This window comes from Rhinolophus hipposideros, assembly GCF_964194185.1.
Source record: "Rhinolophus hipposideros genome assembly, chromosome: 7".
In the NCBI taxonomy this organism is placed as follows: domain Eukaryota; kingdom Metazoa; phylum Chordata; class Mammalia; order Chiroptera; family Rhinolophidae; genus Rhinolophus; species Rhinolophus hipposideros.
This window is the reverse complement of record NC_138053.1, coordinates 10,422,062-10,566,240: the sequence shown is the minus strand read 5'-3', so window position 1 is coordinate 10,566,240 and position 144,179 is coordinate 10,422,062. Positions and strand designations below refer to the sequence as shown.

Below are 144,179 nucleotides of genomic sequence, written 5' to 3'. Positions count from 1 at the left end.
TCACTTTAGGCTCAAAATTGGTCTTCTTTTCTCTTTTGGCAAGTAAAAATTCACCATGAGTGGAACAGCTTCATTTTATTGATTTTAAGACTTATAAAACTATGGTAATCAAAGCAACGTAGTATTGCTGAAAGGATAGAAGCAAATCAGTGGAACAGAACAGATAGTCCAGAAATAGACCTACATATACATGGTTAATTAATTTCTGGAAAAGACGCAAGAACAATTCAGTGTTAAAAGGAGAATCTTTTCAATAAATGGTGCTGGAACAATCGGACATGCATAAAATGAACTTCAACCCATACCTCCCATCATATATAGTAATTAAAATGGATCACAGAGCTAAGTAGAAAATCTACAACTATAAAACTTTTAGAAGAAATATTAAGGATAGGCTTTGTGACCTTTTGTAAGGCAAAATTTTGTTAGATATGGTACCAAAAGCTTAATCAAGTAAAGCCTTCTGGGTTTCAAGTTTATTTTATTGGAAAGTTTTTAACTTTAAATCTGGATCCTGTATTAGAGAGAAGACAATTCAGGTTATATATTTCTTCTTGACTGAGCTCTGGTAATGCTTTCCCATCTTGCATTCGTGATATTGAGAATCTGTATCTTCTCTGTTTTCATTTTGTTGGTCTTCCTAGGAGTTTAACAATTCTGTTGATCTTTTCAGGGAACCAACTTTTGATTTCATTGATTCTATGTATTGTTTTCTATTTTCAGTTTTATTTATTGATATTCTTATCTTTATTATTTTTCCCCTTTGCTAACTTTGTGTCTACTTTGCTCTCCTTTTATTAGTTTCTTAAGGTAGAAGCTTGATCATTGGTATAAGATCTTGCTTCTCTTCTAATATGAATGTTTAATGCTATAAATTTCCTTCTAAGTACTGCTTTAGCTGCATTCCACAACTTTGGTGGTGTTTTTGTTTCCATTTAGTTCAAAATAATTTCAATTTTCACTCTTGACTTTCTTTTTGACTCATGACTTATTTACAAATTTACAAATTTTAAGTGATTTTTCAATAAAGTTCTTTTTGAAGTTTTGTAGTTTGGTTCTTGATGATTTCAGTTCTTTTAAATTTTTGACATTTGTTTTATTACCTATAACATAGTCTCAATGAATGCTCCATGTGCACTTGAAAATAAGTTTAATTAGGTCACATTGGTTGACAGTGTTGTTCTGGTCTTCTATATCCTTACTGATTTACTGTCTACTGGCTTCTGTTGATTACCAGCAGAGAAGTATTGAATTCTCTAACTGTAACTGTGGGTTTGTCAATTTCTCCTTTTAGTTCTATTAGTGTTTGCTTAATGTAATTCTGAAACTTTTTTTTTGAAACTTTTTTTTTAAAGACACATTTATTCAGCATTATGATCAGACTATTACATTTACCAATCAACAGCATTGTTGCAAAAAAAAAAATCTACATTAAAACCTTTTGTTGGAATGCTTTACACTTTCCACAAAACAGAAACTAAAATGACCTGTTATACAATTAGTCGCAAATACAGTCCTTGAGTTTTTTGCACATACACATGAGTATTGTCTAAAACATGTCTTTGTAGCAGCTAGGTTCTGCTACCACTGTGCTTGGCTGAGTTCATAAATCTTTTGTAACCTGGAGCTTCCCTGTCACTTCTCTGGTTCTCCTCTCCTGCTAAGCTTTGTTTCCTGGCAGTAGTTAAAACCTTCTGCCACTGCCATAGCTTCTGCTGCTGCTGGAACCACCATAAGCCACTTTGGTTTTGTGGTTTGGCAAAGTATTGGCCTCCATCACCACAGGGGCCAGAGCTTTGCCTCCAAAGTTTCCTCCTTTCATGGGTCCAAAATTTGAAGGTTGATTGTTGTAATTGCCAAAATCGTTGCAGCTTCTGCCACCTCCACAATTGCTTCCATCATTACTAAATCCATTATAGCCATTCCCACTACCACCATATACTCACCACCAGGACTGCCACCAAAGACATGTCGACCACTGAAGTTTCCTCCACAACCAAAGTTGTCATTCCCACCAAAGTCACCTCCTTGACTGCCACCGAAGTTTCCAGAACCACTTCGACCTCTGGCTGGATGAAACACTAGCCATCTCTTGTTTAGATAGGGCTTTCCTTACTTCACAGTCGTGGCCATTCACAGTGTGGTATTTCTGAATGACAATTTTGTCTACAGAATCATGGTCATCAAAGGTTACAAAAGCAAAGCCTCTCTTCTTCCCACTGCCTCAGTCAGTCAGATTTCAATCACTTCAGTTTTCCCACAATGTTCAAAATCATCTCTTAGGTGACGTTCTTCAATGTCTTCTTTAATACCACCCACAAAAATGTTTTCCACAGTGAAGTGGGCACCAGGTGTTTGAGAATCTTCTCCTGAGACAGCGCTCTTTGGTTCTACAACTCTTCCATCCACCTGTGTGGCCTCGCCCTCATGGCTGCACCCACTCCCTCCAAGGATGGTTACTCGGTGGCATCCACTGAGAGAAATGCATGAAACTCTTTTGTTAGGTGCATACATGTTAAGAATTGTTATATCTTCTTGCTAAATTGACCCCTTTATCATTACATAATGTCCCTCTTTAATCTTGGTAAAGATTATTTGTCCCTCTTTAATCTCGGTAAAGATAATCTTGGTAAAGATCTATTCCTTGTTTGGAAGTTTATTTTGTCTGATATTAATTAGCACAGCCACTGTTGCTTTTTTTAAATTAGTGTTTGCATAGTATATGTTTCTATTCTTTTAGTTTAACCTATTTAAAGTGAGTTTCTTGTGGATAGCATATAATTGAGTCTGGTTTTACATTCTGACAATGTCTGATTTTCAATTGATTTTCAATTGGTGTGTTTAGATAATTTACATTAAAAGTCATTGGTATGACTGGATTTAAATCTTCCATACATCTAGTTGTTTTCTATTTGCTCTATCTTTTCCTTCTGTCTGTTTTTTTTTTAAATAGTGTTTTAGGATTTTTTTTTAATTGGGAAAGGGGTACAGGACTTTATTGGGGAACAGTGTGTACTTCCAGGACTTTTTTTCCAAGTCAAATTGTTGTCCTTTCAATCTTAGCTGTGGAGGGTGCCGTTCAGCTTCAAGTTGTTGTCCTTTCAGTCTTAATTGTGGAGGGCACAGCTCAGCTCCAGGTCCAGTTGCCGTTGCTAGTTGCAGGGGGCGCAGCCCAGCATTCGTTGTGGGAGTCGAACCAGCAACCATGTGGTTGAGAGGACGGGCTCCAACCAACTGAGCCATCTGGGAGCTCAGCAGCAGCTCAGCTCAAGGTGCTATGTTCAATCTTAGTTGCAGGGGGCGCTGCTCATCATCCCTTGCGGGACTCGAGGAATCGAACTGGCAACCTTGTGGTTGAGAGCCCACTGGCCCATGTGGGAATCGAACCAGCAGCCTTCGGAGTTAGGAGCATGGAGCTCTAACCGCCTGAGCCACCGGGCCGGCCCTGTCTGTTTTTTGATTGGGTATTTTTTAATATTCCAATTTATCTTTACTGTTAGCTTATCATTAAACCTATTTTTAAAGTTTTTAAAAAATTGTTATCCTAGAGTTCGCAATATGCTTTAGTTAATCACAGTATACCTTTAAATAATATGCCACTTTATGTATAGTATAGGAACCTTCTATAAACTTCTAATTCTTCTCTCCTGTCTTTTGTGTAATTGTTGTCATGCATTTTACCTTTATATATGCTATAAAATCACAATATATTGCTACTGTTTTTGAGTAGGACAGTCATTATCTTTTAGAGCAAATAAAAATAAGAAAAAATGAATTTTATACTCATAAATATTTATATTTATTTTCCTTTATGCCATTTTTAAAATGTAGTTGGCAAATTTCCTCTAATGAGGACAAGATGATAAATAATTTCTGCTCTGTATGCCATATGGTTATTTTTGCAACTACTTAACTTTGCTATTGTAGCATGAAAGCAGCCATAAACAAAATATAAACAAATGCGAATGGCCAGATTTGGCCTGTGGTTGGTCAGATTTACCCCACGGCCCATAATATTCTGACTCCTGGTGTAAATCTAAGTTTTTGACTGATACCAGATACCTCTGCCTATATTTCTTACAGTACAGGTCTACTGGCAATGAATTTGCTAAGCGTTGGCTTGTCTGAAAAAAGTCTGTATTTCGTCTTCATTTTTGAAAGATATTTTTTACAAATATGGAATTATGGTGACAGGTTTTTTCCTTCTTTCAGCACTTTATGTCACTTCACTGTCTTCTGGTTTATATAGATTGTGACAAAAACTTTGCTGTAATTTTTACTTTTGTTCTTCTGTATGTAATGCATCTTCTTTCCATGGCTACCTTTAAGATTTTCTCTTTATGTTAGTTTTCAACAGTTTGAACATGATGTGTTTGTGTGTGTGTATGTGTGTGTGTCTGTGTGTGTCCATGTGTCCGTGTGTGTGTATCCGTGTGTGTGTGTGAGTGTGAGTGTGTGTGTGTGTGTGTGTGTGTGTGTGTCATCCTACTCGGGGTTCTCTGAGCTTCTTTGGTTCTTTGGTTTGATGTCTCTCAGTGCTTGTATTTTTTGAGTATTATCAGCCATTCACTCATCAAATACTGTTTCTGCCAATTCTGTCTTTTTCTTGTCAGGATTCTAATTACATGTATGTTAGAACATTTGATATTGTCCCACAGTTCATAAACACTCTTTTCTGGTCTGTTAGTTTCTTTGTTTTTCACTCTTTTTTCTCTTAGTGGTTTAGTTTGGGTAAATTATATTAACCTATTTTCAAGTTTACTGATTCTTTTCTTACCTTTGTTGACTTTACTGCTGCACCCATCTAAGACATTCTTCATCTTGGTTACTATACTTTTTCACTTCTAGAGTTTCCATTTGACTTTCTCTGATAGTTTCCATCTCTTTGCTAAAATTCCCCAACTGTTAATGCATGTTGTCCATCTTTTCCACTAGAGCCTTTTGCATATTAAACATAGTTATTTTAAAATTGCTTATAGTTCTAATGTCTGGGTAATCATTAAGTCTTGTTCTGTTGATTACTCTGATTGTCATTTTATATAATCAGATATGAGTGGAGCTGGAGCTGGGTGCATGGAGAGAGGACACAAGCAGATCTGTTATGAGGCTGTTCTATTAATTTAGATGAGAGATGATGGTGGCTGAATTGGGGTGGTAATAGTGGGGAGGGAGAGTACAAAAAAGAATATGAGAGAGATTTGGGAGGTATAATCCCTAAAGGTATAATCCCACCAGTCCCTGGTGATTTATTTGTTGTGGTTGGTAGGGTGGAGGGGAGTTCAATGATTCTCAAACTTCTGACTTTCAACTAGAAAAACTTTTGAGGGTTTTGTGAGGATTAGATGTATTCATATATGTAACCTTTTAGAATAGTAGTTTACACATAATTAACACTATATAAATGTTTGTCTAATATAGTTCACAGTATATTTTAAACTTTATGTACCATGATATTCTCAACTTCTGAAAATTAGGGCAGCATTGCAAATATATTTTACTCAAATATCAGTTATGTTTCTATAATGGGACAAAACAATTTTAAGAATGTTTATATTCCCTTCCAGATTTGCCTCAGTGCTTATATTTTTTGTGTTCAATTCAGTACATACAACATATGTTTAGTTTTTATATGATATGGTTAACTAAGATACATTTAATTAGAAATTATGGTGGTGCTATTTTCTTGGATAGTGAAACCTGGAGAACACACAGGTTGAGGGAGAGGATGAGTTAACATGTGTCTGTATTGAATTCAAGATTTCATAATGGATATATATATATATAGTAAATAGTTGGATATATAAGTGTGGGAAAGATACAACTAAGCTGAAAATATGGATTTGAGATCATTGCTATGTACAAGATAGTTGCAACTAGTAGACAAATAAGTTCTGAGATCAGATGCACAGTAGAGTGAATATAGACAACAATGTTATATTTAATCATTAAACTTTCTAGGAGACTAAATCATAATTATTCCAACCATAAAAAAGAAATAATTATGTGATGTGAGAGAGGTGCTACAATGGCAATCATATTTCATTATGTAAATATATCCAAACAACATGTTGTATACCTTAAATTTGCACATTATATGTCAAATATATTTCAATTTTGAAAAAGGCAATTAATATCATGGACTGGATGAGTTCTTTAAAGGAGACAGTGAAATTGAGGGGTGGCAGGCACAAACGAAGGGAGCCTAAGACTGAACACTAAGAAGAATCAACATTTAAGAAGAAGGAACAGCAGAAAAGGTTCAAAAGAAAGATCCAGAGAAAAACCTGGAGAGCTTAGAATTATTGAAGTGGAGAGAGAATATAAGTCAATTATAAATGAACAAAGTTGGGGAAACGAAGGAGAATGTTATTAGGAGGAAAGCATGGTCAACACTGTGCTGTTAAGAAGCCAAGCAAATCAAGGAATGAAAGGATTTACTGGATTTAGGTGACCTAAATTTTTAGTGACTTCAGTGAGAGCAGAGAGAAGCCAGACTACAGTGAGTTCAGGAGCAACTATGTGATGAGGCAAAACCTTTTGAGAAATTTGGCTATGACCAAAAAAAAAAAAAAAAAAAAATGAGAGGAAGGAAGGAAAGACGGGGAAAATGGTTAGTGGAGACAAAAAATAATAATGAAAGCATATAGTAAATAAAAAAATCTGTGCCTTTAAAAAGGACTGGAGAGAACTATTTAAAAAAATTAAAAATGGTTGTCTCCAGGCGGTATTATTATAATTGATTTTTGTCTAATACTTTTCAAAACTGTCCAGTCTCAACCTGTGTTTGCATCTTGCTTCCCTTCCCTTCGTTATTATATGTTAACATCTATTCTCATCCTATTTGCTTATCCTTCTCCCTGGTTAGTCTGTTCAGTTTTTCATCCTCTTTGGTAGAGCATCCTCATAGTCTATCTTTTTATTGTGCCTCATGTTAGTCATTGTCCCATTTCTGTTATTCCCTGAAACTTCTTCATCTGCCATCGCTTTGAAGCACTTTCTGAAAACATTCAAATACACATTTTAATAGGCATCATTTAAAATTTTTTATTCCTCTTGCCAATTTAACAGTTTTCATATTCTCAACACAGAGAACATAAACATTTGTGCTTTTTATTTATTTCAGATTCTGAATCTGTAAGTGAAACTAAAAACTCCCTTTCAAAGCAGCAAGTTTATGAAGAAATATCATCTGAAAGGGAGCTGATAGTAGAAAGACTTAAAAAGGATGATTCCTGGGACTCCGGATTGATAGAAACCTGGGAATTTAAAGGCACACGAGAAAGGCAGCAAAGAAATCAGAGGAAAGATTTAAGGCAAGTCATAATTAAACACAAGAAAAACCCCATGGAAGAGTGTAATGAACTTGGTGAAAATTCAAAATCAATTAAACATCAGAAAGTTTACTCATTGAAAAAACCTTGGAAGTGCAATGAGTGTGGGAATTCCTTCAGTTACTATTCAGCCTTTATTCTACACCAGAGAATTCATACTGGAGAAAAGCCCTATATATGTAATGAATGTGGAAAGGCCTTCAGTCGGAGCTCATCACTTATTCAGCATCAGAGAATTCACACTGGAGAGAAACCTTATGAGTGTAACAAATGTGGGAAAGCTTTCAGTCATCGTTCAGCCCTTATTCAACATCATATCATTCATACTGGAGAAAAACCCTATGAATGCAATGAGTGTGGGAAGGCCTTCAACCAAAACACATACCTTATTCAACATCACAGAATACACACCGGAGAGAAACCCTATAAATGCAAGGAATGTGGGAAAGCTTTTAATGACACCTCATCCCTTATTAAACATCTAAGGGTTCATACTGGAGAAAAACCCTATGGATGTAAAGAGTGTGGGAAAGCCTTTAGTGACAGGTCAGGCCTCACTCAACATCAGAGAACTCATACAGGGGAAAAGCCGTATGAATGTAGCGAATGTGGGAAAGCCTTCAGTTACTGTTCAGCTCTTATTCAGCATCAAGGAACCCACACTGGGGAGAAACCTTACAAATGTAATGAATGTGGGAAAGCCTTCAGTGACCGCTCAGCTCTTGTAAGACATCAGAGAATTCATACAGGAGAGAAACCTTACAAATGTAAAGAATGTGAGAAAGCCTTCAATCAGAGCTCATCTCTTACAAAACATGTGAGAACTCATACTGGAGAGAAACCATATAAATGCAATTATTGTGACAAAGCCTTCAGCCAGAGTTCATCTCTTATTCAACACCAGAAAATTCATACAGGAGAAAAATCCTACAAATGTAAGAAATGTGAAAAAACTTTCACTGTGCGTTCAGCCTTTCATCAACATGAAGAAATTCATAATGAATAGAATGCAGCAAATTCCTAAAATAATTATGTTTTCTCATCTGATTGTAATGATGAGCAAAGTTGGAGGACTCACACTATCTGATAATAAGAGTTACTATAAAGTTACAATAATTAAGATAGTGTGTATTAGTGTAGGCTAGATAAATAGATTAATGAAACAAAAACAAGTCCTGAAATAGACCCACACACTTATATGTCAATTCATTTTCACAACAGGTATTAAAGCAGTTTAACAAATGGTGCTTGAACAACTGTATATCCATATGGAGGAAAAAGAACCTTGACCTCTATTTCACTTTATATGCAAAAATTAATTAGAGATGGATCAGAAACCTAAATGGAAAAACTAAACTTAAAATACTTAGAAGAAAGCATAGGAGATTACCATCATGACATCATAATAGATAACGGTTTCTTAGGACACAGAAGCAATAACTATGAAATAAAAATGATAAATTAGATCTAATGAAAAGTTAAAACTTTTTCTTTTTTTTTAATTTAATTTTTTTGAAATTGGGGAATATTGGGGAACAGTGTGTTTTTCCAGGACCCATCAGCTCTGTCAAGTCGTTTTCAATCTAGTTGTGGAGGGCGCAGCTCAGCTCCAAGTCCAGTCATTGTTTTCAATCTAATTGTGGAGGGCGCAGCTCACTGGCCCATGTGGGAATCAAACCGGTAACCTTGGTGTTATGAGCACTGCGCTCTAACCACTGAGCAAACCGGCCACCCACTGGTGGCTCAGCTCCAAGCTCAAGCCATTGATTCTCACTGGATCATGTGGGAATCAAACTGGCGACTTTGGTGGTTATGAGCACTATGCTCTAACCACTGAGCCAACCAGCCGCCCCAAAACTTTTCTTTTTTCTTTTGATGAACCATTAAGAAATGAATAGGCAGCCCACAGACCTGGAGAAAATATTTGCAAATCATGTGTCTGACAACGACTTGTGTCCAGAATATAAAAAGAACCCCTACCACTCCAGAATAAAAAGACAAGTAACCCAACACATAAAATGGGCAAGAGAGTTAAACTTCACAAAAGAAAATATACAAACATTTAAGAAACACATGAAAAAGTACTCAACAGCATTAGCCATCAAGGAGATGCAAATTAAGACCACAGTGAGATACTACTACTACACACCTGAACAGTTAAATAAAAAGTAAAAACTAAAATAAAAAATACGTATGTTGGTAAGGTTGAGGGAAAACTGGTAGTCTCATATATTGCTGGTGAGAATATAAAATGGCACATTTTGAAAATGTTTGACCATTAAAAAAAATAAAGTTAAACTCATGGTCTTTGACCCAGCATTACACTCTTAAGTATTTACAATAGAAATGACGACATATACCTCAAGAAATAATAGCAAAAACATGGAAACAACACAAATGTTCATCAAGAACAGAAGGGAAAATGAAATCATTGTATTAGGTTGGTGCAAAAGTAATTGCGTTTTAAAAGGTTAAAAGTAATTGCAAAAACCGCTGTTACTTTTGCACCTACCTAATATATTCATGCAACACATACTATTTAGCATTTAATAGGAATATACACAACAATATGACTGTATCGCATAGCCATTCAAAGCAAAAGAAACCAGATTTCAAAAAAGAAAAAAAATGTGTGCTGTATGATTTCATTTATATGAAGTTTTTGGGGAGGCAAAACTAATTGTGGTTGGAAGAATAGTTATCCTTTTCCACACAGCCCAGTCACTCTAAGCACAGCAGGCCAGGACACTGGGGCCTAATGCTCTCAAATTCCCTTGCTCCAGCTCATTCGTAGGGTGGAGGTGCCACTCCAACAGGAACAAGCCGAGAGGACTAGGGATCAATGCCGCAGACAGCAGGAAAACTAATCCAAGAGAAGTGGGCTGCTGTCTCTGCCCCCAACTCTTGTACAGTGGAACAAAGGTCAGACCCAGTCAAAGATTCAAGGAACAAGATGAGCAAAGCACTTTCTCTGGAATGGCTTCTCCAACTCCATTTTGAAATGGCATTTTTCACAAATGTCAGGCTTAAAATCACACGTGTTCCTGGTAGTCTGAAAGACCATGTACATGCCCAAGGCTGTGCCCTCTCAGGAAGATCTGTGAGTAGAGCAAAACAGTTTTTCAATGGCAGTCTCTTAATCTGTTGCCCTTACTTTACCTACATAATAATAAAATGTATTAAAACACATGATAGCTTTGATGAGAAAGGAATGTTTAAGCTACAAACATTATTATCAATGGGAGATGCTAAATTAAGAACAGGTAAGAATATTTTTAGCAAAGAGAACAATGTGAGAAGGTCCTGAGGCAAGAAGGCACATGTTACTTTAAGAATGAGCAGTATGATTTGTGACAACCTGGATGGACCTAGAGGGTATTATGCTAAGTGAAATAAATCAGAGAAAGAGAAATACCATATGATTTAACTTGTATGTGGAATCTAAAAAACAAAAGAAATGAGCAAACAAAACAAATTCATAGATACAGAGAACATTTTGATGGTTGCTAGATGGGAGGGGGGTTGGAGGAGTGAGTGAAAAAGGGAAAGAGATTACGATGTGTAAATTGCTAGTTACAAAAACAGTCCTGGCGGTGTAAAGTACAGCATAGGGAATATAGCCAATACTGTAATAACTGTGTGGTGTTAGATGGGTACTAGACTTATTGGGGTGATGACTATGTTGTATGCTTGAAACTACTGTTTCAATATATATGTAAAATATACATAAAATAAAAGTTCCATTTATATCATTTTTAATTGTACAGTTCAGTGGCATTAAGTATATTCACATTGTTGTGCAACCATCACCATTGTCCATCTCCAGAACTCCCTTCATCTTCCCAGACTGAAACTCTGTACCCATTAAACACTCACTCTCCATTTTCCCCTCCCCTCATCTCCTAGTAACCACCCTTCTACTTTCTGTGTCTATAAATTTGACTACTCCAGGTACCTCATAAAAGTGGGGTTATGCAATATTTGTCCTTTTATGTCTGGCCTATTTCACTTAGCACAATGACCTCAAGTTTCATCCAGGTTGTTGCATGTGTCAGAATTTCCTTTTTTATTGAGGCTGAAGTGTATGGGATATACAGCCTTTTGTTTATTCATTAATCTGTCCATGGACACTTGCGTTGCTTCCACTTTTTGGTTATTGTGGGTAATATTTTCATAAACATGGATGTACACTATTTTCAGTTATTTGGGGGTATTTATCTACATGTGAAATTTCTGGATCATATGGTTTCAATACTTTTTAAAGAAAGACAACTGTAACGTTTGATGTAAAATTTATAGTATCTAGCATTAAATCAAAAATTAATAGATATGTAAAGAAGCGGGGGAAAAAATCCAAAACCAGGAAAATAAGCAGTTATTAAATAGATCCAGAAATGACAGAAATTATTCAATTAGGAGACAAAGACTTTAAAACAATATGAATATGCTCAAGGATTTAAAAGAAACAAACATAATGAACAGAAAATAATACAAGATAATAAAAAAGAATAAGTGAGCTTTTGGAGATTTAAAAAAAACCCAACAATATTGATTTGAAACATTGATTTCAAATCATGAGCTTAAAAAGCAGCAATAGGAACTATTGCATAAAGGACTCGCAATTATTGGTCTCCTCTTCATCGTGGTCTTTATTTCCTAAGTAGTGGGAGACTGGAAAATCCCTCTCTTCCCATCCCAGTGTTTTAGCTCTTCAGCCTACTGCTCCGTATCAGTAATCATCTTGATAGAGAAACTATTCCTGAGTTTGTGGCCCCCAAGTCTCCATTGTTGTCACTTTTACACAGTGTGATTGTCAAAGGCTCCAGTGTTTTTTCTATCTGTGATCAGCCCTTTGCTGGACCAAGCCCTAAATATTTTGAGTAACATTTAAATGTGTAATATTTTAAATTTAACACTTCCTGGTACGTTGTAGGCACTCAATAAATATTAACTGAATTAATGAGTTTCATTTTATTTCCTGGTTTTCTTAATTGTCTTTTGTAAGTGCAAACTGCTACAACATTGAGCCAATGAATATCTGTATTCACTAAAGATGTTCGGAAAACTGAAGGTTTTCTTCCTATTACTTCAAGAGCATATTCTGTGTGACAGGCATTGTTCTAAGTAATTTGCATACTCATTTAATACTCTTAATAACCTTGTGAAATTCATAGTACTAGTCTCCTCATTTAACATATATGGAAACTAAGGCACAGAGGAGTTTAAGTAATTTGTTTCAGGTCAAATAACTAGTATACTACTGCTAAAACACACACACACACACACACACACACACTGTTTTGGGCTCATGGGAATCAAGACTTTAAGAGAGATTTCACATAGTACCTCAATAAGTATTTTTTAAATCTGTATTCTCTCTTACTTTTTTCTTTACTAAACACATGGAATCCTATCAAAATTTAATAAGCCCCACAATAAATTACAACTGATTGCCACTGTTAACTAATCCTGTGGTGACAGAGCCCCAGAGAGCAGTTTCCAGGCTCTCGGCCTCATGTGGAGGGGTGCTGGCTCGGGTAGTAGATGGCCGTCAGCTGTGGCTGGTTGGCCATCAGCTGTAACCATTAAGCCATTGGCCACTAATATAACTGCTGTGGCTACGCTAGCAGAAAAATGGGGGCTAGCAAGAAGATGGTGGTTGAGCTAGCAAGCGGTGGAGTGTGGATTGCAGATTGCAGAGAGGTGGATTGCAGCTAGCAAATGGGGAGTTGGTCGGTTGACAGAAAAGCGGACAGCAGGTTGCCAGTCGTGTGAATCCAGCCTCCAGTGAGACTATAGTGGTATGACTCCCGTACCTATGGCTCCATGGGTGTTCCTTTTTGGCCTCACCACATCCTACATTCTTATGTGGGGAGCGGGAGCAGAGACCCCGCAGACCGCCCGCACGACAAATGGTGCAGCGAGCAGGGTAAGGTGTTGGCCAAAGCTCTCTGAAGGGTGGTGGAGCAGTTTGTGCTTATGAACACTCAGTCTCAGGAAGACCAGCAGGAGCAGCTGCTGGAGAGCTGGATACCCGTGGAGGGGTGGAAAGATGTGGATGGTTCCCCAACCAGCACAGGCTGGAGAAAGCGAAGGTAGTTGCAGCCCCGTGGGCTGGGAAGTTCTTGCTGAGGCCCTCACCCCCAGGTTGGAGAGGACTTGGAGACCCCGCATGTCACCCTGCATGACGAATCCTATGTTGTGTCAACCTTTAAAACAAAAAGGCAAAGGGTTTAGCCAGGAAAATCAAGTTTATTCAGGACTGTCAGATGAATGGCAATTTGGAGCACCCAAACTAGGGGAACCAGGCAAGCTGGAAGAACGAAAGAGAGGAGTGTGATTTTATAGATGAAGGTAGGGAGTTGGGAGAGGTAGTTTTGAACAAAAGCTCATTGGAGGAGAGCAAGAAGTTGGAGTTGTGGCAGCTTCTCATTGGTTGAATTATTGCTGGGAAAGGAGAAAATCTTTCTTTTCCTATCCAGGTTATGTAAAGTAAGCTTCTTCTTGCTGTGGTATGTCCGTGACAGCCCTCCCTTCATGAGTTCTGGACTCCATTTTGAATGTTTACTTTATTCATTTTCAGTTTGTTTAAGTAATTGCATTCACGTAACAGAAAAGTAAATAACTCCAAATAACATCATTTTAGATAAACATCTATTTTTTAAAATATTTTTTGTTAAAGTAATAATGAATATGTGTATAATAATTTAACTTATGCTTTTAGTCAGGTATGGCTGTGTCCAGGGTTGGCTCTCTTAAAAAGTTCGTCACTCTACATTAGACTCAGAAGAGGAGCTTTTAAAAATATCCAATTGCACCAGAGCCCAGCTCCTAGACATTCTGACAAGTGGTGTGAAAAGAGTGGGTCTTAGTATTAGAATTTTTAAAGCCTCCAGGTGATTCTCACTAGTTTCAGGAACGCTGGAGGCTGGGCCTGGAAGTCACTTTGATGGGCGCAGCCAGGGGTGCCCTGTGCATGTGATTTGAGGACTATGTACTCTTAGCCCGACCATAGAGTTGCGTAGCCTCCGCGGTTCCTAGAAGATACGTAGGCGGGGACTTTCGGCTCCGGGCGCGCGAGTGAGCTGGAGAGAGGCGCGGGAACCTTCCGCGTTAGCGCCCTCAATTGGGGGATTAACGGAGGAGCCGGTCACGTGCCGGGGCAGGCCGGAAACCTAGAGAGGTGCTGCCAGCGCACACAGTCTTGCAAGTGGGCACTTAGGACTTCCTGGAGCAGGCGCCGAGCAGGTTTGGTGAGAAAGAAGCTACTGTGATGGGAGGGATGGGTGCCGCGAGGAAGCCACAGTGGCTCCGCCACGGAAGGTGTCAGGGCTCAGGGGTTCCCCCCCTCCACCCCCGCCTTCAGGGGACGTCACGTGACGTTTATGGAGCATCTTCCTGAAGATGCCAGCTTTTGAGTATGTTCCTCGTGGTCGCGTCTTCAGCGTTAAGGAGGAACAGAGTCCGATGATTGATTGCCTGGTTGATACTTTTGTTTAGTTTGATTTTGTTATAGGGGAAAGCAGGATATGATTAAAAGTTTAAGGGGTTCACATTGTGAAGTGTCATTTTATTTATTTTATTTATTTATTTATTTATTTATTTATTTATTTATTTATTTATTTTTATTTTTATTTTTTGAACAACCCATGGCCCAGTCAAATTAACAGATAAATTGCCATCACAATGGGAAAGAAAGCCTTCCTGGAACGTGATTGAGGTTTTACTTGCATTCCCTTAGAATGGGAACCTCTAAGAGTACGCTATAGTCCATGCTCAGCTGATGGGTTACTAGGAACAGCTTATATGAAAGAGAGAGCAAACTATGCGTTATGTCTTTTTAGTGTTAAAGGAACCAAAAAATGTTAAGATTTATATTCAGATGAATGATTGCAGCTCTGTTTTCTAATGGCAGACATTGTTTCCTTCTGTGGACTGTGAGGGAAGAATCTGTTCCAAGCCTGTCTCACTGGCTTGTAGATCTCTTTCTTCTCCCTATGTGTGGACTTCCCATCATCTTCCCTCCAGATGTGTCCGTGAAGTGTCATTTTAGATTCTGAGTTCCAAATGTACAATATTCACAGATGACAGTTTAGATAATGAAAAGGTTGCAGTCCCTTGCCCAATGTCGGGGCCATTATCAGGACTTTTTTGAAAACCTTCCTGCTTAAGAGGCACAGGGTCTTCTTTCATAATATTTTTAGGGAATGTAAACAATGTGTGAGGGATTTCCTTAAAAATGCACTTACATAAAAAGCAAGCTTCACCGGTAGCCAGAAAAGCATAAAAAAGAAATGCAAATTACATTTATCCCATCATTTGTGTACTCCCTGAGAGTGACAATATTGAATTTATAGTGTTAAATAAAAGCTGAGGTGGAAGTCACAGTTTGAGTATAACCCTAGGCCAGTCACCCCATTGCTGGGGAATCAAAACTTAAACTGTGCTAATTTCCCACCACTGCTGACTTTGTCCTTAAATGAAAGTTGAGCTTTCTTCAAGTGGGGTGACCTTGCATCTTCCTAGCCAATCAACTACAAAGAAGTTAAATTGTACAGTACTACTACACTAAAAGGAATGTAAGTCTAATAACCATTCATGATAGAAAACAAGGTACATTGTCATTCATGTGTAGGGGGGAGAAAAATAATTTTCTCTCCCCCCTTCTGCGTTCTTAGCTAACACCCCCCTGCAATAAAAGATTAAGAGAATAACAAACAAAAGTTTATTAACATAGTATATACTCGTATACTCATGTATATATGGGAGATACCCAGGGAGAAGTAACTCCTGCTTAGAATTCAGGCCCTAAATACCTTCTTAATAGGGAAAGGGGAGGGCGTATGTAGGCCTCTTAGAGTAGAGTAGAAAACTTTTAGGAATGGTAATAGGCCCTTAGAAGAATAGATAAGAGGTCTGTTAGTTTGCCTGGGTGTGCTGTTGACTTCTAGTCTCATCCTGTGACAAGAGTCAATCTTCCCTGGTTAATGAAACTCCCTGGGAGGGATTTATGACAGTTGAGTCCCTTTTGGAGGATCTGTGTTTAAACAGATAAGGGGAGGTCATAGAATACCTCTCTCTACGTTTGCTGTTTCAAGTGCCTGCAGCTCAAAAATAATCAATATTCCAAAGGGGCATATTTTGGGGTGGCGTGTTCTGCTACTCCTGATAAGCTTTAAACTGAGTGGTAACTGTCTAGAGCCCAGCTTCTTAACACTGAAATTTGAAGTCTCCTTGTTCAAGGTTTATTTCTTGCTCAATAAAATATTCATATCAAGTAAAGCTGAATTTCTTTTTTGACAGCAATTACGTCTTTGTATATAATATGTAGCCTGAAGTCTCTGATAACTGTCCTAAAATAGTTTTTACACTTTGAGCTGATTCTGTATGATGTAGAAATAAATGAAGACCACCCAGATAAGAACAAACAAAGGCTGTTCACTCAGAACCCACTATAGTAAGGGAGTTAGCCACCATCACTCATGTATGGCAGAGTCTCAAAGGCAGGGAGGGGAAAGCTTTATAGTGGGAAAAAAAGGAAAGCTGAAATATGCCCAGTTTGGAGGTTGGTGTGGGAAAGCTGGAGCTTTTAAATTAATAGAAGTGAGACATCCTGGCTGATTGGGTAGGAGGGAGCTTGTTTGGCTTTCTATGTTGGTCCTAAATTGGAAGAGCGGGTAAATATTAGGAATAAGTTGGCAGTTATTGACCAAGTCCTGACTTGGGACCTCCTGTGTTTCCCCCAAAATAAGACCTAGCCAGATAATCAGCTCTAATGCGTCTTTTGGAGCAAAAATTAATATAACACCCGGTCTTATTTTACTATATATTTACTATATATTTTACTTTTTTTTAAAAATAGGACTTTATTGGGGAACAGTGTGTACTTCCAGGACTTTTTTCCAAGTCAAGTTGTTGTCCTTTCAATCTTAGTTGTGGAGGGTGCCCTTCAGCTTCAAGTTGTCCTTTCAGCCTTAGTTGTGGAGGGCGCAGCTCAGCTCCAGATTCAGTTGCTGTTGCTAGTTGTAGGGGGCGCAGCCCACCATCCCTTGCAGGAGTCGAAACCGGCAACCATGTGGTTGAGAGGAAGTGCTCCAACCAACTGAGCCTTCCGGGAGCTCAATGGCAGCTCAGCTCAAGGTGCCGTGTTCAATCTTAGTTGCAGGGTTGCAGGACTCGAATTGAACTGGCAACCTTGTGGTTGAGAGCCCACTGGCCCATGTGGGAATCGAACCAGCAGCCTTCAGAGTTAGGAGCATGGAACTCCAACCGCCTGAGCCATGGGGCCGGCCCTACATTACTTTTATAATATAAGACCGGGTCTTATACAATACATGACCCTGTTTTATATTAATTTTTGCATTAGACGCATTACAGCTGATTGTCGGGCTAGGTCTTATTTTCGGGGAAACAGCATTGCTGCATTGGTTGTGGTTTGAGTTCTGGGCTAGTTGCTGCAGGTTGCAGGTCAAAGTGCTATTTTTATCTTTTTTATCCCTTTATGTATTCAGTCTCTCAGTGACATGCTACAGAACATATTCTAGGGAAAAGGGGATGGCAAGGCCACAGATTCTTTTGGATTAGCTTTAGAAATTGATCTAGTTTCAGAATTTATATACTAAAAAGACTTTTTTAGTGGCTCCCTTCATTTTATCACACATTCCAACAGCAAACACAGTGACTTTGTATTAGCTGAGATTTGCTAGTCCTGTTGGAATTCCCTGTCCCAGAGTTTCCTGGTGAGAGAGGTTCAAATTCAGACTGCCTTACTTGTTATCTTTTTCTCTCCTTCAGCCTAGCCTGGTGGCCAGGATCGTGCCCCAGCTCAGAGACCAGGCCATGGAGGCTGTGTTCCTGACAGCCCTGTGGAAGGTGAGCTGGGTTCCTCCTGCTTCCTCAGTATAGCCCTGTGGCTGGACAATCAATGGCTTTAACGTGGTGTTAACTCCTTTTAAGTTGAGCCTAAAATTGGGGGATTTTTTTTCCTTCTTGAAAGGTGAGGTAAAGACCTTACACTCTGGAATTCAGACAGGTTCAAATCCATGCTTTGTTTTATATGTGTTACTTTCAGCAAGTTATATAAGTTCTCTGGGTCAGTTTCCTGATCTGTAAAATGAGCTAATGGTCGTACCAATAGCAAACAGTTGTGAGGATTAAGTGAAATAAGGTACATGGAGTACTTTGCATAGTATCTAGTTACATTTTAAACACTCTGTGAGTTTTAGCTGTTGTACCATAGTTGTTCATTGTTTCTATCAGTAAGCATTATTGTGTGCCTACTGTATGCCAGATGCCATATGTTGTGCTAGGAGATAAACTGCCCTGAGGGAGTTTACAAGATGTTTGGAGCGGTAGATATGTAAAGTCTTATAATACGGAGATAAATTCTGATCTGTTAGTAGTAAAGGCTATAATGGAAGCTTAGTTATTGCATTTGTAACGTTATGGCAGGTGATTATAAGAAGTTGATTTTGAAAGTAAGGAGACAAGTTGGGAAGCTGTTGCAACAATACGGAAAGAACAATCTTGATCAGGAGGGAAGGAGCTGGAGTCAGAACAGATGGACCACATTGCTCCAGCGTGTCTGCAGGTTCTGAGGGGTTGCCAGCTCTGCCTGCCTTCCCGCTGCGTCTGCAGCCCTCCGCCGCTGCCAGAGAACCTGCGCTCAGCGTGCGCAGCGCTCTTCCGCTCCTCCATTCCTGTGTCTCCCGCTCTCTCCGTCCACAGGCAAGCTCACCTATTCATGCTTTAAGACTCAACTCAAAAGTCATCTTTGTGAAATCCTCTCTAACCTCCTACATTAACTACATTATCCTCCTGTGCTCCCACGCGGGCGCTCATGGCGGGTGGAGGGCGGTTTAGAACAATTTCAGAAGAGCTGTGGAGGTCTAATCCAGATGGTGGCTTGTGGAGTGATTGGAGGTGAGTGTGGAGTTTTCTTTACAGAAGCTGGTCCAGTAAGAGAATGAGAGAGAGTGGAAACCAGAGGGGAAGAAAGGCTCAAGGAACATCTTTTTTTGTTTGTTTGTTTTTTTTATTGCATTTTTTATTGTTTTTGTGAAAGCTACTTAAGCAAGTATAGAAAAATGAAAACAATAAATCTCTTTTCCTGTTGCTTTGCTAATGCTAATCCATTCTTCAAGGTCAAACACTATTAATAGTTTGACATAAATACAAATAAAAATGTGTATATGTAAAAAATATAAATGTATATACACAGATATAAATGTATACATACGTATAATTGTATATGTAAACATAAATATATATTCATTTATATCAAAGTGGTTTATTTTGTATATAGATAGTTTTGTCTGCCTTCTCTCATTTCTTCCTTTTTAAAAAATTATTTCAGGTACAAAGAACAAAGTAATACTTAGACATTAATCATTTATATCCCTGACACTGTGAACCCCCTTACCCCCATCCGCTATCCCTCTGACATCGCACAGAGCCATTACATTTCCACTGTCTCTATTTCTAATTCTGTACTCCGCTTTTTGTAAGTATATACATACATACATATATATACATATATATATAAAATTATAGTTGGCATTCATTATTCTTCAGCTTCAGGTGTCCAGTGCAGTGATCAGGCACCTACATCATCCCTGAGGTGGTCTCTCACATGGGACAAGAGTCCATCGGGTACCCTACGAAATCTTTACATTATTGATTACATTCCCCAAATTAATTTTCAAAACCCCATGGCCATCTTGTGGTTACTGACTGTTTTCTAATCCCCTCACCTTCTCCCTTATCTCCACCCCCCCGCCCATCTAGCAACCCTCAGTTTTTCCTCTATGTCTCCAAAACTGTTTCTGATTAGTTCATTCACTTATTCTTTTCTTTAGATTCCACATATAAGTGAGATCGTATGGTATTTGTCTTTCTCTGTCTGACTTATTTCACTTAACATAATGTTCTCTAGGTCCATCCATGTTGTTGCAAATGGTAAGATTTCTTTCTTCTTTATGGCTGCGTAATGCTCCATTATATAAATGTACCACAGTTTCCTAGTCCAGTCGTCTACCGATGGGCATTTCGGTTGTTTCCATGTCTTGGCTATTGTGTATAGTGCTGCAATAAACATAGGAGTGCATAAAGATTTTTGAATTAGAGTTTTGGATTTCTCCAGATAGATACCTAGGAGTGGAATTGCTGGATCATGAGGTAGTTCCATTTTCAGATTTTTGAGATACTCCATACTATTTTCCATAGAGGCTGCACCAGTCTGCAATCCCACCAACAGTGCACAAGCATTCCCTTTTCTCCACATCTGTGCCAGCACTTGTTTGTTGATTTACTGATGGTAGCCATTTTGACTGGGATGAGGTGGTATCTCATTGTGGTTTTTATTTGCATTTCTCTGATGGTTAGTGAGGTTGAGCATTTCTTCATCTGTCTGTTTGCCATCTGTATGTCCTTTTTAGAAAAATGTCTCTTCAAGTCCTCTGCCCATTTTTTAATTGGGTTGTTTGTTTTTTTGGAGTTGAGTTGAGTTTTTTATAAATTTGTGATATTAACCCTTTATCAGATATATCATTGGAAAATATCTTTTCCCAATCAGTAGGATCCCTTTTTGTTTTATTGATGGTTTCCTTTGCTGTTAAAAAACTTTTTAGTTTGATGTAATGCCACATGTTTATTTTTCCTCTTACTTCCCTTGCGCGAGGGGATATATCAGTAAAAATCTTACTCTGGGTAATGTCTGTGAAGTTTCTTCCTATATTTTCTTCTAGGAATTTTATGGTTTTGGATCTTATATTTAAGTCCTTAAGCCATTTTGAATTTATTTTTGTATATGGTGTAAGGAGGTGGTCCAGCTTCATTTTTTTGCATGTATCTGTCCAGGTTTCCCAGCACCATTTATTGAATAGACTTTCTTTACCCCACTGTACATTCTTGCTTCCATTGTCGTAGATTAAATGGCCATATGCACATGGATTTATTTCTGGACGCTCTATTCTGTTCCATTGATCTATGTGTCTGTTTTTAATTCCAGTACCATGCTGTTTTGATTACTGTAGCCTTGTAGTATAATTTGATGTCAGGTATTGTTATACTTCCCACTTTATTCTTATTTCTCAAGATTGCTGAGGCTATCCGGGGTCTTTTATGGTCCCATATAAATTTTAGGATTATATGTTCTATTTCTGTGAAAAATGTCCTTGGTAGTTTGATAAGAATTGCATTGAATATGTACATTGCCTTAGACAGTATGGACATTTTAACTATATTAATTCTTCCTATCCATGAACATGGGATGTGTTTCCATCTATCTGTATCTTCTTTCATTTCTTTCTTCAGTGTCTTATAATTTTCTGAGTACAGATCTTTTACTTCTTTGGTTAAATTTATTCCCAGGTATTTTATAGTCTTTGGAGCAATTGTAAATAGGATTGTTTTTTTTTAAATTTCTCCTTCTGATGTTTTATTATTGTTGTATACAAATGCAACTGATTTCTGAATATTAATTTTGTATCCTGCTACTTTACTAAATTCATCTGTCAGCTCTAATAGTTTCTTGGTGGAGTCTTTAGGGTTCTCTATATATAGTATCATGTCATCTGCATATAATGACAGTTTTATTTCCTCCTTACCGATTTGGATGCCTTTTATTTCTTTTTCTTGTCTGATTTCTGTGGCTAGAACTTCCAGCACTATGTTGAATAGAAGTGGAGAAAGTGGGCAACCTTGCCTTGTTCCTGATTTTAAGGGGAATGGTTTCAGCTTTTCCCCATTGAGTATGATGTTAGCTGTGGGTTTATCATATATGGCCTTTATTATGTTGAGGTATGATCCCTCTATTCCCACTTTCTTAAGGGTTTCTATCATAAATGGCTGCTGGATTTTATCAAATGCTTTTTCTGCATCTATTGATACGATCATGCGATTTTTATTTTTCATTTTGTTAATGTGGTGTATCACATTAATTGATTTGCGGATGTTGAACCACCCTTGCATACCAGGAATGAATCCCACTTGATCATGGTGTATGGTCTTTTTAATGTATTGCTGAATTCTGTTTGCTAATATTTTGTTGAGGATTTCTGCATCTGTGTTCATTAGAGATATCGGCCTGTAGTTTTCTTTTTTTGTGGTGTCTTTGTCTGATTTAGGGATCAGGGTGATAGTGGCTTCATAAAAAGTGTTTGGGAATCTTCCCTCCTTCTGGATTTTTTGGAAGAGCTTGAGGAGAATAGGTGATAATTCTTTTTTGAATGTTTTATTAAATTCAACTGTAAAGCCATCTGATCCAGGGCTTTTGTTTGTTGGGAGATTGTTGATTACTGATTCAATTTTCCTGGTGGTAATCAGTCTATTCAGGTTTTCTGTTTCTTCTTGAGTTAGCCTTGGAATGTTGTACGCCTCTAGAAAATTGTCCATTTCCTCCAGATTGTCAAATTTGTTGGCATATAGTTGCTCATAGTAATTTATTAAAACTTTTTGTATTTCTGTGGTGTCTGTTGTCACTTCTCTTTTATTTCTGATTTTATTAATTCGGGTCCTCTCTTTTTTCTAATGAGTCTGGCTAAAGGTTTGTCAATTTTGTTTATCTTCTCTAAGAACCAACTCTTGGATTCATTGATCTTTTGTATTGTTTTTCTGGTTTCTAGTTCATTTATTTCTGCTCTGATCTTTATTATCTCCTTCCTTGTACTCCCTTTGGGCTTATTTTGCTGTTCTTTTTCCATTTCCCTTAAGTGTGAAGATAAACTGTTGATTAGTAATGTTTCTTGTTTCTTTAGGTAGGCCTGCAGTGCTATGAATTTTCCTCTTAGGACTGCTTTCGCGGCATCCCATAGATTTTGGATCGTCGTGTTCTCATTTTCGTTTGTCTCGAGATGTCTTTTGACTTCTTCCTTGATCTTCTGCTTGACCCATTCATTATTTAGTAACATGTTATTCAGCCTCCATGAATTGGTGTGTCTACCAACTTTTTCCTGTGGTTCATTTCTAATTTCATAGCACTGTGGTCAGAGAAGACAATTGGTATGATTTCAATTTTCTTAAATTTATCAAGACTAGTTTTGTGGCCTAACATATGGTCTGTCTTGGAAAATCTTCCATGTGTGCTTGAGAAGAACGTGTATTCTGCAGCTTTGGGGTGAAATGCTCTGAAAATATCGATTAAATCCAAGTGGTCCAATGTATCATTTAAGGCTGTTGTTTCCAGATTGATTTTCTGTCTGGAAGACCTGTCCCTTGTTGTCAGTGGTGTGTTGAAGTCCCTTACTATGATAGTGTTACTGTTGATCTCTGTCTTTATGTCAGTCAATTTCTGTTTTATATATCTAGGTGCTCCTGTGTTGGTTGAATAGATATTTACTAGGGTTATGTCCCCTTGTTGGATCGATCCCTTTATTATTATATAGTGCCCATCTTTGTCTTTTAATATGTTCTTCGTTTTAAAGTATTTTGTCAGATATAAGTATTGCAACTCCAACTTTTTTCTCATTTCCTTTTGCATGAAATATCTTACTCCAACCCTTCACTTTCAGCCTGTGTGTGTCTTTTGATCTGAGGTGAGTCTCTTGTATACAGCATATACAAGGGTCTTGCTTTCTTATCCACTCAGCCACCTTATGTTTTTTGATTGGAGCATTTAAACCGTTTTCATTTAAAGTGATTATTGATAGGTACATAGTTATTGGCATTTTTAAATTTGTAGTTAGATTATTTTCATCTTTTATTTACAGAAGTCCTTTTAGTATTTCTTGCAATGCTGGCTTGGTGGTAATAAATTCTTTTAGGTTATTCTTTTCTGGGAAGCTTTATCTATCCATCAACTTTAAATGATAGCCTTGCTGGATAAAGCAATCTAGGTTGCAGGCCTTTGTTTTCTATCACTTTGAGTATCTCCTGCCACTTCCTCCTGGCTTCAATGTTTCTGTAGAAAAGTCATTTGATAGTCTTATGGGAGTTCCCTTGTATGTAACCCTCTGCCTTTCTCTTGCTGCTTTTAGGATTCTCTCTTTGTCTTTAAGCTTTGCCATTTTAACTATAATGTGTCTTGGTGTGGGCCTGTTTGGGTTTATCCTGGTTGGAACTCTGCACTTCCTGGGCTTGTATGTTGGTTTCCTTCATCAGGTTAGGGAAGTTTTCGGACATTATTACTTCAAATATGTTCTCAATACCTTGCTTCCTCTCTTCACCTTCTGGTATTCCTATGATGTGCATGTTGTTGCGCTTGATGTTATCCCAGAGGTCTCTTACACCATCTTCATTGTTTTTTATTCTTTTTTCTTTCTGTTGTTCTGTTTGGGTGATCTGTGCTCACTTGTCTTCTAAGTCACTGATTCGATCCTCTGCTTCATCTAACCTGCTGGTCATTCCTTCAAGTGAGTTCTTAATTTTGTTAATTGTGTTCTTTAGTTCTAACTGGTTGTTCGTTATGATTTCTACATCCTTCTTTATGTTGTCTCTAAGCTTCTTACACATTCTTATCACCAGTGTTCTGAACTCTGTCTCTGATAGGTTGGTTACCTCTGTTTCATTTGGTTCCACTTCTGGAGGTTTCTTCTGTTCTTTTATTTGGGACATGTTTCTTTGTTTCCCCATTCTGGCTGGCTCTCTGTGTTTGCTTTGATGTATTAGGTAGATCCCCTAGAGTTCTTAGTTCTTGCTGGTTTATTTTATGTAGTATGTGTCCTTTATATTTGACTTGCACTACTTCGTTCTTCTCCTCTGCGTGTGCTCCAAAAGTGACTCTTGTGTATATTGTCCTGTTAAAGAAGATCTTTAATTGCTTTTTGCTTGTAAGTAGGTGGGGTTAACTCCTAAGCTGACTAGTTGTGAGAATTGGCTATGCCCACAGCAGGGTGTTGTGCTGCATGAGGGTTGACCACTTAAATGTGATTTGGCCTCTATGGGCTCTTGTGCCTATAGAGAATTCCCTCTGGGTGTGTGACTTGTAGGTCAAACCCGGTAGTACTCTGATTTGGTCTGGAGTTGGCCTCTGGGTATGTTGAATCTTGTGCCTCTTAAGCTGGGCCCTGGTAGGGCAGTTTCAGAACAAAACAAATTACCAAGCACAACAACATCAACACCAAAGAAAAAATCAAATGCCTTCATATGTAAAAACAACCGACAACCTCCACTCAACACAGGCAAAGATATCAAAGGTATAAAGACAAAACAAAACAAAACAAAACAAAATAAAACAAAAAACAGCACCAGTCTTGGCATAAGCCCACCAAGTAATCTCCAGGTTATCCTCTGCTGTACCAAAGAGTCCCCTGCCTATTTTGCAGGCCGAACCGGTCACCTGGTGCCCAGAGTGACGTTGGGACTGCAGATTTAGATGCGTGGGGCTGAGGGGTCTGGATGGTAGTTTTTACAAAGTCAGTGCGGTTTCTGCTCTTGCCTGCACATATGCACACTGAGAGTAGCACCACTAGCCCTGTGTCCAGTTCTCCTGAGTCTTAGGGCACTTCTTCCCTGTGTGTGTGTTTGGGGGGGGGGGTGGGGGCAGGCGGGAGATTTTTGAGCTGCTGAAAGCCCAGAGCTGCGTCTGCCGCTTACTGCTGATGCCTGGGAGTGCCTCTGCAGTTGTAATTGCCCTGCCCTAGGCAGGCCAGAAAGGTTGGGGGCTGGGGATGGAGGGGTCTTCTCTCTCCCAGCCCAGCCATGTCACACTCTTCCCGCGGACCAGAAAAGGTGGTGGCTGGGGGTAGACGAGTCTCTTCTCTCCTAGCCCAGCCAAAATCACACTCTTCTTTTCACAGCCTTTTCCCTGGGTCAGAGCTGCATGCCGGTCTTCCCAGAGCCTGAGCACTAAGGCTCCTCTGTAATCTGACACTACTCCTCAGTTCAGGGGCCAGTTTAAGTCTCTGGAAGGACGGGGGTAGGATTGGAGGAGCGGGGGGAGGGGCCCAGGTATGGAGTTCGTGTCCTTTGTCAGGCCTAGGGCCCAACTGGAGATCTCACTGAGGCTATTACCTCAAATGCTGGATATGCTGCGCCCTTGGAGGGAGAGATCGGCTGTGGGACACAGGGAAAGAGCTTTTGTGTTCTCTGTTCTGTCCTTGGATCCCCTGCGTCTCTGCAGCTGCGGATGCGTTTCCACTGCCCCGGATGCGGGCATGTTTCCACAGCTGCAGATCCCGGCCTCATTTCTACAGCCACAGATGTGGGCCCCCTCCCCACAGCCGAAGGTGTGGGCCGCATCCCCACAGCCGCAGATGCAGACTGCGTTTCCACAGCACAGGTGTGGACCGCTTTTCCACAGCCGCAGATGCGGACCGCTTTTCCACCGCTGCCGATGCGGGCCGCGTCTCCACTCCGCTCCCTTGCCTCTTCCCCTGCTCGCCCAATTTGCCCACCTTCAAGTAATCCTTGCAGGAGTCTCTTAGCTGTTCTGCATGATGAACAGAGAGTCCTTTGATGGGTTATAGATGTCCCGTTTGTGATAAGATCCGGAGGAGAACTCAAAAAGTACACCCTGCTGCCGTCATTCCTATGCCGTCCCCCAAGGAAAATCTTTTTAACAATAGGAGAGAGTTTAGCATTTTGCCAGCTAAGAGGAAGGAGTTAGTGGAGGAGTGAGTGTTTAGGAAAAAACACTTCTGTGTTTCTCTTCTTTCACTTCTGACACCAGATGTGGGGATTTTCCACCTATCAAGGTGGGGTTTTTCCACCTGTCAAGCAGTTTGTGACACCAGCGAGGTGCCCTGTATCGTAACTCAATTCTGACACTCTACCTGGACTTAGCACAGGACCCTATGGGTGAAGGCCTCTGTCCCACAGGACTGCCGTCTACTCCAGCCTCAGGTCACAGGTCCAGGTTGTCACCTGTGTTTCTGAATGATTGGCTCTAACTTGGAGTTTTCCACGATCCCCTCCTTGGGTTCTGTAAATTTGCTGCAGTGGCTCAAAGAAGTCAGGAAAACAGTTTGCATACTAGATTATGCGTTTCTTCTAATGATATAACTCAGGAATAGTCAGATGGGGGCGATGCGTAGGGCAGGGCATGTGGGAAGGCAGGCAGAGCTTCCGTGCTCTCTCCAGGCATGCTACCCTCCCAGCGTCTCCACGAGTTCAGCAACCCATTTTGGGGGTTTTATAAAGGTTTGTTAGATTTGATTGATTAAATCATTTGGCCTTTGGTGGTAGGTTCAATCTTCAGCTCCTCTGTCCTCTTACTTGCGGGGCAGGAAGGGGCTGAAATTTCTTACTCTAATCTTGTGGTTCTTCTCCTGGGTACCGGTTCCCAGTTTTAGGGACTTTCCAAAGGTCACCTCATTAACATAAACTTGGGTGTGTTGGAAGAATTTTATTATTAGAACTAGACATTCCTTTCACCTTTATGGCTGGGAGCAATCTCAGAAACCGAGGACAAAAGACCAAGTATTACTAGATGCTCATTTGCTCTTATCCCTTTAGGAAATTACAGGGGTTTTAGGAGCTCTGTGTCAGAAACAGGGACAAAGATCAAATGCACATTTCTTACTGTAAATCACACTATCACAAGGGGAAAGAGAGGAAAGATACAGAAAAGAAAGATACAGAAAGATACAGAAAAGGAAGACTCACCGTCATCTGTCCTCCATGGCTTTCTTTTGTGCTACAGCAGCAGGGCTAAATAATTGCTGCAGAGACCAAGTGGCCTGGAGGAGGTGAGAGAATGGAATCAAAGGCAGAGGAGGAGGGATTACTAGAAGGGCAGCCTGAGGGAGGAGGAGAAGAAGGAGAAGTAATAATGGTCTGGGCAGCGTGAGGTGGCGGGGAGTGTGAGGAGTTGAAGAGCATGTGCTCCTGGGCTGTTTTCTGGGACATAACTAGCATCGCCTCCTGAAAGGCAAGGTGAGCTACCTGTCCTCACAGCCCCCTTTGATTACCCCCATGGTGTACTGACCGCTGGATCATTGCCATGTCGATTTCTCCATCTTCCCCCACTGGACCGTTCACCCCCTGAAGCAGGGACTAGGGCTGCTGTGGGTTTGTACAGTTGTGCGCTTAGCAACTCTAGGGAGCCCTGTCCACACAGCTGTGATGTCAGTGGTGTCTTTAGAGTTCAGCAGCGCACCGCCTGAATCGCTGTGTCGTGTGGCCTCCGCAGGAACTGTAACCTTTATTTTTATTACTGGCCTATAGCATGAAAGCTAAAACTCACTGGTGCTCAGTAAATGTTTCTTGAAGGAACAGGAATGATAAAAATGTAGAGGACCACTGGTAAGGAACATGAGAGCAAGAGTTGTTGAGAATCATTAAGAGCCCAGCTGTAAAACTCAATGTACGGAGATAACTCAGGGGGAGATTAAACCATTTCACACACCCTGCCCCCAGTGCTTGTCAACCTTCATGTAGATGCAGACAGTGCAGATGGCTGAGTCAGTCAGGTTGTGGAGACTGTATAGGAGGGACATTCAGGACAGAGGTGAGGGGCTTGAGGAAGTCAGGTTTGGTAGGGAGGAAAGAAAGGCCATGTGATTTGGGAAGTTCTGGTGTCTGTTTCCAGAGGAGAGCTCCTCAGGATGGGGGTGGAAATTCCCTACTAAGGAGCACCCTTGTTCTGTACAAATACCCACTGAATCCACACAGTGTCTTGTAAGAGAAAGTGGTGGGAAGACAACCAGGCCGCTGCTCCAAGGGCTTCAGTAACGTGTAAATGAGATGCCTGTTCTCAGCCCACATGGGGTGAGCACACAATTGCAAATGGAAACTTCTGCAGACATTGTGCTGAACACTTTATCTCTCTGAATGTACTCTCCACCCTTCCCCACTTTGGTCTGTGCCCTGGGAGGCTGATCTTTATATTCACGATCAGTAGGTTCTCTTGCCCTCTGGCTTTTGGTAGGCTTTTGACAATGGATGGAGGGGGTCAGGGGACCAGAGACTTGGAGGAAATTAATGTCGGGTGCTTATTCCCACAGCTCCCACCCTGCTGGCTGCCAGATGACAGTGGCTGCATTTCTCTAAGGCCCTGGCTCCAGCCTTGTTCCCTCTTCGACAACTTTCTGGATTCCAATAACCCTTTCCCTCCCCTCCTCTTTAGACCTAGTAGGTAATGGTTCCGCAACATAGTCAGCCCTTGCATGCTTCAGCAGGCTTTGTTGGTTTTCAGGAAACCTGTCCATTCCATCATGACTAGTCTGCGTGCTAAGCTCTTCGCAGTGAGCTCATTTGTGTGTGCCATCTCTTCCTTATGGGAACCCGGGCAGAAATATATTATTTGTAAAAGGTAGTATTGTATAGAGCAGGAATTGGCTGCTACCTGGACCTGGTAGTAAAGTTTTATTGGAACACAGCCATGCCCATTCGCTTATCTGTCCTCCATGGCTTTCTTTTGTGCTACAGCAGCAGGGCTAAATAATTGCTGCAGAGACCAAGTGGCCTGAGAAGCCTAAAATATTTACCATCTGGTCCTCTAGAGAAAAAGTTTGTGGACTCTAGAAGAGAGAACGTGCCTGGCCTGAGGGTAGGAAGATGAGTTGATCTCTGCCTGAATCTGCCTATTGATTGAATGAGCTTGGCCAAGTCACTTTACCTCATCAAACCTGACCTATAGAATAATAACAATTGCTCCCAAAGTTATTGTCAGAACTGAGGCTATAATTAGTTACTATGTTTTCAGGAGGAGTTGTCCTTTGCGGATGTGGCTGTGAACTTCACCAGAGAAGAGTGGAACAAACTTGACTGGGCTCAGAAAGACCTCTACAGAGATGTGATGCTGGAGAATTACAGAAACATGATCTTGCTGGGTAATGACGGTTTAAAGATTTGGCTTTGAGTGCTTTGAGTGTCTACACAAGTTCTCAGTCCATTTTCTGCAATTCCAAAATCAGAAAAAGCTCTGAAAACCAGAAGTATTTTCGTAACTCATTTGGCTACAAGACCCAACATGAAGTCATCGGGTGGCAAAACCTGATTTCATCCTACACAAAGCTATTTATCATCCTTATTTTTCCCACTTGGTCTTCGATTTTTTTTTTTTTTTTTTTTTTTTTTTAGCATTAGAAATGTCAGTGTGTTTGATTAAAGCTATAGCTCTAAACCCTGTTGAGTTGGAGGTGGTATATAATAGAAAATGACATACCACGTCGTCTTTCTAACATCTGGAAAAATTCTCAATCCTGAAACACAACTGGCCTCCAGGGTTTCAGATAGGGGATTGTGGACGAGGAATATTTTCCTTTTGTTTTAGAGTCCATTCCCCACTCCCACTGGCCTCCTCCACAACTACCCTATAAGACCTCTTGGCATTGAAAAGATTGTGGCCTATTTAGATTCTAAACGCTAGTTTCTTATTCTCTTGAAAAGTCTTTTCTCTGGAAATGGGTTACTTCTTTGTTTGCCCCATTACTAGCTGACCAGGAAATGATTCTTAACAGTTCATTTCTGAACCTTCACTGCTTCGGTCTTCCCAGGAGCCAGCCTTTGTCTTATTCCAATGCAGAGTCCTGTTGAAGTTTCCCGGATAGTTTTCTTTCTGGGACCACATGTTTGCCCCACACTGACACTCTTGGCACAGAGTATGTTGTGGGATTGTCCACCTACCTCCGGGTTTGTTAATGTTTATTTTCCTTTTACAAATTACAAGAGCACATGGATTTTTTTTTGAATACATGGAAGGTATAGGAAAGCATGAAGGGAAGAAAACATTCAGGGGTAACACTTAATATTTTGGAATATTTCCTTCCAGTTTTTTTCTTTCCCTGTGCTTTTAAAAAATGTAGCTGAGTATATTCTTTGTATAATTCTGTAATCCCTTTAAAATCAGTGTTACAGCATCAGCATTTTTCCCGTTATTAAAAGCTCCCATAAATACAGGAAAAATTTTAATGTAATTCTATTGTATGATGCATAATATTTAATCATTTTCTCATTTAAGAATGTTTAGCTTGGCTTTGTTTTTGTTTGTTGGTTTGCTTGTGTGTTTATCATCTATATTATGTTCCAATGGATATTTTTGACTATAAATCCCTTTATGAATATCTGATTATTCCCCAATATATAGTCCCAGGATTGGAATTTTGGAGTTTGAGGATATGGGCACTTTTCAGTCTCTTAATATATACATATTATTGAATGATTTTTCAGTAATAGAATAGAAAATAAAAACCATTACAGGCCCAATGCCCAGAAGTAACTTCTGTCAACATTTTGGTTTACTTTTTCCTTGTCTTTTCATATATATATATATATATATATATATATATATACTTACATATGTATACATACACATATAGATAGTTTTAAAAACAAAATGAGGATTGTCATATTGTACATGAGTTTGGTATTCTGCTTTTAAATATCTAGGAGGCATTTTCCTATTTTAATAAATGTTTTTTGAACACATGGATTTTTAATATGTGTCTAATACTTTTGCCTTCATTGTATTAATGTACTATACTTTAATTATCCCCTATTAACATTTAGTTTATATTCATTTTTACATTGTTACAACTCTACTGAACATCTCTGGAACATTAATTTTTGTCCTTGTTCCGTAGGCTGTATTTCTAAGAGTGAAATGACCACATCCAATGAATGTCATTCAGGTTATCAATAAAAATGACCAAATTTTCACAAAGATTGTGCTAATTTCTATTCTCAGGAGCCCTTTTGATTATTGTCCTTATTTCTTCTTGCCACTGTAGACCCAAAGGTTAAACTGGGCTCTAGGACCTCTCTCTGTAACTCACTAACCACCACATCCCATTTACTTCCCCATGAGTAGGATTTCAGTTTCCCAAACCTGAGGTGATCGGTCAGCTGGAACAGTGGGAAGATCCATGGATCCTGGATCTGCCAAGATCTGGTACTAGGAAGGCTTCCAGTGATGCTTGCCCAGGTGGGTGAGAAGGCCCAGTCAAATGGAAATCATAAAGAGAAAGGGAAGTCACAATAATGAAGCCCCTTTGTGTCCCAGATCCTGAGCCGGGTGATTAGCATATATCTTCCCACTTGTTTATCCCTACTGCCCTCAAGGTTGTAGGTGTGACCACCATCCCCATTTTCCAGATGAAGAAACTGATAGATTAAGATACCTGTCACACAGTAGATTGCTATTTGGGATTTGATTTCAAGTCCTCAAAGCTCATCCTGTCTGCGGCAGTGAAGTACTTCTTTGAAGCATCTGGTCTGGTATTTTCTGACAGCTCTTGCTGTCATCCTCGATACTCTACCCACGTTACTTATCCTTCCTTTCTACTTTCTCTTGTTCCCCTGCTTTCATTTTGTTTTTCTCTTCCTCAGTGTTTCTTGAGGTGCCTACTTTTTCCTACTTCCTATATCCTGTTCTGCTTCTACCTTTTTCCACATCCTTCTAAGGTTTCTCAGTAGAGGCACTTTGATGTTTTGGGCTGGGTAATTCTTTATTGTGAGGGAGCTGCCCTGTGCGTTGTAGGATGTTTAGCAGCATGGCTGGCCTCTACCCATAAGGGTCCAGTAGCACCACTCCAATGTGACAACCCAAAATGTCCATTGTTACATGTCTCCCAGGAGCTAAAATCACCCCTGGTTAAGAGACAATATTCTGTTGCCATTTGTACCTACTTCCCTCTGGTTCCTTTTCTATTCTATCTTATACTTTTCCCATTTTTAAGGAGCCGTTTCTCCCAGAATTATGAAAAGCAGGCTTATTTAGAAAATGTAAGATGCTACCATGATGATGGGTTCCTTTGGTTCTGACATTCTCTGATGCACACACTCTCGTTCATTTTTTAGTTGGTTGATGTTAAGAGCGCTTTCTGTTATAACAGCTGGGAGTGCTATGAAAATCAGAATTTTGGCCTCTACTATAATGATGTGACAAAGTGAGCACCTCTTAGCTTCAGTTGGGTATCTTATGTCACAAACAGTTGACTTCTTTTCCCTTTTTCCTTCTGTGGTGGACAGGTCATTTATATATTTTCTTGTTACTTCACTAGGTTCTGAAGCCAGATACCAGATGATAAAGTTAACTCCAAAGCATAACATTTCTGAAGATTCAGAGTCCTGTAACGTATCAGGGGTAGGGCAGAAGGTGGTCAAGAGACCTTCAGAAAAATTACTTAAATGTAACAAATTTGTGGACATTTATAGAGTTAGACTCCCTACTGTTGGTGATGAATGCAACCAGGACTTCCTTCAAAACCTTAACCCTTTTCAGGATGAGCATGCTCAAATAAGGAGGAAGCAGGGCAAATGTGATGGCTATGGAAAACCCTTCCATCAGAGATCATTGCTTTTGAGGCAGAAGCAAATTCCTACAAACGCAAAATCTAATGAATGCAATGAATGTGGAAGAGTCTTCAAGCGTCGGGCAAATTTTGTTCGACATCAAAGAATTCACACTTCAGAGGACCCCTTTGAGTGTGACATATGTGGGCAAGCCTTCAGACGGAAGTCAGCTCTTAGTGTCCATAAGCAGTGTCACCCTCAAGAAAAGCCATATAAATGTCAGGAGTGTGGAAAATGTTTTCGGCAGATGGCATATCTTGTTGAGCATAAGAGGATCCATACCAAAGAAAAACCCTATAAATGCAGTGAATGTGAAAGAAAGTTTAGTCAGAATTCAACCCTTATTCGACATCAGGTAATCCATAGCGGAGAAAAACCCCATAAATGCCTTGAATGTGGAAAAGCCTTTGTTCGGAATTCAACCCTTAAGAGCCATCAACAACTTCACAGTAAACAGAACACTCACAAATGCAGTGAATGTGGAGAATCCTTTGGTCGGAATATAGATCTCATTCAGCATCGAAGAACACATACCAAGGGAAAATTATTTGAATGTAGACAGTGTGGAAAAACTTTTAGTTTTAAGTCAAATCTTCGTCGACATGAAGTCATTCACAATGGAGAGAGACCCTACAGATGTGACAAGTGTGGGAAATCTTTCAGTTGGCGCACAAGCTTTATTAAGCATCAGGGTACTCACAGAGAGCGGAGAGCGACGTGATGCTAACCAGAAAAGCTGCCATTTAAAGACCAGAACCTACCACTATTGCAAGTATGTATAATTTGATTGTTTTATGAAAATTAGTAAACAGGAACCAAACTCGTTTTTCTATGGGGACCCCTTTTTGTAGGTAACCTTCTTGCTGTAGTCCAGAACTACCTGGTAGACGATGTGATAGGCTCTTGTGTGCAGTTTCCCTTGAGCCCCCTATGCCTTCATTCCAAGTCAGGTTAAGGCGGAAAGAAGCCATAGTAGCTTTGTTCTGTGGTCCCCCAGGCTGGAGACCATTGGATCGTGAACAATTTATGAAAGCCTTTCTTGGTGTCATACAGAGCAATGACCTAGATTGATAGGCTGTTTAAAAATAAGTGCTACTCACTAGTAGTTAGTGAGGTATGGAGAATTACTTAAATTTGTTTATAAAATTAAGTGAGTGTGCTACTACATTTTACTGCGAGTTCTAAATCCGTGTTTACAGCAGCTGCTGTTGGTACCCTGCCGTGTCCCTCTGGCCTTACCCCTTCCATGGGTTTCGTGCACCTTGCACTATCTTCATCTCATGGCCTGTGGGCTTTTTCTAAAACCATGAAAGGCCACTGTTCTTTGGGGGTGACTAGCACATCCTGAGAGCAGGCCATAACCAGTACTTGATGGGAATTGATATATCCCAGGTCTCCCTCTCCCATTGGGTGGAATATCTCTGAAGCATGTGCATTGGTTTCAGATTTTCCCATGGGATTACATACATTTACGTACAGGATAGCTGCTGTATTCGCTGTCTTCTCTTATCTGTGTCTCTTCTACACTCCACTCCCAGTGTTTCAGCACCTCTACCCACAAAGAAATGGCTTGTACTCAAAAAGTGTCAACTGTTGTCCTTGAAGAGCCATATCCTTTTTGTTCCCATAGTTCTTCCAGGCACATTCTCATATTCAGGTTAAATATAGGTTGAGCTGACTGTATTACTTACTTTTCCCTTCAGCTTACCAACACAAGAAACCCATTTGAAATTCTAATATTATAAAACATCATCCTAGGTCTGCATTAAAAATAGCTATTTAGGGGGTGGCTGGTGAGCTCAGTTGGTTAAAGCATGGTGCTAATGACACCAAGTTGCTGGTTCAATCCCCACATGGGCCACTGTGAGCTGCGCCCTCCTTAAAAAAAAAAAAAAGCTATTTAGACCCTGTCATATTATTCAAATCCCCTCTTATTTCTTCTTTACTCTTTTCTTACTACCACCAATTCCATGATTTGTTACCCAGCAATAAATTGCTATTAAGAATGAGAAGAAAGCAAGTGGCACCCCATAAAATTGAGGACTCTTAAGCCTTGCAGGAGGAAAATATTGATTAGTGTTAGGTTGTGTATTGGGTTTGAAAATACCTAATCAGTATTTTGACTGGTCATTATTGGCTAGAAGAAAGGGCTGCCACATTTTGTTTCCCTAAGCAAAATTAAGAAGTTGAAATTTCTGACTGATGAGGAGATAAGCCAATGAGAGATAAGTCCCCCTTAACCTTGGGAGATGGCGAGCTGTGAAAAGCAGATCCAGCCTTGAGTACCTAGAAGTCTGGGCCAGGCTATTAAATCTATTCTGTTCAGATAAAGCACAAGCTTCCAGCTTTCCAGAATGAAAGGGCACAACTAAAGGATCCAAGGTTAGCATGAAACACGCTTACAATCAGCCACATCTGTCCCCAGGGGAAGAAAAGATCTGCGCTACTCAGTATGGTAACCAGTAGCCCTACGAGGCTATTAAAAATGAACAAATAAAACTAAATTCCTCAGTCAAAACTCACATTTCAGGTTCAGCACAGATATACAACGTTTCCATCATAACCAAAAGGTTTATTGGATAGAACTGTAAAGAGCCTGTAAAGACTTCTTACAGAGACACAAGGAAACTTGTATTTGGTGCCACTTCCTTCTCTACAACTAAATTGATTGAACTTCTTTCCCCTGTATAAGTGACCCCTATAAAATATTTTCATTTATGTTTGAAAATATTTTTTTCAGTCGAATTTCTGGGACACAAAGGAGGGAGGGATGACACTGGTCTGGTAGGCTTGTTGAACTAACTTGTTTTGGGAGAAAGGAGCCCCCACCTCACGAGTGCGAGTGCGGGGAAGGCTTCCTGCCTTTCCCAGAGGCGAGACAGGTGCCAGGCCAAGAGCACAGATTAGCAGTGTCATGTTTGTTAATAGTGTAAGGCAAGAGCTCCAAACTAGTCCTCCAGAGAAGGTAATGGGAAAAAAATGTGCAAGTTTGGGCTTTTCTATTTGCTTAATGGACTGGACCCATTGTCCTCCATGCCTGGGTAGACTGAGCAACCATCAGCTCAATCAGTGAAGGTCGGAGGAGTCTGGCATCAACAATCTACACTATTCCACTGGACTAGAAAAGGCACATCTTTCCTTGAGAAGACCAGAGAAGCTGTTTCACCATATTTAAGTCAAGGGGAAAAATAAATAATACAAATGTTAATTTGCCGACTTTAGGTAAAATGCTAAATTAGAAATTAAAAAACAGGGTGTGTTAAAACTTAAATAAGATAAAAAGTTGGTAAATGTTTTATTTTCTCATATTTTTATACACTTGAGTCACAGTTGAGTAAAATATCATGTAATAATGGTTTATGTGCATGACCAAAATGCAGCTGACATTCAAGTTTTGACAACACCTGTATGAATCTAGAGCAGTGTCCAAACTGCGGCCAGCGGGCCACAGTTCCATTTTTAATTGGCCCGCAGCAAATTCCAAAAATATATTTAGTTTGCTTAAATAAACCAGGTGAGGCAATACGTACTTCACCTCGAGTGAGTGGTCCGGCTGTTTGTGTATTTTACCGCATATGGCCCTTGGTGAAAAACGTTGAAAAAAGTTTGGACACCGCTGGTCTAGACCTTGACCTTGTTCAAGTTCATTCTCAACTGTAACTTCATCAAGGTGGCTTCTCCATTTGTCAACATTTCTTAGCTGGTGGAAATTAGGTGCAAGCAAGTATTAGGTTGGTGCGAAGTAATTGTAGTTTTTGCAATTTTTAATCGTTTACACCGCAATTACTTTTGCACCAACCTAATATAAAGCAAAAACACATAATATTCAAAAATAAATTTTAGAATAAAGTAGAAATAAATGACTTCCTGGCAAAATTAATTTTCAGTTAAGTTTTCAGATTTTTGATAGTAAATTCGTGGCTGCTTACTTGTGTCTCTATTGTAAACGGATATTTTCCCCACTTCCATTCTGAAGTGCATATGGCTAATATAAGTGAATCAGTAATGATGTTGTTATTCTGAAATATTAATAATTTCAAATTTAGAAAAAATTAGATAATACAGAAAACTTCCTTGTACCATTTACCTAGATTCACCAACTTTAGCATTTTGCCACTTCTCTATGGGATACGTTTTAGCAGTTTGAGTAATGTAGATACAGATATATAGATATGGATATATAGATATATACAAAAATCAATCTAGTTCCAAAATGACATTTAAAGTACAATATGCTCTTAAAATTCTGAAAGCTGCAATACTACATGTATTATTTATGGATGTAAGATCTTATAAGTAAAATATAAAATGGGGAAAATACATAACTTCAGGATAGTTATTTTTTCTAATGAGAAAGAGAAAAGAATGGGATTAGAGAGGGTACAGAGGGTCCTTAACAGTACACACTGTTTTATTTCTTTAAAAAATGATCTGAAACAAATCTGGCACTTTAAGAATTGATAAATCTGTGTGGTGCATATGTGAATGTTCTTTAAAATCAATATTATGTGTACTTGTCTGTATGTTAGCAATATTTCACGATGAACTTGTCTATGTTTATTGTGAAATAATGTAATTCAGAAGTACATGAAGATATGTGACAGTAAATAATTATAAAAAGAACCCCGCATGCATCTTAATCCTAGTTGAGAAATAGATCATTTTCAGAATCATGAAAGCTCCTTGTATTCTCTCCAAACTTAGCTCCCCTCCTCTTTACCAAAGATTCACAAATACTGTGAGTGTTATGTTAACCACTCCCTTGTATAATGTATACATACCACCTATCTATATCTGGACACTATATTACTTAGCTTTGCTTTTTCTGGAATTTTACATGCATTGAATTATACTCTTGTTCCTTCACTGCACATATGTTTTGAGAGTCATCCAAATTTCTGTGTGGTTTAATCCTATTCACTGATACTGGGCCGTGAGCAGCCGGAGGTCGGCGTGAGCTGCTGTGGGCTGCCACCGGCCACCGTGTGCTGCCATGAGCAGCCGATGGCCAGCTTGAGTGGCCGGCAGCCGGCGAGAGCTGCTGTGAGCCGCCGGAATTGTGGTAAGCTGCGGTGAGCGGCTGAACTGTCGCCTGGCCTGGCGACTGGGTGCCTCAGCCAGGGGGAGCGCAAGGCTCATAATACCAGCATGGGTCAGGGAGCTGTGTCCTACATAACTAGACTGAGAAACAATGGCTTGAATCGGACTGGGGTGGGGGGAGGCAGAAGAAAGGGAAGGAAAAAAAAAGTAATGCCAAACTTTTCTATAATACATGTAACAATTTACACCCCCAACAGCAATAGATGAGCGTTCCTGCCACTCTGTATGTTTATCAATACTTGCTTCTGACAGATTTTTAAAGATTGATATTCTGTAAGGTATAAAATAGTATCTAATTATGGATTAATTTGCATTTCTCTTATTACTAATGTAATTGAACATCTTTTTGTTACCATGGGTTGTGCTTCCTATTTTGTTTGTCTTTTCCTAATCTTAATGTAGTTGAATTGATCAATCTTTTAGGATGGTGCTTTTTATTGCTACCAATTTATGAGAAATTTGTTTTTGTTCTTTCTGGGCACACAACTAGACCACATTTCACAGCTTGTGTTGTTCACTGTAGTGAGGTGACTGAATTCTAACCGTTGGAGTGTGAGTACAGATGATGTGTGCCACTTTTTGTCTTGGCCAGTAAAAGCCCTCACACCTCCATGTTCTTTTCCTCTTTCCAGTTGACTAGATTAGAAAACCCAGGGCATCTTGGAAGCTGTGTATTGAAGATGGAAGAGCTGTCATCAGATTGACTGCTTGGAGAAGAGCCACCCTGGCAGTCATGTTTGTGTGCCTTAAACTGTTACCATGTTTCCCAGAAAATAAGACCTAGCTGGACAATCAGCTCTAATGCGCCTTTTGGAACAAAAATTAACATAAGACCTGGTCTTATTTTACTATAAGTAACATAAGTAACATAAGATTCGGTCTTATGTTACTATAAATTAACATAAGACCCGGTCTTATTTTACTGTAAAATATTAAAATATTTTATAGTAAAATAAGACCGGGTCCTATATAAGACCGAGTTTTATGTGAATTTTTGCTCCAAAAGACGCATTAGAGTTGATTGTCCTGCTAGGTCTTATTTTCGGGGAAACACAGTTATAGGATTGAGAAATGAACAACTATAGCTTTTTGGGTCTATTTTTTAGAGCTGTCATAATTAAGCTAACTTAATGCAGAGTATTAAGATATTCTTTATTAATCTGAGATTAGGACAATACCTCCTATATTTTTTCCCCAAAAGACTTGTAGTGTTTCAGTAAAAAAACCTGTATGAATTATTGAACAAATAACTAAGGTTGATCTTTTAGCAGTTTCTATGTGCTATGTGTTTAGTTGTGTATCCACCCCCAGAAATGTATGTGTCGAAGTTCTAAACCCTAGCACCTTAGAATGTGACTGTATTTGGAAATAGGGCCTTTAGGAGGTGATTAAGTTAAAATGAGGTCACTAGGATGGGCTACAATCCAATCTGACTGGTGTCCTGAGATAAAGAGGAAATTTGGATCCAGATCTATACAAAAGGAAGACCATGTGAAGACACAGGGAGAAGAGAGCCATGTACAAGCCAAGGAGAGAGGCCTCAGAAGGAACCAACCCTGCCAACGCCTTAATCTTGGAGTTCTAGCCTCCAGAACTACGAGAAAATAAATTCTTGTTCTGGCTGGTTTGGTCCTGGTGAGGACTCTACCTGGCGGCCGAGAGCTGCTCTGTCCTCACATGGTCTTTCCTCAGTGAATGTGAGGAGGAGCGAGCAAGCTTTCCGATGTTTCTTCTTAGAAGGACACTAATCCTATTGGATCAGTGCCCCGCCTTAGGAGCTCATTTAACTTGAATGACTTCTTTAGAGGCCCCATCTCCAAAAGCAAGATAGGGAGTTAGGGCCTCAATACATGAATTTTAGAGGGACACAAACCTTCAGTCCATAACAAATGTCTACAAGTACATCAGTAATATGGATACATTTCAAAAATGAAAGTGAAATGAATTAGACACGAGAATATATACTGGGTGATTCCATTTATATAAAGTACAAAAACAAATAAAACTATGTTGCTTGAAGACAAGATAATGCCTTTGGTTGGGAGGTGATTGGAGTGGAGCACAAGGTAGAGGGACTTTTGGGGGCTGGTAATGTTTATTGATTGGGATGCTAGTTACATGGGTGTGTTTTATGACATTCATCTAATTTGTTTATATTGTAAATTGTACTTTGTTACAGGTTTTTTAAAAAACCCAAGGGGTCCAGTGATACAATGCAAAAGACCTTTCCAAAGATCAAGATCTTTAAGATGCCCATAGTCCTTAACTTTAGTACTTTACAAGAATTATAATGATTTCCTGATTCTTTTGGAGTTGCTGTCATTTGAGGAAGTGGCTGGGTATTTCAACAGGGAGAAGTGGGAAGACTTGAACTTGGCTCAGAAGGATATCTACAGAGATATAATGCCGGAGAATTAAGCAAACAGGTCTTACACTCTCCCTACAATTTGGCCTTGTTTGTGGGGTTCTAGATACATATCTATCTAAAATTTTATGTAGGTAGATGTAGATATTTATATTTACAAATATAGATATATATATTTATATATAAAATATAGATATATATATTTATATATAAATATATAAAATTTATATTTATAAATAAGGCCTAGCAGGACAATCAACTCTAATGAGTCTTTTGGAGCAAAAATTCACATAAAACTCGGTCTTATATAGGACCTGGTCTTATTTTACTATAAAATATTAAAATATTTTATAGTAAAATAAGACCGGGTCTTATGTTAATTTATAGTAACATAAGACCGAGTCTTATGTTACTTATAGTAAAATAAGACCAGGTCTTATGTTAATTTTTGTTCCAAAAGGCACATTAGAGCTGATTGTCCAGCTAGGTCTTATTTTCTGGGAAACATGGTAACAGTTTAAGGCACACAAACATGACTGCCAGGGTGGCTCTTCTCCAAGCAGTCAATCTGATGACAGCTCTTCCATCTTCAATACATATATATATATATTATATTTATATCATATATATATATTCAATATATATATTATATTTATATCATATATATATATATATATATATATATATATATATATATATATATATATAATGTCCAAGGCCTATGTATAAAAATATCCATAATCCTTTTATTTCCAATTCTAAAAATCCTAAAATCTCTGAGGGCAAAATGTTTTCTCATAATCCACTTGGTTACCTAACCTGAATTGATCTGAACTCTGGTGGCAAAATAAGATTTAAAGTCCCAGTGGGCAATTTCATGTTCATACATTTTGTTTCAGAAATATTAACATGTTGGATTATGGAGTATTGGCCCAACCCCCTATGTGGTGTTATGTAAATACCTTTATAAAAACTGAAAAATTCTGATTTTTGAGACACATGTGGCCCCAAGGCTTTATTTAGATCAAGGATTTTGCATCTATGTGTACTGGAGATTTTGGAGCTCAGAGTAACATTAACTTCCCCACCCACCTCCACAAGGAAGGGCTTGAGAGGGACATGTGTCACATCAGGAAAGAGTAGCAGCCCTATTGGACTGACAGTTACCCCCTCCAAGCACTTTCCTTCCCCTACTGCCAAGTGGTAGCCATAAAACTCCCTGATAAAACAAAAAAAATGGCAGCTTTGGTTGTATGGATGAGAACTGATCTGGAGATCAGCAATCTGGTCAGACAGAAGATTGAATAACAAGCAGTACATTTAGCTATAGGAGAACCAGAGACATGCCCTAAAGGCTATTTGTGGCTGTGACCAACAGCTAAGCCACATATATAATCTAGTAAGTGGGTCTTGGACAATTAAAAATAATCAAAATGGGGAGCTCAATTATGATAAGCCCTTTGCTCACCAAAAGAATCCAACATGGATTTTGAAGGGGACAGGAGTGCTAAGATAGATTATCTAGACCAATCATTCAAAGTGGCAATGTGGCTCAAGATGAGTGGCCACTGAGTCCCCCAAGCCATGCTGTGCTTGTCCAATGATCCCACATTCCATTATGACACCTGCTAGGTCAATAATGGTTGCCAAAGACTATTCAGAATCCTACCAGAAAGTAAGCATGTGGGAAGAGGGGGGCTCACCTGCTCAGCTTCAGCAGGACCCTCTACTTGGGCCTGGTAGACAGCCCTGCCTCGCGCACCTTCTGGGAACCCTGGATGGTTGGAGACCCTCTGATCCTTCACTCTGGCCAGGCTCCTGACCCTGCAGTTCCCGCTAGGCGGCACCAGGAACTTTCCTTTTAATTTCTGCTCTGGAGAACTTTCTGCTCTGGAGACCTAGAAGTTCCAAGTACGGTGCCCAACCTTCTAGAATAGAATTTGAAAATTTTAAAACGACATTCTAAGACAAAGATTTTAATGACTTTATAACTCTCTCTCCCAGCTCCAGTCAGGTCTTCTGTGACTTTGGTAGCAAAAATCTAGATTTACCATTTTGTCGGACACTGCTTGGTACTATGGGAGAAAACACGTAATAATATGGTTCCTTACTGTTATGGAGCTAATTAAGGTAAGTGAGGTTGTCAGTGTGGGGCTTTCATTGATAAGACTGGTGTCCTTATAAGAGTCACAGACACCAGAGTTCTCTTTCTGCCCACCACACAGGAAAAGCCATGTGAGGACACAGTGAGAAGGCAGCTGTCTACAAGACGGGAAGATCCATCAGGACACCAACCTTTGGCGGCACCCTGATCTTGGACTTCCAGCCTCCGGAACTGTGAGAAAGTAAACTTAGGCTATTTATCCACCCAGTCTGTGGTATTTTGTTACGGCATCAGAGCAGAATAAGACGCTTTATAATCTAGGGATCAGAGATGGCATATACTCGTACACAGTAATTTACTATATGTTGTAGTTTGCAAATGTTTTCAGAAACGAAATTTTAAAGTTGTTTTACAAGAGTGGAATTTTTCCTTTATTAATTTGGTGATTTAGGGGCTGGGGAATGGGAGCTGGGATTAAAAGCAGAGAAGCATTTTGACGAAAGGCACATATGTGGGAAATTCAAGTAGTACATAGGTAACAGTAAATGTCTACAGAAAGGAGAGGAAAAGAATAGAGGAAAACTAAAAATGGAGAGAAGACAGTCCATTCTAAGTTTGCAAAATTCCTATAGTAAAAAGAACACGAGGATCAGTACCTGTACCAGGTTATATATACATATGACTATCTTACTAGCTATCTGACCTGGGGCAAATAACCTTGATAAGCTTGGGGAAAACAAGCTCATGGCCTGCTTCAACTTTTACCATCGCCTCACCCTCAGCCCAGTTCTCTTAATACTAAATCTCATTCAAATAAAAGTTAAATAAATACTCCACATGACCCCCTGAAGCCCGAATGCATCTAAGCCAGCCCTTTCACAGTACCTTGTTGGTTTTAAGGCGGGTCAAAGGAGATAGTATGCACTGCTATTCTACCACATCCAAGGTTAAGGACCTGAGTTTTGAAAGGCAGTTAATTTCATTTTGGTTTTTGTACATTTAGGTAAAAAAGTTAATGTGAGGTGACAAAGCTAAAGTAGAAATCTCAGAATAGGATGTAATTTGGCATTTGCTTCCAGGGAAGGAAATTGGGAAGGTGTATTGAAAGCCAAAACTAGCTCACACACTGATCAAGGAATTCTACCTGGGAACCTAGCCTGAGATTCTAAACAGCAATCCAAATTATGCTAAAATTATAACGGTATTCACTATAGCATTGCTTGCAATAATAAAAGACGACAAATGCTTGAAATGTCCAATAAAAGGAAAATGGGTCAATTGTTACATCTACTTGATGGATTATGGTGCAGCCATTAAGCTTAAAATTTATGAAAACCATGTAAAATCCTTAACACACATTAAAGATATGAAATAGAAAAACTATTTTTATTACATAAAAATATGCACAGAAAAAAATCAAAAGGAAATACAGCGATCCTTAAACAACACGGGTTTAAACTGTGAAGGTCTGCTTATATGCAGACTTTTTTCAATACAGTCGGCCCTCTGTATCTACCGGTTTCACATCTGTGGATTCAGCCAAACACAGATGAAAGACAGTATTTTCAATCCCTGGTTGGGAATCCGCAAATGTGGAGGGCCGATCATAGGCATTTTTCTACACCATTTTATACAAGGGACTTGAGCATATGTGGATTTTCATATCCACAGGGTTCCTACAACCAATACCCATGGATACCTAGGAATGACTGAAATTTCTGGGGTGTCAAAAAGTTATACACAGATTTTGGACTGCACAGAAGGTATAGGTGCCCTTAACCCCCGCGTTGCTCAAGGGTCCATTGTAAATGCCAGTAACAGATCAGGTGTGAGAGTATAGATAATTTTTTCCTATAGTGTTTTCCCAAATATCCAAGAATGTGCTTATATCCCCTAAATTTAAAAAAAGGTTCAAAAAGAATTTGGATGCAATACATGTTACGAGTGTGCAGAACTAGAAAGAGAGTAAGATAGACTTAAGATCTAATCCAAGTTTTTAGTTGTTTAACCCAACAGGGAAAGAATGGGAAAGAGAGACTTTACAAAGCTAATTTTTTTTCAGGTCAAAAATACAAAGTGGCTCTTGTATGCACTGAACTGTATGAGGTGTTTTGGATGATAAAGTATTTGAAATCCTCTCTACCACCTAAGGGGAAAGACAATTCTAAGTGACTAAAATTAATTCTTAGGAAAGTAATTGGAGTGCCAAAGATTTGGTCCCAGAGCAGAGGTAGGAAGAGTGAAGAGACAAGGACAGAATGTCGCATGTCAGCCCTTACTCTTGTCAGCCCTTAGGTCTCCTCCATGGAACCATCTGCTGGAGGGGCTCCCAACTTATGCATTTCTCCTTCATAGTAATACTCTATCAACGTGTGTCTGGAGACTTAAGTCAGACTGAATCTATCTTGGGTATGATGCCCAAGGAAATACGATCCATGATTGACTGAAATACTTCACAAGCCAAAGAATGTAGTTTCTGGGCAATAAAAAAAAAAAAAAGAAGAAGAAAGAAACAAAACAGCTCATGCAGAAGCATGTCAAAATGATGGGACTTTATTTCTATGGATCCTTTGGTGTCGGATAAGGTGTGGACTTTGTCTAAAGCTTTCCCCACATTCAAGACATTTATAAGGTTTTTCTCCAGTGTGAGTTCTCTGGTGTGTAATGAGGGTTGCACTCTGACTGAAGCATTTCCCACATTCAGAACATCCATAAGGCTTCTCCCCAGTGTGGATTCTCTGATGTTTAGAGAGGTCAGAGCACCGTTTGAAGCTCTTCTCACATTCTTCACATGTATAGGGTCTCTCCCCTTTATGGATTCTCTGATGTCTAAACCGGTTGGAAATTCGGCAGATTTCCCCACATTCATTACATTTGTAGTGTTTCTCTCCTATGTGGATTCTTTTATGCCGATTGAGATGTGAGCTCTGTCTGAAGCTGTCCCCACATTTGGAACATATGTATGGCTTTTCCCCGGTATGTGTCCTCTGATGTTTAATCAGGGCAGCACTCTGACGGAAGCTCTTCCCACATTCTTGGCATTCATAGGGTTTCTCCCCAGTGTGGATTCTCTGGTGTTTAAAGAGATCAGAACGCTGTTTGAAACTCTTCTCACAGTTATCACATTTATAAGGTCTTTCTTCACGGACCTGCCTCAGGGCCTCAAAGAGGCCTGGACTGTGGAAATTTTCCTCGTTGTCAATAGATCTGTGAGGTTTCACTACCGGCAGTTTCACTGGATCCAAACTCTGTTTGCACTTGCTCCCGCGTTCATAAACATTAATGGACCTCTCTACTGTCAGGTCATGCTGACAAAGAACAAAGTTTGAACTTCTGGCACTATTCCCAAATTCATTATTTTTGGAGTCCCCCCCTTCTGTGTAACCATTTGTGAGATCTGAGATGCTCGTGAGTCCTTGCTCTTCAGGAGAATGTTCAAGTTTCAGTGATGAGGGGTTTCCTGATTGCTTTTCTACCGTCTCATGTGTATCGCCACACTTGGAAAACATGGGAGCCTTCCCCTGGGACCCTTCTTGTAGCTGCCTCTGTGGCTCTACGTCTAGAATTTCTTGCTTTGGAATCAACTCTTTGTTCTCAGTTCTGGTTTCCAAACCTGAAACATTAAAATGACAAATTGTTGACATTTCATCCTGGCAAGAGTGAAATAAGCAAGTACCAGCAGAAACACAGCCCCCGCCCCAACCTTTTTAATCTCCATGAAACCACTCCTGAAGTTAAATTATTTTAAGTTAACCTGTCAGATGTGCTGACATCTTCCTGTACAAAACCAATTCCTTTGCTTTTATACTTGTGCCTGTACCCACTAAGCCATCTCTTTTCCCCCCGCCCCACTCCACTGTTGTTCGTCACTATACTATGACAGGTAAATTGGGAAGGGGTGTTAAGAGAGGCGGTCTAGCCTTTATCCCATGTCTGAAGGATGGTTTAACAAAAGAAATTCTATTCCTGTGATGAGTTACAGTAGTAGACACACCAGGAGCCTCCATTGTCTGAAGGCAAGGTTTGGGTGGGAGATAAATACAGGACTGATTTGAAACTCTGTAAAGGAACCAGATTCTATCCCCTAGTCCAGAATTCTTGCAGTTTACTCTCCAGGAAGGCTGAACCAGATAAATTCTGGATTGGGGACATCAGACACAGCTAAGAATAGGGGACAGGTACCACTATTATATCAGAATGATCAAGTGAAAAGTGACACCCTAATTAATTGGTAGAACCTCACTACACTGTCCTCTCCTCAGGCTCAAACTACTTGCTCCAAAAGCTTATATCCTCCAGGCAGAAAGGGCAGTAATTTTTACGGTAGAGATTTCATAGGCGTATTCCCTATTGTTTTCCCACTTAGAATAGCACCTGGCTTACTGCAGACACTCAATAAAATATTTGTTGAATAATCTCTCTATGGTAAAACTCACCAACTCAGGCCAAAAGACCTAGAGACACTGACATATGGGAAGGCCCAAATCTACCATCACCTGATGGCCACCCCTATCCTGGAGATCCCTAGTTCACAAGTCCTACCCTAACAAACAGAGATTTCAGTCAGAATTCTTAGTTTGACTATTAAATACAAACAGAAAGTGAAAGTACCAGTAGTTCAAGAAAACCTCTAATAGATATGACAGTGAAACATGTAATGCATGAAATGAGAAAACTTAATAACCTATAACTAGTATTCTCAGATAAATAAGAGAAGATATTGCATCCAGAAAACAAGGAGGCTATAAGAAAAGGAATACTTAAAGAAACAAAAGTTCTTGAAAATAATGAGAGCAAAAATATTTCAGTTTAAGAGTTGGAAAATAAAGCTAAGGAGATCTCATAGATGAAGAAATGGGAACAGGGTGGGAGGAACCTTACAGGCTCAATGAGTTCCAACATCCATCCAACTGAAAGAAATCCCAGAAAGAACACAGTAAAAATGAGACTAAAAATAGATAAATTTAAAAATACTATAAAAAATTCCCCACAACTTAAAGGTATGAGTGTCTATTAAGGCCCACCAACTACTCAGAACAATGAATGAAAGAAAAACAAAACACCTCACACTAAGGCACATCCATGGTGAAATTTCATACTAGCAGGATTAATAAAGCAAAGCTTCTAAAGGCTTCTATACAGAACAGATTGTACACCAAGGATGAATTATTGGAATCAGATTCTCAATAGCAACATCGCAAGCTAGCTAGAAAATTCACTGTCTTCAAAATTCAAAGGTAAAATCATTTCTAACACAGAATGCTATATCCAACTGCTCTACAATCCAAATGTGAGAGAGGAGTAAAGACATTTCTGACACTCAAAGTTTCAAAAAATTTAGCTCCCAAGCATATGGAACACACTGGAAGATGCTCTCCATCAAATCAAGGAGGGTAAAACCAAGGAAGAAAATGGTATGAGATCCAGGAAAGAATTCCCAGGGTAACAGTGAAGGAAAGTTCTAGAATAACAGCTGAGTAACAGGTCTGGAGAAGAAGCCTGTTCACACTGGAGCAGAGGAAGCTTCAGGATGATCTCTCCAACGGAATATGAAGATGATGGCATACCTGATATATGTGAACACTAATGAACAAAAAAGACTGATTTAACTATAATGAGAGAATTATGGACTGCTAAATATGTGTATGTTCGGGGGATAAAACTCTTGTCTTAGTAGGCAGTCAAGAGATAACTGAAATTGGGGGAAAAATAGCAGAGTAGGTATCTTATTTAGAAATATAAAAATAAATACCATTGAAAAGAGTTAAAAACATTTTAAAGTTGTTATGTCTGCAAAATTGGAAACAGGATTAAGACGGGCCTAATATTTCCTAAGACTACTTGAACCATAAAGTAAAAGATTGAAAAAACTGACCATATTAAAAAATTTAATTCTATATAGCAAAAATGCCATAGTGAAAAGACAAGCCACCTGTATAACCAATAAAATAACAAAGGATTTATATCAAAATTATAAAGGACAGCCACAAAGCAATTTTTAAAAAGATAATGCAGGAAAGAAGGGGAGATAAGGATATAAACAGGTAATTCACAAGAGAGGAAACCAGAATGTCCAAAATATATCTGAAAGATACTTAACTCATAGAAATCAGGGTAAGGCAAGTTAAAACCACCAAATACCATTCATTCATTAATCTAAATAGCATTTACCCAGCACCCATTCTGTGCCAGGCACTATTCTAGGCACTTAGAATATATTAATGAACAAAACAGTCAAAAATCTTTCCTATTGTGGAGTTTACATTCTAGATGGGGTGGTCAGACAATAAATAAACAAAACATTGGACAGATTGTTTGAGGGTAATAAATGCTATGGCCCAAGTCAAGCCAGGCAGAGGATCAGTCAGCAGGCTGGGAGGAGATGTGGCAGGCAAACTGCAGTGCTAAACATGACGGTCAGGTCAGACCTCACTGAAAGGTGAAATCGGAGCAAAAACCTGAAACAAGTCAGGGAGTTTGCTTATAGTTTGTGGAACTCTGGAAGAACATTCCAGGCAGAGGGAACAATTAGAGCAAAGACTATGAAGCGGGTTGCCAGCCATGGTCAAGTAGTAGCAAGGTCAGTGGAGCTGGAGCAGAGTGAGTGAGGGGAGCAGGAGATGGGTCGGTGTGGTAACGGCCAGTCACACTGGACATCACAGGCTTTTACTCGGAGTGAAATGAAGAGGGTAGCAGATTGTGAGCGGAGGTGGGACGCAACCTAACATCTCAAAAGGAATACTTGGAGTACTGTGTTAACACATCATGCCATCAGCTGCACACCAAATGTTGACACAGTTGTAGAGAAAGAAGAAACCTTGTATACTGCCGGTATCCTTTTGGACAGCAAGATGAGCAAACACCCCTAAGTACCTTCTCTTCAGAAACTCCTACCGTGTTTCCCTGAAAATAAGACCGGGTCTTATATTAAGTTGTGCTCCAAAAGACGCATTAGGGCTTATGTTCAGGGGATGTCATTCTGAAAAATCATGCTAGGGCTTATTTTCTGGTTAGGTCTTATTTCCGGGGAAACACAATACATATATATGATCACAGGGAGAAAGATACAAGAATGTCCAGTGTGATACTGTTTATGGTGGTGAAAAACTAGAAGCCTTAATGTCCATTTATAGGAAAATGGATAAATGAATCTTGAAATATACACAATGAAATACATAGGTGTTAAAATGAATAAACATCAACATGGATAAATCTCAAAAATGTAATGTTGAGAAAAAGGCAAGGTGCAAAAGAATCATACAGTAATATAATTTATATACCGTAAAAATACTGTATACACATTCACAGGGTTTTACATTTACATGTTTATATATGTATATGTAGAGGGAAAGAATGTGTGTGTATGTGGTTACATAAATGTATAAAAAGAATATAAAGCAAACATGGAAATAATAAATACAACAGGATATTGGTTACCTCTGGAAAAGGAGCATAGGGAACAGCTTTCAGGAAGGGTTGCACAATAGCTATAACATTATTTTGGGGGGAAAAAATGAAGCCAATATGGCCACTACTAAAATTTGATAAACACAGGTGCCCATAATATTTTTTAATACTGTATGTATTTCATTAAAAAATGAACCAAAATAAGCTGAATCTATCACCTAACCGTATAGAACAAAAAAATCTTCCTTGGGTCACAAAAGAGACTCTAGGTCTCTCCACTTATGTCTGTGAATGGCACCGGCTCAGGGAGCGGACTGAAGCCAGCCCCTCTGACATCACACATCGCTAGAGACAAGCAAAGTCACAGCACTTACGCGGCGGGACTGTGTTCCCGTAATCCTTCGGTGTGCTCTCCCTGTAGAAGTCCCTCTGCACTGCGTCCAGATGCTCCCAGTCCTCCCAGGTGAGAGACACAGCCACATCCTTGACCTTCACCAAAGCCTACAACAACAGGAGATCTCTCAGCACCTGCTGCCCCAGGACAGCCTTCCCACGAGTCTCAGGATGAGGCTAGACTCCAGAGAAAGGTCAGCCAGCACCAAGGAGGAAGCACTGAGAATGAAGTAACCACCATGGCTGTTGAGTCTTTATCAGCGAATCATGTACTGATGGGGGAGTTTCAAAGTGACTAATGACAGAGGCTGCCATTCTCTTGCAATCCCAAAAAGTCTGTGAACCATCTACACACTTGAGGTTAAGAGTGAAATATTCACTGCAGTTACAGCCCTGTGATTTATCAAAATGGAAATCTGGTATAGATGAAAAATGTACAGATCACTAGAAAGTCCCAAGTTCCAATGCTGGCCCTGAGACAGCTTCCTCCTGTGTGAAATAGATACAAATATATACCTTAAGAAGATGAAGGTACCTTACCAACAACTCCTCAGTATAATTTCCTTTCCCTTCCTTGACCATTGCACAGTACGATATTATCCAACAAGATAACCTTTTCAGATGGCTTATTTAAATATAAGTTGACCATTCAGAGACGGTAAAGCCATAGTTCTTATAAAGGGAAGGTTTTAAAACTGATGCAGGGAGATGGCTGTCTAGGTTCCACTAATGACTCACAAACTGACTCCAGGGATCTCTCTCAGTGACAAGGAAGGGGAATATATTTTGTTTTTTTCTGCTATGTCTTGTTATATTTTATAGTGTTTTGACATCTTAAAACAAAAACAAAACCACCTTTCTGGCTGTGGAGAGTGCCGTTCCTGGGGCCAGCCAGTTCTTAGAGAGAGCAAAGGACTCAGCTGATTGGTTAATCCAGAGCCGTATCTTCTCCATCTGGCCCATACACTCCAGGAGGCAACATTCCCCCGCTTTAATCATCCCAAGGCCAGGTACCAGGCAACTAGGGACCACTGCTGTAATTTATAGCCCACTGAAATTAAACTAGCAGATCCTACTGTTCCCTCCGCCCTGCCCTGCCTTTCCGTCAGAAACCCCAACACAGGCTCTGGCCTAAGCTTTCCCCTAGCTCCTGTCACCTGCTTGACCGCCCTGGTGTCTTTTCCATGACGTCGTATGGCATGCAGTGCCTCCTGTCTCTTGGACCTGAGTGTGATAATTTTCCTCCCGAGCTTCTCGTCTGTCTCTGTGTAAAGGAAGACCACACTCCTGTGTGTCTTCTCTCCTTTCAATACTCTGAATACTTCACTATAACACTACTTCACTTCTAACACCAGATGTGTGTGTGTTTCCACACGTCAAACAATTCTGCAACACCAGCTGGGTGCCACGCCGTTTAGCGTAATTCTGATACTGCCTACCTGGAGATGGGCTCAGGTCCCACAGATTAAGGGCTCAGTCCTACAAGACTGCCCCCTCCCCAACTTCAGGCACCAACTAGATCAGAGGTTTCCACAACCCCCTCTTTGGGTTCAATTAATTTTCTAGAGCGGCTCCAGAACTCAGAAAAGCAGATGACTTACTAGATTATCAATTTATCATAAAAGGATATTACTCAGAAAAAGGGAGATGGAAGAGACGCACAGGGCAAGGTGTGGGAGGGTCCTGAACTCAAAAGCATCGCTTCCCTCGAGTTGGGGTGCATGGCTCTCCCGCCAAGTGGATGCATTTACCAACCTGGAAGCTCCCCGAACCCCGTCCCATTGGGGTTTTTATCGAGGCTTCATCATGTAGGTATGATCAATTATTAACGCCCCTTCCAGCCCCTCCGCCCTATCAATTGTGGGAGAAGGGGAGTCGCCAAACCGTTAAAAAGTAAAAAGGTTCCTCACATTCTGAGTGGTAGGGAATTACCGTGCTAGCCTCCTGACATCTTTCTTTCCCAAATAATCTACTTAGACAAAGCGGTGTCACAATGGGTAGACAATACTGTCACAGCTGAAGGATCATTTCCTGGTTGGATGTGTCACGGTTTCCCACGTCAACTTTCATGCACATCCTGAAGTGTACACAAAACGTAATGCGGAAAAACTTCGGAAATTCACAGCATTCACACACCTCCGCGCCCCACACTCCCACCACCAGCGCCTCACCTGGGGCGAGGCGGCACCGAGCGCCCCCTGAAAAGCCCGCACTCCCGCGGCCGCCGCCTCCGCGCTCTCGGGGCAGCGCCTCCGCACCCAGGCCTGGAGCTCGGCGGGCAGGATGGCCAGGAACTGCTCCAGCACCAGCAGCTCCAGGATCTGCTCCTTCGAGTGCATCTCAGGCCTCAGCCACCGACGGCAAAGTTCCCTGAGCCGGCTAAGCGCCTCTTCGGGTCCCGCCACTTCCTGGTAACAGAACTGCCTAAAATGTTGTCGACAAGTTTCGGAATCGTGACAGTCCCCTGGTGGGTCGGACTCCCGACCTCCGGCTGAGTCTTCCTCCACTTTAACTATCAAAAGTCCATCACGCAGGGGCGGCGCGGCCCCCCTGGCCCCCCCAGCCACCCTCCAGGTCCCCGCCTCAGCGTCGCTGCCTTGACTTGCGGTGAAGATCGAACTCATCTTTCTTAGGACCCTGTCGACTTTCTCCGAGTTTTGCCTTCAGGTGAGAAGAGAGCAAACGCTGCAAAAACCCAAGAAACTCATGGGCTCTCCCCAAACAGCGGCCCCCTCCGGGACCCCTCCTATCCACAGCTGTGCCACTCACGACCTGCCTCGTCTGGTGACGAAAAAAGCTAGTATCCCAGGCCGGAAGTGCGTCACTGAGTCACGTGCCCACGCTGGGGGGCATTTCCGGGGCCTCTCTAGGCGCCCGGGAGGAGTGGATGCATTTCTGTGGTTATCCTTTCCCGCTCCTTCCAGGGATTCCCTACTTCTTTCCAGGGATTCTCTAGGTGTGTACCTTGCTTTGTAGGGCTTGCAGTCCTTCTGGTTACACAACTAAAGGATACTCTTCTTTTAAAACTTGAATATCATTCTTTTTTAAAAAAAAGAGTTTTATTAAAATATAGCTAACATGCAATATTATGTTTCAGGTGTACGACATAGTTATTCAACATGTATATACCTAAAGAAGTGATCACTGTGGTAAGTCTAGCAACCATCTGACACTGTACCACTCTATCACAATATTATTGACTATATTCCCCATGCTGTATATTATATCCCCATGACTTGTTTTATACCTGGAAATTTGAAACTTATTCCCTTCCACCTCTCCCAATCTTAGTTTTTCAGTTACAGTTGATAATGTAATGTAGTCACACAACAGCCTAGCCAACTGTCCCCCTGTGTCTTTCCTTAAGGAAAGAAGAGTCTGTAAGACTGTGCCTTTCTGGGACTCTGTTCCATCCTTGTGTTTACCCCTTGTGTCTCTCTGTCTGGTCCCCAAAAGATGGTTTGCAGCCAAAGACGGGTAAGATATCTCACGGGAGATACAACCTAAGCCAGGTGGAGCTAAGTGGGGACCCCCAATGAGCTGCCTTAGACAAATATGGGAAGGGGCCTTGCCTTCCCTTCCCCCTGCCTCAGAAAGTCTGTTGCTGGCTCTGGCTTTTCCCTTGCACCTGTCTGTGAGAGAAGTCATGAGGACAACAAAGATCAGTTCTCTCCACTTATCTCAACGGAGCTGTTACGATATGAGAGACTTGACCCTGAGAAGTTACATACCTTAGGTAAGACATCATGGGACCTTGTGCTTTGGCTGTTTACAAAGGGTGATTAGAATAAACATTTTTCTGCTATGATGTATGAGTCTCACAGACCGTGTAAGAAACAATGTTACTTTCTTGTATTTGTATACTTTTCAATAAAAACCTTCAGTAGGCCTTATTCTGGGCTCCAGTCCTCTGAGACTGAGAGACCCCTGGCCTTCTGAGAGATTTAACTGCAATAAGTCTCTGTTTCTTTCTTAAAAACAGAACCCAAACCGCCCCTTCTTGCACTCTCACTACCCGTGTTGCGCTGGACGCGACAATGTAATCTTTTATATGAACTTCAGGTGTACAGCATAATGGTTAGATATTTATATAAGAACTGATCCTCCTGACTAGTCTAGTAACCCCCGGCACTACACATAGTTATTACCATATTATTGACTATATTCCCTGTGCTTTACTTTACAGCCCCATGACTACTTTGTAACAACCAATTTGTACATCTTAATCCCTTCCTCCTTTTCAACCACCTGCCCAACCCCCCTTCCATCTGGCATCATCAAAATGTTCTCCTATCTATGAGTGTGTTTCTGTTTTCTTTGTTTGTTATTTTATTCTTTAGATTCCACATATAAGCAAAATCCAATAGCATCCGTCTCTATCTTTCTGACACACTCCACTCAACACAACACCCTCCAGGTTCGTCCATGCCACCACACATGGCAAGAACCCATTCCCTTCCATGGCTGAGCAACAGTCCATTGTATATATGTACCACCTCCTCTTTATCCATTCTTCCATCGAGAGACTCCCAGGCTACCTTCATATTTTGGCCATTGTAAACAATCCTGCAATGAACATGTGGACACACACGTTCCCCTTGAAGTAGAGTTTAGGGTTTCTTCAGATAAATACCCAGAAGTGGGATTACTGGGTCCTTCTTTGTCTCTTGTTATAGACTCTGTTTTGAAGTCTATTTTGCTGATATAAATATTGCTACCTCAGCTTTTTTTAAATTAATTTCCATTTTCATGAAACCTCTTTTTCCATCCCTTTACTTTCAGTCTATGTATGTCTTTCTAATTGAAGTGAGTCTCTTGTAGGCAGCATATGTAAGGGTTTTGTTTTCTTTTGTGTGTGTGTAATATGACCTATTTCATGTTTATTAAGCTTTCTCTTTTTTTATTATTAGTTTCAGGTGTACAAAATAATGTAATAGGTAGACATTTATATCCCTTACAGTGATAACTCCCCTCCACCAATCTACTACCCCTCTGACATCGTATATACCTGTTACATTTCCACTGATTCTATTCCTTATGCTGTACTCCACATCCTGTGAATATATATATATATATATATATATATATATATATATATTTATTATTTATTTATTCACAGTTGACATTCATTATTATTCAGCTTCAGCTTCAGGTGTACACCGCAGTGCTCAGGCACCTGCACCATCCCTGAAGTGGTCTCCCTAATGAGACAAGTGTCCATTAAATACCCTACAAAATCTTTACAACTATTGATTATATTCCCCAAACTGTCTTTCGTATCTCCATGGAAATCTTGTGGTTACCAAATTGTGCTTTCTAATCGCCTCACCTTCTCCTGCATCCCCACCCCCTCCCACTGAGCAACCCTCAGTTTTTTTTCTATATCTCTGAGACTGTTTCTAATCAGTGTGTTTGTTTATTCTATTCTTTAGATTCCACATATAAGTGAGATCATATGGTATTTGTCTTTCTCCATTTGACTTATTACACTTAGCATAATGTTCTCTAGGTCCATCCATGTTGCAAATGGTAAGATTTCATTCTTCTTTATGGCCGAGTAATACTCCATTGTATAAATGTACCACAGTTTCTGAATCCAGCCATCTACCGATGGGCATTTCGGTTGTTTCCATGTGTTGGCTGTTGTGTATAGTGCTGCAATAAACATAGGGGTGCATAAATTTTTTAGAATTGGTGTTTTGGATTTCTCTGGATAGATATCTAAGAGTGGAATTGCTGGGTCATAAGGTACTTCCATTTCCAGGTGTTTTTTTTTTAAGTTGTAATTTTTTTTTTTATTGGAGAAGGGGAACAGGACTTTATTGGGGAACAGTGTGTACTTCCAGGACCTTTTTCCAAGTCAAGTTGTTGTCCTTTCAGTGTTAGTTGTGGAGGGCGTAGCTCAGCTCCAGGTCCAGTTGCTGCTGCTAGTTGCAGGGGGCGGAGCCCACCATCCCTAGCGGGAATTGAAGAATTTAACTGGCAACCTTGCGGTTGAGAGCCCCCTGGCCCATGTGGGAATCGAACTGGCAGCCTTCAGAGTTAGGAGCGCGGAGCTCTAACTGCCTGAGACACGGGGCCCATTTCCTGTTTTTTGAGATACTTCCATGCTGTTTTCCATAGAGGCTGCACTAGTCTGCAATCCTACCAGCAGTGCACAAGGGTTCCCTTTTCTCCACATCCGCGCCAGCACTTGTTTGTTGATTTATTGATGATAGCCATTTTGACTGGGGTGAGGAGGTATCTCAATGTGGTTTTTATTTGCATTTCTCTAATTATTAGTGAGTTTGAGGATTTTTTCATATGTCTGTTGGCCATCTGTATGTCCTCTCTAGAAAAATGTCTCTTCTGTCCTCTGCCCATTTTTTAATTGGGTTGTTTGTTTTTTTGGTGTTGAATTGAATGAGTTTTTTATAAATTTTGTATATTAACCCCTTATCAGATGTACCATTGACAAATATCTTCTCCCATTCAGTGGGATGCCTTTTTGTTTTATTGATGATTTCCTTTGCTGTGAAAAAACTTTTTAGTTTGATGTAATCCCATATATTTTTTTCTCTTACTTCCCTTGCCTAAGGGGCTATATCAGTAAAAATATTACTAAGGGTAATGTCTGCAAATTTTCTTCCTATATTTTTTTCTAGGAATTTTATGGTTTCAGATCTTACATTTAAGTCTTTAATCCATTTTGAATTGTATTCTTGTATATGGTGTAAGGAGGTGGTCTAGCTTCATTTTTTTGCATGTGTCTGTCCAGATTTCTCAGCACCATTTATTGAACAGACTGTCTTTACCCCAATGTAAATTCTTGCTTCCATTGTGGTAAATTAAATGACCATATAGGTATGGATTTATTTTGGGGCTCTCTATTCTGTTCTGTTGATCTACGTGTCTGTTTTTATGCCAGTACCATGCTGTTTTGATTATGATGGACTTGTAGTATGATTTGATGTCAGGTACTGTGATACGTCCCACTTTGTTCTTATTTCTCAAGATTGCCATGGCTATTCAGGGTCTTTTATGGTTCCATATAAATTTTAGGATTATATGTTCTATTTCTGTGAAAAATGTCTTTGGTAGTTTGATAGGAATTGTGTTGAATCTGTATATTGCCTTAGGCAGTATGGACATTTTAACTATGTTAATTACTATATATATAATATGCATAATGAAATGGCAATAACTATATTTATATCAACAATTACCTTCAACATAAATGGATTAAATGCTCCAGTGGCTGATGGATAAGAAAACAAGACCAAAAATAGTTTAAGTGGCATGTGGAATAACATCAAGTGCAACAACATGCGCATCATAGTTATACCAGAAGGAGAAGAGAGGGAGCAAGGGACCAAGAACATATTTGAAGTAATGATGACCGAAAACTTCCCTAACATGGTGAAGGAAATCAATATACAAACACAGGAAGTGCAGAGAGTTCCAACCAAGATGAATCCAAACAGGCCCACGTCAAGCACATTATAGTTAAAATGGCAAAGGTTAAAGACAAAGAGAGAATCCTAAAAACAGCAAGAGACAGACAAGTGAGTTACTTACATGGGTGCTCCCATAAGACTATCAGCTGACTTTACTACAGAAACTTTGCAGGCCAGAAAGGAGTGGCAGGAGGTATTCAAAGTGATGAAAAAATGATAGCTTTGCTGGATTTAGTAATCTTGGTTGTAGTTCCTTGCTTTTCATCCTTTTGAATATTTTGTGCCAATTCCTTTTGGCCTACAAAGTTTCTGTTGAGAAATCAGCTTACAGTCTTATGAGACCTTCCTTGTAGGTAACTATCTGCTTGTCTCTTGCTGCTTTTAAAACTCTTTCTTTGTCTTTAATCTTTGGCATTTTAATTATGATGTGCGTTGGTGTGGGCTTCTTTGGGTTCATCTTGTTTGGGACCGTCTGCACTTCCTGGGCTGGTATGTCTATTTCTTTCACCAAATTAGGAAAGTTTCCCGTCATTATTTCTTCAAATAGGTTTTCAATTCTTTGCTCTCTTTCTTCTCCTTCTGGTACCCCTATAAAGCAAATGTTGATATGCTGATGTTGTCCCAGAGGACTCTTAAATCATCCTCATTTGTTTGTATTCTTTTTAATTTGTGCTGTTCTGATTGGGAGTTTTTTGCTACCTTATCTTCTAATCCCTGATTCAATCCTCTGCTTTATCTAATCTATATTGATTCCCTCTCATGTTTTCTTCATTTCAGTTGTATTCTGTGTTTCTGGCTCTATTGGCTCTATTTTTATGTTTCTTATCTCTTTGTTGAAGTTCTCACTGAGATCACTGAGGATCCTTATAACCGGTGTTTTGAACTATGTGTCTGGTAGATTGCTTGTCTGCATTTTGTTTAGTTCTTTTTCTGGAGATTTGTTCTGTTCTTTTGTTTGGGACATGTTTCTTTGTCCCCCCCTCCCCCATTTTGGCTGCCTCCCTGTGTTTGCTTCTATGTATTATGTAGGGCTGCAATGTCTTCCAGTCTTAGGAGAGTGGCCTTATGTAGTAGGCGTCCTGTGGGGTCCAGTGGCACAGTCTTCTTTGTCACCTGAGCCGAGTGCTTCAGGTGTGTGTCCCTGTGTAGGTTGCGTATGCTGTCCTGTTGTAGTTGAGACTTCGGTGCTGTTTGCACATCAAGGGAGGGATTGATCTTCAGGCTGATTGGCTGTGAGTACTGACTGTGACTACAATGGAGGAGCTGTTATGTAGGGCCTGACCCTATGGAGCAGTATTTGCCTTTGCAGGGCTCTGGCTTCTGACCAGTCCTCAGAGGTGGCCAGGTGACATTCCAGCTCAGTCAGAAACTGGCCATCAGGAGTGCCAGCCCCAGGGCCTCCTGGATGGTGTCCCACCACAGGCCAAGTACAGCTACAGCCTGTGCCCTGCCTGGGATCACCAGGTATGAGCTATAAAGCAATCCGCAGATGGCTGCTACCCATGCTTAGCTTGGAGGTGCCTTGAGAGGCCAAGTTGTAAACTGATGCTAAGCTGTGAACTGGTGAAGGCTTGGGGCTGCTCAGCAAGACATACGGGACACACTAAAGCCAGATGCTGCTTGTTTCAGTTTTGTAAACCTTTAAGAGGTTTTGGAAAACTCTACAGCATGAGCCAAGACCGGCCATTTATATGGAAAAGCCACTAAAGTGGCTAAAAGTTGGGTGCAACAGGGTCTCAGGGAATCACTAGGGTAGAGCAAATAGTGTTAGACAGGTTGATGGAGACTCAGATGTGGTGGCCCCCTGCATCTGCATGCCGGAAAGGGGGAGGGATCAACAAAGAAAAATGGATTCTGTCAGCACGTCTTTCTGGGAGAAAGCTGCCCCTATAGCTCTTGCTCTGAAGTCAGACAACTCAGTTCCTCCCCATATGTCCCTGGCACCTTTTGAGATGCTGCCACAGCACTGGAGCTCAGAGTACGTCCATCATTGAGTAACCTGTGAGGGGGCCCTTTAAGAGGATTGCCTGGGATTCTAGGCACCCTGTCTCACCCAGCTACAAGCTCCACTATTTTACACAGCTAGAAGTTATGGGGACTTCTCTCCCCATCACCGGAACTCTGGGCTGGGAGCCTGGTGTGGGACTGGGACCCCTCACTCCTCCATATCTGAGATATACCTCTCAATTTTTAGTGGCCACACATGTGTGGGATCAACCTGTTCCACACCTCCCCACCTTGTACCAGTCTCGAGATGGCTTCTTCTGTATACACTTCGTTGTAGGACTTTGGTTCAGCTAGACTTTAGGCTATTCTTATTGATGGTTCTGTAATTTAGTTGTAATTTTAATGTGGTCATGAGAGGAGGCAAGTTCAGCATTTACCTACTCTACCGTCTTGCCCAGAAATCTTGAGTGTCATTGTTTCATACATTGTCTGTGAATAAACTTTTGTGCATCTTGTTTTAGGAAAAGTTAAAGGTCCAACTGTGCAATGAGTTGTAAACAATCATTCGTCCACGTGGTATTTGTTTATACAAGAAAGGTTTGGAGTGTATCTTCATGCCAAGGCATAGTATTTTACACTATCGATATAAAACTGGGGAAGACATAGTCCCTTCCTCAAGTTGCTCACTGTCTCCAGGGACAGACATCATTATCATTTCTGAAATCTAAAACCCCATTCCCCACCTTTTCACCTTTGTCTAAAATGCCATATATACCCAATGTTGCCTCACTGTCTTTGGAATTTTCAAGCATATGTGAATTCCCTATGTACATGTATTGAAATTTTAATTTCTCCTGTTAATCTGTTAATTTGATTATTAGCCAAGCTGCAAGAACTTAGAAGGTGGGAAGAAAAGTATTAATTTTTTATTTTCAGCCCCCACAGTGTACAGACACCCACAAGTAACAGGGCTACATGAGGCCTTATCTAGTCAGCATAAGCATTTCCTGGGATTTTGTTAGAAATGCAGAATTTCAAGTCTTACTCTAGACCTAATGAATCATAGTCTGCATTTTAAAAAGATCCTGAAATGATTTGTGCACACACTTAGTTTTGAGAAGTAGTGATCACATGAACCAGTAAAAAATGTAGTTAACTATTCTGTACATGTGCATTATGTTTAGCATACATAAGCCATATCCACTATCCTTCATTATTTGTACACACACATATTTTGTGAGATGACAATGTGAAGCAGAGATGTATCCCAAGGGAAATTCTAGAAGCAGTAAAGCTCCACCTGTAGGTATCTTGGACCCTACATTTGAAACTAAGCTTTAATTCAGTTTGTAACAAGAATCAATGGCAAATTATAATTTTGGTCATTTTTTTAAATTTACCTTCAAAATATTTTATGATGGTTTGATTTTGATCCTTGGGACTCTATTATATGTGATGGTTACTCTTAATTATAAACTGTTCGAAAATACATAAAATATCAAGGGCTTATTTCAGTATCATGGGAATAACTGAACCTTTGGGTCCCATGTACTCAGAAAAGTCAGGCAGGTAATAATCTAGCTAATAATGGAAGATTTCTTTCTAGTGTTTTTTTTTTTTCTTGCTTCAAGAAACAGAATATATAATGAAACTACAATAATAATCTTTTACATGTTTCACATCCATTTATATTCAACAATGTTCAGAAAAACAAATCACATAATACTGTCCATTAATTTAACATTTACATTAAATCATCTGCATTATTTAACAAGTGAAGAATTATCAAAGTTATATGTTATAGGTAAATTAATTTTTAAAATTCATTTATTTAAATAAGTAAAATGAATGTCCTGATTTATGAATGCAAAGTCCCAGGCAGAGTCAGAATTCCTTATGATATCTCTCTGGAGTAAAGTTTAAATTATAAATTAATGATTTATCCAAAAGTTGTGCCAAAGCACAGATAGTCAACCCCTAGTTTAGGCTTTAGCAGCTAAGTGGTCATACTACTTTGTTGTGATGTTTTGATTAGACATAAACAGGACATGAAACAGGCCAAGGCAGATTTTTCAGGATTAATTTTTAGGACAAATCCACTTCTAGACAAATTCACTCCTCTCAAGGCTCAGATCTGTCATTCTAGAAATTTGGAGCAATCTGTAATAATTTAATGACATAACTTATCCCATGTTTATATCTGATCTCTCCAAGTGGCTTCAAAGTCCCTGCAGGGCAGAAACTTTGCATAAGTCTACTTATTCATCTGTTTGAGGACGCTATCATAATCTGGCAGAAATTCGAAAGTTCTTTTCCCAGTATTGCAGGACAAAGCTTCAAGGTTGGGCAAGGAAATTAAAGGTAGGATGCAAATTCATAAATAAGCGAACCCTTTACAGTATAGGCAAACTTAGCTCCAGAAAATATCTACCTATGTCACTAATATGGAATCTAAAAGAGAACATCAAGTACTATGAGGGCAGTACAAGCATTTTTCATCCCTCCCAGCAAGAGACGCTGTAGGTTCTGTCTGCTCACCAGCTGATTACCAGTCTGTCTCCGGGTTGTGTTGTGCCCTCTGATAATGATACACTGATTTCCTTAGCACTTATCTACCTTTCTCCTGTAATGTAACTTTTGCCTCCATCTGTAGAATGTCAAGTGCTTCCATCTGCCCTCACTGATATCACTGAATGGTGTATTTCTGTGTTCCCAATGTCATTTTTGGTGCTTTGTACACAGAAGTTAATTGAGGAAGGCCAGTTGCCTCACAGTTAAAAAGTAATTGAGGAAGTAATTAAGTGAGAAAAGGAAAATAGGGCAGGATAAATAAGAAGGAGCCATGGATAAGATGGGATTACAAATTCCCTATGGTAAGCTCCTATGTACTGGCAAAAGATAGCCCACAATTTGGCTCTGAAAAGTGTCAGCATTTAATGCAGGAAAAAACCCAGTTACATGATTTGCAGTATATCTCGGGGAAAAGCAAACTATTAATAGTGGCTTAGGAGAAATCCAGCTATTCTTGGTACCCAGAGAAGAGAGAAATTTCCCTTGAGGGCTGAGGAAAAGGATACTATGTGACATAATGGACAACATCTTAAGATTTCCCAAGTAAATAAGCTTAACGGATTTTAGTGCCCCTTTAATGTTAGCTGATGTTAGGTATCAAAGCACAATTCAAAAAAGGTGATTCTGTAAAGGAAGAAAAGAGTGTAGTTTAAGTATTCAGCTCTCTTAAGTTCTGGTTTAATATAGGACAAAATTCAAAGTACCTAGAGCAGCACTTTCCAGACCTTTTGCCACGCCTTGTAGGCTGATGGTTATGTGAAAAGTCCATTCCCAGAATTACTTGGATTGTCACTCATTTCTCTCCTCTTAAGATAATATATCTTATCGTGGTACATTGCAAAAACAGCTACAAAGGTAAAACAGAAAAGATAGAATACCAGGAATACACTTTGCAGTTTCTCCTGTCAAGAAGTTGAGTACTTCCACACCTTTTGAATATGGGCTGGCCTTGTAGCTTGCTTTGACTAACAGAATGTGGCAGAAGTGACTTTTGAGCCTAGGTATCAAGACCCCTTGTAACTTCTCTTTTGCTCTTGGAATCTGCCACCACCAAGTGAGCAAGTCTGAGTGAGCCTGCTGGATGAAGGGAGGCATGTGACTCAGTTGCTTCTTGTCACTCCAGCTGACAATCAACCAATCCCCAAAAGAAATGCTTAGCTTACCAGCAGCTCACCACAAACAAAAGAAGGAGCCCAGCAGAAGAGCCACCCAGATAAGCACAGACCAAATTGTCAATCCACAGAGTCATAAGCTAAATAACTGACGTTTTTTTTGTGTTTTTTTTTTAAAAAAGATTTTATTGGGGAAGTGGAACAGGTCTTTTATTGGGGAACAGTGTGTACTTCCAGGACTTTTTTTTTTCTTTTTTTTTTCCCAAGTCAAGTGGTTGTCCTTTCAATCTTAGTTGTGGAGGGTGCCCCGTTCAGCTTCAAGTTGTCCTTTCAGTCTTAGTTGTGGAGTGCGCAGCTCAACTCCAGGTCCAGTTGCCGTTTTCTAGGTGCAGGGGACACAGCCCACCATCCCTTGCGGGAGTCAAACCGGCAACCTTGTAGTTGAGAGGATGAGCTCCAACCAGCTGAGCCGTCTGGGAGGCAGCTCAGCGGCAGCTCAGCTCAAGGTGCCGTGTTCAATCTTAGTTGCAGCGGGCATTGCCCACCATCCCTTACGGGATTCGAGGAATCGAACTGGCAACCTTGTGGTTGAGAGCCCACTGGCCCATGTGGGAATCGAACCGGCAGCCTTCAGAGTCAGGAGCACGGAGCTCCAACTGCCTGAGCCACCGGGCCGGCCCCTGACAGTTTTTTTTAAGTCACTAAGTTTGGGGGTGGCTTGTTATACAACAAAAGCTAATAGATATACTTTTAAAACCTAAATCAACCCACTTCACAATATTAACAAAAAGACAAAACAAGGTATGTGCAAACCTATATGAAGAAATATTTAAACCTATATTAAGAAATATTTAATATTTAAATATTAAAATATTTAAACTTCACTCCCAAAGGATCCAGAATTAGGCTTTTTTTCTACAAATGAAAAGACCTACCATGTTCTTGGATAGAAAAATCAACTTTGTATGGATGTCAATTCTCTCTAAATTAATATAAAAAATGACCTCAATACAGATTTCATTCTGGAACCAGAAAAACTGAATCTGAAGTCAATTTGGAAAAAAAAAAAAGCAATAATACTTTGAAAAAGAAACACAATTTTGGGCATTTGCCCTAAGAGATATTAAAACCAATTATTAATTATCAATAAATTAAAACAGCATGGTATTATCAAATCCATAAACAAATAGACCAATGCAACAGAATAGAAAATGTAGAAACAGACCACAAAACATACAAATTTAGCATATGATAAAGGCATACTCACAAACCAATATGGGGTAAAATTAGACTTTTTCATAAATGTTGGGACAACTGGGTAGTCATTTGGAAAAAGATAAAGTTGGATCTATACTTCACACTATACACCAAGAAAATTCTGAATGGATCAAAGGACCCAATGTTTCAAAGCAAAACTATGCAAAGTTCTAAATGTAAGGAGTTAAACCTTACAAATACTACCGTGTTTCCCCTAAAACAAGACCTAGCCGGACCATCAGCTCTAATGGATCTTTTGGAGCAAAATTAATATAAGACCCGGTCTTATATAAGACCCGGTATTATATTATGTTACTATATTATAATTATATAAGACCCGGTCTTATATTAAAATAATTTTTGCTCCAAAAGACGCTTTAGAGCTGATGGTCTGGCTAGGTCTTATTTTCGGGGAAACACGGTACAATGCACCAAACATACTGAAGTGTCAATTTAAGCCTCTCCAGCTCAAGGTCTCCCTGGAGATAGCAGGGGAGTTTCTGAATTTTTTTCATTCCCATAAGGTAGACCACAGCGCTAGCAAGATAGTCTCAAAACCCATCCTGGATTGAGTGAAAATTCATCCCACACACTAAAAAATATTTCTCCAGGAGTATCCAAGGATGTGTGCCTTCTGACTCATAGAGTGGAGTCGGTGAGCCTCATTTTGGCGACGCGTGAAAGAGAAGTGATAGTCTTGTCCTGTCGAACAGCTTTGTAAACGGATACAAAAATGAGAAATTATTAAGGATAAGATCCCCTTGGCTGACTCCCCTCTCTTCACAGGTATGCAGGGTTACCCCTTCTTTCCCCAGCCAGGAGGGCAATGGACTTCCCCACACACCGCCTTTCAGCAAGAGGCGCCCAAGGAAACGCCTCCCTGCCCTCCCTCATTCGGATAGGCCCGCGAGACTGAGGCTGCAAGGAGAGCGACGGCTCTATTGGTTAGCAGGCATGGTCCGCGCAGGACTTCCTGGGATATGTAGTCCCGGGAGCCGCTGGCTCCCGCGATTCGCGAGTCTGACGACGGAGACTTCGGCCCAGAGAGCTGACTGCGGTGGTAAAGAGGTGGGTGTGTCTGGAGAAAGGGTGCAGGGGTGGTAAGAGTCAGGTGAAGAAACCGAAAGGTCCAAAATTAAAGAAATGAGTGTTGCGATCTCGCAGAAAGCCACGGACCTACTTCGAATTGGGGCACAGAATGTTGAGGGTGGGGGAGCGCAAGTTCCACGGCCAATCAAATACTAGCAACTGTTGCCTTAGCAACCACTCTGGACAGTTAAGGCTCTGCACCCTGTCCGCACTCTAAGAAAAGGGGAGGAGCCCAGGCTGTTTAAATGGCCTTGGACTTGGGTGGGGAAGGAAGGTACCTCCGTTTTCACCGCCGCTCTAGTGACGCTGACCCTGCGGTTCGGTGGGCGGGGAACAGCCCAGTTTCGGGAGGTAGGACTGGGATCCCTGGCCGGCGCCCCATCTCCCCGCCGATTGGCCCTCAGCCCCTCCGGGGCGGGGCCTGGGGTGGGCACCTCCCACCCGATACGAGGAGAGGACCTCCGGGATTCCTAGAGAGGACCCGGAAGTGCTCTCTGGGGTGGGATTTTGGCTCAACCCGGTTGGACTGGGAAAAGCTTGGACTTGCTTACTTCCGGCGAGGAAGTGTTGTGAACTGTCGGCTTCGGTTTTTTCTCGGTTTGTGAGAAGAAACCCGTCTTCTGAACCTTGATTGCGGAAGCTTGGTCTTCAAGGAGAGTTCCCCGAGACTGGGGCCTTGAGGAAAGGAAATGGGCTGTGTGTCCAGGCGGTAGTCCTGTCCCTAACCTTGACCGAGCCGGTCTCTGTGTCTACCGGGTCAGGGTCGATTCCAAGGAATCCACGTCCAGATCTGTACTTACAAATCTGCTTCCCTTCGGGACCAATGAAGTCTCCCGTTGGTCTGTCAGGCTCCTGTGGCTTGAAGGACAGGATCAGTTTTGACCAGTGTAATGTTTTTGACCCGTGTTCCGACTTAAGTTTGGCTTATGGTAGAGAGAAGGAACTACTACGTCTGGACTAGTTAGTAAGTCTTGTCCTTTTATTTGTATGAAATTTAATGTTCTTTACCACTAAAATTGTGTTGGTTGGTCCTGATGTCAGATTTTTATGGCTCTCATTTCCATTTTTTAAAAGTTAGAAATACTCTCTATTAGTAATTATTTGATGGGTGGAGTGACGGCTGCCTTGTAGTCCCTATTTTTAAGTAAATTACTCTGTTGAGTTGCCCTCTTTAGTATAGATGACCTCTTTGTCATCTCTTTGCTAATAATGATTTCCAATATATCAGTAGGTCGTACGCTAATGAAAACGTCCTTCAGAAGATCTTAAAGGGCAGAAAACGTTTGGTCAGTGTAACACAGCTAACCTGGAGAGACATCCCTCTGGAGTTGGAATGATAATGACAGAATCTGGGGAAGTTACAGACTTTGACCCTCCAGCCGAGACGTCACAAGAGCAAGAAGACCTTATAATAGTAAAGGTGGAAGAAGACTGCACCTGGATGCAGGAGTACAATCCGCCAGTAGTTGAGACTTTCTACCAGCGCTTCAAGCATTTCCAGTACCATGAGGCATCAGGCCCCAGGGAGGCACTCAGCCAGCTCCGGGTGCTCTGCTGCGAGTGGCTGAGGCCCGAGCTGCACACCAAGGAGCAGATCCTGGAGCTGCTGGTGCTGGAGCAGTTCCTCACCATCCTGCCTGAAGAGTTCCAGACCTGGGTGAGAGAACATCACCCAGAAAACGGAGAAGAGGCTGTGGCTGTGGTAGAAAATATACAGAGGGAACTAGAGGAACGCCGACAACAGGTGAGTGGAGACAGAGCAATGAGGAAAGAGAGGAAGAAAGTTAAGGAGCTGCTGAGCAGGGGTGAGATCTTTAGCGCTCTGGTGCTTCATTCATATTCTTTTGTTCTCCTGGGATTAGGTACACTGTGGAGATTTCCTGCCACTCCAGCAATGAGAAGCAGTATCCAGTGTGTTAACCTGGAGAAGACAATCTGCGATTTTATTTATTTTTTAAATTACTGTATTTATTTTTTGAATGACATGATACAAAATTCAAAAGGTACATAAGGTTGTAATGAAAAGTAAGTTTCCCTCCCACCCCTAACTCCCCAAGCCGCCTAGTTCTCCTCACCAGAGGCAACTGTTGTTACATGATACGTGTATATCCTTACAGAGATATTCTCTACTCTCTATATAAGCATATATGTACATGACATGCTTAAGAAAAACAAGTGTTTTAAAATCACTGCGCATTTCTGCCTCTTGCTTTTTTCTTATATCTTGGTTTGTTCCATGTTAGTGCAGACAGAGCGGCCTCACTCTGAAACTGCATTATATTCCATTGTATGGGTGTACCATAATTAAACTCCTGTTGAGGGCTATTTAAGTTGTTCCTTTAGATTGTTTCTGAAGTTTTACTATAACTATAACCAGCTTTGCTGCAATAAATATCCTTTACGTACATCATTAATTGTAGAATGAATGCTGAGAAGTCCAATTGGCTCAGAGGCCATATGCATTTGTAATTTTGACAGCTGTTGACAGATTGTCCTCCATAGAGGTTATACCAATTTATATTCCAACAGTAATGTATGAGAGAAATTTTTGCCCGTAGCCTGATGACACAATGTTATCTAACTTTTTGATTATTGCCAATCTGAAAGATGCAGTATTCCATTTTGGTGCGATTTTAATATGCATTTATCTTACATGAGTGAGTTTGACCATAGTACAAGTTTTAAAGGGCTATGCCTAGACCTTTTTTTGTGAATTATCTGTTCATATTATTTACCTATTAGAAAAAGTAAGCACTGTGTCTGTCGTCTGTGTTGCAAGTGTTGTTTTCCCACGTTGTTTGTCTTTGGTTATGGAGATTTTTGCTTTGCAGGGTTTTAAAATTTCTATGCAGTAGTTTAAATCTTTCAATTTATGGTTTTTGGGTTTTGTGCCTTACTTAGAAAGGCCTTCGCCACTACGATATTATAAGAGAGTTTTTTCATAGTTTCTTCTTCATTTTCTTTTTTTTTGTACTTTTAAGATATTGATCCATCTGAAATTCCTTTTGGTTTACGGTGTTTGGTATGGTTACAACTGTATTTTTTTCCAGCTGTCTACCCAGTTGCCCCAGCAACGTGTATAGGAATCCACCATTTTCCTCTCTGAATAAAATCCCATTTTTATTACATACCAAATTTCTGCGTGTGTTTGGGTCCATTTCTGGTCTTTTTATCCTATTTTATTGATCTTATTGTCCGTGTATCAGTCTTTTAATTATTTCAGCCCTATTAAGGGCTTTGGTATTTGTTAGGGCAACCCTTCCTTCTTCCAAATTATTTTTCAATATTTTATTTTTTTCTTACGAACTTGAGAATTACTTATTTTGTTTTCACTACCCCAAAAATCCTGTTGGTATTTTTGTTTGGATTCCATTAGATCATATATTAATCTAGAGAGGAACCAAATCTTTATGTTGTTACGTCTTCTTGTACTTTGTTACTCATTTTTAACCTGACCCTCTACCTTCCTCTTTTGCTAGGGTCATCTTCTCTTAAACTTTCATTTTCCTTTTATAGCAAAGAAACAAAACTAGGGGTACAAGAGTTTGAAGTTAGAGAATTTCCCTCTTCCTCAGAGCAATTGCACTTCAGTGTAAGGTATCAGTCTCATTATCCTTCACCTCTGGGTAAGGGGTATTTCAACATTTTAGAACAGCCTTAAGCTCCTCAGCTGGTGTAGCTCATTCCATGAGGCAAGTGGGCAGTGGAGAGCGTTGCTGATGACCTGTGGCCCGACCCTGCAGCTCTGCTGAATAATCGTCCTGCAGGCGGGAATGTTCACACCTTTGTCTTCCTCCTGTCAGGACAGGAAGTAATGGTTCATGGTGACATCTAGTTATTACAGTTATTCCTTTTTAAAACCTAATTTGGGATTTAATAGATAAACTGTTTCCTATATTTCAATAGTAATAAATATTCAAAAGCATAGGTTAAAACAAAAAGCAATTTTTTAATGGAGAATTTACAGCAGATATTACACATTTGTCTCTCTCAGTGTGATATGCAGCCCATCTTTGGAAGGGACAGAGGAAAATCATTTCTTAGTGGTCGTGAGGAGTTGAGGCCCAGAGAGGGGGTTTCCCATGAGCCCCCATAGCACACTTTGTCTTTCTCTCTGCCTACCTCTATATCCCCGACATTGTTCCTCAATTTTATCTCCAGACAGTTCGTGTCCCAGGCTTTATCCTTACCCCTCCTCCTTGGTTTCTCTGTCCTAGTCTTAGGGGACATCAAAGGCTGCTTTGATTCTTTGGTGTCTACGTGCCTTTTGACATAATTGGCATCATCTTAATTCTTGTTCTGAGTGGGTACACAAGAACATAGATTTCCATGCGAAGTGAACTGTTTTGCAACTGCCTCTTAATGTAACTCCTGTACCACATTTTGCCAGTACTAGGACAGTTAAAATCTAGAGTGTTCTGAAACGTGAGGGCGGAGGGAGATGGCGATTCTATCTTGTTACCTGCTAGGATGCCTCTGTGCTAGTGGCACCTTCCAGAATAGGCAGATTCTAGAGACTGGCTGTGGCAGAGTACTGGTATGTACCCTAGGGTTGAGGAAGAGCCCAGAACAGAAAGATGGACGGCTGCAGCACGTTGGACATGAATTAGCTCCAGTTTTGGTGTTCTGCTAGGGGACCAAGTGTGACTTCCTGAGTTCTACAATCGACCCTTCCAACCTCCTTTCTCACCTCTCTCCTGCCTTCATTGAACTTGACTCACACTGACCTTCTTAGGATTCCTTGACTGTGCCAAACACGTGCTTTCTGCCTGAGAGTCCTTGCTTATGTAGTTCTGTCTGCCTGCAACACTTCTTACTTTTGTCCTGGCTGGCGTCTTTCATCCTTTAGGTGTTTACTTAGGTGACACTTCCTCAGAAAAGTCTTCGCTGGCCAGCCAATCCTAAGTAGGTCTTATCTATTCTGTCTCATGACACCACTTTCTTCTCCTTTCTAACATATAACAAAGTTTGTAATTACGTATTTGTATGTTGATATGTTTAATGGAAGTCGTCTTCAACTAGATGTAAACCATGTTTATTAAGGCATTGTATAATCACTGTCTGGCTCATTATAGACTCACATTAAATATTTGGTAAAGGAGTGAATGAAAGAATAATGTGAGTTTATTGGACTCTTTAATATCCATCTCAGTAATGTACTGATTGGTGTGGTTGTGGTTGTTAGATTGTGGCATGTCCTGAAGTCCTTTCTCAGAAGATGGTGCCACCAGGAGCCGTGCAAGAGTCCTTCAGTCAGCCGCTCCTGTCTCTGGACCCCCAGCCTGAACAAGAGCCACAGAAGCCTGATCATCTGGAGGAAAATGGTGAGGCTCTCTAATTCAGTGGAACAGATGTGGCTAGAGAGTGGGTGCCCTGGCCAGGTGGGTAAGCGGTGTCTGTAACAGAGAGACTTCAGGCTGGGCAGCGTCTCTGCCCTCAGTAGTGTCTGGAGGCTGGGAAGGGCGGGGACCTGGAATCGAGTCCGTGGTGGTAACAGAGAGGTCAACTTGTAGGATGCCTAGGAACTGTACCACAGTTCTGGTCAAAAGCTAGAATGCAGATGATGACAACTATACAGGTACTGTTAAAAGATCTACAAAATTATTTTAGAAAAGTATCATATTGTTTTACAAGCGTTCTCGGACTCTACCTCATAGATTTTGTTGTCTTAATGCTTATATAAAGAAAGCTTTCCGGTTCCTAACTGCATTCATTTCTGGCTGCTTGTTCACCTTCACATCTTATTTCCAGCAGTGCTTCACGATGACCTTTAGAACATTTGTTCTTTCTCTTTCTCATCTTCCCTCCCTTTATTTGTTTTATTAACCTGTATTAGATAACATCATGGAGGGATTATGAATGGCTAAGTGTCTTATTTATGATGATATATGTCCACAAGTGTGTAATCTCTAATCAGAAGCTCTTGTTATCAGATATATATTTTAGAATTCAGAATTTTTCAGATTTAGTAAGGCAATATGATTCATATACCGTATATTACACTATCAACAGGATTTGAGGTGGTACCCCTTAATCACACACATTAATATTTCGGCAGTGACGTATGCATATTTACAGTAAGATTAAATAAAAACTTTGAATAGCTTCATATATGTTCTGGTCAGGTTTTGTTGTCAAATTAGTTCAATGCCTAACTTAATGAAAAAAACAACCTTTGATATTTAGAACTTTGGGATTTCGGAATTGTGAATCAGGAATCGTGAACCTATATTTCCTGTTTGGCCCCAGGCTTTCTTCTAGGTTCCCCTTAGTGGTCAGGTCTTTCACGTGACATGTCCCATGGCTCTAACCTTTTCTAGCTTTCCCTTCACTGTGGTGATAATAACAAATGCAGCAGCAGCAGCAGCAGCAACTATTAACTCTATGGTACTTACTACGTATGCGTCAGGAATTGCTCTAAGCTTTACTTACAGGAATTCATTGAACCTTCAGTGTATCAGGAAGAGTAGTCTTCACTGTTACCATCTGCCAGTGGGTCCTTTCTGTTTATTTATTTTAATATTTAAGTTATTTTATCTGTAATTTACAGAAGAAGAATCAAAAGATAATGAAAACAAATTTTTAAAGAAATTTTAACAAGAATTAAACCTCTTTGTGTCAGGTATATTTTGATAATGGAAACAACATAAAAATGGAAGAATACTGCCATACAATACTGTCCTTTTCGCAAAATGGGATAGTCCAGAATCTTGTAAAATATTGCGCGATGAAGTCCTTCCTGTTGAATGATTCACTGGATGAGATGGTCATATTGCTTTTATGAAATTAGAAATAAAGTGTTCATCATTGATTCTTGAGTTTGAGAAAATTCATCTAGGATATTATCATTTGTAGACTCATTCTAAGATTCCCCTTATACTTTCAGTTTCATCGTTTTCATTAGAGAGCACACTGCTCCCTGTCTCTCCGTCATCTTCTCATTCGTCTAATAGTGGAACGTTTTCTGCTGCAGATTTTTTTCTCTTTGCCAACATGGGTGGAAAATGAAAAATTCTGAATTCTCAACTATGCTCAATGAAAGCTAAAAGCTGGCGTCAGTAGTCTTATACCTTCTTGTAGATGATGCAAAACTCTGGGCAATGCACTTAATACTTAGGAAATAGTGAGGAATGATGATGTATTTCAATATTGCGCAATCCTAACTATTTCCTTTATTTTACCATTTTCTTACTATTTTAGTCTTTTATGCTCTCATTAGGAATAATTAATGAATAATGATAGTAAAAATGAAATGATTCCTAGAATGATGAAATAGAAAAATGTTTTATGATGTAGGAAAAATAAAATCACTCAGATCCAAAAATGTATCCTGGATTTGTAAAAGGGTCCAGTAGGTCCATGTGGAGATTACAAGATAGAATGAGTTTTACTCTATTTTTTAATAATACTAAAATGAATTTTCTTTTTGTTTTTTAGAAGGCCTGTAAAGGAATACAAGTCATGCAATTCTAGTCTTTAAAAATAGTTAAAACTGTTCAAAGCAGGAACCCAAAACCCCAAATTGTTTACTAGGCCTGGTTGGCATTCGAAGGGTTAATGCTCACACTAACCCAGTGGTATGAATAGGTATTGCTGTTACCCTCCTGTTAGAAATTAGGGAGCTGAGGCCTAGAAAGATTTAAGTAATTTGTTCAGGGTCAAAAAGCTAGTATGACAGAGCTTGCATTTTAACCTAAGCAGTCTGGCTCTAAATCTACACTTCTACCCCATTCTGAGCTATCCTGCCTTTGCTTTACCATCAATCCCTCCCAAGTTGCAGAATCTTATCCTCCTTAAACCTTGCCATCTTCCCTCCACTTGCAGAGTCTCATTACATCACGTTACTCTTTTTTTCCGTTTCTAGGTGCTGCTTCTCTTCTCTGCCCTGTTAGCCAGACCCTTGCCAGCTTCTTTATTTCAACAAAATTACTATGGTTTTTTGTTTGTTTGTTTGTTTGTTTGTTTTTACTACTCTGGGGGAAGCGGTATTCCTCATGCCTTTCTTTGATAGCACTGAGGGCTGGTCTTCTGCCCCTGGGACTCTTGAGCTTGCGAGGAGCTAGTCATTTACTTGAAAGCTAAAGAAACAATAGGTTTCACAGGAACTTCAAAAAAATAAGTGTAATTATTTGGAATGTAATTCTTATAATAATTCCAATTACAATTGGAATGTAGTCGGTAATCAAAATTACTGTTAGAACATAGACTACATTCATCTCTTTCTTCAAGTCTTCTTTTGACTCTTTAGCCACGCTCCTGGTTTCAGACCGTGTCTCTGTTTTTGGCTTTCATCCATAACCATTGTCTCCTCCTTTTTGTGTCATTGCTCATTACTTCCTGTTCCTTGGACATAAGCAAGCTACATATGCTACATACATCTCCAGAATTGGGGAAACCATAGCAAGGTGTAAACCATGGGATTAAAAGTTACAACCAAGTGGATTTGTCCAAGTTGAGACACACACAGACAGTGAGATCAGGGTACACCATGAATCTTGGACAAAGAACAAGCAGAGGTGACAGCAGAGAGTCAGATGGTCACCATCACTAGAGAATAGACCCTCCAGGCACTGCACATTATTCAGTCTGCCTGCAAAGCACCCTTATTCCTACCTTACCCACCCATACTTCGTGTAGGAAGGCTTTCCTGATGCTCCCACCTCCCGCTCTCCATACAGGTGTCCCTGCCTCTGTGTTCCTATGGGAACTAGGGTTAACTTCAAGTATAGTACTCTTTACCCTATTCTGGAAGTAAGTAAAGCTTATGTGTCTGTCCTTCCCATTAGACAGTGAAGTTTTGGAAGGCAAGAATTGTTTTACCTGCCTATTCCTATAACACACAGAGTAGACTTAATAATACATATTGATTGGCTGACTATAAAACAACCACAGTAATTCCTTAAAGGGAGAGAATGTGGACTAAGGCCTTGCTAATCAAAGTGTGATTCAAGGAGCAGCAGCACCAACAGCACCCGGGAGCTTGCTAGAAGTGCAAAATATGGGGGCCACCCCAGACTTACTGCGCCACAATCTGCCCTGTACCAAGGCCTCCAGGTGAATTGTTTACACATTAAAGCTTGAGAAGCTCTGGGTTCTGGGCAGGAATTCAGCTCCATGGACGCTGTGGGACTTGGGTTGTTCTTTGAGATGACTAGGTTTAATCTGGCAGAGTAGAGTGCCTCCTTATAGGGCGATGGCACAATCTGAGGTTAGCAGCAGGGATTCGCCTGACCAAAATAGGGAGTCCAGTGATTTGGGGAGAAGGGTGAATATAGGGTAGGTGGGGGAGGGACTGGAATGTCGAGAGTCTTGAGAGCCAAGCAGAAGAATTTGGCCTTGATGTATCAGGGCACCGTTGTGGATTCTTGAGTAAAAGTGGAACATGATGGCAACCGGAACTGGGCAAAGATATTCTCACTGACACCTCTTTTTCTCCCCTCTCAGCCCTTCCTGCTCTCCAAGTTTCTCCCCTTCCCCTGAAGGACAGCCAGGAGCTGACAGCCTCACTTCTCTCAGCTGGGTCCCAGGTGAGCTGGCGTCCCTGTGCCTGCTATGAGGACCCATGTCTATTCTTGGACAAGTAGCTTCCTGAATCCTGAATCTTTATCAGGAGTTCTGTCTCTCTAATTGGAGACCGGGCCTATCTTGGGTTCATACTTCAATGTCTTTTTCGTTCTACCAATACTCCCCTAACCTCTTTGAAGAATAGTCCCTCCCCTTACTTCTTTCCTTAATGCTCACAGTTCTTCCCATCACTCCAAATTTGAACGTAAGGAATGGGAATTTAGTGGAGGTCTCGTGTTTCAGAAGTTGGTGAAAATTGAAGATGTGGCTGATATGGCTGTTTCCTTTATCCTGGAGGAATGGGGACATTTGGACCAGTCCCAGAAGTCCCTCTATAGGGATGACAGGAAGGAGAATTATGAGAGTATTACTTCCATGGGTAAGACTTGTTTCGTCTGCATGGATTAGGACATCTTAACTTTGTTTTAAAGAATATTTCTAGTACATCTTATAAAAGCATGTATGTTTTCATTGTTATGACTTTGCGTATTTTTTTCTGTGAAAGAGTAAATCTACATTTTTTTTTCATTCAGCTTATTCTGATTCTTTCCATCATAATAAGGGTATGACTGAAGACTGATAATTCTTGGGGGATAGTATTTGTGTGCCAGCAAATACTATCTTTTTACTGCTTTAAAGTAAAAGAGCGTAAAACTAACAAGTTTGAATTTTAACAGATCTGTAGTAATTATTGTATTCTATTCCTTGACAAATTGAATAATTCTTAACTGAGTAATTCTCATGTGTGAAAGCATCTCAGACTTTGCTGAATAACTGTTTCTTATAGTGATCATTACAACATCTCAGTAGCATTCATTCTTTTCTTTCTAATGCATGGATGGCTAGTTGTTCTCTCTGTTACCATTCTCAGATCACTGGTACCTATTTTTTGATGTTTGCCCTGTCGGCCTCTACACTTTACATGTCGTATCCCTTCTTGAATTTTGTCCCCCCCAAATGAGATTTTTGCACCTATTTCTAACTAAGTTATGATCCTGGAAACTAATATTTGATTGTGCTGTCTGGATCAATTATAAAAATTTCAGCACTATGACAAAATTTTGGAGCTTATAGCTTTTAGCTGCTTTTGAATGAATTCTTTGAGAAGAACCACTATATATCAGGCACATTGGTAGACTTTAGATGAAATACTTGATAATGCCAGATGTCTTTTGAAAAGCATTATACCTAAGGGATTTTATTCATTCACAGGCTTTTATTTAAAAGTAGAAAACTGACTCTTGCTCTTTTAAAGTTTCTATTTCTTTTATTACTATTTACATATGTATATATTTGTATTCCTTTTCATTGATTTATTTGTGCATGCCCCCTGCTTATTTATCTATTGAGATCTAGTGGTCTTTCAAGGAATTATTATGTAGCGTATTTAATGCAATTTTTTTCATTCTCTTTTAAATTCAAAAACCTCACTTGTCTAATTTGAGTCTATTAGTATTGTTTTCTTTTTCAATTACTTTACAGGTATTTGATGGGTTTCAGAGTTGGAGGTTATTGGCACTGTTCTTTTGTATACCATTCTCCAAGCAGTTTTAAATTCTTGCTTTCTGATTTTTTTCTTTTCATTATCTATCTGTTTATTACTCTTATACTCTTCTACATTAAGAACATGTTCAGTGGTTTCTGCCTTTTTCATTTCTATGGAAAGAATAATCAAATGAATCTTGGAAACAGCTGTTTCCATGGAGTAGCTTGGGATGTTTGGGAACGAGACACAGTTCATTGAAGATTGCAAAGGAGAAGAAATTTGAGAAAGTTCTTATAGACAAACTTTCAGGAACTTTGTCTATGCAGGGGAAGAGAGAGAGGGCTGGTCACTGAAAGAATGCATGGGTTAGATGGATGGATTATTTTTGTATGTTCTTTTATTTTTAATAGAAATTTTAAGCATACTTAAATGCCACTAGAAAAGAGCTAGTAAAGAGTGAGTTTGAAATGTTGGGGCAAGGAAGAATGTATAATTGATGTAGGGAGGTCCCTGGAAAATCAGATGGCAGGGTGAGATCCAGGGTGCAGGATGAAGGATTGACCTTGGCTAGGAGAGAGACAGCTTTTCCACTGTGAGACGAAGGGAGGGGGGAAAAATAAGGCTGCCAGCAAGTTTGTAGTTGTGGTTATAAGATATTCAACGAGTTCTTGACTGGATAACTTTGACCTTCCTTAAATAGAAGACACAGTCACCTGTTGAGAGTGAGCAGGTGATGGAGTAGGTGGTGCAGTAGAGGTAAGTCCAGTGGAGAACTTTGATTTTAAAAAGGTCATGTCTGCACCTAGTTAAAATATGTATAAATATATGTGTGTGTATATATATATATATATATATATATATATGTACAAATGCGTATAACATGAAAAGTGAGTCACCTCCCCCCGATCCCCAGTCTCCTAGTCCCTCACCGAGGCAGTGACTATTACTAGTTTCTTGATTGTATCTAGATATATTCTGTGTATGTATAAGTTTGTGCAAAATGATAGTGTACCATACATATTAATTCTATTTTTTAAAAATAAGTTTTTATTGGGGAATATTGGGGAACAGTGTGTTTCTCCTGGGCCCATCAGCTCCAAGTCGTCGTCTTTCAGTCTAGTTGTGGAGGGCGCAGCTCAGCTCCAAGTCCAGTTGCCATTTTCAGTCTTTAGTTGCAGGAGGCGCAGCCCACCATCCCATGTGGGAATTGAACCGGCAACCTTGTTGTTGAGGGCTCGTCCTCTAACCATCTGAGCCATCGAGCCACCCTTCAGGAAGCTCAGCGGCAGCTCGTTGTCTTCAATCTAGTTATAGAGGGCACAGCTCACTGGCCCATGTGGAAATCGAATTGGCAACCCTGTCATTCAGAGCTTGTGCCCTAACCAGCTGAGCCATCCAGCCGCCCCCATACTATTCAATTTTTAAATACCGTGATGTATCTTGGAGATCATAATGGAGACCTTTTGATGTAGTTTCTGACAAAAATGAGTAGGGAAACTAGCCAACCTTAGAAACATAGGATGCTAGACAAGGCACCAGTTAGGTTGAAGAGCATGAGTTTATAAAGCACCAAATCTGCCTGATTGGGTGTTTTTGTAAACCATTGCCCCCATCTCACACACACATTGCATGACTCAGCAGCCAGGCATAGCATTGAGCTGTGAGTTCAGCTGAGCTGTGGAGTTCTCTGTCAAATATACAGATAAACCAGGAGAAGCAACAGAAAACTTGTCATGTATGTGGAGAAGAGATGGAGGAAGAGGGGAAAAAAGCAAATTTGTAAACTTACTGGTACAACAACCTGTATAATCACCGTTTCTGGAAAAGGGCAATTGTTAATTGCCTCAAAGAGGTGCATTGGGCTAATCTGATTTTTTTTATATTCACCCCCAGAAAAAGAAAGACATGAGCTTGTTTGATTTGTTGAATGGGACAGAATTCTGAGAAGAATGAAATGTGTGAGCATGAGTAGATGTGAATGAAAGAGAAAATGAAATATTACGATAGTCGAGATTACCTGCCTAGTTGAATGCGGGAGGAAAAAACATGTAAGAAGTCTGGTTTTGTGATAGAGCTTTTTTGTTTATATGTTTGTTTCTACTATTAAAACGTCTGTTTAGGAAGAGAATTAAGTAAAAATAGAAGATAAATTAAAATTAAAGTTGTCTTCATGGTACAAGAATTATAACTTCTCCCTCTGTCAAAAAAAGATAATAATACTATCTACCTCAAAGGGTCATTTTAAGGATTAAAGGCCATAAAATTGTAAAGCACTTAAAGGCATAGTGCCTGGTCCATAGTATGCATTCAGCAAATGTTAGCTTTTATTACCATTGTTATGTGATATTTGAAAACAGCTTTTATTTAAAAAAAAAATTGTTAGAAAATTCTCAATAAGCCATGACCTATCTCTCTAGCATTTAAACATTAATGTCCCCTATTTTTTTGTTAACTACTGAAGATTTGTCTTTGCAAACCATTTTAAATGTTAGTGTTTTGAGTGAAATATATGTTGCTGATTCAGTTACACAGGAAACTGATTGTAGCCTCTTAAACATCGATATTCATCAATGACTACTGAGTGTTAAACTAGCTCTTGACAGTAGTAGGTATTCTCTGTGTGTAGAAAGAATGCCTTTTTTCCTTTAGACTAATTCATAGCAAACTAAGATCCTTTGGGGATTGAAAAAGCTAGAAAGATCTCCTTTCTTCCCCAAGCTACGACGAAACAGGAAGAGGAAGGTGAACACTGGGTTAGCTGTATAACCTGATGTCAGATTTAATTAAGAATAGCTAATATTGCTCAGATATTCACAAACAGGTATGTATGTAAGTAGCATACCAAGAGGACGTCATCTTCATTAAATAGAGTGACCGTTCTCCCAGTCTCATCTCTGAGCCATTCTTGCCAGCTCTTTCTTCTTTAGCCTGTCTCAGTCTCCTGCTTAAATATTCTTTATCTCATCCCTGTGTTGTAAAGTCATTTTGTGAAGTCATGCACTCATGTTGGTTTCGTATAATGATTCTGTATCCCTTAGTCCTTTTTTTTTTCTAATGCAGGAAATAGCTAAAATTTTCCTCCTATTATTTCAGATTATGAGTCCAGAAATGACAATGTGGAACTCATAGTAAAGCACATTTCTGATGAAGCTGAATCGCACTGGATGACATCAGGAAGCACTGAAAGAAATGTTCCTCAGCGTCAAGAGTGTGGAGAAGTTAGTGACCTTCACAGCATGGTAGAAAGGTGGCAGGTAAGCCCCACTGTGGGCAAGTCAAGGCAGAACCCTTCCCAGAAAAGAGATTTTGGTGCCGTCACAGACATTAACCATAAGCAAAACACAAATGCCGAGAGAGGTCACAAATGTAATGATTGTGGTAAATTTTTCCTTCAAGCCTCAAACTTCATTCAACATCGGCGAATCCACACTGGGGAAAAACCATTTAAGTGTGGTGAGTGTGGGAAAAGCTACAATCAGCGTGTACATCTTACTCAGCATCAGCGAGTCCACACCGGTGAGAAACCCTACAAATGTCAGGTGTGCGGAAAAGCCTTCCGTGTGAGCTCCCACCTCGTCCAGCACCACAGCGTACACAGTGGAGAGAGACCTTATGGATGTACTGAATGCGGGAAGAACTTCGGTCGGCACTCCCATCTGATTGAGCACCTGAAGCGCCACTTTCGAGAAAAATCCCAAAGATGTACGTATGAGGACTTTGTATCGGAGAATAAATGGAGGCAAACATTATTTGATTAGCTTAGAATGATAGCACTGATGGATTGTGATGCTGGGAGCAGTAGGATGGAGCAAAGATTACAGTCTATTTTATTATTATTTATTCTTAATTATCAAATTAGTAGGCAAAACCCTATGCCTGCCCCCCATCTTCACAACTTCCCTTTCCCCAGAGGTACTTGTTTTCAGCTCTATTTCTTCTGGTAATTCCATATTTTATTTTTTATGATTATTATTTTTTCATTAGGTTCAGGTGTACAAAGCAACATAATAGACATTTAAACCCCTCATAAAGTGATAACCCCCATCCCCAAGCTACTATCTCTCTAACATCTTATATAGAGATGTTGCAATATAACATCTCTATATAATGTTGCAACATCTTATATAATGTTGCAATACCATTGACTATCTTCCCTATGTTGTACTCCACATCCAGTGACTATGTATACCTGTATACTTCATTATAGTTGACATGCAATATTATTCTTCTTCAGCTTCAGGTGTATAGCACATTGGACACAGTCTATGAAGTTATCCCCTGATAAGTCCAGTGCCCATCTGGCACCTTACATGATCTTTACAACATTGTTGATTATATTCCTTATACTGTATTAACTACCAATTTGTATTTCTTAATACCTTCACCTTTTTCACCCTGCCCCCAACCCCATTCCCGTCTATCACCCTGATAGATCTAGTACCTATCTGGCACATACCTAGTTATTACAGTATTATTGACTATGTTTCTTATGCTATACCCTATGTTCCCATAACTACCGTGTAACAACCAATTTGTACTTCTTAATCCCTTCCCCTTTCACCCATCCTTACCACCCCTCCCATCTTAAAGAAATCCCTCTAAGATTCCTTGTAATACTGGTTTGGTGGTGATGAACTCCTTCAGCTTTTTCTTGTCTGGGAAGCTCCTTATCTGTCCTTTAATCCTAAATGATAGCCTTGCTGGGTAGAGTAATCTTGGTTGTATGTCATTTTTCATCACTTGGAATATTTCCTGCCACTCCCTTCTTGCCTGCAAAGTTTCTGTTGAGAAATCAGCTGCTAGTCTTACGGGGGCTCCCTTGTAGGTAACTAACTGCTTTTCTCTTGCTGCTATTAAGATTGTCTGTTTGTCTTTTAACATTTGGCATTTTATTTATGATGTGTCTTGGTGTGGGCCTCATTGGGTTCTTCTTGTTTGGGACCCTCTGCACTTCCTGAGCTTGTATGTTTATTTCCTTCACCAGGTTAGGGAAATTTTCTGTCATTATTTCTTCAAATAGGTTTGCAATTCCTTGCTCTCTTCTCCTTCTGGTACCCCTATGACGTGAATGTTGGTATGCTTGATATTGTCCCAGAGGCCCCTTAAACTGTCCTCGATTTTTTGGATTCTTTTTTCATTTTGCTGTTCTGGTTGGGTGTTTTCTGCTACTTTACCTTCTACATCGCTGGTTGGATCCTCTGCTTCATCTAATCCACTGTTGACCCCCTGTACTGTATTCTTCATTTCCATTATTGTATCCTTATTTCTGACTGGCTCTTTTTCATGGTTTCCATCTCCATGTTTTTTTTTTAATAATTTTTTTTTTGGAAAGATTTTATTGGGGAAGAGGAACAGGACTTGATTGGGATACAGTGTGTACTTCCAGGACTTTTTTCCAAGTCAAGTTGTTGTCCTTTCAATCTTAGTTGTGGAGGGTGCCATTCAGCTTCAAGTTGTTGTCCTTTCAGTCTTAGTTGTGGAGGGCGCAGCTCAGCTCCAGGTCCAGTTGCCGTTGCTAGTTGCAGGGGGCGCAGCCCACCATCCCTTGCGGGAGTCGAACCGGCAACCTTGTGGTTGAGAGGATGCGCTCCAACCAACTGAGCCATCTGGGAGCTCAGCGGCAGCTCAGCTCAAGGTGCCATGTTCAATCTTAGTTGCAGGGGGCGATGCCCACCATCCCTTGCGGGACTTGAGGAATCGAACTGGCAACCTTGTGGTTGAGAGCCCGTGCTCCAACCAACTGAGCCATCTGGGAGGCAGCTCAGCTCAAGGTGCCGTGTTCAATCTTAGTTGTAGGGGGCCGAGCCCACCATCCCTTGCAGGATTCGGAGTAGTTGAACCGGCAACCTTGTGGTTGAGAGCCCACTGGCCCATGTGGGAATCGAACCGGCAGCCTTCAGAGTTAGGAGCACAGAGCTCCAACCGCCTGAGCCACCAGGCCGGCCCTCCATCTCCATTTTTATGCTTCCTATTTCTCTGTTGAAGTTCCCCCAGAGATCACGGAGCATTTTTATAACCAGTGTTTGGAACTCTGCATCTGATAGATTGCTTATCTCCGTTTCATTTAGTTTTTTTTCTGGAGCTTTGTTCTGTTGTTTTATTTGGGATATGTTCTTTTTCTTCCCAGTTTGGCTGCCTCTATGTGCTTGTTTCTATGTATAAGGTAGGGCTGCTATGTCTTCTGGTCTTAGTAGAGTGGCCTTATGTAGTAGGTGTGCTGTGGGGTTCGGTGGCGCAGTCTTTCTGGTCCCCTGAGCCATGCACTCCAGGTGTGTCCCCTGTGTAGGATGTGTGTATGCCCCTTTTGTAGTTGAGCCTTGGCTGATAATTGCACATCAATGTGAGGGACTGACCCTTGGGCTCACTCACTGGCTGTGAGGACTGGCCTTGATTACAGTGGAAGGGTTGTCGTGCAGGGGCTGATCTTACAGAGCAGGATCTGCCTCAGCAGGACTCTGGTGCCTGCCCAGTCGGCCCCTTGGGTGTGTCACACTTGGAGGCAGCTGGGTAATGCTCCAGCTCATTTTGAAGCTGGCCACTGGGGGCACCACCTTGGAGGGGATCCACTGTAGGTCAAGTTCAGCCACAGCCCGTGCCCCACCTGGGGCCACCTGGCTGGAGCCACAAGGAAATCCGCAGATGGCTGCCAGCTGTGCTGTGCTTGGAAGCACCTTGAGAGGCCAAGCCACGAACCAAGGCCGGCTGCCACTAGTGCTGCACTTAAGGCTGCTCAGCCAGAGGCACAGAACACGCTCTAGTGAGATGCTGTTTGTCTGGGTTCCACGAACCTTTGAGAAAATCTGCAGCTTGAGTCAAGGTTGGCAGTCTGCACAAAAAAGCCACTGAAGCGACCTGGGTGTGCCCGAAAGTTGGGCGAGGCCAGGTCTCGAATCGCCAGGGCATGGGGAACAAACGGCGGAGATTCAGATATGGTGGCCATGTGTCCATATGCGAGGAAGGAAGATGGCGCAGTAGGTAAACACTGTGCTTACCTTCTCTCACAACCACATCAAAATTACAACTAATCTACAAAACAACTATTATTGAGAATCATCTAGAGTCAAGCTAAACTGAAGCCTTCAACTAAGGACTTGCAGAAGAAGCCACCTCCAGAATAGGAAGAGCAGAGACGCAGAATGGGCTGGTCCCACACCTGTGAGTGACCATCAAAGATCGGGAGGGATATTTCGGCTGTGGAGGACTCCCCCTACCCCCCAGAAGAGCAAGAGGTCCCAGCCCTAACCCAGCCCTGGGTTCCAGTGCTGGGGAGAGAAGTCCTCATAATTTCTGGTTGTGAAAACCAGTGGAGATTGTGACTGAGTGAGACTAAGGGCAGCTGAGCTCCAAGGTGCTCCTCTTAAAGGGACCACACACAGACTTACGCACCAATGGAATCACTCAGTCAAAGCTCCAGTGATAGGGCAGGAAGGGGGAAGGCTCAGCAAAGAAACAGTGGCCTCTGCGAGCTCCTCTGTGCAGATGAAAGCCGCCTCTCCAGCCCGTCAGCAGCCAGACAACTCAGTTCCTCCCCATATGTCCCTGCCGCCTCTCCAGCCCCTGCCCTATCACTGGCTTTGAGTGAGTGATTCCATTGGTGCGTAAGTCTGTGTGTGGTCCCTTTAAGAGGAGCACCTTGGAGCGCAGCTGCCCTTAGTCTCACTCAGTCACAATCTCCACGGGTTTTCACAACCAGAAATTATGGGGACTTCTCTCCCCAGCACTGGAACCCAGGGCTGGGTTAGGGCTGGGACCTCTTGCTCTTCTGGGGGGTAGGGGGAGTCCTCCACAGCCGAAATATCCCTCCCGATCTTCGATGGTCACTCACAGGTGTGGGACCAGCCCATTCTGCGTCTCTGCTCTTCCTATTCTGGAGGTGGCTTCTTCTGCAAGTCCTTAGTTGAAAGGCTTCAGTTTAGCTTGACTCTAGATGATTCTCAATAATAGTTGTTTTGTAGATTAGTTGTAATTTTGATGTGGTTGTGAGAGAAGGTAAGCACAGTGTTTTACCTACTGTGCCATCTTGGTTGCCCCTCCATATTTTAAATTTGCTTGACTTTCGATTATAGTAAATGAGGATTTTGGCTTTTACTTGCTTCTTTCCTTCTTATTCCAATTTAGTTATTTCACTTTAAAATGCTGGAATAATAGTACAGGAAGTTTGGAGGAAAAAAAATTGGGAGAAAAAAAAATCACCCATAATCTCACCATCCTAATAGACTATTATTATATAGGGTATTCCCTCCTGTCCTTTTTCTTCCTTTTTCTTTCTTTTTAAATTTTATTGGGGTGACAATGGTTAGTAAAATTACATAGGTTTCAGGTGTACAATTCTGTAATATCTATATATCACATTGTGTGTTCACCACCTAAAGTCAGTTCTCCTTCCATCACCATATATTTGAACCTCCTATCCTTTTTCATAAGCTTATTTTTACATAGTTGTACTCATAGGTTACAATTAAATATTAGACATACACTCTTTCCAGTGTTTCTTGGCTCTCCTGTTTGTTATTTTTGACAGTCTGCCACTGTGGAGACATGTTTGTTATTTTTGACAATCTGCCATTGTATGGAGGCATCATAATTTACTCAGCTGTTCCCCTGTTGAAGTTCTAATTTTTTGTCTTTTGTCCTGGTAACTTTGCTTATGCATTTTTCTATATTCAGGATTATTTTCTGAAAATAAATGCCCAGAAGTGGGATTAGTGGATGAAAGGCCAAAAACATCTTTATGGCTCTTCATATATATTGCTAAATTGCTTTTTAAAACAATTGTACCACATACAAGAGTATCAGTTGTACTAAAATTCTTACAGGGTTATCAAAAAATTTTTTTAACAGATTGAATAAACAGAAGAGAATTCTTTGCTATATTCATTTTCATAAATTTGGTATGAATAAGATTGTGTTATTTTCCTGTTTACTTATTTTTTTTTTATCGCTTTAAGTGACTTTTACAGGATGAGATTACATTAAATTGTGCTGTGAACTTAATGGCTCTTATTAACATTCTTCAGAAAATTCTAAGACTGGCCATAGTATTTATTTTTCAATTATGCTTTCGATGTCCCCAAGCCCAGCTACTTGTCATTCACATTGACAGCCACTGCTGCCTCTTTCCACTGGGCTTGGAAAACGATTGCTTTAAAATAAGGTCTTTTCTATTACATCTTCCCTGCAGTTGTTCTTCTGACTAGTTTCCTAGTTAATATTCACCTACCCCCCACCCCTTTCTTTGATCAAAAGAAGGATACTTTGTGTGTTCTTCCAGCCATATTTATGGAGAGCCTCTAGTCCTGGGTGCTGGGAATACACAGTGAACAGAACAGATGCAGTTCATGCCCCTGTGAAGCTGTTGGTCTGGTAGACGTAGCAGATACTGAGAGTGATGATGAGCGTTTTCATAGGAGAAGTATAGGGTGCAGTGGGAGGGAAGCTGCAGCTGCAGTGTCGGCTACAGTTGAAGAGAGCCGAGACTGACACATCACCTACCCTCTTGACAATATTTTATACTGGCTCATTTCTCTTTTCCTGGCTTCTAACCAGGTGTTTTTCCAATTCCATAGAGCCCTCATAATCCTTTGCTTCCCATTCTTCCAGTTTTTGTCAGTTCTCACCACCCAGTTGTGTATTTCTGTTCTATCTCATACTGTCTGCCTAACTCATGTTGTGGTAATGACCCCTTCCACATATTCTACCTCCTCTCCTATTTCAGAATTCCTATCTCGCTTTCCCATATAATAAAAGTGCTTTGCTGATCCCTGTGATTGCCTAACTCCAATCATTCTTACCACCCTTCTGAATAAGCCTCTTCTTTGTCTTGTTCTTTTCACTGGACAAACACCAAACGGTTCTTTTCATTCCTGTTAGCATCAAGTACATACATGCACCACCCTTTGTTCCTCCTATTACATCATAGTTTCATTTGATTATCCTCTTTTTCCTGACAGTTTATTGTTGTTGTGTAAAAGAATTGATGACATTTGCCTTTCCTCTTTATTTTTTTCAGGCAGTGACAAAAGAAATAAGAACACAAAATTGAATGTTAAGAAGAAAATTTCAGAATTTTCAGAAGCGGACATGGAACTCTCCGGAAGAACCCAAAGAAATGTTTCTCAAGTTCAAGATTTTGGAGAAGGCAAGTTGGAAAGAAAGCAGGGAATTCCCATGAAAGAGATACTAGGACAACCCTCTTTAAAGAGGATAAATTGCAATGAAGTCACATATGTCCACAAAAAGTCCTCCACAGGAGAGAGACCACATAAATGTAATGTATGTGGAAAAAGCTTTATTCAGAGTGCCCATCTTATTCAACATCAGCGAATACACACTGGGGAGAAACCATTTAGGTGTGATGAGTGTGGGAAAAGCTACAATCAACGTGTGCATCTAACTCAACATCAGCGAGTCCACACCGGTGAAAAGCCGTATACGTGTCATTTATGTGGGAAAGCGTTTAGAGTGAGGTCCCATCTTGTTCAGCATCAGAGTGTGCACAGTGGGGAGAGACCCTTTAAGTGTAATGAGTGTGGAAAAGGCTTTGGGAGGCGTTCACACCTTGCTGGGCATCTGAGACTTCACTCCAGAGAGAAATCCCATCAGTGTCATGAATGTGGAGAAATCTTTTTTCAGTATGTTAGCCTCATTGAACATCAGGTGCTCCACATGGGTCAGAAAAATGAAAAAAATGGCATTTGTGACGAAGCATATAGTTGGAACTTAACAGTGATTGAAGATAAGAAGATTGAGTTACAAGAACAGCCTTACAAGTGTGATATATGTGGCAAAGCCTTTAGTTATAGTTCTGACCTTATTCAGCATTACAGAACTCATACTGCAGAGAAAACCTATAAATGTGATATATGTAGAGAAAATGTTGACCAGTGTTCCCACATAAAACAACATCAAAAAACCTATTCCACCATAAAATCCCATCAATGTAATGAATGTGGCAGAGGCTTCACTCTGAAGTCACATCTTAATGAACATCAGCGAATCCATACTGGTGAGAAACCCTTTCAGTGTAAAGAATGTGGGATGAGTTTCAGTTGGAGTTGTAGCCTCTTCAAACATCTGAGAAGTCATGAGAGGACAGATTCCATAAGTACCTTAAGTGTGTAGATGTTTCTATTGTAGCACAGCTCTTACTTAATTTTAGAGAAGTCTTCCTGAAGCGAAACCCTACTTGTATAATGAACGTAATAACTTCAAGCAGTTTTGCCAGCTTAACCCTCAAACCTACAGATACATTGAAACTCTTCAGTTAAAACTTAGGAACACTGGAGAACAGTAAATATTCCTCTTGAGAAAATGCTTCCATTAGCATCTTCATGCTTGAGAATGTAGACAAGAAAACCCATGGATAAGGTGGATGAAGGAAAGCCGTCAGGCACTCATTTGAATCTCAGAACATTAACACTGAGAAAAGCCTCATGAATGCAGTAGATACAAGCTTTATTTGTAGTTTCTGCCTTGTTTGACAGCTTATCTATTCAGGGAAAAGCACAGGTAAAGGAGAAAAGAACTCTTCAGCATGATACCTATTTTGGTACCTCAGCAATGAACCTTTCCTAGAAATGATTATCCTAGCCACTAGAACGCTCCGGTCATTGTTCCCATCGTAAGTATTAAACCTTTTGAAAAGAAATTGACTTGGGTATTTTGGCAAAATTGGGATTCAGAGGCTGGATGGTATGTGTTCCTGCTGTCTTACTAAATCTACAACTTCTCCATGAAACACACTACACTTTTTTGTTTTGTTTTGATTCTACTAGCATCAAGGGTAGTTATTAGAAAAAGGAGTTCAATTTGTCAATTCAGGAGAAACTGTTGGTCAGTCACGTCTTGAGGTGGAGGGGGAGAGGGACCTTAGTGGAATAGAGAAGACCGGCCAAACTGTGGACTGTTTATTTTCTGTTCCCCACAAGAATGAGGGCAGCTACGTCCATAGAAGGAATTGGACCAAGTTGAATTAAGAATCATGGTCCAAGCAGCATGTGTACCAAGTCCTAGTTGCTCTGGAGATAGGTCTCCCCCATAGGATAATGGCATGTAGAAAGAGTTTCAATTTGAGTTGCAGCTGGATTTGAAAGTAAACAGTAATTAGGAGCAGGGAGGACATGGTTTGGTTAGGCCTGTCTTGTGGGGAAGTCTGGATAGGAGTTGTGGGGGGAAGAAGATGACATGGGGAAAAGGGTTAACCTGAGCCTATTTGCTAGTGAAAGAGAGAGAGTACTCGTGGGCGCTGCTGAAGGCCTGCTTCTGCTGACTGCCTAGCGTACAATAAACAATAAATACCGTGTTGTACCGTGACCGTGTTGTACACTGGTGTCCTGTGCAGATCTCTTTGACCGAGCTGGCACACCCTTCCCTAGCTGCTCTGAGGTTTGGCTGCTAAGTGCTTGCAGCTCTTCCCTTCTCCAGAGACTCTGGAGAATTTACCCTCAGATCGTGGGAGCTGCCTCACTCAGGAGTAATCTGCCCTCCCCACTGCCCAGCCACTGACAAATAAGGAGACACAAAAGGCTGATTCACTTGCCTCCAGGCAGGGGGGAAGCTGTAATGTATTAGGTTGGTGCAAAAGTAATTGCAATTTAAAAGGTTAAAAATTGCCAAAACTGCAACTATTTTTGCACCAACCTAATAGTTTATGTTCTAGAACACCCTTTGTGGATCAGGCCAAGGCTAAACCTTATGAGATTACATCCATGCTTGGCTCTTACCCTTCTTGATCCTGTTCCATTCCCTCCCGCAAAGACTTTTCCTGAAGAGCACTCTCTCAGCTAATCAGTGGCTCTGAATCCCTGTCTCAGACTCTGCTTTAGGGAACCTGATCTAAGACATTTGGTGCTGCGAGCAGTCCTAGGAGGCTGACTGTAAGAATTCACTGTGCAGGTGGGCCCGACCAGGCGGCAGTGTGGATGCTGTCACTTATGGTGGGTGGCACGGCGGGGTGGTAGTCCCTGGCTTCGGGCGGCTGTTCAGGTGTGAGACACTGGTGAACTGGGAGGGCACACAGGTGGAAAGGGATGTACTGACGCGTAAGGTTTAGGGAAAAAAATGAAAATAATATAGATTATGGAATTGGATGGTTCTTGCTGAAAGTCACTGATTGAAGAGAAAATGACACATGGGACAAATAACCACCAACTTAATGCAAAGTGTGAGTGTCAGAGGGCCTTCTGGGGAGCATTAAGGAGACTTGTCTCCTGCAAATAGAATCATCGAGCTAAAGGTCAGGTGTGAGACAAGAGTGACAGCTTCAGTAAAGCCTAGTGTTAACATTTATTGAGCATTTACCATGTTCTGTACATGCTAAGTGCTTTATGTGGACCATCTCAATCCTCACAACATTATGAGATAGTTTCACTCATTAGCACTCTTCATTTTACAGCTGGGAAAAGTGAGGTTCAGAATAGTTCGTTCACTTGCCCAAAGTCACACAGCCCCATGTGGCAGAACTAGCATTCGAACCCAGCTTATTTTGCCTCCAAAAGCTAAGCTCTTAAGCACTAAACTATGCTGTGTCTTATATTATTAACCATCAAACATTACAAAGTGGTAAAACTCTTGTCACCTGTGTGGCAAACAGTTTTGATTCAAGATCTGCTAAAATCATACAGTTACAGAATCTTAGAATTGTAATGGGCCCCATAGGATCATCAAATCCACTGGAAGAATCCCCTTTCAGTTTGTAGGCATGTGCATGTAACATGTGCTTAACAACTGTTGAACTGGAGAAAACGTTCCCTGGCAACTGATTAGCCAGTTTCTGCATAAAACCCTTTGAATGATGGGGAGTTCATTGCCTTCCAAAGCAGCCTCTTCTATTTTGAAACAGCTCTGATTTTCAGAAACTTCTTTCGGAGCCCAAAACTATGTTTATCTGTATGATCTTAAATCTTTCATTGCTTCTAGCTGCAGAAAAAAAAATTAGTTTTATGATTTGAACATTTGACTGAAAAGTATTTTGCTGCCACAAGTCACATTTATCACAGCCTTCCCTTCCAAACCTCCAAAGGGAAAGGGAAACAAAACAAAACGTGTATTTTGTTTGCACAAGTTTGGGCCAGTTAGAGCAAGATTTGTTTGCTCAAGATGCTACTTCCTTGTCCTTTTTAACATTTTCATGAAAATACTAAAAAAGACTAAAGGCAAAAGAACAGTACAATCTGCGTTGCAATTACATCGGTAAATGATGTCCTGAGCATGTTGGCTGAATTCTATAGAAACGTTGGCTAAGACACTAGGGCAGGGAAGAAGCCTGTGACTGATTCTATCAAAAGTTTTTGTTTGTACAAAACTACCGGAGCCATCTTAGGGGGACCAGGTCCTGGTCATTAGCTTGGGGTCCTTTCCCTGCAGAAAGAGACAGATACCGTGCCCTAGTTCTCAAAACTTGTGACCTGCGCCTTCCACCCAAGAGGCGAGATTCCCCATCAGCCCCTTACTTAATACTCATTGGTGAGGAGCTGCTTCTTAACCTTGGTCTCTTCCCCAGACTGAGGAGGAGGTTAAATTACCCTAGTTTTATAGACGAAGTCTCAGGGAATCACTGAGACTTGCTGGATTCCTAGCAAACGTGGGGCTCTGTGGGAGGGGTGGAACTGGAAAGCACTTCTTTAAAGGCTTTCTGGGCCTTGTTCTATTTGTCCTGAAGGTCCTATGTTCTGCTTGATGTCCCTCTCCAGGGCTGAACCCGTGACTCTGAGTTCCAGGCTGCGGATGGTGGAGGGGAAGCCAGCTGCTTGTCGCCACTGCCCTTCCCACCCCCGTTTGCCCCCCATCCTAGTATTTGGCCCCAGCAAGATATAGAAAGAAGCCCCTCTCCCATGTTTCCCTTTTTCCCTTCCCAGCCCAGCTTTGTGCTTTGACTTAACCCAAATGATGGCATCCATTAGGAAACGCATTGGAGACAAAACATAAGATACAAGTTTTGTTCTGCCCTTGTACAGAATGATAGATGCCTTCACCATAAAGTGCAGCTCTGGTGGTTTGGACCTAAGGAGAAAGAACAGCACCTAGAGATCCTCCAGAAAAAGGAAATTACAAAATTTAAGGTGATCACAAATTTGAACCTCCCAAGCCACAGGTAGTAGAACTAAGAGACACTCCTTGAAATCATAATGAGATAAGGAGAAAAATTAACAGAAATATTCTTACTCCATGGGTAATAAACTAATCGGGTGCCTACAGAGACACAGAAAATGTAGCAGATAAAAAATTAAGGAAATTCAAGGGCGAGTACCAAAATGGAGGAACTAGTGTATTTTGGAATTGATGTCAATGACAGTTTTACCTCTTCACAACACATCTGTCCCTTGGTACCTCTGACAGGCAAAATGATGAGCATGGCAGATGATGAGGTCGATGCAGTATGGCATCTGCTTTGTTTTAACCTTGGCTGGAAATACTACAAATACACATCACTAATCCTGAGGACAACCAGGAGAGAATATGACTGGATTAGCACAAACCCATCACTGGGTCTACATAAATAATTTTAACAAGCCATTGGGACAATAGTTTAATCTTGTTTCTAAGGGGAAAAAATGTTCTATTTATTGTGCACCTGATAATGTGGTTATTTCTGTGCTAAGTATATTGTGACTATATTACATGGGAAAAGGATGAGTTTTATGTTAGAAAACTGATAATGTGGTTATTTCTGTGCTAAGTATCTCACATGGTGTCTTAGGCTGCTCGGGTTGCCATAACAAAATGCCACAGACTGGGTGGCTTAAACAATAGAAATGTATTTTCTCATCATTCTGGAGGCTGGAAGTGAGAAATCAAGGTGTCCGCAGGGTTGATTTCTACTGAGCCTTCTGTCCGTGGCTTGCAGACAGCTGCCTTCTCACTGTGTCCTCACATGGCCTTGCTTCTGTGCACATGTACTTCTGATGTCTGTTCCTCTTATAAGGACACCATTCCTATCTGTGAGGACCCAACTCTTATGACCTTATTTAACCTTTTTTTTTTAAGTTGGGCATTTCTTTTTTCATTTTTTTATTAGTTTCAGGTGAACAAAACAACATAGTGATTAGACATACACACCTTACAAAGTGATAACCCCAACAAGTGTACTTCCCATCTGACACCATTCATAGCTATTACAATCCATTAACTATATTCCCTATGCTGTACTTTACATATTGTGACTGTATTTTTAAAATTATTTTCAGGTGTACAACGTAGTGGTTAGGCATTTATGTAATTTATGAAGTAATCCCTCCGATAAGTCTAGTGCCCATCTGATACCATACATAGTTTTTACAACATTATTGAGTATATTCCCCATATTGTATATCACATCCCTGCGACTATTTTGTAACTACCGATTTGTACTTTCTAATCCCTTCACCTTTCCCAGTGACCTCATTTAACCTTAATTACCTCCTTAAAGGCCTTATCTCCAAATATAGTCACACAGACTGTTAGGACTTCAATGTATGAATTTTGGGGGGACACAGTTTAGTCCATAACACATGTATGATGTCTGACAATTAAGTTCGTGAACTTGCTACCATGCACTTACATTGGCAGCACTATACAAACAGCTCGGTAAAGTTTCATAACTTTGGTATATCAGTGTCTCACAGCTGTGTTGGTGTCAATGTGTGGTGGTGTGTTGCTGATTGGGTTCATTATTGTTGCATGTGTTTGTATCCCGTCACAAGAATGAGCTTGAATTAGAGCAACGAACAAACATTAAATTTCTTGTTAAACTTGGCAAGAGTGGAAGTGAAGTCAGGGACATATTAGTCCAAGTTTATGGGGATAATACCATGAAGAAACGGCAGTGTACAAATGGATTAAACGTTATTCTGAGGGGAGAGAATGAGTCACTGATGAAGAATGGTCAGGGCAGCCAGTAATGAACAGAACTGATGAAAATATTGCAAAACTTCATTGAATTGTGCGTCAAAACCATCCGATGACTATAAGAAGCATAACAGACCAAGTAAACATCGATACAGAAACAGTTAGGAAAATCTTGGCATGAGAAAGGTGTGTGCAAAAATGGTCCCAAAGGAGCTCACTAATGAACAAAAGCAAAGGAGAGTCAAAATTTGCCAAAACCTTTTGGAGAGGCAAGATGATGTTTTGGGCTATGTTATCACTGGTGATGAAACATGGCTGTACCGATACAACCCTGAAACAAAGCATCAAAGTGTTGTACAATGGAAGTCAACCAATTCTCCATAACCAAAAAAGTTTTATCAGTCTAAATCAAGGGTCAAAATGATGTTGCTAAACTTTTTTGATATCAGAGGGATTATTCATTATGAATTTGTACCAACTGGACAAACAGTTAACCAAGTTTACTATTTGGAAGTGCTGAAAAGCCTGCGTGAAAAAGTTAGACAAAAATGATCTGAACTTTTTGCCAACAATTCATGGCTCTTGCATCACGACAATGCACCAGCTCACACAGCACTGTCTATGAAGCATTTTTTAGCCAGTAAACAAAAGACTGTATTGGAACACCCTCCCTACTCACCTGATCTGGCCCACAATGACTTCTTTCTTTACTTGAAGATAAAGGAATATTGAAAGGAAGACGTTTTGATGATATTCAGGACATCAAGGGTAATACAGTTACAGCTCTGATTCCAGAAAAAGAGTTCCAAAATTGCTTTGAAGGGTGGACTAGGCACTGGTATTGGTGCATAGCTTCCCAAGGAGAGTACTTCGAAGGTGACCATAGTGATATTCAGCAATGAGGTATGTAGCACTTTTCCTATAATAGGATGAGTTTGCGAACTGAATTGTCAGACTGTGTATTTACAATAACTACTTAGCAGTATAGTCCAATTTTACAGTTGAATAGTCTGAGCCTCAGAAAGTGAATAAATTGTCCATACTCAGGTAGTGAGAGTTGGAGTCAGGTTTGAATCCCTAAGGTGCCCAGCTCTGAAGCCTGAGTTTTTTTCTCTACAGCATGTAGAGTATCTTTTTTCTTATGTATTTTTATGCGTATTTATGTTTAAAAAGTTTCCAAAGCATTGTCATGTGATCTTACCAAGCTCTGCAGGGGAAGCAAGCAGTATAGTCCCATTTTACAGATTAAGAAATGGAGGCACAGTGATATTATGACTTGACTGTAACTCTGAAATGGAGCCTAGAGCCTCAGGTCTCTTAAATCCTAACCCGGATAGTCCTTTGCCTACAACGAGGAAAAAGAAGGTATCTAATGTTTTCACAGCTTTCTAATTCTCTCATTTTGGCAGCAAATTACTAGAGCTCCCTTCCCCATTCCATCTTTCCAGAAAAGGAGGGGTTTGGAGGTGGGGCTTTTTTCTTGTACGTTCCCAGCCTCCCAGGGAGGCTTTCTGTTGGCATAGGTGTTTGCCACAAAGGGAGGCCATATCTCTCTCTTAAGAGAGAAAGATGTTGAGAGACTGCCTTCCATTCAGGGACTCTAGCCAGTCCTAGTCCAGGAATGGGAAGCCTGGAGCAAGCCCTCAGCTTCCCAGAATAATCTCTGAGGCCCTCTGAACAAACCAGGGGAGGAGCAGCTGTGGAATGTGGATTGTTGGTGCACCGTTTCCAGCCTCTATGGTCATGGAACAGCTTTTTCTTTCCTGCTCGTGTCTCTCATCTTCAGCATTAATTCTCTTCTTAGGAAAGAGATGATCCTCTCTAATTGGGGGTCCTTATAGCTTTGGAGGACTATTTGCCTGGTTTTTGTATTTCCAGAACCTGAATAGCAAGGATCAGAAGTCAGCTAAGCATGTATATTAGAATATTAGTTATATTCTTAGAATATTAGTTTGCTTCTAGTTTTTTTTGTGTACTAGTAGCTCAGTAGGGTAATTCTGCTTTGTTACGTGTTAAAAGAGTATTGGTCATTTAAATGATTAAAAGTGCTTTCGAATCCATTATCTCAGTTTGCAGTTTCCCTGTAAGCAAGATGGAGCAGATACTAGAAAATAGACCCAACGAGGTTCAGTAATTTATCCAAGATTACCAAACCTGTTAGCAGGGCTGGAACTGAAAAAACTAATCTTAACACCACAGTGGTGATCTAAAATGGGAAAAGTAGGCACTCCCGAGAAAGAAGAGTGAAGAAACTCAGCCTGCCCCAGGACCTGCATTATTTGGCTTTGTGATAAGGAGGGTTGTGCCTGGTGCTTGAACCCGGGGTTGGTTGCTAGCTCTGGCTCTCCCACTATTGACTGACCCTGAGCAGGTCACTAGTTTCTTGTGCCTTACTCTTTTTCATGTAAAAGGTGTGGTGGTTGGATTAATTAGCCTCTAAGGCAGGGGTGTCCAAACTTTTTTCAACATTTTTCACCAAGGACCATATGCGGTAAAATACACAAACAGCCAGGCCACTCACTCGAGGTGAAGTACGTATTGCCTCACCTGGTTTATTTAAGTAAACTAAATATATTTTTGGAATTTGCTGTGGGTCAATTAACAATGGATTGTGGACCGCAGTTGGCCCGCGGGCCGCAGTTTGGACACCCCTGCTGTAAGGGCCCCTCCACCTCTAACACTATAATCCTGAGACCTTTCAAAGTCAGAAAGGAATGGGCATCTGAGATCTTGCTCTACATCCATTCTTTCATCATTGTATTCAACAAATATCTGTTGAGGTCCTACTATGTGTGACATGAACTAAAAGAATATATTACAAGTAATTAAAAATGTTGGGAAATGTCACAGGAAAAGGATAGGGTATAATGAGAAAAAAAACAAAAACACCTACTTTAAATTGGTGGGCCAGGAAGGCCTCTAAGGAAGTCAAATTTGAACTGAGACCAGAAAGAAGGTACAGAGCTGAGAGACTGACTACAAAAACAGACAGTGGCCAGACCATACATAAAAATAGAACCTGACCTACAACCTCCAGCACCAGCCCAGGAAACTAACCCATTATCTATAGTAACCAGCTCAGGAAGCCAACCTACTATCTACAGGCCAAATTTGAAGGAAGTCAGACCACTTCTCTAGCAACCAGGGCAGGAAGCCAAACAATAACCCCTGTAACAATCATCCCCAAATAGCCAGGACTTGATTAATAACTGACAGCTTCCCTAAGTTTTGCCCTTGCTTCTAACTTAGGACTAATCAGAGAAAGCCAAATATGTACCCTTAGCTAGTCACAGAGGAAGCCCCGCCGCTAGTGAGCTCCCCTAAAGCTTTCCAGGCAGCAGACTCCAATCAAGGCACACCTGAGACCTTCCCTTTTCCCCACTCCTTTGCCTGCCTTGGAGTCTCTGCCAGAACAAACGATTGTGGCTGACTACCTTATTATAGGGAGCTCTGAATAAATAACGGTCACTTGTTCTCATTTGGGTGATTTCTGTTTCATTCCACAGAGCCAGGCAGGTGAATAAAGGGAAATACTCTATTCCAGGCAGAGGGAGCTGGCTGCAGCACAATGAACTGGAGAGAGAGTGGTACAGGCTGACGTGGGAGAGGTAGATGAGGGCTGATCATCCAGGCTCTTGTAGTAAAGAATTAGATTATATTCTAAATGCAATGGGAAATTATCAAAGTGTTAAGTAGATGAGCGACACAATCCTGTTTATATTTTTAAAAGTCAGTGCTGACTGAAGAATGAGGGCATTGAGAGCGGAAAAAAGCAGGATTGCTTAGATTACACTCCTCGGTGGTTTAAGGCATGGACTCTAGTGGGGGTGGGTTGGAGACATGTGGACTAAGTCAGTTCATTAATTCAAAGCAGAATGATAAAAAAATCATTGAGTCGTATACTTAAAATGGCTGGACTTCATTATATGTAAGTTATGCCCCATGAATGCTGTTTTCAAAAACTGCAATTGGCAGAATGTAACGATAGGTTGAAGGTGAGGTGGTGAGAGAGAGAAGTAGATGTCAATATTGATTACTGGGTTTCTGGAGTCAGCATTGGGTGACTGGTGGTGCCATTTGAGCTAGGAATGATTGGGACAGGAGAAAGGATGGGGTGATATGGTATGTACAGAGTATAGGGCGACGAAGAGTTTCGTTTTGGACATACTGTGTTTTGAAATACATGAGAGATATCCAAGTGGAGAGACTTAGCAGATAGTTTACATAGTCCTAAAGTCAGAGGATAGATCTGGGGCGACGATGTGGATTTGGCAGTGATAATCTAGTAAATGGAGATAGTGTTCAAAACCATAAGAATGACTCCGAGCACCTCTGGAGAGAAAAAACTATAAAGGAGGGCCCTGGACCGAGTCTGTAGACTTCTGATGTTTAGAGGCTGGCTAGAGAAGGAAGAGCCAGTAAAGAGAGAAACCAGTACATTATAGCTAAGAGATGGAAGTGTTCTGAAGAGGAGAGAATGGTCAACTTCTGAAAGGCTACTGAAAGCTCAAGTAAAATGATGAAAAAAAACCCAGCAACATTGTATTTGGCTACATAGAATCAAGTAGTAATTCAGGCATGAGCAGTTTTAGTGGAGTGGTGGGAGAAGCATCGAGATTGGAGTAGACTGAAGAGTGACCAGGAAACAAAGAAAGGGCCCATATCACTGGTATTGACAGCACTGAGCGGTTTAAGGTATGGCCGGTGAAAGGATGTGTGAGTAGGTTTTGTAACACGGAGGTATCAGGACAGGCTTGTATGCTCATAAGAATAAACCAGGAGAGAGAGAGAGAGATTAGAAGCCAGAAAAGAGACTAATAGAATTGAAGTTTTTGAGAAGAAAGGATGGTATAGAACCAGGAGCGCAAATGGAGGTATTTGCTTTTAATAGAAGGACCACCATCTCCATGGCATAGGAGGGGGAAAGGACAAAATGGCTGGAGACACAGAGACTATAGATTTGGTGGTAGGAAGATCAGTTTACAATTGTGTTTCTTAATTAAGAAAACTAAATACAAGGTGAGATCATCTGCTGAAAGGTGGCAGGTGGAAATAGGGGCTTGGGGATGTCACAGACTTGTCTGCATGAAATGACTGTTATTATTATACTGGACTTTTTGTACATCTGGGCACCTGTCAAAACAGCAAGTGAAACACCCCCTTAAGTAATTTTTGTGCTGCCCCACATCCTCCAACCAAGTCCCTCAAGCAAATGTTCATTGCATACGTTTTATGTGTCATTTCTTGAAACCTGATGAGGAAGTTGCCTTAAAAATGTGATACCTGTAAGTTAGACTGCTCAGAGAAGTCCATCCATGTGAGACGGAGAGGTCAGAGATGTCTGCCCTGGAAGTGGCGGCCTCATGACCATCTGTTAAGGCTCCTGTAAGAATGGCCGTGTCCTGGATGGGGAATGGACCGAATGACCTTTCATGCCCTGTGCCTGTCTACCAGTGAGTGAGAGGCCGAGCTGGCTCCAGAAGGCATGTGGAGAAGGTGGCGTGGAAGGGCAAGCATGACGTGGAATGGTATGGGAGGTTACTGTGCACTTCTGCTTTCCACACAAAGTCTCCTAGAGGTCCCTCTGCCCCTGCTTCCCTGGCCATTCCCAAAGAGTAAGGAAACACATTCTGATCGTAATCGGACCAAGAGGGGTCCAAATTTGATTCTGTGCCTCTATTTCCTGAATGACTTTACTGCCAGAAACTCAACAGACCTAAGGAGGGAAGTGAGCCCAATCTAGACTGCTTAAGCCTTTTGTAGAGAGGACTCCTGTCACCACCATGAGTGATGTGGGGGCAAATTGTAATAACCGGGAGCACAGTAACAGGGGTGGTGGGTTTGCGTGTATGTGAGAAAGTGTAATTGGAGGTGCCCGTCTTTCTGCTATGGTGGAGATAAGACCAAAAACCTTCCTTCTCTTCCTTCCTTCCTTCCTTCCTTCCTTCCTTCCTTCCTTCCTTCCTTCCTTCCTTCCTTCCTTCCTTCCTTCCTTCCTTCCTTCCTTCCTTCCTTCCTTCCTTCCTTCCTTCCTTCCTTCCTTCCTTCCTTCCTTCCTTCCTTCCTTTCTCAGGTGTATGTAGCACATGTGAGGCACTCTCCCAGGTGTGCCAAAAAAATGTATATACATTTTAAGAAAAAAAAGTATTAAATTGTAACAGTATATACCAATAACGAAAGATGAATACAAGTGATGTGTATACATTTTTTGGCACCCCGGTATATATCATGTATATCATATATATATATGTATATATATATATATGGTATATATATTATATATAATATACACATATATGATATATATTATATGCATAATATTTATATGACCTATATATGTATAATATATATAAAACATATAAAATATATATTTAATTCTTACAGCAACCTCATTAGGTAGGTCCTATTATTGTTCCCATTTTATAGAGGAGAAGACTGAGCCACACAGAAGTTAACTATCTTACCCAAGTACAGGTAATATGTGCTAGAGCCAGGATTCCATCCTAGGCAGAATGGCTTCAGTGTCTATGCTCTTCAGGCTTCCTATGATGAGTGTACTTGATTTCTCAAGCTTAGAAAGCAACCTTTGAAGACTAAGTATCCTGCCTTTGTTTCTTTTGAGTGTGTCCTAGAGTCCAAATACATGTTTGCAAAAACGCTAGAGAAAAAGGTGTATTATGTGCTTAACAGGAAGGGTGAAGAATTTGTCATATTGGTTGAAGAATAGATATTCTCTTGTTGGCTGAAACTGAAAACTCAGAAGCAATGGGACAACTCTGGCTCTGGCAACCCAGCATGGGCCTCTCCTGCTTACCCTTTTTTCCTCAGGAGAGAGATGCTCATGGGCCCTCTTTTTATTATATTGATAATTATCATAAATCTATACATTGATTTGGAGACCTGGTACTGTGGACTGGCCACAGTGCCCTTTGTTCTGCTACAAACCTGAGGTCTCCAAACCCTCCCTCACTATCCTAACTGCTGTCTGTCCATTCCTCAGAGACCTGTATCTTCCCTTTTATATTCCTACTAATTTTTATCTGTGTCTACTTATTTATGCCAATTTCTCTGTATATCCTCATACTACACATCTGTATGTGGGAGATACTTGCAAACCTGGGGGACATGGACATAAAATATGTTTGTAACTGTATTTATGAATCTATCAAGAGGTATTTTTTCCCTCCATGCCGAAAAGAGTGGCTAGGAAAAGACTGGGCTTATGAATAACTATAGTTGCATATGTCAGATCTTCAGCTATTTATTTTTATTTTGATAAAACTAAGACTAGTAATAAGCCCAATTAATTTTCCACTTATATACTAGCAATATCTTCTTCATTAAAACTGGCATGAGCAGAAAACTGGAGAGACACTATGGTCTAGAAAATTGTTGTAATGTGACTTGACTTATGTTACTCTGTATTCCCTGGTCATTATGCTGTAATTTCTAGATGCTTTCTTGCCTCAGCATAGGCTTTCGCCTCAGGTAGACCTTGGTGTGAATCCTGTCTCTGTCATTTGGTAAATGTGACAACAGGCCAGTTACTTAATTTTCTGAGCATTTTCCTCATCTGTAAAAATAGAAAAATAGGAGCCCCCTACTGTGTTACTGTGAGAAGCACAAAAAGAAAGCGCCTAATGTAGTGCCAGACACATAGCAGGTGCTTTATCGATGTAATTTCTCTTCCTTCCCTCCTACCTCTCTCCCATGGCTGTCCCCCTTCAGTTTCTGGTTTTGTTCCCATTTGGAAACGGGTACCATTTGTTGCCTTGTATCTGTTATCATCTCAACAGATTAGGGAGTGAATTCTGAGCAGTGGGGCATCAGTGGTGAGATTGTTAGTCAGGGGGCAGAGCCAATGTGTCCCTGAAGGAAACATGTTAGAGAAATGTCCTGTAGTTGATTCTTTCTTCAACTGACAACCCAGTTTTCCCTCTCAGGCCCAGAGGGTCACGACAAAGCAGGGAGTACAGAAACCTGCAGGCTATGGTCTACCTGGTGAGAACAGGCTTTCCGGTGCTCATTGTGCCCGCTGACCCTGGTCAGATCCCTGTGAGGGATAAAGCCAAAGCTCCTGCCTTGAAAATCTAGAAAAACTGGAGACAGATTACATGCAAATGGCCTATGGAATTATAAGAATCTAGTTTCTCAAAGTAACAAAAAAGCTAACAGGAATTGGGAGCCAGTGTGGGAAAAGGTTGTCAGTATCATCACGAGATTCTGTCCCCCTCACTTCCTCTCCCCCATTGTTACAGGCTACTGGCCTCTACATCATTTTATTTCTCCTTGATTTTACATCCTGGATCACCATCTCTTTAAAAATACTTCTCTCTTAATTCTTAATAATTTCTAAATAGACACAACTGGTCCTTCTAACACACTGGTCTCTCAGTTCTCCGAATCCTGTCCTCCATCCTACCGCAATTACACTTCAGACCTCGTCATTACCTGAAACTCAACTTCATGCATTCCACTCTGATAACTACCTCCTCTTTCCAGCTTCCTTTCTATGGTATTAGGTTGGTGCAAAAGTAATTGCGGTTTAAAAGGTTAAAAATTGCAAAAACCTCCATTACTTTTGCACCAACCTAATATATACAGACCCCAACAACCTTTCCATATTGCCAGGACCTCCAACCCATTGATGTTGCTATATGTTTGCTGTTCTTCACCCTACTGACCCATCACAAAGCCCATGGACTATCACTATAATCACAAAGCCCATGGACTATCACTATAATCCGTCCCTCTTTGCTTTGGCATACTCACTTGACAAAATCAGTCATGATGAAATTCAACCTCTGCCTACTCAGTACTTGCACTCCAGTCACTGGAAATGACTGCAGAAAAATACGTATCTTGCCAACTCATCTTGTTCTGAACGCATGACCAGAAAATTCAAGTGAAATTATGGGCACTTCCACTTCTGGAAAGTAGAGTACTGTTCCCTACTCCTCCCACTAAATATACCTAAAAACCCTGGAAATGTAAAATTGTTATGTAAAACAAACATAAGAAGACTCTGAAAGGTGGACAAAAGGGAAATTGTGTTTAGGCTTTGGAACCCAAGTGATGACATAGCAGTGAGTTCCCTGCGTTCTTTTTCCACCCCATATGTGCCAGACTGGGTGCTGGAAAAGCTGGCCACCTAGAAATACCAATGGGTACAGACTTTAAAAAGCCATAAGAAAATCCTGCAGGAAAGGGGCAACCTAGCAAGACAGAAAACTTTTAGACAACAACCACTCTACTCTAAACACCACAGAGAACATGATGGCTGCACTCCCGTCATCCTCAGCAAAGGCTGAGTGGGCTCCCCAGGCTGGTGCCGTGGAGACCACATGGTAACCTGCACTGCCACCCTCACGCAGTGGTAACAAGGCAGCCCCTCTTCTCTACATATAAGAGTGTGTTTATAGAGAAGGAGTCAGTGAAAAGGAGGGTATTTAAACGAGAAGATAATTTAGTGGAATAAGGTCCTAGAGACAGAAGGGAATGGTACGGAGAATGAGGCTGGGATGATCCTCTTCGATGATACTAGGAACACCAGTTCCTTAGATACACAAGGAAAGGAAAGGATAAGAGGTGAGACTGCTGAGGGAGAAGAGGTAGAAATTAGGACATTTTCCTCTCATGTCCTCCTGTCGAGGCAGTGATGGACATGGGTGCTCCTTTCCATTGTTTCTTTTTCTTTATAAACCTACCCGTGTTTTCCCGATACTTGAATACAAACAAAACAGTCACATCTAATCTCTATCGTCTTGTTTCAGGCAAGCTTCTTAACTGGGTCTAAGACTGGGTCTTAGGCTCTGTTGTAAGTGCTCTTGCTGGTGACCAGTGGCTTGAGTAGCACACACCTTTGACTCCTGCAGTCAAAGCCTTTTACCGCCAGGCCCCAATCTACTCCCATCGAGAACTCCACGTCATTCCCACAACACACCACAGCCTTTGACCATGCTGTTCTCTTAGGCTGGAATACCCTTCCGTCTACTCCCCTTCTAGGCCCAGTCTAGATGTGACTTCATCTATGAAATTTTTTCATCATTCAGATCCTCTCTTTCAAGGGCCTATAGAACCTTGTTTCTCACCTGTATTTTAGTACTTTATTCTTCCTGCTTACATTTGAGTTGGTTGTCGTCTCCGACTCTGTCTTCCTCAAAGGCTTTCCCTCCAGTAGGGAGCAAGGACCGTGGTTTGTCCCCGTTCATTGCCCCTGCAGCAGCACACAGCTTGCTGTAGCAGCTTCCAGGCATCTCAAATTGATGCCGGGAGTATTTAGGCCTTTGGAGGTTCTCTGCTCTTCACCCACTCTCCCACCCCATCTCTATTTGCCCGCCTCTCCTTGTTTAGATAAAGAAGGTAAGGGCCAGGGAGTTTTCAGAATGACAAGGTGACAGGTGGAGATGCCAAGTGGAAGGTCAGAGGTGCTGTGGCCTCCTAGCATGTGAAAATTACGCCCTTCAAAATTAACTAGTACCTATAGTTGATTTACAAAGGGTTGTTGTCTCTACTCCCTGTCCTTTATTAGACAAAAGCCAGGCACTATAAGAGCTATGACTGAATATATGCTTTAAGAATAAAACATAGATTGTGCCAATTGACAGGTGCAGCTGAGAAAAGCTGTTGGCACAATTATCCTAAAATAATGGATAAGCCCAAATCCATTTTCCTCTATTTTTGGGATATATTATTAAGCATAGATTTTTCTTCTTAATCGTAGAGTGTAATATTAAAATACTTCTGTAACATAGAGGAAAAAACATGGGAAGCATTCAAAACCAAGAGCTCTAATAATGGTGGTGAGTCAGTTTTCTCACCTATAAAATGAAGAAATTCAACAGATCATTTTAACATTCCATAAAGTTTCCTAATTTCCTGGGCCCACACGGACTGCAGTGGGAACAGCCAAAGAAGGTCATACAGGGCTAGAAACCCGTCTCCTAAATCCGGGATCTGGTACTTGGGCTGTAGACCCACCTTTGCCTCACGCCTTTGGCACCAACCATAATGGCAAGAACTGGAAGAAGGGTTTGCACATGTGGTAGACCCAACCCCCCAGGATGTAGTGTTTGGTGTTCACAGTAATCGCTGCACCAGATAATGCACAGGGACTATTTGTAAAACATCCTTACATTAAAAAGGTTAGTCTCATAGTAGCAAATCTGGGACAGTTCAGTTAGGAAGTGACAGGTCTGTGACTGGACTCAATCTCCTGACTCCTCTGTGTGAGACCTTCTGCCATCACTCACCTCCAAACTCCAATTCCTTCTTTCATGTCAAAAATCAATACCAGCATCTCCAGGCCAGCGTTCTCACCGCCACTTTGCTGAGTCCAGTGCTCCTGACTTAACGCTGTCCCAGGTGGGTGTAGGTGAGGCTTTGGCTGTGCTGCGGGCTCCCCTTCCTCTCCGCACAGCTGTTGGACAGGGCACACGTTTACTGGGCACACCACCCCCATTTGCTTGTGTCAGACTAGTCTCAGAACTGGGGAGTTGGGACAGAAAGCCCGCAGACCGACTGCTCAGCGAGGTCTGCAGCGTGAGCTTGGGGCCCCGGCTCTTCCCCAGAATTACCTGCTGGGCTCTGGCTTATCCTTAAGGACACAAGGACTTGGGTCTCTCCTCGTCTTGGTCAATTTGGACTCCATTTCTCAGGCCCCAAACTGTTCCCAGACTTTACCACAAACCCCTAAAACTTCCCCTCTATTGAAGTGTGCTTCTCTCAATACAGCTCACTGAAATTTGCATGAATACCTACCTGTTGATTATTTTGAAGTTCTCAGATCTTTCAGATGCTTGTTGCTTTTCTGCTTCCTTTTACACAGTGGCTTGCGACTACATTAATTTTGTAACTGTTGGTGGGACCTGTCACCTGGTATGGTTGTAGATGCTGCCTATGGGTTTCAGTTTTGCTATCCTAGTTGCTGTGTTTTTAAGGGGGGGTTTGGGGAGATTCATAAACTATGCCACTATCATCACTATCCTTTCTCTTGTGTCCCCGTCTGAGAGCAAGGGAAACCTTCACAGAAATATCCTGAAAGACTGCCCTACACACCTCATTAGCTAGAATGATAACACATGCCCCTGGTTACATAAACCCAGTGACAAGGAGGACGGTATTAAACCAGGATTAGCATCGAGATTCACTTCCTGGAATTAAAACAAGGGAAGAGCACAGCGGCACATCCGTGGTGAGAAACTGAAGGGGGCTTTGCCTGAAAGGAAAGAGCAAGACAGCAGCAGTGGACAGGGGAACGGGTCTGACCACAACACTATCAAGAGCGCTGTTTCTCAAAAGTGACAGTAATTCCCAGAAACGTATTTTACAATATTACTCTGTACACACACACCTTCACGTAACTGACAAGTTTCCTAAAACAATGCTTACTGTTACTATACAGGAAAAAGAAACATAGTCAATTCCAAATAGAATTTTATTACTATTTAAACACAATGTACAAAACACTGCCTAAAATTAAGTACAAAACCAAAATTTCACAAAGATTGTATTTAATGTGATGGGTGTGCTTGCCTGTTCATAAGTTCATTCCAGTCAGGGACACATGAAGATAAGGCTACACGCATGTCAGGTGCACTATTGAGCCTATTTCTTTTCTTTGTTTTTAATCTTGTCAAGATTGAAAATCCTAGTTCACACAGATGGGTATTTGTAAATGGTAATAATAGCAATATACACTTTCTACTTAGTAACGGAAATTCATCTTTGATCTTAATCCAAAATGCTGATAAACTTAATGTCTTATAATAATTCCTCAGCGTGAATGATGAACTGAGCTGCAACAATTCATTCTCTTCTTCAGGCACCAAGTTTAACTCAATGATTGATTCTGGGGTTTGAAAAGCAAAGGGATCTTTCATCCAGACATTTTCCTTTACTGATTTAAATATCTCTTCTGGAAAGTAATGATTAAAGATTTGAGACAAAGACGTGAGATGCAACAATATCTCGAATTTTATTTCTTCTAAGCAGTCTTCATTAATAATGTTCTCTTCAATGTGTTGTAACAATGTTGGGAACATATAGTAGCTAGGGCAGTTACTTTTAAGTCTTGTTTGCCACAACAATAATGTCTTTTGGAATCTTAGAATATGGTCAAAATATTGAAATATATCATTGTTTTTCCCCTGTAGTTTCAAATTTAATTCATTAAGAATGCCAAAAATATCACTTAAATATGCCAATTTTGTTACCAAAATGTCATCTTCAAACATAGTTGCCAAATGAGATTGCTTTTCAATGAGAAAAGTGTAAATCTCATGCCTGAGTTCATATACTCTGCTCAACACTTTTCCTTGAGACAACCAACGAACTTCTGTGTAACACAGTAAGTGGGTATGGTTAACTCCAATCTCTGAACAAAGTATTTCAAGAAGTCGGCTGTTCAGTGAGCTTCCTTTAATAAAATTAACAGTTTTCACTGCATTTCTCAATACATCCATTAGACTTGGTGGAATTTCTTTGGATACCAAAGCTTCTCGATGAATAAAACAGTGATTCCAAAGAGCATTGTTATGGGTTGCTTCTAGCAATTTTTCAATAACTCTGCTATGTTTTCCAGTCATATTTGCTGCTCCATCACTGGAAATTCCCTTACAATTTTTCCAGTTTAATTTATATTGACCAACAATGCACTTTTCTAATTCAGTAAATAAATCTAATCCAGTTATATGTGAATTTAAATTTAAACAACACAACAGATCCTCTATAAAATCATCTTGCCACACATATCTCACATAAACCAAGAGTGTTGGACAACTTGCATTATCAGTGCTCTCATCAAGTTGGATAGCAAAATCTATACCAGACTGTAGCCGTGTAATGAGCATTGTTTCTAAATGTTTTGCAATAGTACAGATTCGACGAGATATTGTATTATCACTAAGAGGTATCGTTCTTAATTTATCAGCTGATTTATCGTCAAAAATTGTACGTACCATATCCATACATGCTGGAAGAATAATTTTTTCAGCAGCTGTGTGAGCCATTTTCTCTTTTGCCACTCGATATGCAACTAAATACGATGATAATAAAGCTCTCTCATTCATAGTTGTGGAACGACTAGGAAATTGTGGTGATAACTCTATCTTATTTCTTTCTCTTTGAAAGTCTTCCTCATCTTCATCTTCCTCCTCCACTTTCACTATCACTATGCCTTCCATCTCCTGAGTAGCCTGGGGAGACAGATCTGCAGTATCCCTTGATTCAGCAGTCATTATTTCAGGTTCAAGGAACTGGCTCACTTGATCCAAATAGGGTCTGTTTGCAGGACTGTCCTTTCTGAGCTAGATATTTTATTAGATTGGTTTTTACAATCCTGTAGGGTAGAAAAATTTAATAGAAGCGTTAAAAAGTAACATTGTATTGCTATGCTGCCAACACCTCATGTAAGTATTCATGAAGACAATTCACTAAATCCAATGGTGTGACATGGTAAATGCTGAACAACTGTCATTTGTGTTAACTGCGCCACGCAGATTTGATGCCTTACACGAACAGCTCATTTAACATCCATGGAAACCTAATAAAGTACACAAGATTATTATTCCTATTTTACAGATGAAAAAGAGAAGCTGAGAAAGATTAAATAACGTATAGTTGAGTAGAGCCAGTACTCAAACCCAAGTCTGAAGCCCAAGGCCCTAACTATGCTGCTACAGTGACATCTAGTCACTCTAAAAAGTGATCACCAAAGCAGAATGTACAAGATGATCTGCTGGGGCATAGGGAAAACTAGATCTTGTATATATATTTTAAAATGCTGAAATCATTTAGTCTTTCCTGATAAGCCCTAACTTTTGCTGCCATTTTATAGCACATATTGCAAAAGTAATTGCGGTTTAAAAAGTTAAACATAAATGCAAATCCTGCACTTACTTTTGCACCAACCTAATATATTCCAGCATCATTTGTTGCCCTTATATTCATCTTCCAACTATCATATTTTCTTTGCTCATTTCCCTTCATTTTTAATGATATATTTTCTGAAAATTCCATCCTGTCTCAGGTATTTTAAGATCGAGGAAAATGAATTTTGGTTTTTGACGTCTGGGTTAAAAGTTTTAAAGGTGGGGGAGGGGGCATAACATCCCCAGAGGCCTTCCCCCACATGGCGGTATTTATCCAAATGAAGGGACTCCAAGGAGGTGAAACTCAAAAGATGCCGAGATGAGGGCAGGAGCATAGTCATGCCTCCCCAACGTGGACAGGCCCACCTGGGTGTTTCCTGCTCACGTTCTGGGACAATAGCTGTAGAAAGACTAGGTTTTATTTTACATTTCTTGAATGATCCTAGCATCCAGTCGTGTTGATTTTAGACTCGTTAACTGTCTCCATCACTGGTCTGTAATATTTTGATAGCTTTTACGCTGAAATTTAATTTTTAATGCTTTCATGCCTTATCTCAACTAGATTACCTCCTCAAGAATAAAGACTGTCTTTTGCTTTCATGGTTGCCCTTAAGTCACTTATTGTTCCTTGCAACCCACAGGCATTTAAAAAATATTTGTTTGAAGGGATACAATGTCATTTTCTGCCCATTTGTACAAAGTTCAACAAATTCATTATAGGCCTGGTATTTCAGTACTTAGAAGGGCATGTCATTTATAAATGAACAGATTTCAGTACATTGCGACTGTCGGGTTATCTATGAAACATCTGAGTAAGAATGGGAGAAATATTATGGCAGCGGGTTTAAATGCAGAAAAAATCATGTGTCAATTGGGTGACCAACCTATTTCTCCAGCAAACAATAAGGTTTCATTGATCTGCTTTCAGTATATTGTCCACAATTCATTTATTGATTGCAAATGATCTCTTTAGCACTGGCCTGTGTTTTCTTATACCTCTCTCTCCACAATTAAAGTGTCTTTCTGTATCCTGGTCGTACTGCAGGAAATGGAGATGGAGCATCAGGTTTGGCCTAGCTGGATTTTTCAGTTATATCACTCTATCAATGAATTTTCAAATTGGAAGGGCCCTTTGAGATAAGCTAGTTTATTTTACTTAGGACATAATTGAGACTTGGTGGTGTTTTGTCCAAGACCATCCTTGTAGTCAGTGGCAGAGAGCACTGGTGATTAGTCCCCTAACGGCCCAACACACTTTCCACGACACCACCACAAACTCCCTTCACTAAACACCGCACCAAGTCAAACTCAGCTCCCATAACTGAAAAATCCAACTAATGTCTGAAATCATACATTAAAAAAAATTCAGAAAGTTCAGAAACTTAAAGGAAAAGGGTGAAATATATATAATCTTACTGCATCCAAATCACAATATTCACAAGGCTTCAAACACTCTTTAATCACCACCATTAATAGTGGTGAGTTTGGGGGTGAGCAGATGATCTGCAAACACTTAAGAGGTTTACACTTGTCCACTATTACAAAAAACAACAACCAAAAAAACAGCCCGTGGAGCTTGCTTGATAGCCTTGAGTGTCTTCCTCATTTTACCTCGGGGTCCCTAGGAACTTAGAAAAAAATCTCACCAGAAAGAGAGCAAATGGGATGATTCCCTAGGGAACACGGAAATTAAACGAGTCATTTTGTCCCCGACCCTCTTGGGTGAAAACCAAGGACGAGCCTGCGGCTTCCCGGGGACACGCAGCCTCCTTCTCACGGCGCCCCAGCATCTCATCCTACCTTAGTCGGGAAATGAAAACGCCGTCGTTCCCTTCCCGCCTGGATCCAGGGCTGTCTGCAGGGACACGGCGCTGCCTACCGCTAAGGCTGGGGTGCAGGATGGGGACGTGGACCCTCCACCCCGTTCGGGGGCGGTCGTGACGTGAGGGATCGCGCATCACGGCCATACTCCTCCACCTCTGTCCCCACCCGTCGTCCCCGGTTGGACCCACGTCTCACCGTGAACCCCGGAGAAGTCTGGGGGTGCCGCAATGGAAAAGGGAGCTGACCCAGGGGATCGCAGGACAGCGAGCGTGTTACCCAGGAGCTCTGCTCGCCCTCCCCCAGTGAGACTGCGTGTCTGTCACAGGAGCCGGAAGTGCGCCAACCCCCGTCTTCCGGGACTGGGCTGCTTTCGGGGTCCTCCCTAGGGGTCCTCCCTAGGGGTCCTCCCTAGAAATGCGGGAGGACTAGGCGTCCTTGTTCTCCAGTCGCCGGGTTCGGCTTTGGGGAGGGAATCTCTCTCCTCAGCTCAGCTTTAACAACCCAGAGAAAGGGGCGGTTAAGTTTCCCTTGATACTGTGCTGCTCAGATACACGTTTCTCCAACTTCTTACTGATGGCAGTCATCGGAATTCTAGTTATTATCAAACAATAACACTTAGTGATGGTGTGTCTGTGGCAGAGGAACCGAAACAAAAGTGTAGGCAGAGGAAGATCAAAGTGAAGTCAGGAACAAACCCGAAGTGGTTGCTTCTCTGGGGACCCTGATTATGCATTACCACTAAATGGACAGTATTTCCAAATACTTGATTTATGGGCAACACATTCTTTCCAATAACAGAAGTTATACGATTTGATTCTGGCTAATGTGTCCAGGGAATTTGCAGAATAACATCAATGGTATCAACTATAGTAAGTCGAATTTGAGCCACTTTGCTGTCAAAATGTTACCAATAATTATGGCTTTCACCATTACTTCTTGCGTAGAGCAAGAAACTTCATCTTTTACAAAACAGTAACTGAGACCTTGAATGACTGTGACACGACTCCAAGTTCCAAGGCAAGTTGGAGCACAATAGAAAGCCCACAAAAGGAATAGCCACCTACTGTAGAAGTTACCAACGACTAGGTGATATTCTGCGTAACTTTCAAAGCCCTGAAAAGTCTTCCATTCCCTATGAGGTTTGATCTTGCTGTGGTTGTCATTATTTTCTCTTTCTACTTCCCTGTGACTCTTCAATAAACCACCTAAGGAGGTCTTTGCTGCTTTATCACTGGCTGGCTCACTAACCTATGGTCCTCCTTGAAGACATCATATTCCCAGAACTTCTTCCTCCACATACTTCCTTGTATTCCTGTTCAGTGTTCTAAGTCACCTCTAAGAGCCATTACATTGTTATGCATTGTTTTTCTTCTTTGTCTAAAACCTGCCCTCTCCCCTCTACTCCCACGCCTATTTTTACATTAAACTGATAAAGGGCCCAAGAAGGTAGGTTACTGAATGCAGCTGGCTGGGTGTGTTTTTGTATTTATGTCGTGTGTGTGGCAGGGACTGTGGGGATGTTTATAACTCCATTTTTTGCCTACTGATTTTCTGGCACAACGAACGCCAAGTGGCCTGGTGGTATTGTCAGTTTCCAGTTCAGTAGAACACTTAATGTAGCTCCTAAAAGAAATGTTCTCCCTGAGAATCAGGACTATAGCCCAGCAGACTAGCCTTGGAGATAAGAAGCACAAATTCCATAAATGGATTACTGGGTCTGACAGTAATAGAGGCCACTCCTGTTTTGAACCCTTGGTTCCTGTAATTATGTAGTCTATTTATTGGAGGCACAATACCATATATATGTTATTGGTTCAGTGCATATCAATGCATATACTGTATCGCCAACTTTGCAAGGTGCTATATCTTGTATCAGCAATTCAACAGTCTTCGACATACCATTCCACACTTCTATCAGGCTAGCTGCTTCTGACTGATGAGTAAGCACCACGAATTCTGTGTTTTACAAGCTCATTGTCACACCTCCTTGACTACAAAATGGTTTCCTTGGTTTAAGGTATGTCCAATGGACACGGCATCCTGTAAGCCCTCAGATGATGGTGCTGTCAGGAAGCAGTCAGGAAGACAGACTCATATTCGGGGCAGGCATCAATTCTGGTGTGATATTTTACTTACTTTGTATCTATCCATGCCTAGTGCAATGGTAGGCATAAAGGAAAGACTAACGAAGTGCTCAATTCCTTGGGAATGATTGCTTACACATTTTCTTTAAAGCTATATATTTTAAACTAAAAACTCACAAATTTTATGAGTTGGTTAATTGTTTTCACCAGTTATCTTAAAAACCCTTGAAAGAAAATTTTGCTTAGAAGCAAAGGAGTAGCTACTGTTTCTTACCACTCTTTGTTAGGGATTGATGCTATTGGTGGGAAGTAGAACCTTAAGTTGGTCCCTCCTTTCGTCCTCTCACTGGAGCAAACTAGTCAGCTAAAACTTAGACACAAATGCACCACTGCCAGTTTGCTCATCTCTACTGGAGAAATGCACCTCTGCTAATAGGTACAATCTGTGGGGAAATAGCAACTCAGGAAAGAACCCCAAACTTATAGCTATCCTAGAATATTAGAAGAGCTGTTAATGAACAGGAGGAAGTAATGTGTCATTTGTTGTCTCAGGGATCTCAACAGGAAAAAGACATCACCAGGGGGTATATTTCTGTTCAACAGAAGAAAGTTTCTCGCTGGAGCTGTCCAGCAAGCAACTGACTAAGCAGTGCATTTTCTATGTTATGCCGATTCCATTGTGACAGGGATACTGTAAACTAGAGAGATTGTGTCACAGTCGGAAGTTATACCACGTTTCCCTGAAAATAAGATCTAGCCGGAGAATCAGCTCTAATGCATCTTTTGGAGCAAAAATTAATATAAGACCCGGTCTAATATTATAAGACCTGGTATTACATTATATTAATTATATTATACCAGGTCTTATATTACATTTTGCTCCAAAAGACGCATTAGAGCTGATTGTCCGGCTAGGTCTTATTTTCAGGGAAACAAGGTATTCAATCAGTGATACTAAAGGAGGAAAGAAAGGGAAGACACATCAGAATATGAAGCTGACGTAGTTTGAAAAAAACATATAGAATGCCACCCTTTTGATTTTTCTTATAATTTGATATCAAATAGCATTTAAGGATATTTGATTTGTGAGCTTAAACAAAGGAGTAATATCTAAAGTTCCCTCCACTTTTTTGATTCTGCAAGAGACTTGCCAGTCCCTAGCGGATCAATTTCCACCACAAGACATCGCATTCCCTAAGGATCCAGAAGTGATCATGTCCTAAGGGATTCTGTCCTAGCACGGGGCTTGCCTGTCCTCGTGCTCCGGCTTACCTATCCTTCTGCACAGTCCAGCCTTTCCCCAGGTACGTGGCTCTGTCCTAGCACGGGGCTTGCCTGTCCTCGTGCTCCGGCTTACCTATCCTTCTGCACAGTCCAGCCTTTCCCCAGGTACGTGGCTCTGTCCTAGCACGGGGCTTGCCTGTCCTCGTGCTCCGGCTTACCTATCCTTCTGCACAGTCCAGCCTTTCCCCAGGTACGTGGCTCTCTTCCAGTCTCAGTTTCTCTTCCACTTCAATATGCTCAATGCTCCCGCCTTCCCCCAAAACTTCAGTAGATTCCGATCCCAGGATTTTCTGTAATCCTCATTATCACCGAAGCGCCTTCAATCCTCTCTTTAACAAATGTCCTCTATACCCTTGTGCTAGTTCCCTACCGGCTGACTCCTGGACGTCGGACCATTAGGACTCCCGTTCCCTTGCACCCGAATACGCACTGACGTGTGCTAACCACCACCCCGCTGGGAGTCTCCAGGGTTGGTTGAAGCAGGGAAGGGCCAGCGGAAGCCCTTTCCCGAGTCCGGGGCTGTCACGGTCATTACTGGTATACTGGCTAGAGGCAGCCAGCGAGTTTAACAGAAGAGACGAAGGCGGAACACCACCGTGAACAAGCGACGCAAGCCGGCTTCCGTAGTTCCCACGTTTTACCCGGCGTCCTCATCCGGGGCCCTCATCCGGGGTCCCGCCCTCCGCACCAAGCCATCGGACTCCGCCTCCGGAAGTGCCACCGAGAAGCTCCGGCCTCCAAGCGGTGTAGAGCGACCCCGAAAGCTCAGGGTAGCCCGGCGAGCAAGGGTGTCTGCGACAGGACGGCAGTTTAGCCCGCAGTTCCACTTGGGTGAGTCCCCGGAAGCCGTCCTGGGGTCGCAGTGGGGTGTGCCCCCTGTTTAGCCTCCGGGGGAGGAGGAGGAGGTGCCCGGTTCTGCCCACCGCGCTTTGCTGCCCCAGGAGCGCGCGGGGCGGATGGTGCGAGGGCCTGTGTCACCTCAGTCGGTATTTGCCCCGATGCCCCGCGGACTGAGGGCCCGGCTGTCAGGACCCGGTGACTGCCCTGGAGTGGACAGGGTCTCTGTGAGCCGCCTCGCCCTTTTGGGACCGAGCCTTCACCTAACAGGGAAGTGGGAGAAGGGCAGCGCCGGCTGAGGCCTCCTGAGGACCGGGCGCAAGGGCCCTGTGGTAGTGTTGCGGACGGGAGACGGAGCCCTGGCGCGTCCTTGGCTTTGAAGGACACCAGTCAGACCTGTTCGAATCGCAGCTCTTCCCTCGGTTACTGTCAGGATTGTGGGAAGAGGCCTGCCTGCCTAGCTGGAGTAAGCGAAGGGTCTGACTCCAAACCTGAAATTTTGTTCTGTGACGTGGTGTTTACCAAGTAATTCCCAAGCGCCTGCTTAAAAAAAAAAAAAAAATTAATGAGCCATCATAATTAGCATATTTCTCTGGTTACACACTTGAGCCTTGAAAGACGTTTATAAATTTTGAATATTTTAAACTTTCCACAGAAATCTTTACGCTATTACCTTGTACTTCCCTGATTGTGTTTGAAATACCACGAATTCTGATTTAGTGGAGTTCCAATAAACCTGCGTTCTTGGAGCGTATGATTTGGTTCTCGGCTATTTAAAACCGAATAATACCCACCTTTCCTTTTGTTATTTAATTTTATTGACTATTTTTTACTGAGTACAGTATATAAGATACTTTGCTGAATCCTGAGGATATGAAATGATGGGCTGTTTTAACTTATTACAATCATTTCTCCTAATCTCACTCCACAGTGATGGTCATTGTTCTCCAGAACAGGGATGGAGGAAATATCAGCCCAGGAAGCAGCAGGATCATCAAGGGTCCAGTTCCAGTCTTCGGAGACCCAGTATGAGGGTCTGCCCCCAGTGCCTCAGGTCGTGCAGGACACCGCCATGGAGCAGGGACTCACTGGGGGTAAGGCCGAGAGCACTGACGTCCAGGAGGACGGGAGTGTAGAGTTGCTCCCAGGCCGGGGACTTCAGTAAGAAGATGGCCCCTGGAGGGAGGTCTGGAAGGGAGGGCAGATGCTCGGTCCTGGTCTGGGACCCGCTATTAAGGACAGCCCGTCTTTCCTTAATAGGCAGAGGTGGTCACTCACTTTGTTCCAGCTGTTTTTGTTCATACAACCTTCACTTTATCCCAGTTACCACAGCCACAATCATTTTTAAGATATGCTGCCTTTGCCACATCTCACAATCCCTGCCTGGCTTTCACTTCCTCTTAGGTTTGGGGCCTGTCCCTCACCCTGTTCCCTTCACTTAGTTTCGTTGCACTTTTATGACTTTGTGTGCTTTGCCACCTGCTGTTCTATTGCAACTGCAGTGTGTGTGACTAATCTAACTTTGATAAAGGAAGCACCCATTAATTCCTTGGTTGAGTGCAAGGGATTGTCTGTATGAACGTATACATGTCACACTGACTATATGATGTAACCTTTTTATGTGCTGTTTAGATAGGTTGATCTGTCTTGTATTTCCTTTGTTTTGTAAGAATCTTAGATTACTTGTGGCCACCTGCAGTGCCTGTAATAACTTGTGTCAGCGACACTGAGTGCCACAACATGTCGAGTGCTGTGAGCAACTGGGGGTGGGTGGAAAGGGTGGGGAGGAAACAGATGACCATTCCCTGTTCTTACGGGCCTTACACACTGGTTGCAGAGACAGCGTCCATCAATAAGAGAAAGGCTCAGTGATGTTTACAGAACAGTGTTTGGGAAAGGGTCAGAAATCTACTAAATCTTCATGGCCCTGCACCAGTCACTGCGAGTCCTTATGCTTTGCTTTGCCCATCTGCAAAAGAGGTGTAGTGCTTACCCTTCTGTTAGAGGAATGTCGTGTCAGGAGGATAAAGGGAAATACGAGATTTCATAATAAAATCCTCTATCACGGGTGTAAACGTGTGTGAGCAGGGTATGCAAGTTCTGAGACGGAGCAGAGTGCACACTCAATACCTGATAAATGGTCATTGGTTTTACTAGAACGTTGATGTGAAGAAGCGTCCCACTGACTCCCGTAAGGGAGCCCTAGGGAAGGGCTGCTCTCACTCTTGGCTCCTTTCTCCTCCCTTAGCGCCACCTGTTCCCCAGGTGCCTGCTCTTCCCCACGAGGGAAGCCCAGGAGACCAGGCAGCTGCACTCCTGACAGCCAGGTACCAGGTGAGCTGAGGAACCCTCTGCTTTTCCTCAGGGTCTGTTGCTGCCGACTGAGTGTGGCCTTTCCCTCGTCCCATCTGTAAACCTTGCCTGGAATTTTTTTCAGTAGCAGACCCCAATTTGGGAACTGATTCTCCCCAGAGACCTGGACTTCACACAGACCACCTTCCCGTCTTCCTAACACCACCAGCAAAACACTGTTGCTTTGTCCCTGGTGCTGTGCTGGGCGCTTATTAGATGTTCAAGGGTTGTGGAACTTGTTCCCTCGATTCCAATTTGTTCTCACTGCTCCCGACATAAGTACACACGGGAGGTCGCTCTGCATTGTCTCCTTCGTTCTCTGGCCGTGGTGCTGTCGTGGCCTCCTTCCGCAGAGCAGCCAGGCTGTGTTATTTCAGGAGTTTGTGACATTCGAGGATGTGGCCGTGCACCTTACCCGAGAGGAATGGGGATGCCTGGACCCTGTTCAGAGGGAGCTCTACAGAGAAGTGATGTTAGAGAATTATGGGAACGTGGTCTCGCTGGGTAAGGACTGGCTTTTTATTCAGTTTACCTGTTGGGATTTCTGTACTGAGTAGGTGTGAGGTTTCTGAGAACGTAGAGTGTGGCTCAGATTCCAGGTCCTAGAACCTTTGACTCCTCCGTCCTTAAGGTCATCTCCTCCAGGAGTGGTTTTCCTTTGGGGGTTTCAGGGCAAGACATTCTACTCCTTATCCTGAGTGAATAGTTCCTGCTTTTGTGGGGTATCTCGTTAGAAAAGGGAAACTTGCTTGTGCTTTGCCTATGTTCTTACCTTTCTTGTCTTTTCCTTTTTTATGAGAGACTCTAGAGCAGGGGTGTCCAAACTTTGTTCAACGTTTTGCACCAAGGGCCATATGCGGTAAAATACACAAACAGCCGGGCCACTCACTCGAGGTGAAGTGCGTGTTGCCTCACCTGGTTTATTTAAGTAAACTAAATATATTTTTGGAATTTGCTGCGGGCCAATAAAAAATGGCTCTCGGGCCGCAGTTGGCCCGCGGGCCGCAGTTTGGACACCCCTGCTGTAGAGCCTCCCAATCCACAGGCAGTCTCTTTCCTTCCTGGTAAGTCAGCGCTCCTGTATCCGAGTTTCCCATTTTCCTCAGAAGAAGAAATGCCGTTTTTAGAGAGGCTAAAGTCCTTCTGGTTAAGTAATCCCTCTTAAGATGCCTAAGTTCATCTCCACGCAGACAGAATTTGAGAGACTTCATTGAAAGGCACGCCTCACTGCTACCACATTTCAGTGCGTCACCCAGGCAGTAACCCTAAGTAATCTCATCCCCAGGAGTGCAAGTCTCCGACTTAAACCAAGTCTCTCCTTTGTCGTTTGGATGGTACAGTGGGCAGCAGAGGTTAGGCAGCCTGTGGTGCTGGAGAAACATCAGTGGGGGTGTTGGCAGCCCTTTTAATGTGAGCACTGCTCCTTTTTCTCTTTCTTTTTTTGCCTGTCCCTGCTTTTGTTCAGTTCCTTTTATTTATGTACGGCACAGTCACTGTTTTATTAATCTCAGTTATTCTTTTCTCTTTCTCTTTTTGCTTTGCCTATGCTGGTGGCACCCAGGTGTTGCTTGGTCTCCTCGGTTACACTCAGGATTAAAGAGGTCTTCTTGTCTGTGGGGAGGCAGCCTGCCCACTGGGAAGGTTTTTAGCGTGTTTTCCATTCCTGGCTCTTTGATCTTTATAGGCATACTTCTTCGTCTTCCCACCACCCGGATTCATAGTGTGAATTCCTGCCCGGCCCTGAGTCATACCCAGGCAAGTGCTTTCTCTGGAGAAACACTTGCAGTCCTTTCGGCAGGAATCTCCAAGAGATGGCCCAAGTATCGGCTTCCCATCGATACTGCTCGTCCCTGCTCGGAAACTTCCTTTCCACAAGTATAAGATATTACACTTGATTGATGGAGTAGATGCTCCCAGGATGCCACCAGTATGTAAAATTGCAGCTCCTCAGATGACCTTTGTTAAATTTCTGAAGGGCCCAGGAAGCCCTCTGTTGCACCAGATGCATTTTGAATCCTGAGTTCATTCAGAAGCCGCGGTTGGTGGCCATCTACTCGTGTTCTGAGAAACCACAAAATTCAACTCCAGCTCTTCATTTATGATCTTTTCATGTTATTTCAGGATGTGGAATGTACGCTGTGCGCCCCTCTTTTTCTGTAGTGAACAGGACCTGCCCCGTCTGTTCACTAACTCTCCTGCGACCCCTGGGCTTTCCTCATATTTAACATTCTGGTCTTCTTCAAGTCCCTGTGGCCCCTTCCAGGGTCCCGCCTTTGTCCCCTTTATTCTTTTTTGCTAAACAGATTGATGCATTTATATGACCTTTCCCGATCAAGTGTTCTTTAGCTCTGTTCTTGATGGAGGGGAAATGAGAAGGCAAAAGAGTTCAATTTATTTCAGGGTATCAAATTGAATGTATGTTTAACAACTTTGTATATTGTACAATGATGTGTAATTGTAAGATACTGTTAATTTTATCTAATAATTACATAATTTCCAACAGTTTATCTGTCTACTTTTTGGAGTGAAGAAACTTCTTAGCAGCTTAATCAGCCAAATAACACAGCATGCTGTTGGACTGAATTTCATCCCATTTCCTCTGTCATCTCTGCACGTACAGCACACCCGTGCACTCACACATACTGGGCACACATGCGTACAAGAAACCCTCCTCCGTTTGCTTTTGTGACCAAGTTGCAGAATCTCTAGTAATTAGTTTTTACAGTTCTTGGGAAGTCATTTTCATATTTGTGGGTTCAGCAAACTCCATGTAAAATTTAAAGTTATACCCTTAATTAACTTAGCTTTATTATAAAGCTAAGTTATAAAATTGGTGTTATAAAGTTATAAAACTGGTGTTATAAAATTGAGACTTTATAATTCAGTCCCTGACTTAGCAGCCCTACTTTCCAGTTTATATCTTTTTATCATGGCAGTAGCTCTAAGTTGTATTTGCCACAGACATCAGAACTTTAGTCCTTTGGTTAAGTGCGTTGACTATGCTAAGTATGTAGTAAATGTACAGAATAGGAACAACTGAGTAAAAGAATGAAAAAATAGCTAAAAAGTCATAATTTTCATTACCAAATCTAAAAGCATGTTCTGTTGTTGACAGTGTATAAATTACTGGCTGGATGGTTATACCCAAAGGGAAGTTGTCTGTGACTTGGTGCTTAAAATGAAGATTAAGACTGGGAAAGAGACTTGGATTGCATTTTACATGGGATAGTTTGGCAGGTACCCTATTAGATGACAGCATTAGAAACATACTTATCTAAATTCTAGTTGAAGATAAGTGAGTTACTAAATCAGGAATGTTTGACATTTACCCTTTACTTTTTGAAATTGATGTCCTGAGGACAAAAATGATTTTGTATAGACTGTCTTACTGTCACAGCTGTTTACTATTTATTGAGCAACCAATATGTTTGTTTCTAGGTACTATATACCATTTACTATGTACTATATCTCATTTAATCCTTACCATAACCCTGTGAGCAGGTATTATTCTGTTTTATACCTGAGGAAACTGAGGCTCAGAGAAGGTGAGTGATTCATTCAGGGCCGAGCTGGGCGTGGGACTCAGATCTGACTCTGAAACCCATGCTTTGTTTCACTGTTTTGTGCCTTTAGTACAATTAGTCAAACCACATGTGGCGTTTTTTATATTTTTATGACTTTGTACTCTGATGATAATTAAAAACGGCCAAGATAAATTGGACAGATAGGCATGAGGTTCTACAGTTTGGGAGAAGAAAAGATACACATTCATGAAGAAGTAAAATTGCTAGGGATATATTCCATTATAATAGGTATATACACAAAAAGATATTGCTAAGGAGAGGTTTTATTTGTGTATTTGTTAAGGACCAGGAAAGAAAGGCATGAAGCTTCCAAATGGCTAAACTTTAGCACAAGTCTGGTATAAGCAGCAAACCAAATAATGAGGTATATATATTTTTTATATTTTTTATTTATTTATTTTTATTAGTTTCAGGTACACAAAACAATGTAATAGACATTTATCATTTATATCCCTCACACAGTGATAACCCACCTCCCCCCATCTACTATCCCTCTGACATTGCATACAGCCATTATTTTAAATGTTACCTTTAAAGACCGGATTAAGTTAAAATAGATCTAATTAGAAAATGGTCAAGGTTTAAATTTTAAAAATCAAAAGGTTTTAATAAAAAATAATTTTAGATAGGAAAAATTTTAAAGCAAATGCGTATTTCGAAAGCACAGTTTTGACTTAAATTTAGTAAAAGGCATTCAGGCCAATGGCAAGAATACCTGCCTTAATGCTTTCTGTGACCCTGTGGTAGATTGGAAAGAATATAAACTGGAATCAGACTTGGGTTCCACTTAGCAGCTGTGATACGCTGAGCAAATATTTAAACTGACACTCATTTTCTTCATCTATAAAACATGAAAAATAATGTCTACCTTTCTGGTTTGTGCCAAGGATAAAATTAGATTATGTAAGTACCTGGCTCATAACCGTGTTTACTCGATAACAAGACCTAGCCGGACCATCAGCTCTAATGCGTCTTTTGGAGCAAAAATTAATATAAGACCGGCTATAATATAATTAATATAATGTAATACCAGGCCTTATAATATTAGACCGGGTCTTATATTAATTTTTGCTCCAAAAGACGCATTAGAGCTGATGGTTCAGCAAGGTCTTATTTTCGGGGAAATACAGTAGTAGTTACATAAATGTTTGTTTGGAAAGGACGCAAGTGATAGGAGTTTTGGATCAGATTTTCTTTTTTTAAAAGTCTTACTGGGGAATATTGGGGGACAGTGTGTCTCTCCAGGCAGTTGTCCTTCAATCTGAGTTGTGGAGGGTGCAGCTCAGCTCCAAGTCTAGCCTCCGTTTTCAGTCTTTAGTTGCAGGGGACGCAGCCCACCATCCCATGTGGGAATTATTGTTGAGAGCTCACACTCTAACCACTGAGCAATCTGGCCACCCCTCCAGAAGCTCAACGGCAGCTCATTGTCTTCAGTCTAGTTGTGGAGGGCGCAGCTCACTGGCCCATGCCGGCATCGAACTGGCAACCCTGTTGTTCAAAGCTTGTGCTGTAACCAACTGAGCCATCCGGCCTCCCCTTTACTAGATTATTTTAAAGCCAGGTCCTAAATTAAGACTGTCTGGATTTGTGCTCTGGCTTCACCATTTATGACCTTGGGCAAGTTAATTAAGCTATCTGAATCTTCATTTTCTCATTTCTAAAATGGGTACAATAATAGTTCCTACCTCATAAAGGTATGGTGAGCATTGAGTGAAAGCTTGTAAAGCTCTTGGTATGGTTCTTTGCACCTACCAAATGCTTAGTAAACCTTGGCTTAATATTTTGATGATACAGATGACTTTAAGTCAGTCTCTTGAACCCTGTTTGCTCTTCTAAACTGCAACCTTGTATCTCTGCCAGCTAAGCATTTTGTCTTACACCTTTCTACGTTACCTTAAACACAAATCTAAAATCAAACCTTTCATCCTACATGAAGATCTTTTTTGTTGTGTGTATGTGATTTAAGGGTAGATACAGAGTAAATAACCAAAATTTATTTCAGTTATCAAAGTTTAGGAGCACCTTAATACCTCAAAGTTAAAAGTTGCAGATTATGTTATCAGAATTCTGAGCAGAATAGTTGCTGCTTTATGCCACACTAACGTTTTCTTAAATTGCAAAACTATTTCATTTGACATGGAAGACCTTAACTAAGTTAAGTGTGCAAAAGGAGAATCGACTCTGTTTGCCCAGAAGGAATTCAGAAACACAGTAAATGTCATTCTTTTTTTTTTTTTTTTTATTTTACTGGGGAAGGGGAACAGGACTTTATTGGGAAACTGTGTACTTCCAGGACTTTTTTCCAAGTCAAGTTGTTGTCTTTTCAGTCTTAGTTGTGGAAGGCGCAGCTCAGCTCCAGGTCCAGTTGCCGTTGCTAGTTGCAGGGGGCGCAGCCCACCATCCCTTGCGGGAGTCGAACCGGCAACCTTGTGGTTGAGAGCCTGCGCTTCAACCAACAGCCATCCGGGAGGCAGCTCAGCTTAGGGTGCTGTGTTCAAGCTTAGTTGCAGGGCCAGAGCCCACCATCCCTTGGGGGACTCCAGGAGTTGAACCGGCAACCTTGTGGTTGAGAGCCCACTGGCCCATGTGGGAATCAAACTGGCAGCCTTCGGAGTTAGGAGCACGGAGCTCCAACCGCCTAAGCCACTGGGCCGGCCCCAGTAAATGTCATTCTTATAATCTGTTCTGATCTCTCTCATATGGAATAGGCTCTCATATGGAATCCCAAGAGGGCAGCTGTTGCTTTATCATATTTTCCAGGCCCAATGCCCTTTTAAAAACATTGGTTATCTGTTATATGCTGACTCTTGGGCACAGAATTGGCACTCAATGAGCAGCTCTTAAATAAATTAATCAGAACAAGTGCAAGATACAAGATACATGGTGTTTGTTATCAAAGAGTTTATAAATCAGGTAGAGATGAAGATACTTGAATCCAATTTTTTAAAAAATGTATAAACTCCATTATATAACGACATGCCAGAATAAGAGGAACAGATAAATTTTGTAGACATTCAGTAAGTGGAGAGAAAGGCTTTTGGAGATGAGAGGCTTGAGCTAGACCTATGTGTGTGCTACTAGGAGCTTTCTGGGCTGAACACATAAAATAATGCCCCTTTGATACTATAATAGTTCTGCCCCTTTAGAAGCTGATTGCCTCTTTCTTTCACTTTTAAAAGAGATTAGATCTTCCCAGTCCATTATGCAAGCCAGACAAAGACCATTTCATGTAAAGATGCACTTTTATTGTACTTGCTTCACTATATCATATTATAGTTATTTATATCTCTGTCTCTGCATTTAAGAGTGTAAAGTCCTTGAGGTGATGGACCTTTCCTGCTTGGCTCTTTATCCCCTGCATACTTTGCATAAATGTTTGTTGGATAAACAAGAGTGTAAGCTCCTAATGGGTGAGAATGTGTCATGTTAATCTTTGTTTTCTCGTGCGAATTGAAATGAATTGTTTCTTGAGATTGGTCCTAGGAATATTTATTCAGGCTTCACTGATTCTGTTGATACAGTTCAGCTCACCCTACAACAGGGCTTGAGTATTCACCTTTCTCCAGTCCAGCAAAGTTGTAATTTTGATTACCTGGATTTTTTTTAAAAATTTATTTGGGTGACAATTGTTAGTGAAATTACATAGATTTCAGGTGTACAATTCTGCATTACATCATCTATAAATCCCACTGTGTGTTCACCACCCAGAGCCAGTTATCTTTCCATCACCATATATTTGGATTACCTGGATTTTGACTAGGTCTAGTACTATAGACCAGGTCTAACACAAGGTTGATCTATAGGCAACAGATGAGGACTGAAAATAATAATTTCTGTGAAATTATCCCATGCACAAATTCCCTTGTCTGAGGAATGTTAGATGACTTCTCTTGCTCCCAAAAGGCTTCAGCCTGCCCCTTACTAACACTCCTCTTTCTAGAGTACAAATAGGAGCTCCTTGTAGAGCATCTTTGCCACTCTCACTCTCCAGGCTTCCCCCATGTCTTCTAAGAATTTACTTTCTCCATTAACCATTAGTTAATAGAAAAATGGGTTGGTGTAGTATCTGCGGAAAAATTGCCACATCCCATTTCCTTCTCTGTGAGCAGGATTTCCAATTTTCAAGCCTGATGGGATCTCCCAGCTGGAACAAGATCTACTGGTCTTTGATCTGGAAACTAAGAATAGAGAAGTCTTAAGAGATGACTGCTCAGGTGAGTAAGGCAGAATCAATCAGATGGAATTAGTAGGAAAGTAAAGTCCAGATGTTGAGCCACGTTGTAACTACTTTGTCAAAATGAAGAGCTCTGCCTGTATCACAGAATGGAGAGCTTTTTCCTTTCCCTTCAGTTTTGATGAACTCTTTGCATTTATTTTGTTCCTTATCATCCACAAGTTGTACTAAGTCCCTATTTAAGTTGCTTATTTTTAATTCTTTTGAACTATTTTCCCTATTTACTCCTTTGAAACACCTTAATTGGTTATCTTCTTAGTCTGATGAAAGTACCTTCTGTTTCTGCCATACCCTGAACCATTCGGATCCTACCTCACTGTTCCTATTCACACCCTTTTATCTGCTGTTGAGATTTTGTGCCTGTGTTTCAGAGTAAATAAACTCTTGTCCTGGTAGAGACTAGATTATTTAGAATTTTCCTCTCTGAGTTTTCTTTTTCTAAGCACAGGGTACAGATTACATTTGCATTTTCTATTTATATATTGAATCAGATGGAGAAACCAGAGAAGAGAACAAGCTGTTGATTCCTAAGCAGAAAATTTCAGAAGAAGTACATTCATACAAAGTGAGAGTAGGAAGACTCAAAAAGGATATTGCCCAAGTTCCTGAGACTAGAGAAGTGCATAAACCTGAGGACAGATTAGAAAGGCTTCAGGAAATCCTAAGGAAATTTCTCTTCCTGGAGAGGGAGTTTAGGCAAATAACAATCAGCAAGAAAACCTTCACCAGTGAGAAGAACAATGAATGTAATGAACCTGAAAAAAGCTTCAGTCTGGAATCTACCCTTGATACAGATCAGAAAGATCTTAGAATACAGAACATTGATGACATTGATAAGTATGACATGAGCCTCAACCAGAATTCAGCTGCTGATAAACAGGAACACATAAATCTAACACAGGATTTTCAGAGTAGTGAATATAAAGAAAGCTTGATGGAGCTCTCCCACCTTAGTAAATGTGAAAGCATTCCTACCACTGAGAAATTCTATAAATGTGATGCATGTGAGAAAGTCTTCCACCAGAGCTCAGCCCTTTCTAGACATCAGAGAATTCATACCAGAGAGAAACCCTACAAATGTAAAGAATGTGAAAAATCTTTCAGTCAGAGTTCAAGTCTTAGTCGACATAAAAGAATACATACTAGAGAAAAACCCTATAAATGTGAAGTGTCTGATAAGTCCTGTGAGTCATCTGACAAATCCTCTAGTCAGAGCTCAGGCATGAGTCAGCATAAGAGGATTCACACTAGAGCAAAATCTTATAAATGTAGCCGTTGTGAAAGAGTCTTCAGTCGTAGTGTACATCTTATGCAACATCAGAGAATTCACAGAGAGATGCCCTGTAAGTGTACTGCGTGTGGCAGTGACTCCTATCATACCTCGTACCTAGTCGAACATCAGAAAGTTCACTGTGAAGAGAAAGCCTATGAATACAATGAATGTGGGTTGACCTTTATTAAACATCAAGGAATTCGTCTCAGAGAAAAGCCCTATACATGTAATGAATGTGGGAAAGACTTCAGATTGAATTCCCATCTTATTCAGCATCAAAGAATTCACACAGGAGAAAAACCACATGAATGTAATGAATGTGGAAAAGCTTTCAGTCAAACCTCATGCCTTATTCAGCATCACAAAATTCATAGGAAAGAGAAATCCTCTGAGTGTAATGATTATAAAGACAGTTTTAATCATAGCTCAGATCTTGTTCTACAACGAGAAGTCCTCACCAGAGAAAAAGCCTTTGATTGTGATGCATGGGAAAAGAACCTCAGTCAGAGAGCACACCTTGTTCAACATCAAAGAATTCATACCAAAGAGAAACCTTACGAATGTAATGAACATGGGAAGACATTTAGTCAAGTTCAGGCCTCATTCAACATCTGAGAGTTCACCCCAGGGAGAAATCATGTATGTACTGAATATGGTAAAACCTTCAATTATAGCTCAACCCTTACTCAGTATCGGAGAGTTCACACCAGAGAGAAACCCTCTGAATGTGACAAATGTAATAAAGCTATTAGTTAAACTCAGTCGATGCCTGCAAACCCATACCAATGAACAAACCTACGAATATATTGAATGTGGTAAATGCTTCATGCTATGTTCATACCTTAGTCATCATTGGAGAATTCATACAGGAATAAAATTCCATCACTGTAATGAATGTGAAAAAAGCCTTCGGTCAAAGACACTACCTTGTTCATCATCAAATTCATTCCATGCAGAAAGCCTATGAATGTAATCGATGTGTGTAGGGATGGGGGAATGGGGGGGAAGATTCAATCATATTTCAATCCTCATTCAACATCAAAGAATCCATACCCTGGAGAAGTCATTTGAATGTAGGAGTTCAAGTCTTTTTCATCATCGGAATATCTGCACCAGACCAGAATCTGATATAATGCAAATGGAAAAATTTACTGCCATATTTCAGGCTTTATTTGACATAAAAATGTTGGAGAGAAAATTGTTTATTGTTTGTATATGAAATCGTTAATATATAGTTCCAGTCTTTTTCATTGCAAAAGAATCTATTCTGAGGAGTGACTTGGTGAATTCAGTGCTGTTTTATTACGGCATTCTTTTATTTAATATAATAGGTATTGTAAGTAACTATGTGTACTTTATTTATGGAATTCATTTAAGCTATTTTTATTTTAATATGGCCTATAAACATTTTATTTCCTGGAATTGGTACTTATTATTATTCACAGCTTCCCTAAGGTATTACACCAATGTTAAAACATCAGCATCTGGAATGTAGCTCATTTAGCTTTTTCTGCTGTTCTCAGCCCAAATTCTCTCCAAAACAGACTCTTGGGCCTGCTCTTTTTTGAGGACCCTACATACTCGTTTCCAACCACAGCACTTGAATTCCTATGGATTTCTCCATTCTCTTAAGCGCCTTGGAATGGTGGATTCCTAGTTTTAAGCTTTTCACCAGCAGGTATGCCTTCCCTACTTGATGTTGCTATTCTGGTGTCTTCTTTCATAAAGTGAAGCAACTTCCTTTAAATTGGATTTCCACATCCTGTTCATCCATGAGTATGAATAATTCTGTCTCCCCTGAGTTTATGGCAGGCAGCTAAACATTTTAAAGTGATGCCCATGTTCTTAGCTGCCTTGTCTGCATCCACAGCCCTCTAAGAGATGAATAAGGACATCACGGAGCCGACGAGGTTATGGTAGTCTAGTGACATTCAGCGCTTATTCTGCATGTCTGAGTTTAGAATTACTTTATATACTTCCATTGAAGAGCAGCAAAATGCTTAGGTCTGCTTTTAATGGGGCAAAACATAAAGAATATAAACTATTAGGGTGGTGCAAAAGTAATTGTGGTTTAAAAGGTTAAAGATAATTGCAAAAACTGCAATTACTTTTGCACCAACCTAATAAAAAATTCAGAGTTTCATAAGGCAGAGAGCTCAGCCTTCCAACAAAAATCTTGCTGTTCTTAGGTAATATGTCTAGAGAGAGTATTTCAAGAGAGTGGCAGGTCTGTTCCTGGTAAAATTTTAACCGTTACGATTACTTCTTTATCTATTTTAATTTCTGTCCCCAGTCTTCCTTCATCAATCCAGGACAGTATTTAAAGTGGGGATTTTGTGTATAATTATTTATCATTATCACAGTTTTGTATTTTACTAGACTCTGCAAGCCATGTAAAAGAACATGGGTTTCTTGATTGATAAAGTTGATCACAGATGTTGGCTCCAGAGTTCATCGTAACACCTACCATGTTTCCCCCAAAATAAGACCTAGCTGGACCATCAGCTCTAATGCACCTTTTGGAGCTGATGGTCCAGCTAGGTCTTATTTTTTTGGGAAACACGGTAGCAATAGTTCGTGATTCTTTAGATAATGTCAAAACATTTTATTGTATTTTTCCGTCTTAAGCTTCATAACATTTTGTGAATAAGACAAGTGTTATTTAAAATTCTAGTCATTCCAGCAATTGAGGCCTTCATAGTTCAGATGTTATAATATTCACGAGGGATCCTCAACAAATATATAAAAATGTATGGCTCGCTTTATAAGCATCTTATGGCTAACCTCTAGGATAGTTCTACCACTATATTTTACCTCTTAGCCATCAGCAAACATAGGATCCCATCAGGGCAAGGTAGGGATCTAAACAAATTGATCTAAATGTAAAAGCAAATGAAAATGCATGTTTTTTTCCTGTTAATGTGTATACCTTTACTTGTAAAGACTAATAGTCACCTTCAGTGATTATGAAACAATTAATCCGTAAATAGTAGAATATGTAAAAATCACATGTATGCATTTGGTTTAACAATGTGCTTTTGTACCTCCACTTGAATAAAGATGTGTTTGATACTCTGAGAATCTGTTTCAAATAAAATCTGAAGGCCTTAGCCAGAAGCATTTGGAAATTTTGGAATCATCCTCCTGGCTGCAACTCAGTTCCTTCCAAAAACCTTTTTCACGACAAGAGTGGATCACTCTCCTGTGTACTGGTACCTGCTCTTCCATAGACCTCTGGAGGAACAATGTCTGAATGTTTAGGATTTAAAGAGTTATTCGATTGGGATGCTGTCCGTACATAAAATAAGAGGAAATCATTTGAGGTTTCAGTAATAGTAGCCAGAATGTGTTTTTCTTAATAAATTTTTAAAAATGAAAAACCAAAATAATCCTCAAGAGCAAGTAACCTTCCACTTTAAGCTTGCCGATGTTTAATCGGTCCAAATAATGAGTTTGAGTTCTTTGTCTTTTTTAGTCTTGAAGTTTGGAAAGGGAAGAGAAGAAATCTAATAGTTGAAGGACATCTAATTTTATCTGTCTTCTGTCTGTCCACTCATCAAGTGTACCTGTATGTACGTATTCAAACTTAATCTTCACAACTACTCTGCAAGGGAACTAACTCTGTTTTACAGAGGAACTGAGGCATAGAGAGGTTAAAGAACTTCGTCAGTCACACAGCAAGTTCAAAGTCAGGTCTGTTTGACTCCAAAGGTTTCCATCATCATGAAGTTGGTGTTAGACACCAACCAGAGAAGTTTTCTTTGAAAGCTCTTCATTCCCTGTTACAACCCAATGATTCACTATTACTGTTTGCAGCTAATCCTAAATGCACCCAGAGCTCTGGTATACTAGGGGCAAATATCCCAATATCTTGTGGGAGCTAGTCAGAGACCCCCGCCCCCTCCTTGAAACAAGGCTTAGACAATTTTAACAATGACGGGCCACGGGTCAAAGCTTCCAAATTCCTATTTCCTGCCAAGATACCCCCAAATCCCATCACTAGATTTACATTTCCATTTTTTCTGCTAACTAGAAGTTGCTGATGGACATGTATCTTTACCAAGATTTACTGTCACCTCTGGTTATATATAAAGCAGTGGAGCAAAGCAGGTTATGGGAAAATCAAGTTTGATTCCTAGGTTTTGGCTTGAGCAAAGGAGGGATAGAAGCAGACTGGAGAGGGAGCAAGCTGCAGGAGGAGCAGGGGGAGGATTGCAGGCAAGAAAGCATGCCAGAGGCCTGTACATAAAAGAGTATGCCATTTTCAGGTAATGAGCTCTGGAGAAATGCCTCATCCTAGGAAATGGCATATGGGTAACAGGAAGTTTAAGAATGAAGTTCAAAGGAGGCCCATGGGGTGTCATCTCAGCAAAGCATAATGGGCTTCCCACATCTGAATATGTAACCTCATCTATCTAGTAACACAGTTGCCAGACGCTATGATATTCAGTGCTGGCCAAGGGATACAGTTAAAGGAATTAAACTACCCACTGAGTGAAGACGAGCAAATTGTCAAAGCCATGGCTTAGGAATTAGACATACCTGTGTTTGAACTTTGCTGTTTACTAGCTGTGTGACTTTGGAAATTTTACATAGCCTCTCTAGTTTTCTTGTCTATATAATGTTAATAACAGCATGAAAATTAATGTAAAATGCATTGTGCCCAAAAGTTATTAACATAAACACTAATGTAAAAACCCGTAAAAATAGAAGAGATGTTTAGATAGAAGGGAGATAAAATTTTAAAAAGGGAATTAATGAACAAGCATTTAACAGTGCAGTACTAGCATTGCCCAGGGAGGGATACCCTGGGTTTGGAGAACTTAAACATGACTAGAGAAATCATCAGGCATCCTGGGCTGTGATAAGAACTGCCTCCGTACAGGTACTCCCTGCTGGAGTCAACAAACTGTGACATCTGACTCTTCTAACCTTTGTATCATATAACATCACATTTTCAAAATGGGAGTGTATGAAGGAACCAATGTTTAATCCAGACCTTTAAGAGTGATTTCAATCAGATCAGATGGTGCTTCGTACAAATCAAAATAAATGCTGGAATTTTTTATTTTGCTGATGCAACCTATTCACTCTCTTCAGTTTTAGAAAACGGTTAGTTAGCCTTTTATATTTGTATTTAATTCATGTTTATAAATTTACAACTTGGGTATAATTACAGGCGTCTATATTTTTTCTGCAGTTGCTCATGTTACAAATGTCCACCCTGGCTTCGTTGTCCTTCGTTGTCCAGGGTGCAGTTAGCATCAGGCTCTGGTTTGAACTGGCCAGGGTTCAAATGCTGCCTCTAGTTGCTAACTACCTCTGCAGCACCTGGCATGTAAGATAGTAAATGCACCAACTTCATGGGATTGTTGTGAGGGTTAATGAGATGTCAAAGTGCTCCACAACTGGTAGCTGTTATTTCTGAGTTTAGCAGGAAACTACCCTTATAAACAACTCATTTCCTTAACCTTTTTTTCCTGCTTCCACATATCAAAGGTGCCTCTGGCAAATCTGTACTCCAGGCTTCAGAAGGGTCTTTGGACTTGACCTCTTTAAGGCTTTTCTTCTTCATACTGGTATTGGTACCAGTATGTTCTTCCTGCAAAAGTATGAGGGGCTGGGTTGAAGCGACAAAGGGAGAGAGGACTGGGTGGAATGAGGGCCTAGGTGACGTATTCGGGCCCAGCAGGGTTAACCTGGCCAGTGATTATGAAGGGAGGTGACGTGAATAGTAAAACAAGGCAGGCGTCGAGCGGAGGAGGCAAATGGGGTACACACAAGACGGAGGGAATGAGAAAGAAGGAAACCGATTTAGATGCTCGGTCCACTTAGGCAATGAAGGGCAAATAAATCTGTACCATCCTCCTACAATCCTTCCTGGGGGAAGGGCGAACACCGAAGGAAGTCCCCATCCCAACGCCGCTGTGCGCCAAGCTCCCGGTAGAGAACCCGCTTTCGAGATTAGACCTCCGAGCTGCCTAGATAGGACCCGGAAGTGCACGCCGAGGACCCCGAGTTCCCAGGCCGCCTACCGGAGGCGGAGGTCGCCCACACCGCGGAGCGCGCGGCTCGGGTGGGGCCAGTGAGGTCCGGGCTCAGCGATCCCGCGTCGGGGTGGACAGTGGGGAAGCCTTCTCCCGTGGGGGCTCCCGTGGGATTGGTGTGGGGCCGCAGGAACCCGCTCGGTTCCCCGGCGCGGCGCCTGGGGCCTCAGGCCGCCTCCGGGGGACGCCAGCCTAGCGGTCTCCTCGCGGCGGGGCCTGAAGACAATGAAGCTTCTCAGACCTCCTGGGATGGCAGTCGCTCTGGGGAAAGTTTCACCTTCCGTTTTCCCTCTGTCCCCTTCTCCCACCCTTTCCTGAAGTGACTGCCCGTCCCCTGTGCCCTGTTCTGAAGAAGTTTTAGAGAAGGTCTTGGCTTTGGAGCGGCACCGGTTATTGCACCAGCCTATGGAGAAGCTGCCTGAGCAGATGTCTCCGGAGTCCCCGTTTCCATCCCCCGAGCAGGAACCCCGAAAGAGCAAGGGTGAGGAGCTGACCTAACTGGCTTTCTTTGTCTAAACTGTCCTTCTAACCGGGCCTCAGATCAGATGGACACGATTTACCTTAGAATTGTCCTGGTGCAAGACTTCTGATTTTTTTTTTTTTTTTTTTTTTTTACCGAAAGCTATTGCATGTAAATAAAGCCTATAACTTATGCTTCCTCTCTGACTGTGGAGCAAACCTGCAGGAGCACTGTCATAGCACTAAGTCTTGGGTTGCCATTCCAGCACCTGCCAACTTGCTTGGCCTTTGGAGAAGCTCAGTGCATGTGATTTGAATAAAGGAATGAATGAACCCAGTAAAGTATGTCCTATCCCTCAAGTACCAGGAAGAGTAGACTCCTTCCCTTACTCTCTTTCCTCATCAGGGAAGATACATTTTCCACCCAAGATATTAACTGCAAGCGGGTGACTGGCCTGTGGTGTACAGTAGACAAGCCAGCCAACTGCTGATAGAAAATGAAGTTAAACTATAAATATCCACATTTTTATTTCAATCTGCCATCTCACCATTGACTAATATATGTTTGGCCATTTAAAAAACGTGGACTTAGATTGTTTAATTAGGGGACAAAGGCTCAGAGAATCCACATTGGGACTTTGAGATGGCTTATGTTTGGGGATATTTTCTTTCACATACTGAGCCTTCTAATGAGGTTTTCAGGATAATTTTTAACAAGTATTAACTGAGTTATTATTATGCGGTGTTGAGACTAAGTTAAAAGAAAACCTAACCCCTACCCACCCACGAGCTTCGAGTTGAGTTGGACTAGTTAACTATGAGAAACTATGGGACAATAAACAATGTAAAAGTTCACAAGAGGAGATCCCTGAGAACTGGTATTAGCCCAGGAAGCCTTAGAAAATCATGAGTTTGGTCTGGGAAGAAGTCAGAACGAAAGCAGTCAGATTTTAGGTGAGAGAGGAGAGGATAGGCCCTTACCACAGGCTCTTTGCTGCTGGTCTTTATAAGAGGCCAAGTGCTTTTATTCGCCTTCCTAAAATACTCATTCATGTTAGTTCACATTGCCCACTGGATTCAGTCCGTATTTCATAACCTGGCATTCAGGATCCTCTTTAAAGTCTTACGTCAGGGTTCCCCGAGACAAACCCAGCAAGAGTGGTTTGTTTACACAAGGTAATACAGAACACACATACAGTGCTGCTTCCTCCATTCTCGCCTATCCAAACCCCACACAACTCAAGGTCCCATGCTTGAAGACTCAGTGCAGGATAGGACAGCTTCTTCCTTGAAGCTTCTGAAACAGATCGGGACTATGAAGAAGGAAACAAACGGATGCGAGAGACATTTACATGGAAACCTGCGGGACTTGGTGACTGAGCAGTAGAGGGAAGCTGGGGACAACTGCCTTTGTTCCATTCACTGGCATACCTATTTTTAAAAGTCTTCACCAGTTGCTAATATCTTTGTCATTGCCATTCACCTCTCAATGCGGGGTACTGCTTCTGTGTCATCAAAACTGGTTATATACAAGTTGCCAGTGGTTTAATTAATGAATCCACTGGACACATTTTTTTTCAGCCCCAATTTTTTTGACCCCTTGGTGTTTTTTGTTGATGTGATCCCTCTTCCTTGTAACTCCTGTTCTTTGGTTTTGGAAGCACCATATTCTCATCTGCCTCTTGTCTTCTCAGGGCCTTTCCCACTCCTGTTTCTCCACCTGTTCCTTAGACATTGATTTTCCCCAAGACCGTACTCAGACTTCTCCTCTTTTCCGTCCTGTGGATGCTCCTGTCCCCTTCCATGACTTTAGTTACCACTGTATATGCTGCTCTTGCTTCCAACTGACTCCTGAATACTAGATGTTCACAATATGCTTCTGAGCACGTGGTTTTTTTGCCGTCCCCTACCTCCCTACCTTCCAATGACCACCTTGGTTAATTTTAGTAACCAAGGCCTACAGATGAAAGAGTATGGCATTTTCAGGTAATGAGCTCACCCTAGGAAATAGCATATGGGTAACTGAATAAGTTTAAGAATGAAGTTCAAAGGAGGCCCATGGGGTGTCAGCAAAGCATAATGGGATTCCCACATCTAAAAATATAACCTCATCTATCCATTCATTCAATAATACAGTTGCCAGGCACTATGATATTCAGTGCCTGGATACAGTTAACCTAATCAAACCAGACTTCTGATCTCATGCTTTTCTGCCATTCCCTACCTCTCTGCCTTCCAATTACTACCTTGGTTAATTTCCCAAACCAGAAAACTTGGAGTCATCCTTTACTATTCTTCCCTCCATATTCAATCACCAAATCCTATCAAATTTTTTTTAGAAAGATCTGATTCTGTTACCTATCACTGCCACTTCCTCATTGTAGGCCCATTATATCTTTTCTGGGTTGTCCACACATCACTATGCTTTGGTTATTTCCCCCACCCTAGGCTCCCCTCCGTACTGCTGCCAGAATAAACTTTCCTGGAAACAAGTCTGATCATATTATTCTCAGCCTATAGGATAAAGTCCAAAATCCTGAGTATGGCTTATATGTGTCTTCATTATCTGCCAATATTCTATATTTCTGCCATATCTCTTGCTTCCTGCCCACATGGAACATATATTTTGGTCATATTGAAATTTTTTTGAATATACCTTAAATTTAATATTCCCTTTTAGGTTTCTGAGCCTCAGCATGTACTATTATTTTTTCCTGGAATACTCTACCTTGTTGATCCTGGTTATATTTAAAGACCCAGCTCACTGTACTTCTTTGAGGAGGCCATACTCAACTCACCTAGGTCGGTTGTGATCATTCCTTATTTTGTGCTTTGAAGCACTTTGGTCATATATGTCCATTTTAATACCTCTACCAGTATCTTGCACATAGTAGGCGGTAAATATGTTTGTTGATTGGTTAAATCAAAGGGGAAGTATATTAGTTTCCTAGGGCTGCTGTAACAAATCACCACAACCATATGACGTAAAACAACCAAATTGTCCTCGGTCATAGTTCTGGAGGGTAGAAGTCCATGAGGAACAAACGCCCTCTGAAAGCTCTAGGGAAGATGCCTTCCTTGATTGTGTTTAGCTGCTGGTGGCTCCCAGCAATCCTTGGGGCTCCCTGGCTTGTAGCTGCATCATTCCAATCTCTCTCTAGGCCTTCCCTGTGCATTTCTGTGTCTGACTCTCCTTTATCTTATAAAGATACCAGTCATAGGATGTAGGACCCACCCATATCCATTATGACCCCATCTTAACTGCTTCTGCAAAGACCCTGTTTCCAAATAAAGTTATATTCTGAGGTTCCAGTGGACATGAACTTTTTTTGAGGTGGGCACAGGGAGGTGGGACACGACACTATTTAACCCCATACAGGAAGCACTGCTCATTTCTTCTGCCGTTAGAAGTAAATGTACGTGGGATCACACAGCTTTGTAGTTAAACTACTTGAAGAACTGCAAAGATTTGCCCCTGCCTTTAAATTAGAAGCAGATTGGTCGAGAAACTTTTTTTTAGACCTTTGGCTACAGGGACACATTTTATGTGCCTGTTATTTCAAGAGGCAGCTGCTATTCTTTTCTTGGGCTTCTCTAGCTCTATCTCAGACCGGCCCATGTCTGCCCAGGCATTCCAGGGGGTCCAGCCATGAAGGGGTATACCTCTAAATTCCATTTGTATCTTTGTATCTTAGTCCAGAAGACTTTAAAAATGGTCTGTTTGGGACCCTTGTTTGAGACCCTTAGTAATTTATAGATTCTTCTCTTGATGGAGTAGAACTTTTTTTTAATGGATTGCTGGAAAATAATCAGGAGCACTTTTTAATTAATTTATTTTTTTTATTGGGGAATATTGGGGAACAGTGTGTTTCTTCAGCGCCCATCAGCTCCGAGTCCAGTTGCCGTTTTAATCTTAGTTTCAGGGGGCGCAGCCCACCGTCCCATGCGGGAATCGAACCGACAACCTTGTTGAGAGCTTGTGCTCTGACTGAGCTATCCGGCTGACCCTCTGGCAGCTCAGCTGCAGCTTGCTGTCTCCCTGTCTTCCACCTAGTTGTGGAGGGCACAGCTCACTGGCCCATGTAGGAATTGAACTGGCAACCCTGTTGTTCAGAGCTCACGCTCCAACCAACAGCCATCTGGCCGCCGCTCAGGAGCACTTTTGAGCACCTAATGTGGGCAGAGTTCTTTACATAGTCCTGGGGTTGGAGAAAAAGAAATGGAAGACATATTTTACTTTAGAGATCCTTTCAATATAAATTGAAGGAAACACATACAAAACTAAAAATATTTCTAAGGAGAGGCCCAAAGACAATGTGGTTAATTAAATGCTGTGAGGGAGACAGGAATTGTATGCTTTAGATTCAAAGGAAAGAAACCACTTCCAGCTGGGGGCTGGAGCTGGGTTAAGTTTCACAAAGAAGGCTGCCTTTAAGCTGGATCTTGAAAGACGAATAGGATTTTGATAGGTGAAGTTGGAAGGGAGGCTGTTCCGTGTTGGAGGAGAAGGTTGAGCAGAAAAGGAAATGCCTGGGACATAAATGCTCAGAAGACGTTAGTTCAGATTAACTGGGCCATAGAGAAGATGTGTAAAGGTAAAATGGAGTAAGACTGTGGTAAATGAATGCCAGGCCAAAGAGTTCAGATTTTGTTTGGCAGAGATCCTGAGATATGTTAGCTTTTCTTAACAGGAGGATAGTGGCTAAGTGTTGTGTATCGAGAAAGAGAATGATTTGTTTAGGGAGCTGAGAAGTGCTTAGTATCTGACTTTATGACATTAACAGTGATAACGGGAAGGCAGGGACAAAAATCAAGTAGCATATTGTAAGTAGAAGCAATAATACTTGTTTACTGAGCCGATGTGGAGCAGAGAAGGGAGTCCCCTTCCCTTTTCTATTTTGAAAAAATGTTAAAGTTGCAGGAGAGCTTCAAGAATATAATACCAAATAGTCATACCCCAGAAGGAGGGGCAGATTTGGGACTGGTACGAGAGCCACATAGAAATGTTTTTGTAGCTTATTGGTGATGCTGATTAACAAATATCCCCTTCTCAGTAGATGGGAACACCACCCTTCCGGCTACTCAACCCAGAGAGAAACCTTTGTTTCTCTCATATTTATATCCGTTGGTCAATAATCCTGTCATTGTGACCATCAACATTTTCCCCAGAATCCAAGTACCTCTTAACCAGCTCCTCCGCCGCTATATTGGTCCAAGTCGCCATCATCTCTCATCTGGATCATTGCAGTCGCCTCCTGGCTAGTTGTCCTGCCTTCCTTGTTGCCTCCATACAGCCCCTGCCCCACAGAGCAGCCAGAGTGATCCTGTCGAAATGTCAGCTCTTGCCTTCCTCTGGTCAGACCCCTCCAGTGGTTCCCGGACTTCCTTAGTGAACGCAAACCTCTTACAGTAGTCTACAGGGTCCTATGCTCTCTGATCCCCTTTTTATGTCTCTGACCTCATTTCTTACTACTCTCCCCCTTGCTCTTTCTGCTCCAGTCACACTTGCCTCCTTGAACACCCAGGACCTTTGCACTTGCTATTTCTTCTATGTGTAATGTTCCTTCCAAGATACCCTCATCTACTTCAAGTTTTTGCTTAAATGTCATTTTCTTAGTCCTTCTTTGACCATGGTATTTAAAATTGCAATCCTTCTGCTCACTCGCTGCCCCTGGCACTTTAATCCTTGTTCCTTGCCTTTTTCCTCTATAGCACTTTTATCAACCTTCTAATAGCATGTAATTGACATCATTTATTATCCATCCCCCTTACTAAAATGAAAGATCTCACAGGGCAGGATTTTTGTCTGTTTTGCTCACTGATGTGTCTCAGAGCGTAAAACTGTACCTGGCATGTTGTTGGTACTCAGTAAAATACGCTGAATGAATGTGAATGAGTGAAGTGTCGTATGACTTGTAAAGATGAGTGGTATTTCAGGAAGGATAAAAGGATCACCTTCAGCTTCATGGATAAGGTGATACTGAACAGGGCCTGAAAGCAGTAGGAGTTACATTCTTGAATATATCTGGCAGGCTGTCAAATTTTTGTCAGTGGGCCAAATAAAAGGCACATCCTTTAGAATGTCTAAGTCTCCATATGCTATGGTAGAGAAAGAATAGAATGGTTCAACAGCAGAAGAGGCTTTGTGTAGGGGAGAAGATCAGAATGAGACTGAAAAGGCAGGTAGGGCCCAGGTCAGGGAGCTGTACAAAAAGCCTTCGTTTTAATATTTGCCTGCGCCAAGTACAGAAGGCAATTATTATGAAGTATGTTAAGTCCAGGTGGAGTCATGCCCTGGTTATTGCTCTTTCACTTGTTGATGAGCTGATGGAGACTATTTGTTATCTTCTCTTTCTTGTGTTTCATCTTATTTAATTAATCCAGTTTTGAAGGACTTCTAAGTTTAGGTGCGCCAAGCCCTGTGCGACAGATCTGGCAGATTTAGAAAGCTCTAGAGTTATGCTGTCCAGTATACTTGTGGTAGCCACTAGCCACAAGTGGCTAACTAAACTTAACTTAAATACAATGAACAGTTCAGCTCCTCAGTTGCGCTGGCCACTGTTGGGTACTGTATTGGACAGCACAGATGTGGAATGTTTCCGTAACCACAGTAAGTTCTGTTGGATTGTGCTGTTGAAGCCATCAGTGAACTACTTGAGTGCATTATGGTACCTTGCTAAAAGAATTGGCCCGTCTAGCTACTATTTAGACCTGCAAAAGTAGAACTACCAATATGATCCAGCAATTCCACTCCTGGTTATTTATCTGAAGGAAACAAAATCATTATCTTAAAAAGATGTCTGAACCCCCATGTTTATTGCAGTATTATTTATAATAGCCATGACATGGAAACAAGCTAAATGTCCATCAATGGATGAATAGATAAAGAAAATGTGGTATATGTATATAAGGGAATATTACTCAGCCATAAAAAGAGGAAATCCTGCCATTTGTGACAACATGGATGGACCTTGAGGTTATTATACTAATTGAAATAAGACAGAGTAAGACAAATACTGTATGATCTTACTTTTACTTATGAGGTGTGATCAAAAAATACGGTGAATGTTTACATTAAAAAATGTATTACAGTAAAAGACACATTGCCATTAATACCCCTGAAAATACTCCCCCTCGCTTCAAACACTTCCCATTTTTCTTGCAACTTTCTGAAGTAGTTGTGGGGTCATGACTGCCTCAATGTCCTGAATCGATTCAAAACATTTACCTTTCATGGTCAGTTTGTCTGGGGAAGAGCCAGAAGTCACACAGTGCCAGATCCAGTGAATAAGATGCATGAGGACACACCATAATGTTTTTATTTGACAGAAAATGCCACACCAGAAGTGATGTGTGACACGGAGCCTTTCCGTTGTGATAAAAAGTATGGTGAATGCTGCTGCCGAGTGCCATCCAACAGAAAGGCAGGGATCTTCAATAGGGGAAGTGGCACGTCGAACCTTAGCAACAGTGTGTGACAAGTGTCAGCTTGTTCAGTGCAGTCTGGTGTGAGCTACGGTGAGAGAAGGTGTATTTTAAAATGTGCCGTAAATCATCCTCCATCATGACAATGCTCCGTGTCACACATTGCTTCTAATATACAGCAATTTCTGTCAAATAAAAACATTATGGTGTGTCCTCATTCGCCTTATTCACTGGATCTGGCACTGTGTGACTTCTGGCTCTTCCCCAAAGTCAAAATGATTCATGACATCACTGCAGCCACGACAGTGCAACTAAAGACACTTATAAAAGAGGACTTCCAGAACTGCTTCAGGAAGTGGCAAGAACGATGGGATAAGTGTGTTTGAAGTGAGAGGGAGCATTTTGAGGGGGATTCATGGCAATGTGTCTTTTACTGTAATAATTTTTTATTTACATATTCACAATATTGTTTGATCACATCTTGTACATTTTAGGCTTTCACTGATGATAGAAATGCTGCATTGGAAATTCCTTAGCACCACTTTCTTCTGGAAAGATCCCTCTAAGCACGGGGCCTACTTTCTCTAGTACTGCAAAACAACTTCTCTAGCTTCAGTAAGCCCTATTTAATAAGTAAAACTTGTTTGTATGAAAGTACCCTGTTTCCCCGAAAGTAAGACCTAATCAGACAATCAACTCTAATGCATCTTTTTGAGCAAAAATTAATATAAGAACTGGTATTGTATTGTATTATAGTATTATAGTAAAATAAGTATTATAGTAAAATAAGACCGGGTCTTATATGAATTTTTGCTCCAAAAGACGCGTTAGAGCTGATTGTCTGGCTAGGTCTTATTTTCGGGGAAGCACAATAAATGGGAAATATTTTTCTATCACGTCTCCCTTAGATGCAGCTAGGGTACAGAATTTCTTTTACATATTCTCTTAGATTTGAAATAGATTTGGAAATATTTCTCTATATTATACTTCATATTTTAAACAACTTTTCCTCCTGTTCTCTCTCCCTCCCCCCCCGCCTTTGTCAAATCCTCCCAATTTGCACTCTAAAAGGTGCATGTAAGGTCTGAGTATGTCTGTGTTCATGAGTAAGCATGTAACATCTGTGTGTAGACAGAGACTTTCAGCAGGCGGAAGATGTTGGTGTCTGATTATATGATGGGAGTCTTCCCTGTTACCGCAGAGACAAACCATATGGTCATCATACCATGTGGACAGAACCTCTGGGGTGAGGTTCTCCTCTTTTATTTATCTGTTCAGTCCCTGCCCCTCCTCACACCTGTACACCAACATCACCCTTCCTGTGGTCTGAGATATCACACTTCCCTTTGCTTTTCTGTTCATTTCAGTGTGTCTGTCTGGTTGGCTGCTTCATATATAAATCCTAACTTTAGCTTCCCCACCACTTTCTTTAAATCTGCTCAACTTGTATCCATCTTTTCCCTATATTGCAAGGCCATTTTTCCTACTTTTTTGAATCAGATACTTCTGGAATACTTTGATCATCCTGTTTCCCATCAGGTTTTCTTGTTACATTTACCTTTTTTATATTTTCTGTTAGATGGTGAGACCTGGACTGAGGAGCAATTAATTATAAAGCAGCAAACTCTTGAAGTAGGGATACGACTACATGAAGGAGATGAATGTGAACAAAACAAACATGAGGGAGTCTTTGAATATGGACGAAACTTTGGCAATATGGGAAACTTTATCCAACAGCCACAAATTCTTACTGAAGAGAAATCTCAAATGTATAATATTTGTGGAAAATTGTTCAGGCGAAGCTCATACCTCATTCAGCATGAAAATATCCACATGCAAGAGAAACTTTATGAGTGTCATGTATGTGGAAAAGCCTTTGGCCATAGTTCAGTTCAAACCTTATTCAGCATCAAAGAATACACACAGAAGAGAAACCCTATGAATGTAGTGAGTGTGGGAAAACCTTTCGGCGCAGCTCACACCTTATCCAGCATCAGATAATTCATACAGGAGAGATGCCTTATATGTGTAATGAATGTGGAAAAGCTTTTGGTCGGAGCTCAAGTCTTATTCGACATCAGAGAATCCATACGAGGGAGAAACCCTATGAATGTACTGAATGTGGAAAGGCCTTCAGCCAGAGCTCAAATCTCATAGAACATCAACGAGTTCACACCAAAGAGAGACCATATGAATGCAATGACTGTGGGAAACGTTACAGTCGTAACTCGCACCTCATTGAACATCAGAGAGTTCCTACTGGGGAGGCTCCTTATAATTGTAATGAGTGTGGGAAATCTTTCAGTAGGAGTTCACTCCTTATTAAACATCATAGACTTCACACTGGAGAGAGACCCTATGAATGTAGTGAATGTGGGAAGGCCGTTAGTCGGCACTCCCACCTTATTCAGCATCGGAAAACTCATAGTGGAGTCAAACCCTCTCAATGTAAAGAGTGTGGGAAAACCTTCAAGTATCGTTCACACCTTATTGATCATCTGGGAACTCATACAAGGGAGAAACTGTGAGTGAAACAAAGGTGGTAATGCATTTGGTCGGAGTTCAGCTCCTGTTGAACATCAGAGATCTCACACTGGAGAGAAACCCGTTGGGTGTAGTGAGTGTGGATGGGCTTCAGTCCTAGTTCAGCTCTTGTTAAGACCTGAAACTCCACACAGTGGACAGATCTCATAGATGTGTTCAGTTAGATCAAGTTCCTGCCTTAGTCAGCGTCAGCAGGTTCATTTTTGAGGAATGATGGATATGGGAAAAGCCTCACTGTGTGTCAGAGAGAGGCACAGAAGGGGCATAATGCAGCACTACCAAGTTGATGACTCAAGCAGAACCGTAACACTGCTTTTGATATTAAGGATCCACATCAGAGAGAGATTCTGTGGTTTGCTTTTCAAATCTCCTTAGTCATCCTCTGAAAATGGAATGAGTTATGTCCATTCCAGGGAAGAAAGAATCAGGGAATTTTGGATTCAGACTCAGATCACGGAAGCAATAAGTAATAAACTTTGAACCCAATAGTTTTCCATCTATCTCATCTGTCCTGTTTGTTGTAATTAGATGGAAGTGGCTCTTGGTTCAATATTTCGCTCCTCAATGTCCTACAGACTACTGAATCTCCTTTTGTTTTATGTGACATAAACGCACTTAATAAATGTGCAGCTTTTCTAAGCAAAGTAATAATTCCTCAGTATGACATGTCATGGCCTATGTGTCAGTTTGGGTAGACTGAACTACCTTTGCCAGAATTCCTTATGTTTCAGTTCATGTGGGCTACAAGGCAATTCTTGGGAGAATTGAGGGCAGGAGAAAAGCAGCAGTTATTGTGTAACTCACAGGCATTGTTGCTGACTCACCTCACTGGCTAGAAGCAGCGGCTGGGAGGGTGTGTGTGTGTGTGTGTGTGTGTCCTCCTGGCTCTGCTTTTCTGAATCCTAGTAACTTAAAAGGAACCTCAATAATAATTTTCAGGACTTCCTGTCAGAAAAAGCTGGTTCAAACTCCTTTATAATAAAACTTCTACCATAACCTTAGGTAGAGCTTCACTACCATGTAATTGTTGAGGAAAAAGTTTGCAAAGCAGTTGGATAGTGTGATTGATTGATAAAATTAACACAATTTTTTATTTACATATTCACAATATTGTTTGATCACATCTTGTACATTTTAGGCTTTCACTGATGATAGAAATGCTGCATAAAAAATTAACAACAAAAAATCTCTGAGCCCCCATTTA

The 144,179-nt window shown here is 41.0% G+C and overlaps 4 protein-coding genes and 1 pseudogene across 5 annotated transcripts in view; 3 read left to right on the top strand and 2 right to left on the bottom strand.

Moving 5' to 3' along the window:
* LOC308499795 (uncharacterized protein) overlaps positions 1-12,239 on the top strand; it is a 17,240-nt gene extending 5,001 nt beyond the window's left edge. Inside the window, exon 5 of the mRNA XM_081053626.1 lies at positions 7,124-12,239. Within this exon, the coding sequence (XP_080909752.1) occupies positions 7,124-8,337 (1,214 nt within the window). The 3' untranslated portion in view covers positions 8,338-12,239. The remainder of the gene's footprint in view (positions 1-7,123) is intronic.
* On the bottom strand, positions 1,685-4,820 carry LOC308500158 (heterogeneous nuclear ribonucleoprotein A1-like; annotated as a pseudogene). The gene is made up of 2 exons: positions 4,778-4,820; positions 1,685-2,431 (listed from the first exon to the last, which is right to left on the bottom strand). The product of its transcript is annotated as a heterogeneous nuclear ribonucleoprotein A1-like (transcript).
* Positions 12,240-14,501: 2,262 nt separating the features above from the next.
* ZNF789 (zinc finger protein 789) lies at positions 14,502-34,338 on the top strand. The gene is made up of 5 exons (XM_081054366.1): positions 14,502-14,584; positions 18,126-18,203; positions 29,914-30,040; positions 32,020-32,133; positions 33,212-34,338. Exons 2-5 carry the CDS (start codon positions 18,171-18,173, stop codon positions 34,222-34,224), a joined length of 1,287 nt encoding a protein of 428 aa, XP_080910492.1. The 5' UTR covers positions 14,502-14,584; positions 18,126-18,170; the 3' UTR covers positions 34,225-34,338.
* Positions 34,339-43,483: 9,145 nt separating this feature from the next.
* ZNF394 (zinc finger protein 394) lies at positions 43,484-53,690 on the bottom strand. The gene is made up of 3 exons (XM_081054365.1): positions 53,044-53,690; positions 50,854-50,980; positions 43,484-46,685 (listed from the first exon to the last, which is right to left on the bottom strand). The coding sequence occupies exons 1-3, from the start codon at positions 53,494-53,496 to the stop codon at positions 45,610-45,612; spliced, it is 1,656 nt and encodes a 551-aa protein (XP_080910491.1). The 5' UTR covers positions 53,497-53,690; the 3' UTR covers positions 43,484-45,609.
* A 13,143-nt stretch (positions 53,691-66,833) lies between these two features.
* On the top strand, positions 66,834-143,094 carry LOC308499434 (uncharacterized protein). The gene is made up of 20 exons (XM_081052873.1): positions 66,834-67,248; positions 67,513-68,028; positions 71,470-71,608; positions 75,729-75,811; positions 76,092-76,227; positions 80,428-81,036; positions 87,344-88,447; positions 114,848-114,990; positions 115,105-115,244; positions 115,328-115,523; positions 115,995-116,151; positions 117,306-117,391; positions 117,787-117,913; positions 119,094-119,284; positions 125,138-125,207; positions 125,719-126,726; positions 132,527-132,817; positions 132,900-133,028; positions 142,011-142,063; positions 142,318-143,094. Exons 2-20 carry the CDS (start codon positions 67,618-67,620, stop codon positions 142,957-142,959), a joined length of 5,715 nt encoding a protein of 1,904 aa, XP_080908999.1. The 5' UTR covers positions 66,834-67,248; positions 67,513-67,617; the 3' UTR covers positions 142,960-143,094.
* The last annotated feature ends 1,085 nt before the right edge of the window (positions 143,095-144,179 follow it).

Coding starts and splice junctions, on each gene's coding strand:
- ZNF789 (XM_081054366.1), top strand. CDS start 18,171: ATGGAGGCTGTGTTCCTGACAGCCCTGTGGAAG. Junction 18,204..29,913: donor TCCTGACAGCCCTGTGGAAG/GTGAGCTGGGTT, acceptor CTATGTTTTCAG/GAGGAGTTGTCCTTTGCGGA. Junction 30,041..32,019: donor CAGAAACATGATCTTGCTGG/GTAATGACGGTT, acceptor CCCCATGAGTAG/GATTTCAGTTTCCCAAACCT.
- ZNF394 (XM_081054365.1), bottom strand. CDS start 53,496: ATGAGTTCGATCTTCACCGCAAGTCAAGGCAGCGACGCTGAGGCGGGG. Junction 50,981..53,043: donor TCGGTGCCGCCTCGCCCCAG/GTGAGGCGCTGG, acceptor CTGTTGTTGTAG/GCTTTGGTGAAGGTCAAGGA. Junction 46,686..50,853: donor CGGGAACACAGTCCCGCCGC/GTAAGTGCTGTG, acceptor TTAATGTTTCAG/GTTTGGAAACCAGAACTGAG.
- LOC308499434 (XM_081052873.1), top strand. CDS start 67,618: ATGATAATGACAGAATCTGGGGAAGTTACAGACTTTGACCCTCCAGCC. Junction 115,524..115,994: donor GGCCTGCCTGCCTAGCTGGA/GTAAGCGAAGGG, acceptor CCACAGTGATGG/TCATTGTTCTCCAGAACAGG. Junction 125,208..125,718: donor CTTAAGAGATGACTGCTCAG/GTGAGTAAGGCA, acceptor ATATTGAATCAG/ATGGAGAAACCAGAGAAGAG.